At 56.7% G+C, this 108,947-nt stretch overlaps 2 protein-coding genes across 15 annotated transcripts; both read right to left on the bottom strand.

Moving 5' to 3' along the window:
- Positions 1-5,017: 5,017 nt before the first annotated feature.
- Positions 5,018-8,304, bottom strand: LOC127481467 (cytochrome b-c1 complex subunit 10). The gene is made up of 3 exons (XM_051810795.1): positions 8,149-8,304; positions 6,923-7,057; positions 5,018-5,237 (listed from the first exon to the last, which is right to left on the bottom strand). Exons 1-2 carry the CDS (start codon positions 8,196-8,198, stop codon positions 6,937-6,939), a joined length of 171 nt encoding a protein of 56 aa, XP_051666755.1. The 5' UTR covers positions 8,199-8,304; the 3' UTR covers positions 5,018-5,237; positions 6,923-6,936.
- A 3,981-nt stretch (positions 8,305-12,285) lies between these two features.
- On the bottom strand, positions 12,286-97,189 carry TCF3 (transcription factor 3). Of its 14 annotated transcripts, none has more exons than XM_051810624.1 (20): positions 96,974-97,189; positions 94,786-94,887; positions 87,435-87,507; positions 52,498-52,571; positions 51,396-51,489; positions 42,746-42,813; positions 39,476-39,605; positions 37,778-37,827; positions 31,157-31,259; positions 30,469-30,608; positions 30,192-30,318; positions 29,273-29,331; positions 28,513-28,591; positions 27,385-27,458; positions 26,600-26,803; positions 25,117-25,240; positions 24,158-24,323; positions 22,998-23,236; positions 18,598-18,742; positions 12,286-17,634 (listed from the first exon to the last, which is right to left on the bottom strand). In XM_051810624.1, the coding sequence occupies exons 2-19, from the start codon at positions 94,858-94,860 to the stop codon at positions 18,600-18,602; spliced, it is 2,022 nt and encodes a 673-aa protein (XP_051666584.1). In that variant the 5' UTR covers positions 94,861-94,887; positions 96,974-97,189; the 3' UTR covers positions 12,286-17,634; positions 18,598-18,599. The 14 variants fall into 14 exon arrangements, with proteins under 14 accessions (XP_051666584.1, XP_051666586.1, XP_051666589.1 ...); XM_051810626.1 differs by lacking the exon at positions 22,998-23,236 and adding an exon at positions 19,451-19,677 and having other exon boundaries at positions 96,974-97,188; XM_051810629.1 differs by lacking the exon at positions 22,998-23,236 and adding an exon at positions 19,451-19,674 and having other exon boundaries at positions 96,974-97,188.
- Positions 97,190-108,947: the final 11,758 nt, after the last annotated feature.

The raw sequence follows: 108,947 nt of genomic DNA, 5'->3' as shown, positions 1-108,947 counted from the left end.
AAAGGGGGGAAATCTGCTCTGGAGGAGCTGGAGTGAAGACAAAGCAGTGAAAAGTTTTCCAGAAAAAAGGTATAAACCAAGCAGGGCCAAATGAGCCATGGTGGAAGCCCTGAGAGGGGCGTCTGCCTCCCGCTGCAGGGGAACATCCACCTGGAATCCAGCTTTGGGAATGAAGTGCCACCCAGCACCCGAATCCTGGCAGCTCGTATTCCTCACCATTCCAGTATCCACATGCTGGAAAACACCAAGCACCACAAGGCAGCCTCCTTCCCAAGGCAAGTCAGAGGAATCAGTTTTCCTCTAATGAATGGATGATGCATTAGATTTTTGGTAAGAATCCTGCTCGGAGGAGAGTTGGGAAGGGATCAGCATCAGACTTCAGAGCAGTGGTGTCCATGGGAGCGCGCCTGGAACCCGCTGGGATCATTGCAATGAGCTCAGCTCCAGCCACTGCTCTGGGCTGACATCAAACTCAGTCTGTGTGAACTGCCAGTGCTTCCTCCAGTCCACAGCTGGTGGTAGATTGAGTTAGAATCCTGGGATATCCTGAATGGGAAGGGACCCACAAGGTCCATCCAGCCCAACCCCTGGCCCTGCACAGACACCCCAACCATCCCACCCTGTCCCTCAGAGCGTTGTCCAAGCCCTCCTGGAGCTCTGGCAGCCTTGGGGCCGTGCCCACTGCCCTGGGGAGCCTGGGCAGTGCCCCAGCACCCTGTGGGGGAAGAACCTTTCCCTGAGATCCATCCCAACCCCCCTGGCACAGCTCCAGCCCTTCCCTGGGTCCTGTCCCTGGTCCCAGAGCAGAGCTCAGTCCCTGCCCCTCCGCCTCCCCTCGGCAGGAGCTGCAGCCCCCGAGGAGTCTCCCCTCAGTCTCCTCTGCTCCAGCTGAACCAGCCGAGTGCCCTCAGATGCTCCTCAGACCCTTCCCCATCCCCGTGTGCTTCTTTTGGACACTCTCCAACATCCTTCTGACATTGATTAGATGTTTCTGACACTGTGACCCCCAAACAGCCCCCAGGACTCGAGGTGAGGCCGCCCCAGGTCAGAGTAGGGTTGGACAATCCCCTCCCTGGCCCGGCCGGCGATGCTGGGCCTGATGCCCCCCGGGACAGGGTGACCCTTTGGGCTGCCAGGACACTCTGCTGACTCAGATCCAACTGGCCACTGACCAGGACCCCCAGGGCCCTTCCCCTGGTGCTCTTCCCCAGTCCCTCCTTCCCCAGTCTGTCCCTGCATCCAACACTGCCCATCCCAGGGGCAGGATCTGGCACTTACCCTTGTCAAACTCCACACAGTTGGTTATTACTTATTACCTTTTTTCCTTTTTATATCAGGGCTCACTCATTGGTTTCAAACTCCCTCATTTGGAAAGCAGCAGGAGTGGATGGATGTGAGAGGTGTTGCAGATGAGAGGGAACCCCAAGACCCCCACAATGGGGTTCAAGTTGTCCAGACTCAGGGGTAGAAACTGCAAATAACTCCCAAGAGCCGGGTGTGCCTGGAGGTGCTGGTTACATTTGCTTTGTTCAGAGAGACTTATGATCCAGGAGAGTGGAGCTGTTGTCTTTTATTTGATCAGTGCTGAGCTTCCCATTGCCCTCAAGGCATTCCAGCTCCCCAGGGACTGGTTTGGGGCTTGGTGGTGTAACATTGTCTCCTCTGGGCTCACACTTAAGGAATACCTCGCTCTGCTATCGGTGTTATTTCCTGCAGTCTTGCACAAACAGATCAAAAAAGTTCCAGTTCCCAGTATTGATCAAACCTACACTGTGTTCTGTAATGCATAAATCATCTTTTTTTTGGAAAAACCACCCCAAAACCTCACAACCCAGCCCAACTCCTACTGTTCTAACCAAAAGCTTGTACTGAAATACAGCTTCTTGATTGAAAATGAAGTATAAAAGTGAGTGTATGAGGGAAACTGAGGCACCTGAAATCCCCTTCAGGGGCGTTTTTGAGAAGGAACTGGCAGATCTGGGAGCAGATGGGGCTGGCGGTGCAGATGGGGAAGGGGATCCCTGAAATGTCCTCTGGGCCTCGAGCTTGGGGTATCAGGAGTTAGAAAATCAGTTTTTAGTGGCAGTAGGCACCAGCTTGTGGAAGGGGAAACCTTTCTTAGCACTGTGTGTGGTTAGAGCCTGGTGCTAGTAACACCAAGGGTGTGGGTTTGATCCCTGCAGGGGCCACTCAGGAGCTGGACTCGATGATCCCTGTGGGTCCCTTCCAATTTACACTATTCTGTGACAGCCTTTGTGAAATGTTTGGGTAGAAATGAACTCCTGAGCCCAAGGGAAAATATTCCAGTATTGCTTTGGGAACACTGCCAAGGCACAGGAGATGAGGTATTTGTAGGTATTGCCACCAGCTGAAAGCAGATTCAGATGCCAGAGTGTCCATGTTGCTCCAGGATAAGCAGATAATCTAAAAAAACCACCAAAATCTGTTGAATGGAAGGAAGGGACAGGGTATCCTGACAGAAAACCACTTTATTTAGCCCTGGTTTGAAGCTCCCTACTCTGCAGTCAAATATCCCTGAGCCAACTGAGGAGCTTATTCCAGAGCAGGACTGGCCACGGAGTTCACAATCCATGAGTTTGGCCCCCTCTGTGCCTTCTCCCTGGTTTGGAAGGAGAAGCTTTTCCCCCTTTTCCTCCCTCTGCCAGGTCATTGTCTTTTAATTTTGTTCCTCTAATGCATGTGGCATTCAGTAGTTCACTATGAAAATAATTAACTGTTAGAAAAGAGGCAATGCTGGGATATTAAACATTAGAAAGACCACCCAAGCCACTTGAGCAGTAATTAAGAGTTTTAACAGAAACTTGCCCAGGAATGCAGGAGGTATTTGTATTTGCTCTTGTGAAAGATGAAATGCAGCAATTAAATCAGTTACACACTAATCCTGGGGTTAATTAGCAATAAAGCCATCATTGGAACTGCTGCAGGAAACACAAACAGCTGAACAATCCCCAAACAAATGCAAGCTCTGTACACTCCTCGTAGTGCTGCCTGTGCAAAGATTTGATATTTTGAGTGAGTTTTTCTCCCTTCAGTATCTCCTCGTGTCCCTGCTGGGCACAGAGCAATCCCTGGGGCTTTGCACAGGTACCTCTCCCCAGGGACTGGCACCCTGGGGAGCCCAGAGGGCTGGGAGCCACAGTCAGACCCCCAACTCCAGGCCTCCCAGAGAACTCTGAGCTGTGGGAATGTGTTTGCCTGCCCGTGGGGACAAGCCAAACCTCAGGAATTTCTGAAGCAGCAGATTGTGCCCGTCCTGTCCGGGTGTGTTACACAGGTAAGGAAGAGCAGGCACTCAGCTGTTCAGCCTGAGCTTCCAGTCCTGCTGCCACGTGAGGACAGGCTGACAGAATGTCCAGGCATCATTTGGGTAGAAATGGGTCAAACCCAACGCCCCTCCATAGAGCACAAGGCTGCTGTTGTCAAACCTACACTCTCAGCATCCCGAGGTCAGCGTGAGGCTTTGGCCTTCTGGGAGTCAGTCAGGAGCACTGCTGGAGCAGGGAGTGGGACTGACTGAGGAAACAGCACTGTTATCCCAAAATTCCATAAGCTTCAGTTCCTTCAGGCCTCCAGGGAAGCTGCTCCAAGGCTGCCAGAGTTCAAGGAGTGCTTGGACAACACTCTCAGGCACAGGGTGGGACTGCTGGGGTGTCCTGTGTGGGGCCAGGAGCTGGACTGGATGATCTTTGTGGGAACCTCCCAACTCAGGATTTACCAGGATTCTGTGATTCTATCCTGTTAGACAGAGCAGGGCAGCAAAGGGAACTCTGCATGAGAAAATTATATTCCTCATCACCCATTAATTAACAATGATGCTGAAGCAACACTAAACAACTATTCTATTAAATTCAAGTGCCACTGCTCTGCAGATTTTCCACCAGTTTTCCCTAAAAGCATCCCTCAGAAGCCTCCAGCCCTGAGGGTGACACACAGGCAGCACAGCTACGTCTGGAATTACCCCTTAAAGATATGCAAACCTTGCATTACAGCCAAAAACTACAACAAGGTGAAATTAGGTACTGAATAGAAAGAAAACAGTGACTGTTCTCGCAGAGAGAAAAGTTTGTTTGCAAATTCTGGTCTTCGTGAAAAGGGATGAACTTTTCCCCTCTGAGTCTGAGTCATCTACTGTGGCTGAGTGGCAGAGACCAGAGCAGGAATAATCCTTGTTCTTCCTTTTTCTAACAGCTAAAATCTTTGTCATCTAAAAGGCTGTGACAGGGGGTCGTTTCATCACCAATTAATGCTGACAAATAAACAGACCTATGAAGCAAGGACACAGAGGCTTTTTCTACTCAAACCACACATTAAGGAGGACCTGAGCAGCTCTCTGAAGCCCTGGTTTTCACCCTGGTACACAGAAAGGCTCCCAGGGTTTGGGGACTGCCTTCCTCAAGCCCCCAGATTAAGCCAGAAAAGCTAAAACACAGTGTGTGCCCAATCAGACAGTTAAAATGGCCCATGAATTGATGTTAAAAACCCCAAAGCTTTCTATTAAATTAAATGCCAGGAATCTGTTACCAGGAAACTCTGGAATATTGGCTATGAAAAGTTAACTGCATGCATGAGGCCACAGTGATTAAGGAATGGGGACCTAAAATCAAGACATCACTGAGAGTAGCTCAAGAACTAGAAATTATTTAAATAAATCATCAAACTCAGCAGCCACTGGTTGATTCCCAGGGAACCTGCACATGGAAAGAGGCAAACACTTGGCAGACCTGCCTTAGGACAGGCAGTCAAACAAGCTGAAGACACAACAGGCTGCCCAGAGCAGCTGTGGCTGCCCCAGCCCTGGAAGTGTCCAAGGCCAGGTTGGATCAAAGGAGCAACCTGGAATAGTGGGAGGTGTCCCTGCCCATGGCAGGGAGTGGGACTGGATGAGCTTTAAGGTCCCTTCCAACCCAAACCAGTCTGGGATTCCATGATTTTATAACGCAAAAGCAAACCAGGAGCCTGCTCTTAAGAAGGTAATACTTTAAAAAAAGCCCCAAAATATCATTCACTCGGTTTATTGTGTACATCAGGTTTATAAATTACTCCCATGAGTGCAAGATCTGCTGGGAAAGCCACCAGAGGAAGTGGTCAGTGAAGGTAAATTTGCTCCCAGCTGTTGATGGGACAGACAGCACAGCCTGCAGCAGGACCTGCAGGGGCACCTCAAGGCAGGGGCTCAGTGGACGGGTGGCTCCAAACACTCTCCAGCAACACGTTTCCTACAACAAACACAAAGCACTTGTTAAGCAGAGCTTCCTGCCCAGGGCCACAGCAGCCAACACAACAACAGATTTCAAAAGGCTCCAGCACCCAGGTGAGAAGTTTCTGGCACAGGAGCTGATCCAGGCACAGCAGGTGCAGGTGTGCAAGCCCAGAGACCCTTTGGAAGGGATCACAGGCCACCACAGATGCATTCCCTCTGTTCCTCTTTCCAGAGGAGTTACACACAAAGCTCTTTCTTCAAATCAGAAACCCCACACTGTTGGCTCAGGAATAGACTTGTGTTCCTACTACTGCCTAAGAGAATTTTTAAGTAAAGGAAGCTCTTTACAAGGTAATTTAATTGACTCTACATAACTTGAGAGCTTTCCCACTTAGAACTTCTCCCCATCCAGGTTGGATGGGGCTTGGAGCAACCTGCTCTAGTGGAAGGTGTCCCTGCCCATGGCAGGGGGTTGGAACTGGATGATCTTTAAGGCCCCTTCCAACCCAAATCACTCTGGGATTCTGTGACTTGTCTGTAAACATCTCTGATCACCCGAGGTGCTTCCACTGTGACATTCATGGCAAGGCTCCTTCCTCCTTTGCTTACAGAAGGATCTGTGCCACACAGAGTTTTCAAACAGGGAAGACACAGAAAATTGTTTAAAGTGCAGCTGTTTAACTTGTTTAAACTGCAATAAGTAGTGCTGGGAAAAGAGGCTTAAAGTACTGTCTGTGCCTTCCCAACTGGCTGTTTTCCCTATAAAATACTATGCAGCTGGAATGCAAGTAGCTCACTGTCACTGATCAACATTTAGATGTCATTATTCTGACCAGAAGAAACAAGTACTGAGGTGTACAGAGTTTTCTCTGGACCTCTTCCCCTCAGCATCCTTTAGTGCCAGGGAAATATCTTCCTGGCTCCCTTCTACCTGCAGCAAGGAATAAAAAAGTCCTGAGCTTGCCTACTGCAACAAATATGCACCGAGAGGCCCAACAGAAGGTCTGCCTCGCTGGTGCTCCAGCTTTAGGGAGGCTGACACTTCCAGAACATCCAAAACAGCACTTCTGGTATGCAGTTAAAGAAGGAAAGTAACCAAAACCTTGAGAAAGCCAATCTTAGAAGGAATTTGTGTGTATAGTAACCAGCTCTGAACATTCAATTTACTTTCAATAACAGTTAAAAGAAGCAGAAAGGAGTCTGAATTTGCCTAATCACAAAACTAGTCCTGAGCTTGTAGCCCTTCTCCCCAGGAACAGAAGTAACAGATCTGTCAAAGTTCCAAATGACCACAGAAAACCTGATCTGACCTCTCAAGAACCACATTACATTGTGGAAACCCACTACTTGCACAATAATCACTTGAGAAACACATTCCTGTTAGTGTTTCATCCTTCTGGCATTCTGTGAAGCCCCATTAAGAAAAAAGTTATGAACAAAAAAACTTGCACAGTTTTGGAATAACATTATGATTGTGCCCCAGACAAACAGGAAACATCAGCTGTCAGGATTATTGTGTTCAAGTGTTCCAGAGCAGCTTGGACGGGGCTTGGAGCACTCTGGTCTAGTGGCAGGTGTCCCTGCCCACGATAGGGGCTGGAATTGGATGGACATTAAGGTCCTTCCAACTCAAACCAGTCTGGGATTCCGTGATTTTATGATTCTATTACTTAAGCCAAGAGATGCACAAACAAAACTTACCATTAGAGGGAAGCTCAGTCTTCAGTTTTGTACTTGCCGCCGATGTAGGGAACGTACTGCAGGATCAGCTTCCAGTCTGTGGCCCAAATCACCCCAACACCGGCCACCCCACCCCATGTCAGAATGGTGGGAGTCCTAAAGAACAGACACACATGCAGGTGAACAACTTTCCTTCTCCACTGTCTGGCAGATGCTCATAGCCAAGGCACCTGAGAAGTCATTTCAATTAGGGAAAGAGCTTAGAATCCTGGGATATCCTGAGTGGGAAGGGACCCACAAGGTCCATCCAGCCCAACCCCTGGCCCTGCACAGACACCCCAACAATCCCACCCTGTCCCTCAGAGCGTTGTCCAAACGCTCCTGGAGCTCTGGCAGCCTTGGGGCCGTGCCCACTGCCCTGGGGAGCCTGGGCAGTGCCCCAGCACCCTGTGGGGGAAGAACCTTTCCCTGAGATCCATCCCAACCCCCCTGGCACAGCTCCAGCCCTTCCCTGGGTCCTGTCCCTGGTCCCAGAGCAGAGCTCAGTCCCTGCCCCTCCGCCTCCCCTCGGCAGGAGCTGCAGCCCCCGAGGAGTCTCCCCTCAGTCTCCTCTGCTCCAGCTGAACCAGCCGAGTGCCCTCAGATGCTCCTCAGACCCTTCCCCAGCTCCCTGTCCCTCCTTTGGACACTCTCCAACAGCTTCAGATCCTTCTGGTACTGCAGTGCGCAAACCATACCGTGAAATACTGAAACAACCTCGCATACACAGAACAGCATTGGCCCTCAGTGCGGCCAAGATATTTTACAGAAAAGAGCGATACGCTTTAACTCAGGAAGCTCATTACTCAACTAAGAGAAGACGGTGCTACAGCCACATCCCCTTGTTCTGTCCCCCACACCATTTCGTTCTGCAAAGGCTGTGTTTAAAAAAACCGACGTTTAAAAAAACCCCTCTCTATATGAAATGCAGCCACAGCCGGGCGGGAAGGAAGCCCCTTCACCTGCCACCTGCCCCCCTCACACCCCTTCAGCCCCTCAGAGCCCCTCAGCCCCTCAGAGCCCCTCAGCCCCTCACACCCTCAGCCCCTCACACCCCCAGCCCCTCACACCCGCCCCGAGCGCGCAAACTCCGAGCCGGGGTGGGCGGACAGACGCCAGGTCGGAGCGGGCAGACCCGGGACCGGGCGGACCGGGGCCGGCGGACGGACAGCCGCGGGTCCGGGCTCGCAGCCCCGCTGCCCCCTCACCAGTTCTGCAGCAGTTGGGCGTAGCGCGGCCCCAGCAGCTGGTTCAACATGGCGCGGCCTCAAAGTGACCCCCGGGGCGCCTGCGCGGGCCGGCGATGGCGGCGATGGCGGCGGTGCCGCTCCGAGCACGCGCGGCGGCAGGAGGCGGCTCCGGAGCTGACGGAGGGGGACTGGCGAAGGAACGTCTGCGGACAGCGGCAGTGGGAGGTGTGTGGGGCTGTGTCCCCATGTCGTGTGGAGAGGGGACATGGCGCCGAGGGGACACGGGGACAGAGGGGACACGAGGGCTGAGGGGACACCGGCCCTAACACAAACCTGAGGGGCTAATGGGGACAAGAGCCCCGACACAGGTCCTGAGGCGACACAAAGCGTGAGGGGTGAGGGGACGGACTGTCCTCGCAGCGGAGAAGGGACACCAGCCATGGCATGAACCCTGAAGGGACACGAGCCCTGAGGGGACATGAGACCTGAGGGGACACGAGGACTGAGGGGACAAGAGCCCTGACATGAGCCCTGAGGGGACAGGCTGTCCCCATGCTGGAGTGCGGACATAAGCCCAGAGTGGGTGGGTTGTTCCCACACCGGAGAGGCAACAGGAGGACTGAGGGGACACGAACCCTGAGGGGACACCAGCCCTAACAGGAGCCCTGAGGAGTAATGGGTGTCCCCGTGCTGGAGAGCCCCGACACAAGTCCTGAGGGGACACAAACTGTGAGGGGACAGACTGTCCTTGCACCAGAGAAGGGACAGCAGCCCTGACACGAGCCCTGAGGGGACATGAGCCTGGAGCGAATGATGGGCTCTCCCCACGCTGGAGTGGGGACACAAACCCTGAGGGGACATGAGCCCTGAGGGGTTGGGTTGTCCCAACACTGGAGTGGGGACACAAACCCTGAGGACACATGAGCCCTGAGGGGTTGGGTTGTCCCCACACTGGAGTGAGGACACAAACCCTGAGGACACATGAGCCCTGAAGGGTTGGGTTGTCCCAACACTGGAGTGAGGACACAAACCCTGAGGACACATGAGCCCTGAAGGGTTGGGTTGTCCCAACACTGGAGTGGGGACACGAACCCTGAGGGGACATGAGTCCTGAGGGGTTGGGCTCTCCCCATGCTGGAGTGGGGACACGAGCCCTTAAGGGACATGAGCCTTTGGGAGATGGGCTTTCCCCACGCTGTAGAGGGGACATGAGCAGGAACACAAGCCCTGACACGAGCCTTGAGGGGATGATGGGCTGTCCTTCATGCTGGAGAGGGGACACCAGCCCTGAGGGCACAGGTGACAGAGACTGAAATGGTTAATGGCTTAAACATTGTTAAGATCACCAAAAGACTTTTGTCCACTGTAGCAAACTGCAAAGAAACAGCTGCTTACCCAGCAAAGCCCCCCCTTCCCTGAATATGTCTCCTAATTTGAACTGCAAAAGGACCTTGACATATGCTATTGTCCAGCTACCCCAGGTGCAGAAGGGCCTCCATCCCTGAAGCTACAAACTGGATTTCCAGATATGGGAAGAGGCTAATTAGAGGTAAATCCTGCGAAGTGGGGCAGTCCTTCTTATCTGCCAGTGTCCTCCCTTACCTGATGACTCTGCTGTGTAAACCCCTCCAGGGAGCATCGAAGACGTTCACACCTACCTTGAGCTATTCATCTCTGATGATGGGCCGTAAAGGGTCATGATTGATTCTGACATAATAGGCAGCTGTAATATCTTAGAAGGTGTCAAAGGCTCATGAAGTGTCCCATGATCCAGTATTACATCATCCATTTTAAAAGTCCCCACCCCAGGAAAGGTACAAGGTGTTCCCACCTGAGCCTGAGTGGAAACTCATGAAATCTTTGAGTTTTGTGGACTTCTCCCACCCTCAACAGATCAAGACCACCCCTTTCTCATCCTTTCTTTCTCTTTCTCTCCCTTATACATTTTCTTAAGTGTTATTTTTATGCTTTAATATTGCTATATTACCATAGATTATAACAACCAAAATGGCTACATTCCTGTTTTTCTTTGAAACAAAATTGTTCTAAAACAAACCACACATATATATCTTTACAAACACTGATCATTCAGTGTCATTTCACTCTAATCCACCCCAAGGGATCTATCAGCAAGAACCTGGGTTACCCTCGCCTTCTGGGGCGGGTCATAACAACAGGATGTCCCCATGGTGAAGGGGGGACACCAGCCCTGAGGTGACGGGCTGTCCCCACATCGGAGAGGGGACACAAACCCTGAGGGGGTGGCACTGTCCCCACAGTGAGCTGGGACTGCTTCTCACCCTCTGTGCTGAAGGTAGTGGCCCCTTCCCAGAGAGGTTTCCCCAGTGCCTGTCAGTGCCTCCACAAACCCTCCTGTCACGGCTGCTCAGCCTCTCCCTACAGGAGAGGGACTTACCAGCCAGATTTTTCAGCAGAGGGTCCTAAATTCACCATCAATTCCATAATGTTCCCCAGGCTCTGCTCTGAGCCTGCTCAGCCTCTTGTGAACCTGCAGGAAGAACCCTGGAAAAGGCTGCCCCAGCCCTGGAAGTGTCCAAGGCCAGGTTGGACAGGCCTTGGAGCAACCTGGTCTAGTGGAAGGTGTCCCTGTCCATGGCAGGGGGTGGAATGAGATCAGTTTTAAGGTTCCTTCCAACTCAAACCATTTTGGGATTCTATGAAAATCCTGAAGGATGTTAGAGCTTGAAGTGCTTGTCTGCCTGAGGCCTGTGGATGCACTGCCAAAGCCTCAGGGCTGCAGATGCTTCCTGGGCTTCCCTGTGCAAACCCACAGGAATGGTGTCCTGTGTCCAGCAGCAATTCCAGCAGCTCTCATCCTCCTTCCCACCCTGCTTCCAGGCAGCACCTCCCCATTGGAACCGGGGCTCTCGGAGAGGGTCTGCAGGGCTCAGTGCTCCTGAGTGCAGCTGCCCCATCTCTGTTTCTCCCAAAGTCAAGCTGGCAGTGGAGGGCTCCCCCAGCCACTGAACCCACAAGGGTGCTGGGGAAATTCCTGCTGAGTGGGGGGGCAACACCTCAGGGAGCTGCTCGGAGGAGCTGGAGGATGAGGGCGGGTGGAGCCTGGCTGGGCAGGGCAGCACAGGAGGGTGTGAGGGTGTGAGGGGCCGGGGCTGGGCCCTTGGCACAGAGTGACAGAGACCCCACGATTCGGCCTCACCCCTCGGATGGGGGTGGGAGAGTGAGAACCTGTGAGGCTGGGCCGTCTCCCAGTACTGGATGCATCCCATCTTGCAGGGTTTGAGCCCTGTTAAACCTTCTGCCACGTTCTCTGCAACTACTGTTGCTCTCTCCGGCTCCCTGACAGGAGAGTGGAGCTGGGTGGGGGTCGGGCTCTGCTCCCAGGTAACAAGTGACAGGACAAGAGGGAACAGCCTCAAGCTGTACAGAGGTTTAGGCTGGATATTAGGAAAAAATTCTTCATGGAAAGGGTTGGAGTCACCATCCCTGGCAGTGCCCAAACAGTGTGTGGATGTGGCACTCGGGGGCCTGGGTTAGTGGTGAACGTGGTGCTGGGTTCATGGATGGACTTGATGATTTAAAAGGACTGAATGATTCTGTGATTCCCTGAATCCCCACCACCAGCCTGTGCTGAACTCCCGGGATGGACTGGGGGCATTTGACCCCATTTCCAAAGTGCACCCTGTGGGTACCCACTTTTATAGGGTTCTCTCTGTCCAGGACAGGGCTGAGCCCACTGAGCACAGCAGAGCCACGGGACAGGCTGTGCTGCACCAGGGAGGGCCCAGCACCTCCAAAGCCTTTCTATGGTGCTGGGGACGGTGCTCAGATCCCACAGGGATGGAAAGTGCTGGAAACCCTCCCCAGAGGCCACATTCCCAGTGCATGTGTCTAGTGGAAGGTGTCCCTGCCCATGGCAGGGGGTTGGAACAAGGTGGACTTTAAGGTCTCTTCTAACCCAAACCATTCCAGCTGTGCCAGAGCTGATGCAGGAGGGCAGGACCTGTGCCCAGAGCAAATGTCTGAAAACCTGTCTGGTGTTTTCTTTCTATTTTTTTGGGTTCTTTTTTGTTTGTTTTTTTTTTTTTTTTTTAGTACAAGGTAAAACCTTTATTCCAACTTTTCATTCCTAGGAATACAACACCTGAAAGACAGACATGGGGAAAAAAAAAGTAATATTGTTATAAAATGTCACATTTATTGCTACATTACTGTTATATACAGGACAGTTCTCAAAATCTACTTTAAAAAAGTTAGGATTATTTAAAAATTCCAAATAATCCAGCCAGCTGTTTTGACACTTGTATAAAATTATTTAAAAAAATGAAAACAATTCATATCTTGAGGCACTCAGAAACACAATTTCATCCCCCAATTGTGATTCATTTCAAAGAGCAACGCATTTCCCACCCCCAAATACTTTATTTTTTTTTTTTGCTGGGTTAGGCATATATATATATATATTTACTATATATATAGTTCAAAACTATAATGTGTATCTGATTTAAGAACAAGGATTTCAGCCACTTAAGTACATCTGGATTTACAGGTAGGCAGCATAAACATCAAAAGCAAGGACCATTTTTTTTTTTAAAGGCCAAAAACCAAAACCAACCAGGGTTAAAAATAAACAACTTCCGCAGGCATCTCCCATCTGCTCTCCCACCCCCCATCCTACAAAAATATAGAGAAAGAGCATCCCAGGAATGCTTTGTTTCCCCAGCGAGCTGGAGCCCTCCACACCCAACAGGTCATTCCCAAGAGCTGGAACCCTCCACACCCCATGGGTCATTCCCCAGTTGGGATCATCCCTGTCCTGCCTCTCCAGGTGCCTCTTTCCCCTCTCCCCTCTCCTGGCACAGTAACCACGGCTGGTGCAAGGCTTCCTTCGGCTCCTTCCCTGCCCAAGAGGCCCCACGTTACAAGGTTTGCTCCACAGCTGGGGGGTTCAAGTGATTTGGGAAGACATGGATGGCACACCTGTGGTGTCCCAGCTTGCTGCCTCGAGGAGCAACACGGCTCCCCTAAGCACAGCCCAGGGGTGCAGGGCATGGGGGTGCTCTTGGTACCAGAACATCCCGTTTGGAAGCAAAAAACCCCTTTGCTCTCCTGTGCTGGTGCCACAGCTGAGCCCAGATGTGCCAGGGTGAGTGTCAAACTGTTTGCCCTCCATCATGGCAGGTGCTTGGCTGGGCCAGGGTGGGAACTGAGAGCCCCAGGGAGCAGGAGATGGACAAAACCAGGGGAACAGTAATACCAGCGTGGAGAGCCACGGTAGGACTGCCTCCTGCCCTGGGCTGGGCTGCAGGATGGGCACAAAAGGTTTGGCAGAACACCTGGAGCCTGCACCACCCTCCTAACCAGAGCCCACCCTCCTGTGGGAGTCCTGCAGGCCAAGGCATGGCAGTGCTGGCTCCCAGGAAGGGCTGAATTGCCCTGAAAATCCAAGTACAGAGCACCAGATCCCCCCCACCTGCCCCAAAGGCAGGGAGAGGCAGCCATGCCATGGGACTGACCTCCCGAATCCTCCTGCCTCCACCCCAGCTGATGCCCCACTGCCAAGGGAAACAACTCAGAGGTGCTGGCTGGAGAGACTGAGGAGCAGGGGAGACAGGGAAACACTCCTTCAGGCTTGGGGGGCTGAAGGGAGAGCGGCCAAGCCAAGCCTGAGTTTCAGGTGCTAAGAGAACAGTCCGGGCAGCAACACAGTGGGACTCAACTTCTCCCTTCAGGGCACGGGGGATGAAGGATGGCAGTGAGCAGAAGGCACGGGAGGGTGAAGGGGGTGTGGAGGGGCCCCAGCACCAGGCCTTGCCCCCTCCAATTCAGTGCTCAGCTCCCACAGAATGACTTGGAAGAGGTGTTCCTGCTGTCTCAGCCCTCATCTGCCCCCTCCCAGCTCCAGGGCACAGGACTTGGAATGCTTTTGGAGCTGCTAGAAATGAAGCTGGACTCTGAGAGCAGCAGGGAGGGAGAATTCAGCAGTCATGGGAGAAGAGCAGAGAGAATGGGCTGGGCTGGGATCTGGAGAGTCCTGGTGAGAGGAGAGGGGGTTGCATAGGATTTAACAGGGCAAAGACCTTGTGCAAGCTTGGGGGGACAGAAAACAGGCCTTGCTATTGCTGGTGTGGGGCAGGAACGGGGGAGTCCAGTGGCCATGGCTTGCTCTGGGTTAGCCAGCGCTGCAGGAAGGGCAGCAAAGCTCAGGGGGTGCAGGGCTTGGGGGTTCCAAAGCCTCTTGTTTCTCAAGGCCCCCCAACCTGCTGAGGGGAGGATGTGAGGAATCACTCCGTGAGGGCCCAGGGGCCAAAGGCTCTGCTGGCTTCAGTGGGGACACTGGGGGGACACAAAGGACCTTCGAGAGCAGGTTCTGCACTGACCCTGGAACTGCAGTTGCTGTGAGTTGGTCTGACTGGGGGGTCGTGGCAGGGAGGTGGCTGCAAACAGCTGGAATTCTGCTCCCTGGGCTGTGAGCAGCAGCAGCAGCAGCAGGAGCAGGCAGGCTGACACCACTGCCCCAGCACGAGCCCAGGGAGGTGAAGGCTCGGGGAGGCTGCAGCTCCTTTGCTCGGGGGCGAAAGCAGGTGAAAGGGAGAAAGAACATCTCTGTTGCAATGCCTGGGAGTTTGGGGATGGTGGGAAAGGCTCTGGCTCATCAGGAATCCCCCCTGGCCTGCAGGACTTGGAGAGGATGAAGAAGTTCAGCAAAATTTTGAATAACTCATAAATCTTCTCAAATTTCCAATTTTGTTGAGTTCCTGGATTTTTCCTGACTAGTCTCTTTAATCCAGTTGACTGTGACTGCCACCTTCAATTCTTGTGGCAAAATCAAAGGGTTTGGGAAGCACTTTAAATTTTTTTGTAGGGTTTCAGGCTTGCCAGATCTGGGACACTGTTCCATCCCTCCCAGTCCTGGGACACTGCTCCATCCCTTCCACTCCTGGGGCAGGGGCACTGAGCCAGCTGAAAACCCTGAGCAGTGAAAGCCCTGCAGCCCCATCACTGTCCCACCCATGGAGCAGGAATTCTCCACGGGATGAAGCCACCTCTCACAGCTGCAAAAAGCAGGTGCTGAGCCCCCAGACCTGTACCCCAGAGCATGAACGGGAGTCAAGGACTGTCACACATGGAGGGAAACCTCATCCATCTCACTGCCCTGTGCTTCAGCAGCCAGAAGAACCCAAAGGAGTGAAGTGTCATAAACCTGGCAAGCTAATTAGGCTGAAATGTGTCTGTTGACACAGGCAAGAAGAGCCTGGGGCTGCTGGAACTGCTGACTTTTCCTGGCTTTCCTGGGGACACAGCTGGGGGCTGCTGTGGTCTCAGGTCTCCCCACACAGAAGGAATGGTGGGAGCAGCAAGCTGGGGAAAGCCAGGAGCACCCAAAAGCTTCAGAGCTAAGGTTGGATGCTGTGGAGCCCCACGGCAGTGCCAGGGGCAGCAGGGACAGTCCCAATGCTGCCCTGGCACTTGGACTGGCTCCTCTCAGAGATGCAGGAGCTGAGGCCACAGTGCCCAGGTGAGGAAGGAGATAAGCACTTCCAGCAGGGTTTGCCAGAGCACAAAGTGCAGCCACGAGCACAGAGGAGCACCAGGAGGTTATGCCAAAGCCCGGGACCCAATCCTGTTTGCCAGTCCTTCCCTTTCCCAAAGCAGCACAGCTTCCCCAGGAGCAAAGGCTGGAGCAGCAGAGGGGAGAGACAGACCCTGTGGGGGAGAGGGGGGGTCCAACCATCCTCATCGTCCCCACGTCCCCCCCCAGCCAGCACCCGTGTCCCGTGCACTGTCCTGTCTGACTGGGCTCTGCCAGGCACATCTGGGCAGCTGTGGCCCCAGTCCAAGAGCATTCCAGATGTCACACTCCCTGGGGAACTGCCCCATCCGCCTGCAGAGCTGGGAAGAACCAGGCACAAAATGTTTCAGAAGGGGAAGGAGAGGGAAGAAACAAGAGCAAATTCCCGGGGGATGTTTTTCCGTGGCCATCTCCAGAACGGCTGCTGCAGCTCAGCACTGCCCAGCACCTCTTCGTTTGCTCCACACCTCTGGGGCACCCAGTGGGGCTGCCAGGGATCTTCCTCCTGCTGAGCACTCTGGAGCAACACTGGGAATCCTTGGGAGTGAGGGATGGCTGGCCCAGCTTGGCTGCTGGAGCACGTCATGCAGGGCGGGTGCTCCCACTTCCCTCCTTCCCAGCACAGAGAGAGGAGCCCACAGGCAGGTGAAGTTCCCACTCATCCCCACGGGAAGCCCATGCCAAGCTCAGTTTGCCTCCAAGGATGCCCTGGAGATGTGACAGGAGGTGACAGCGGAGTGTGAAGCCCCTCTCCCCGAGCCTGCAGCGTTTTCCACTTCCAGTGGCGGTGACTCCAGTGCAGGGAGAAGGGATCCTGCTGCTGGTCGTGGCTTACCCAGGGCTGGACTGAGCCAGGTCACTGCTCCCTTCCTGCCCCAGGTACGGGGCTGCCCGGCCCCATATCCCGCTGCTGCCTCCACCTCTTCCCAGTGCTCCAGCTTTGTTCACTTGGTCTTTGTTCAGCGCTGCTCCTGGAAGTGCCTCCGACAGCTCTGGCGTGTGGGGAAGGGGCGCTTCCCTCCACCTCGGGCTTTCCTCAAGCATCCGTGTTCCTGCTCCGCTTGGCCTGGAACTGCCCCAGTCCCTCGGATCTCTTCCATCCCTGCTCCCTCCCACAGCTCTGGGAAGCCGTGGGGCACCTCCTCTCCCACAGATCTCCGGGAATAAAGCAAACCTTGCAGAGCACCTCGGTCGCCTCCCGGGAGGAGCAGGGGCACTCCTGCCACTTGCTTTGCTGTTTAACTTCCTTTTCCCAAATCAGAAGTGGCCGAAGCAAAGAGATGGTGAATTCAGCACATGAGTTTGTTTGTTTTTTTGTCATGGAAGGTACAAGCCAGGCAAGGAAGAACATCCCCTTGCTGTGGCTACATTCGCTTTTAGTGGCTTTCCGAGCCGAATCTGAGAATTCCTCTCTTTATATCCAGTCTCTCTTAATACAATTTTAATATTCTGGTTGATCCTAAAGATGCAACGTTAACTATAGAAACAGCAGCAGAAAAGCGGAGGGTACAAGACATGTTTTTATACAAAAAAAAATTCTTTCGTCGCTTACAAAACATATGCAAAAGAAGCTAAAAAAAACCAAAAGGCATTGCTATTTGTTCTACATAAAAAATCTCATAACTAATGTTCTTTTTTTTTAAAAAAGAAATATCAAGCTTAGGCACAATTTTGCTGCTGGCTGCTTGCGAACAAGCCAAGAGAACACGCCACCCCCTCCTAACTGAGTGATATGTATTGACTGTTCTGCACTTTATACTTAAGGCAATTTTTTTGTTTTCGTTCTGTTTTTGACAAAAAGTGTTTTTTTCCACCCCTTACGTCACACCAGGATCCGTCTGCGTGTGTCAGTATGAGCAGTACTACAGTCCATGGTTCAAGAAGGTTGCAGGTCACACCCAGGGCTTTCTTCCTACAGATCTCTGTATCCAGAGGAACAGGGAGACCTACAACTAAAATGAAATAAAAAAAAAAAAGAGTCTGAAGTGATGGAAATCCAAATGAGAATAAACCTGTGCTCCTTGCATGGGGGCCCCAAGGCTGCTGCAGCCTGTCCCTGCAGGAGTCAGCCCACGGGGCTGCAGCAGAGCTGGGACATGAGCTTTGCCTTTGTTTGGGTCAGGCCACCCCCAGGCACCCACTGGGGTGGGACAGGGGACACCAAGGGACTGAGGCCCCTCCATGCACCCCTGGTGGGATCAGCTCCTGACCCACCACTCCTGGATCTGCTCAACCCCCCCCACCATCTCTGCACCACTGGGATAAACAGGCTCGGCTGCTCCTGGCCAAGCACAGGGTCCCCCTAAAAATGGGGACAGACCCTCAGAGCCTGTGCCTGCTACAGTTCCAGTGAAGGATTTTTCACCTTCTCTGACTCTCCTGGAATTTCTGGAACCTGCCCGTTCCCTCCCGTAGAGCCGCAAGGAAAAGGAGTTGCTGGTTTCCAGTGGCCAACTGGAGCAGGTCTGGGAGATGCAGAGCAGAGATGAGCTCACTCAGGGTGGGGAGAGCACAGAAACCCCCCATCCCAGCCATGGGGCTGCAACTCCTGTGGGCCAGAGGCTTTGGGTGTCCACAGGGCACATGACATGCACAAAGAATTATGGAATGGTTTGGGTTGGAAGGGACTTTAAAGCTCATCTCCTTCCAATCCCCTGCCATGGGCAGGGACACCTTCCACTAGCCCAGGTTGCTCCATGTCCCATCCAACCTGGCCTTGAACACTTTCAGGGATGGAGTGTCCCCAGCCTCTCTGGGCAACCTGTGCCAGTGCCTTGGACACGTGCAAGTCCCTGATTTCAGGTAAATGAAGCAGGGCCTTGGCTGGTGCTGAGGGAATGGGGCTGAGCAGCCACAGCAGAGCGATGCGTGTCGGCAGGGGGTCGGGGTGTGGCATCACGGGGGAAAAATGGTACCTTTACATGTGTCCAACAGGGTTGTGACCGTCTCCTAGACCAGGATGTGAAGCTGAAAGTGTCATCTGGGGGTCTCCTACCACTCCGGACACTTTCTCCTCTTCCCGACGCTTCAAGCAGGCTGCTTTAGGGTTCAGGTTGCGCTCTGTGCCAGGAACAGGGAGGGGGAGCAGCCTCAGTGTGGGCAACAGCATCACACAGGGCAGCAGCAGCATCCAGGGGGGAGAGCGAGGACAGAGCCCCAGAGCAGCCCCACGGCACCACGTGGGGGGACAAGCCCCGTGCAGCTGCTCCCTGCTGTGCCTGCAGGAATTTGGCTGGACCCCTGTTCGAGCAGAACCCCAGGTCTGGCTGGACTCCCACACCAATTTAAACGTAGAATCCCAGAATGGTTTAGGTTGGAAGGGACCTTAAAGATCATCCAGTTCCATGGGCAGGGACACCTTCCACTAGACCAGGTGGCTCCAAGCCCTGTGCAACCTGGCCTTGGACACTTCCAGGGATGGGGCAGCCACAGCTGCTCTGGGCAACCTGTGCCAGGGCCTCCCCATGTGCCTGTTTCAGGAACCCCCACGTGCCTCAACCAGCTCTTGGAGTTGAGGACTGTTTTCCAAAGCTGCTTAATGGGATCCAGGTGCCAAATTCCCATTAGGCAGGAGGGGAGAGGGAGAGAGCAGCCTCAAATCCATCCCGGGCTGGGGCCAGGGAGAGCTCAGCCAGCCCCCAGGGGTGCTGCTGGCACTGCAAACACACACCTCGCACCGAAAGCAGGAGTCAGGACAGAGATGCACGGACATGCAGAGACAGGGGGGACAGACAGGCCCCAGAGTGCCCCTGCCAGCTGGTACCATACCTCGTACTTGCTGCTCCAGGCCCAGAATGACCTGCACCGCTTGCTGTAGGATGATCAGTTTGGTCTGTGCTTTGTCCGTTTTTAAGTGCATCTGACACATTCGTCCCAGTTCCTTAAAGGCCTCGTTAATGTCCCGCACACGCACCCTCTCCCTGGCGTTATTGGCCATCCTCCTCTCCCGGTCCCTCAGATCTTTGTCCTCCAGTGACAAGGCCTCGTCTGTACTGCTGGGTTCACAGCACCACAGGGGTTAGTCAGGGGGTGGTACCAAGGGGGGGTTATATGTTGCCGTGCTGGGAGTGCTCCTGGTGTCCACTGGAAACGGCCCAAACAGCCTCACTTTGCAAAGCCAATTCCTCTGGGTCCTTCCAGGAGTGGCCTGGGCTGTGTCACCTCTGCGAGCCAGGTGAAGGTGCTGCCAGCATGAGGCTGGGTGCCCACAGGGCTGGAGGGTGCCCATGGGGCTGGAGGGTGCCCACTGGGCTGGAGGGTGCCCACAGGGCTGGAGGATGCTCTTGGGGCTGGAGGATACCCTTAGGGCTGGAGGATGCCCTTGGGGCTGGAGGATGCCCACTGGGCTGGAGGGTGCCCATGGGGCTGCAGGGTGCCCTTGGGGCTGGAGGATGCCCTTGGGGCTGGAGGGTGCCCATGGGGCTGGAGGGTGCCCACGGGGCTGGAGGATGCCCTTGGGGCTGGAGGGTGCCCTTGGGGCTGGAGGATGCCCACAGGGCTGGAGGATGCCCTGGGGCTGGAGGGTGCCCATGGGGCTGGAGGGTGCCCACAGGGTTGGAGGATGCCCTTGGGGCTGGAGGGTGCTGCTGCAGGGGCAGTGATGCAGCATCGACACCGACACCTTCTCTCCTCTGCAAGATTTTGCCTCCCTGTTTTTGTTTTCGGCTGAAAACTCCAAGTCTGGGGGATGGGTCTCAGCCAAAAACATCAGGTCTGAACCCCAAAAAAAGACTTTTTGGCTGAAAGCAAATCCCTCTTTGTAAGATTTCCTTCCAGAACTCCACCTGCACCTCCCAGTGAAGGCGTTTGTGGCAGAGGTGCCACAGCAGCAGGAGCAGCCTGGCCTGGCACCCTCTTAGGGGCTGGGGGCAGCACCAGGGGCAGGAGCCAAGTGCCTGGGCTGCTGCTGAGGATCAGACTCAGATGCAGACACTGGATCCCACCAGAAGGGGGTGATTTTCTTTTCCAATCACACTCAGAAGCTCTGGGAGAGCCTCTGCTGCCGACAGCACCCCATGGACGCCCGAAACAGGCCAGGCCAGGGGGCAGGCAGAGTCATCCTGGCAGCACCTTGAACCACGGCCTTGCCCGCAGCCCGACCCCTCCAAAACCCCAATTTATTCACAGACGACCTTCTCCCCCAGAGCAAAATTTCCTGCAGGAAGACACCTATCTGAGGAGGGTCCTTGGGTGAGCCCTGGCACTGGGACAGACTGTGGCCTTCCAGGGGAGCCATGTGGGGATAAGCCTTCAGTGAAGAGGGGCTGCAGAAGCAGAGCCTTCCTGGGGGGCTGGAGGGCCTCTGAGTGGTGTATGGACACAGGAAGGGGGAGCAAGTGCTCCCCAGGCAATGGTTTGCCTGTGTGGGACAGAGGGCTGCCCGCTGTCCCTGCCTGCAGCCTCCCCTTGCTGCCTCGTTCCTGTCCTTGTCCCCTCCTCGCTGCCCCAGCTGGCACTGCCACCGTCTCTCCACACACCCAGGATGGGCAGGGGGATGGGGCCACCCCACAGCAGGACCCCAGCTCGCTCCTCCCAGCTCAGGCTGGTGGCCACGGGTCCTGGCTGGTGGCTCTCCTGGGATGTCACAGCTTGGATGTCACTCCTGGGCAGGACGGAGCCATCTCCCTGCCCCCAGCACAGGGGGTTATAGGGCAGCTCTGGCTGCCTTGTGCCCCGATCCAAGGGGTCACCGACCTCCCTAAAACCCCTCAATCTCCTCCTTTCCCTTCCTGCCCCATAGCTACTGTGGCAGCAGGAGGGTCCTGGCAGCCCCATTTCCATGGGGTGTGAGAGTGGGATTCTCTCCTGGAAACCCACAGAGAGGGGACACAGGCTGCCTGCACTAACACTACTGAGGGCTCAGCCACTTCCCTGGCTGCCTCCAGGAAGGGTTTAAAAAGGGACAAGCGTGGGAGACCAAAGTGAACACGGTGCCAACTCTGCCTAAGCCCTGCCCCCCTCGGTCCTGCCTGGGATCCGTGAGCAGCAAGTACAAGGTAGAGTGGGACCACCGAGAGGTCACGGCTGGGGACTGTCTGTAGGAGATCGGAAAGAACAGAACCAAAAAATAAAAACTCGAAATAAAATGGAAAAAAAAAAAAAATCAAAAGGAAGGGGAAATTAAAAAAGAGACAGGAAAAAATATACATGTTATGAAAGGCAAAAAATTACAAACTGAAGAGAGGCACAAAGGACTCCAACATCAAGGCACAGCAAGGCCAGCAGAGAGGAGCACAGCCAGGCACAGCCCCCGACGCGTGTTACGACAGGCTCTGCAGAGAGAAAGGGGGTTATCCTGCCCCGGCCCCCCGGGCTGGAGCGGGAACATGCACTGCGGGAGGCGGGAACAAAGCAGCAAAGTCCTCCGGAGCGGGACACCGAGCCCTCCACTTCCCATCCCACGGGGATGCAGCACCCGGGGGGGGTGCAGAGGGGTGCACACAGGAGATGGTGCACACAGATGGTGCACATGGGAGATGGTGCACACAGGAGATGGTGCACACAGGAGATGGTGTACACGGGAGATGGTGCACATGGGAGATGGTGCACACGGGAGATGGTGCACACAGGAGATGGTGCACACGGGAGATGGTGTACACGGGAGATGGTGTACACGGGAGATGGTGCACACGGGAGATGGTGCACACAGGAGATGGTGTACACGGGAGATGGGTGCACACAGGAGATGGTGCACACACGTGTGGAAGGAGGTGAGGGTGCCCTGGTGAGGGGCAGACCCTACACGCACCCACCGGCAGCTCCAGGCTCAGCTCAGAATGCGCAGAGCTCCCAGCTTTTGTCTGGGACCAGCCCGTGCAGGCAGCGAGGGCTGCTCAGCCCAGGGCATCCCGCTGCCCCTGGCACAGCTCCGGTGATCCCAGGGGTTTGCCGGGTGCCACACAGGTGGGACAGGAGCGCAGAGCCCCGCTGGGCATGAGGCGGGACAGGGATGTGCTCTGTGCTCGGAGCAGCCCTTGGCGATGGCAGATTTGGGTCCCTCTGGGAGATTTGCTGGCTGGGGTTTTTCCAAGCTGGCCAAGCACGGAGCAGCCCTGGCTGCGGGGGAGTGACGGCGCAGGGCATGCAGCACACGCAGTGGCAGTGGGGAACGGAGGAGAGAACAGCAGGGAGGGATGCAAAAAAAGGCAAAAAAAAATAAAAACAAAAAGGACATCAACAGCCTTGGGTTGGTCCCCAAGGCCACAGGGGAGAGAGACAGTGCGAGGCACCACAGCACGTCACAGGAGACAGACAGACAGACAGCCCCGTGCCGATCAGATACGTAAAATATCACCACTCCGGGACCCTCACTGACCTCTAACTTGTTGCTCCAGGTTCAGTATGACTGATACGGCCTGGTGTAGGATTAGCAGTTTGGTCTGCGGTTTTTCGCTGTTTAGGTGCAGTTGGCACATGCGTCCGAGCTCTTTAAAGGCCTCGTTGATGTCCCGGACCCGCAGGCGCTCACGGGCATTATTGGCGACCCTCCTTTCTCTCTCTCTCTCGGCTTTTTGCTCTGGGGGAAGAAGATCGTCCTCCTCATCCTCATCTTGACTAATGGTTTAAAATAAGAACGAGACAGGGACATTCCTCGCGTGCACTCTCAGCACTGGTCAACTCACAGACAAGAAACACGCGGCGAGGCACCGAGACGCCGAGCCCCGCGTGGCCCCGGTGCCCCGATGGGACGTGCTGGCCTGTGCCACACGCTCGGGCACAGGGGCACACAGGGACTTTGGAGAGAAGCAATTAAGGCTCTTCTTCTGCCTCTTTTTGGTTTGGTTTGGTTTTAAACAACAGAGAAAGAAACCACGATGCAACTAAAGCTTGTTGTTGCTGGGAGGGCACAGGGTGGCCCCGAGAAGGTGAGGGCCAACCCGGAATCCCCAGCTGGAATTTGGGAAGACACAGCCCTCTGCCTCCAGGGCAGGAGCGGGGCTGGCACTGCCCTGCTGGGCACCATCACCCTGGTGAGGTCTCTGAGCTGGTGGTGGGGCTGCAGAACAGCCAGTGAGCTGGAACCTGACCCGCTGCCACTTCTCAGCTGGATGTGACAGAGGACACAGGAGCCCAAAGCAGACAGCAGAGATGCCCCAAGGCAGGGAAGAGGTCAAACCTTCCCTGTCTGGGGCTGAGCACTCGCTCCTTCCTGTGCACAGCCCCGAGGGCCCACGCAGGCGGGTGCGGCTGCTGTGGATGAGGTGCCTCCCTCTGCTTTAGGAGCACGAGGAAGCCCTGAGCCCACAGGGACAGGAGCCAGCAGGAGGGTGGCAGGGACCCTTCCCCTGGGGCAGCAGCAGGAGCCCAGGCTGTGTGAGGCCACACCAGGCTCCCGGGGTGGGCAGGGGCTGGGGGTCTGTGCCACAGGATGACCCTCAGCCTCACCGGGTCAAGCCCAGCACCCGGCAGGTCCCGGTGGCCACACCCTGGCCCAAACACCCCCAGCCTGGGAACAGAGTAAGTGAAGGGAGAGACCTGTTCAAAGAGCACCTTGTTCTGTTCCGAGAGGGTTTCAGCTCCTTCTTCTCCTCCTCTGAGTTATCTGCCACTGACGTGTTCTCTTCGTCCTCCTTCTCTTCCCTCTTTATTTCGCTGGTTCCCGAGGAGACGCTGCTCCGGCCCAGCCCCCCGGACAAACCTGCTGAGAGAGCAGAGCCACGTGCAGGGCTTGAGGGGCCTGACCCACACAGGAGGCTGGGGGGTCCCCAGGCCCTGCTCCTGCTGTGGCACCCCAAACTCATCCTGCACTGCTGCTCCGCAGGCAGGGAAGATGGAGGCGTGCTGGCTCTGCCCTGCTGCTGCTCCCTGTTCTCCCTCCACCTGCCAAGCCCTCCAAAATGAGAGCTCAACCTCTCCAGCACAGCAGGGCCTGGGAGGATGTGCACCCACAGCTGGCAGGAGGGACAGGGACATGTAAGTCAAACCTAGTAGGATTAGATGGGATATTGGGAAGAAATTATTGGCTGTGAGGGTGGGGAGGCCCTGGCACAGGTTGCCAGAGCAGCTGTGGCTGGAAGTGTCCAGGGCCAGGTTGGATGGGGTTTGAAGCAACCTGGGATGGTAGAAGGTGTCCCTGCCCATGGCAGGGGGTGAAACTGGATGGGCTTTAAGGTCCCTTCCAACCCAAACCAGTCTGGGATTCTATAAAATCTCTGGAAAAGGCTCAAGGTCAAAACTGCCCTGTGGATCATGCAAGGAAGCACCAGCCTTGCAGGAGCATCCATGTCCCCCTGGGCTGCTGCTGCACAGGGCTAGACCTGAGAGGTGACCCAAACTCCCTCTCCCTGGCAGGTGAGCCCTGGCCCAGGTGAGTCCCTGGCACAGGTGAGCCCTGGCACAGGTGAGCCCTGGCACAGGTGAGTCCCTGGCACAGGTGAGCTCTGGCCCAGGTGAGCCCTGGCACAGGTGGGCCCCGACGGGCAGAGCTGCCTTACCGCTGTACGTGTCCTGCTGCCTGCTGAGGTCGGGGAGTGAGCTGGGCTGGGATGGAAGTGTGACGTGGTTGTGGAGCAAGTTGGGGTTGCTGGACAAGCCGTCTTCGGGGTGACCTCCTCCCACCTACAGCACAAGAGGCAGAGCAAGGGGGACATGTCACAGCCAGCAGGCAGGGGGACAGTCACCTGAGGACACCCCCAGGGCTCCATGGACTGGGCTAAGGCCCAGCTGTGTGCTCCCCTTGCACAGCCCCATCACCCAGAGCACAGGCACGAGGGAGGGAAGAGCCAGCCTGCTCCAGCACCGGCTCTCTGAGGACTGTGGCAGCGACACTGCAGCTCTGCACATGAGCTGGGCCCAGCCCAACGCCCCCCTCAGAGCTGTGCCCCCGCCATGGAAAAGCCCCTCCCTGCCTGGGTGCAAGGCTGGCACACTGGGGAGGACACATGTCCTGTCTCCATCGAGCACCACTGTTCCTGCCACCACCCAGTGCCATAAGAACAAGGGACATCCCAGCAATGTGAACTTGGCTCCAGAAAGGGTGAGGGCCAGGCAGCCCCTCCAAGCCCACGGCCCCCAGGCTGTGCCACACAGGCCAGGGACTGGCAGGACAGAGCCAGCCCTGCTGCCCACAGCTGGGTTTGCAGCTGGCAGGACACATGTGTGATCACATCTGATTCCTCGCTCAGGAGCAGAGTCTGGGAAGCCTGGAAAGGGCTCACAACTGGTTCCAGAGTCTGGAGATGTGCTGCTGCAGCAGGCAACCAGTTCTGCCAAAAATGTGCTGCTGGGGTCACCAGCCTCTGGACAAGGGGGATCCTGGTGACCCAGCATGGAACCTCAGCATCCACATGCTCAGGGAGCCTGGAATCTGTCCCATTCCCTGGAGCCAGAATGAGCCCTCACACACCAGCACTCCTCAGGGGTGCCTGCCCAAACCATTCAGAGCAGGGAATTCCTGGTGATACCTGGCTCTCTTAAACCCACTGGATCCCTCCTCTCCTTCTCCCTGCATACTCCAGGGATGGCTTGAAGCTGTTTTGAGGGATTTCCATCCATGTTGCAGGTAAAGAAGAGCTTTCACCACCTCTGCCTGCCCTGAGAAGGGGCACGAACAAAGTGCACACAGAGCTTGTGCCAAGAGCCATGTCTGTGCTGAGGGTGGACTCGGTGTGCCCGGAGAAGCTGTGGCTGCCCCATCCCTGGAACTGTTCAGAGCCAGGTTGGACAAGACTTGGAGCAACCTGGGATAATGGAAGGCGTCCCTGACCATGGCAGGGGGTGGAAGGAGATGGGATTCAACCCTTGCTGCAGGAACACAGCAGGTGACTTCCATGCACGTCACCCCCCCAGCACTGCCAACACCTGACCCACGCTGGGCCACGCTGAGCTGTTCCCATCCCTCTGGATGCCAGGGCACCCCCCACGCAGCACGTGTGCCCAGCGTGTCCCCAGCAGCTGCCACGATGCCCCCACACGTACCAGGCTCGGGTGCCTGTTGCCCAGGGCCATGACTGAGGCAGGGAAGGCCTGGCCCAGGCTGCCCACGGCAGCACTGTGGGGCGGTGCTGAGCCCAGGAGCCCGTGCATGTCCCCGTGGTTGCTGGGCATGGCAGCGGTCTGGCCCACGGCGTGGTTCCTCAGCACGTGGATGGCTTCGTCCAACCTGTCTTCCATTTTGTTTTGCTGGAAGGACAGGACAGAGAGAGGTCTGTGTTAACTGCCCGTCCCTGGAAGTGTCCCAGGCCAGGTTGGAGCACCCTGGTCTGGTGGAAGGTGTCCCTGCCCATGGGAATGGTATGAGCTTTAAGGTCCCTCCCAACCCAAACCATTCCATGATTCCAGGATTGTAATCCCACTGAGCCAGCAGCTTGCTGCAGCTCTGCACTGCAGGACGGATCGTGGCAATTCAGCACTGAAGTACCACAGGGCAGGGGTGGGGAGAAATAACCCCCCAGTCAGTGCCATCCCCTAAAGGCATGAGAGGTCACACCAGTCACACCAGCAGAGCTGCTCAGGGAAGGGAGGCAGAAACCTGCCAGGAATCCATCCCACTGGGCCAGACCCCAGGATGGGCCAGGGCCATGGATGGTGGGAGGGTGCCAGGTTGTCCAGGTGCCAGCGAGGCTCCAGGCTCAGGGACACATCCATCCATCTCGACCAACCACCTGATTCCAGGCCCCGGCTGTTCAGGGGAGAGGACTTCCCCCAAAAATCCTTCCCCACCAGGGCCCAGGGGACGGGAGAGCAAAGGAGCAGCCACTCACCAAAGTGTGGAGGCTCCCTTCGTAGCTGGGAGATAAGGCACCCGCTCCGCTCGCCCGCGGCCACTGCGACGTGCCTGGGGACAAACGGAGAGCTGGGCACCGGCACCGGCTGCCACTAGATGGGGCTGGAAGCTGGGCCACGGCACGGCACGGCACGGCACGGGCCACCACGCCGTGCACAGGCCACCGTGCCACGCTCAGCACCCCACGGCACCGCGGGGACCACTGCGGCACTGCACGGCACCATGTGGGCCACATGGCATCACACAGGCCCCCGTGGCACTCATGGCACCATGTGGGCCAACACAGCACCACACAGGCCCCCGTGGCACTCATGGCACCATGTGGGCCACCATGGCATCACACAGGCCCCCGTGGCACTCATGGCACCAACGTGGGCCACCACAGCACCACACAGGCCCCCGTGGCACTGCACGGCACCATGTGGGCCACATGGCATCACATAGGCCCCTGTGGCACTGCACAGCACCACATGGGCCAACACAGCACCACACAGGCCCCCGTGGCACTGCACGGAACCAGGTGGGCCAACACAGTACCACACAGGCCCCCATGGCACTGCATGGCACCAACGTGGGCCAACACAGCACCACACGGCATTGCACAGGCCACTGTGGCACCATGGCACTGCATGGGCCACCACATGGCACCTTGTGGCACCTCGTGGCACTGTGGGCTCAGCCTCTGCGCTGGCTCAGCAGGGAGCTGAGCTCAGGCCTTCAGACTCAAGAGGTTTCCAATTGTCCCTGGCCTCAGTGACACGCTGTGACCTTGGGGCTGAGCCCCGGGCACTGGGAACCCGGGCACCAGCTCTGCTGGGCACAACGGGACCTTGTCCTGCCCGAGGGCAGCAGGGACAGGCTTCCACCAGGTGCTGGAAATGGGTTTTAACTGGTTGGCCACTTCCCAGTTCCCAGTGTGCTTCTCCCATGGGAGACAAATCCAGGGACAGCCTCTGTGAGGTGGGATGCTCAGGGACAGGATCAGGAATGGCAGGAGCAGGTCCCAGGGTCGCTGCCACCCCTGGGCTCTGTAGTGAGGGTTTGGGGCTGACCTGGGAAGCTCCCAAAAGCAAACCCGACCCAGAGAACAACATCTGTCACTCACCTGCAAGCCCCTGCGGGGAGCCGACCGGTGTGGAGGGGTTTGAGGAGAAGTTATTGCTAGAGTGATCAGGGGAGTAAATCTGGGGAGAGAGAGGGTGGGCAGTGAGCAGCGCCCACCCTGAGCCACTGCCCCCTCCCAGCAGCACCCACCACCCGCTGGGACCCCTGAGGGGACCCCCTGTCCCAAACCCACACCCAGTGAAGGCCCAGCCCAGCCCCCCCAAGCCCCACCATCAACCCCAGGGTCTCTCTCTGTCCCCACCCCTGAGTGCAGCCTCCAATCTTCAGGTCCCACTCTGGAAGGAAGTGAGAGCCCCATGGAAGTGTCACAGGGTGCAGTGCCAGCCCCCCTCTGCCACCGTGCAAAGGTCACTGAAGGGGACAAAGGCGACTCTGATAACCCAGTGAGACCAGTGCCCTCCAGTCTGAACCAGCACATGCAGGGCCAGGACTACTGGGACCTACAGGTCCTGCTACGGGGGCTGTGCAGGGTGGTCTTGGCAGAGAGCATGAGGCTGGGGGGTCCTGGGCTGCTCATGGGGCTGCAACAAGCAGTGCCTCAGTTTCCTCATCTGCCAAGAGGCACCAGGACTGAGATGGCAGCACATGGAGTGGGGAAAACCCTCCCTCGGAGTCTGCCGTGGATTTGGGCTGCATTCACCCAAACTTCTCACTGTGTTCACATTCCCTGTTTTGTATGGAGAGGGGGTCCAGTGCAGCAAGAGCACGAGGAGCAGGTCAGGGATGATCCCAACCCTTACCGAGGCCAGTGCCTTCCCGAGCGCGTCTCCGGAGCTCCCGGCTGTGGTTCCTCTGTTACCTGCCAGGAGGGGACACAGATGTCACTGCCAGGGCACCAGAGCCCAGCAGGACCTGGCACCCTACGAGACCTTCTCTGGGGTCACCTGCTCTGAGGTGGAAACTTTTTGCTTTTAGTGCTTTGCTTGACAATGAAATGTTTGTGTGGCTCAGGGCAGCCCGGACAGGGGCACAATCCCCCTGACAGCCTTCAGGGGGCTGCATGAAGGTCTCTCTAAGCTCTGGGTTGGAGGTGCCACCAACAGCAATCAGATGTCTCTGCTGCAGCACAGCCCATTGCCATGGGGCATTTTAAGCCCCTACAATAACCAATGGACTGGATGTTCTTGGATGTCTTTTCCAACCTTAATGATCTGATCATTCTATGAATCCCAAACTTGATTCCCTGTAGAAAAATAAAAGTTTTTCTACAAATCCAGGTCAGGATCCTCATTTCCTGGGGAGCATAAGTTCAGTTCAGTAACAGGTTTGGTAACAGGTTCAGCAGGGTCAGAGATTAAAGCACTCAGGGGTTAACATGGTATCTAAATGCAGCACGAACATTCCCATTCCGGATTTAAGTGAACAGCTTCACATAGGTGCAAATCCTTCCCGCAACTCATGTAAGCCACAGCACCTCCAAGGGATAATGTCAGAGCTCCTGGGCCCCTCCCAGATCCACCACAGGAGGTGCAAACCCCACAGGTGCCTCCCTGCTCCAGGTATCCAGCAGCAGGACCCTCACTGTGCCTCACACAGCGACTCCAGGCACAGGTGACACACGAGGGGTTTTGGATGCCTCAGGCCTCGGGTTTGCCCAAGACTCTGGTTTTCCAGGTGAGCCTGTGCAGGGCAAGGGGGTCCCCCAGGGGCTGGACATACCCATCATATTGTCTGTGCCGCTGATCGGGGGCGTGTGACTGGACACTCCGTAGGGCGTGGAGGCCGAGGAAAAGCCGGACACGGAGGGGAGCCCCCCGTTCACCTCTCCTGAATGCAGCTGGTAGTTCTGGCAGGGAGGAGGAGAGGGGTGAGAGGAGCCCTGGGAAAGCTGCTGGGCTTTGGCATCGGGCCAGGACCCAGCTCCCCCCGAGCCCAGAGCCAAGGAAGGAGGTGACACGGAGGTGACAGGGCCCCCCAGCCCCGGGGGACACGTTACCATGCGTTCGTGCTGGTGTAAACTGTTGAAGCCACTGGACTGTGGGAGTGGGGAGGAGGAGCTGCCCAGCATGGCACCGTAACTCGACTGGCTCATGGCACCCGGGGAACTCCACAGGTCTGGCGAGTTATGGAGTCCATCTGCAAGGAAAAGTGGAGCTGGGCAGGGCACAGACACCACAGGCAGCCCCCAGCCCCCCAGGGGGAGGTCAGCCCGGGCTGAGGGGCTGTGACTGTCCCCATCCTGTCCTGTCTACACTGAGCATCCCCCGCTGAGCAAATCGGGACCATCTCTCTGGGACCAGGGACAGGACCCAGGGAAGGGCTGGAGCTGTGCCAGGGGGGTTGGGATGGATCTCAGGGAAAGGTTCTTCCCCCACAGGGTGCTGGGGCACTGACCAGGCTCCCCAGGGCAGTGGGCACGGCCCCAAGGCTGCCAGAGCTCCAGGAGGGTTTGGACAACGCTCTGAGGGACAGGGTGGGATTGTTGGGGTGTCTGTGCAGGGCCAGGGGTTGGACTGGATGATCCCTGTGGGTCCCTTCCAGCTCAGGATACTCCATAATTCTATGATTTCAGGGCTGGTTTTTGTCTCATGCACTCCTGTCCTGAGCCTCCTCCATCTAATCCCTCCTGTGGTCTGTGACAATCCAGGCAGCCCCTGCTCTGCCCCAGGGTGTGAATAACTCACCTGCCATATAAAAGGCTCCAGGATACACAGTGCTGGGAGGTTTTGAGGGAGTATATCCAGCTGGATCCCTGCTGTAGTCATCACCTGAGTTGGATGGATACACCTGTGGGGCAGGAAAGGAGTTGAAGAGAACTGCTTGGCCACTCCAAGGCCCCACATCCTCACCGTGCCTCTCCCTAACCCTGCACAGCCTAAACTTCAAATTTAAACTTCAAACTTAAACTTCAGCAGTGGCTGAGTGGCCTCTCATGGCAACAGAGCAGTGTTTCACTCAACTGGCCTTTCAAGGGCCTGGAGAGACAGGGCACAGGGAATGGCTTCCCACTGCTAGAGGGCAGGGTTAGATGGGATATTGGGAGAAATTGTTGCCTGTGAGGGTGGTGAGGCCCTGGCACAGGTTGCCCAGAGCAGCTGTGGCTGCCCCATCCCTGGAAGTGTCCAAGGCCAGGTTGGACGGGGCTTGGAGCAACCTGGGCTAGTGGAAGGTGTCCCTGCCCATGGCAGGGGTGGCACTGGGTGGGCTCTAAGGTCCTGTCCATCCCAAACCATTCCACGAGTCCAGGAGCTTCACTTTTATTCATCCCACAGCAGATGTGGGCAGCACTGGAGAGGTTCAGCCGAAGTCCTTGAAGGGCACAGCCCTGTGGGCAGTGGGGCAGGGCACAGGGTGCAGGGCACAGAGGGCACAGGGGACACCCCCAGCCCCTCTGCCTTCCCGTAACCCCGTGGGTCCCCCAGCCCCCTCCTGCAGAGCTCACCGGCACCAGCAGAGGTTTCGACTCTGCTCCAGTTCCGTTTTCCGTGGTTATAAGTTTTTCTGGGTAACCACAAAAGCCACCAGTGCTGTGCGGTGACCCCGCGCCAGGGGACGGGCTGGGGGCTGCCACCCGGGGCTGCTGTGGCCCTGGGACCCCCTGTGCCAACCCTGGTGTGTGCCAGGCTCCTCAGCACAGCCCCTGCCCAAACCTGCCACACGAACCAGCCCAAGGGGAAACTGTGGCTGAGCAGCCCCTCGGAAGGGTTGTCAAGGGGAGGGGACAGCTCTGGGACAGATCTCTGCAGCTACGTGATTTAACAGCACCTTAAGCAACAGAAAAGGCTTTCCCTTCCTTTCTAAACTAACCAAACCCATCCTAGAAAGCCCTGACTGAAAATCACCTTGTGCCAGGGCAAAAACACACCTTTATTTTTTTTTAAAAGAAACCCAGAAATTCAATACGCAAAGAAACCGAAATAGCACTCAAAGAAACTGAAATGCCACTCAAAATGATGTGAGAACTTTTGTCACAGCTTATTTTCATCCCCTTTGATTCATTCTGAAACCGACAATCTTTTCTTTTTTAAAGCCAGCCGAAAGCAGGGGCGGGGACAGGGGCTGGCTGGGCTCTGCCTGGCACACACGGCTCTCTTTGGGAAGGAAACCTGCCCTGAGTTTCTCTTTCCCCACAGCCAGCTGCTCCCTTCCAGCCCTGGCCCTCACCAGCAAGAAAGGGGCAGAATTGGTGGTGGGGAATAAAAATCAGAATCACAGAATCGTTTAGGCTGGAAAAGACCCTCAAGATCATCAAGTTCAGCATCACCACCATGTTCACCACTAAGCCATGTCCTAAAATGTCACATCCACACATTTTTTGAACACTTCCAGGGATAATGACTCCACCACTGTCCTGGGCAGCCCATTCCAGGCTTCTTTTTGTTTAAAAAAAAAATTCCAAAAAAAAAATCCCCCAAATCCCTCTGAAGAGCTTCAGTGGCTGCACTTCAATATATCCATGGCTTCATTTTCCCCTGGCAGCTGAGGTTCCCATTTCTTGGAGCAGCTTCTCCCAAAACTGGGGCGTTCAGAACCCCAGGGGCAGCCCTGGTCCTTCCCCACGTCTTGGCTCACGGGTGGCTGGACCCTGAAGGGCCACAGGGAGCTGAAATCACCTTGTGGGTGTTGGTGCTGTGGATGGAGAGCAGGTGAAGGGATAACAGAGATGGGGAAGGGGCGGGAGCACCAGGGTCTGGAGCTGGGGGGGCTCAGCCTGGAGAAAAGGAGGCTCAGGAGGGACCTTTTGGCTCTGCAGCTCCCTGACAGGAGGGGGGAGCTGGGGGGGTCGGGCTCTGCTCCCAGACAGAGACAAGGACAAGAGGAAAGAGCCTCAAGTTGTGCCAGGGAAAGCTCAGGTGGGATATCAGGGGAAATTTCTTCACTGAAAGAGTGGTCAGGCACTGGCACAGGCTGCCCAGGGCAGTGGTGGAGTCACCATCCCTGGAAGTGTTCAAAAACACACAGATGTGGCACTTGGGGACGGGGGTTAGTGGTGGGGTGATGGTTGGGCTCGATGACCTCAGAGAGCTCTTCCAACACTCCCGATTCCGTGGTTCTGTGGGGAACTAAAGGCCAAAAAAAAAAAAAAAGAAATAAAGAGAGGGGGGAGGGAAAATCCTGACAGACACTGGCAGCTGCCCTTCATCCCCTGCTCGAAAAAGAGAATTCCAGGCCCCTCGGCCTGTGAGGGGCGGCGGGGGCAGCGCCGGGGGCACGGGGAGCCACGGGCGGGCAGTGGGGGAACAGAGCGGGGGTGTGTGTGTGTGTGTGTGAGGGGGGGAAGGAGAACCCAGCAAATTGCCTTTTCCTATAATTTGATTAAATGGCGGGAGCTGGGCCGGGGAGCCGAGGGAAGCAGCCTAAAGAGCCCCGCGCCATCTGCCAGGGGCTGGCGCCCGGCCAGCGCCAGAGGCAGCTGCGGCAGCAGCGCGGGGGGGCCCAACAGCCATTTCCTACAGCCCCGCTGGAAACCGGGAGAGCAGAAGCGCGGGGATGGAGCAGCAAGGGGGTGCAAAGCAGGCAGGAGGCAGAGCGGGGCACGGGCAGAGCAGAGGGGGAGTTCGCCTTGTTGCTCCCCCGTCCTGGACACCCCCCCGCCCCCATCATCTCCTGTTGGAGCCAAATTTCACCACAGTTCTGGCCCCGACCACTCCAAATGTTTTGTTCCGCTGCTGGGCACAGGGGAGGCCGTGAAAAGCCGACTCCATCCCTCGCTGCCCCAGCCCAGTGAGGAGCACTGAGCCCCTCCGTGCGGGCACGGCGGCCAAGCGCTGCAGGAAACAGTAAATCAGGGCCAGGTCCCCGTTCCCCAGCCCTTCCCCAGCCCGTGGCCCCAGCCCTCAGCCTCGGGGACCTCCAGGTGAGGTCATTTCCTCCGGTTAAAATTGCCAGCGCGGCGAGAGCCGCCTGAAAAGCCCCAGCGCTGGGATCCGCAGCGCTTTGTGGCGTTGGGTTGTTTTCCCCTCCCTGTTTTTCTTGCTCAAACGCAGGAGCTGGGGTGGGACTTCGGGCAGACTGAGGCTAAACAGAGCAGTGACCAGACTGGGAACTCGCAGGCTGAAGCAGCTCCCCGGCACCGCGCTCGCTGCGGCAACAAAATCCTGCAGGAACCGACTTGCACAAAATCCCTCCCCGGGTTCCTGTGGCTCAGCAGCTGATGTGCAGCAGGGCCTGGGGGGCCCCATCCAGCCCTGGGTCCTGTGCCTGGACACACCAGCCTGTGGTCAGGAGCTCCAGAGCTGCAGGGAGGCTCCAAGGGGCTTCGTGCCCTGAGGGCAACCTATTGCCTGGAATCATGGAATGGTCTGGGCTGGAAGGGACCTTAAAGCTCATCTCATTCCACTCCCTGCCATGGGCAGGGACACCTTCCACTAGCCCAGGTTGCTGCTTTGATCCAACCTGGCCTTGAACACTTCCAGGGCAGCCACAGCTGCTCTGGGCAACCTGTGCCAGGGCCTCAACACCCTCACAGGGAGGAATTTCTTCCCAGTCTCCCATCTCACCCTGCCCTCTGGCACTGGGAAGCCATTCCCCTTGTCCTGTCCCTCCATCCCTTGTCCCCAGTCCCTCTCCAGCTCTCCTGGAGCCCCTTTAGGCCCAGGGCTCAGCAAGGGGCTCTCAGCTCTCCCTGGAGCCTTCTCTCCTCCAGGTGAACCCCCCTGGCTCCCCCAGCCTGGCTCCAGAGCAGAGGGGCTCCAGCCCTCGGAGCATCTCTGTGGCCTCCTCGGGATGTGAGCACTGAGCCCAAAGGCTGCAGGTTACCAGAACAGGTCTCTCTGTGCCCACCCCTGCCTGGCATCACCCCTCACATTCCCCCTGAACCACCTCACGCTGCTGGTGCCTCTCGGTGCCTTTGGCATCATCACTCCCCCTCCAGCCACCCCCAGCCCTTCCAGCCGCTGACCTCGGCGAGTTTTCAAAGCAGCTCGGGAATTACAGATTAAAGTACTTCATTTTAATAAGATGCTGATTAACCTATTTATTTTGCACGGGGTCCAGTGATAACACGGGGCGGGCTCCTGCACGGGCGAGTCAGACAAGAAAGAGCCTTTGATCCGCTGCCTTTGAGGCCACTCCTTCTGCTTCACACTTCTCCCGCCGCCTGGGCACGGGTTTCTCTCCCCAGGTGTGGAAGTTCAAAAACAAACCAGGAAGCCAGAGCTCACGGCACAGGGAGGGTGAGGGAAAGAGGCAGCACCAGAAATCTGAGCTTTGGCATCAAGGGGCAGCCGAGGTGCCAGCCAGGGCAAGGAGGGAGATTTAGGGGAGACGTGAGGAGGAAATTCACCCTCACGGGTGGGGAGGCCCTGGCAAAGATTTCCCAGAGCAGCTGTGGCTGCCCCATCCCTGGAAATGTCCAAGGCCAGCTTGGACAGGTCTTGGAGCAACCTGGGCTGGTGGAAGGTTCCCTGCCCATGGCAGGGGTGACACTGGATGAGCTTTAAGGTCCCTTCCAACCCAAACCATCCTATGAAAGGCCACCGTGAAGGTGTTGGCTCAGACACAGGGAAGGGGTTGGGATCTGGCAAATGCCGAGTGGCTTTTCCTGTGGGAATCGGGGCCTCCCGGGCACTGCCAGCAGGACGGGTCCAGTCTCAGCACTTTGAAATCCGAGGCCAATAAAGGCCATTTGTTGGGAGTGATGTTTTCCCCACATGTCGTCTGGGCTTTAAAAGCTCCACATTTCACACAGAAACTCGAGGCAGCGACACGGACTCTGCTCTGAGCAGGTTTTCCCTGGTAAAACACAGACCTGGGGCAACTTGGCCCTGCTCACTGGAGCTGGTTTCTGCACCATGTGGATCCACACGGACCCTTCAACACCCCCCAGACTGTGAGCCCAGACCTGGCAAGCCCTCAGCGCCTTCCTCCCCCTCCATCCTCCCAAACCAGCATCTCAGGGTGCAATTCCAAAGGCAGAGCCTGTGGTGGAGGTTACAGCTCTGCGCCAGCAGCCAGGGAATGCAACTGCACAGACCTCCCCCATGGATGGGGGTGTTCCCTGGGGAATGGGGGAGCACTGCACCAGCACCAGCTTTGGCAGAGAGTGACAGGACACACTTGGGCAAGGGCACAGCCCCAGCCTGGGGACAGAGCCCTGGGACAGAGCCCTGAGGACAGAGCCCTGAGGACAGAGCCCTGGGGATGGAGCCTGGGGACAGAGCCCTAGGACAGAGCCCTGGGGATGGAGCCTGGGGACAGAGCCTGGGGACAGAGCCTGGGGACAGAGCCCTGGGGACAGAGCCCTGGGGATGGAGCCTGGGGACAGAGCCCTAGGACAGAGCCCTGGGGATGGAGCCTGGGGACAGAGCCTGGGGACAGAGCCTGGGGACAGAGCCCTGGGACAGAGCCCATGGGACAGTACCCTGGGGACAGAGCCTGGGGACAGAGCCTGGGGACAGAGCCCTGGGACAGAGCCCTGGGACAGAGCCCTAGGACAGAGCCCTGAGGACAGAGCCTGGGGACAGAGCCCATGGGACAGTACCCTGGGGACAGAGCCTGGGGACAGAGCCCTGGGGACAGAGCCCATGGGACAGTGCCCTGGGGACAGAGCCTGGGGACAGAGCCCTGGGGACAGAGCCCATGGGATAGTGCCCTGGGGACAGAGCCTGGGGACAGAGCCCATGGGACAGCGCCTGGGGACAGAGCCCTGGGGACAGAGCCCTGGGGACAGAGCCATCCCGTCCCCCTCCAAGCACGCAAACGCTCCAGCCAGGAATGCAGCCTCGGCCGCCAGACAGCTCCCGTATTCCTGCAGGAACCCTCCAGCCCACTCCAATTAGCTTTCCTGGAGATCCCATTACTTGCAGCCACAAAGACATTGTTCAGTGTATTCCCCTGGAACAGCCACGGGAGCAGGGAGAGCGTATTCCCGTATTCCCGTATTCCTGCAGGCTGCTCAGCTTTCCCGGAGCGCGGCCCGGGCAGTGCACACCTGGAGTGGGCCCAGCTGCCCTCCCCGCTCCAACTGCGCTGGTTTCCCTTCTGCAGTGAAACCCGACCCCTCGAGGATCGCCTTTCACTCGCGACACAACGTCAAACAGAGCAGAGGCCGCAGGGCAGGAGGGCTCAGGGCTCGGCTGGGGAGGTGCCCCCGCGCCGGGAATGCTGCGGCCCCTTCCCCAAGGAGCTCTCCCTCGCATCCCTTCCCCGTTCTCCTGCTCTGGGAGCTGGGAAAACCCTTCCTCATCCTGCTAAAATCCAACCCCTCGATGTTTGGGGTAGCAGGACCCGGGCAGCTCCCAGGATCGGGATGATTCCCAAGGGAGGGAGGAGACACCTGCGGGGAACACGCTGCCGGCACTTACCGAGGAGGGGAGTCCAGGAGGCACCTTCCGAACCTTTTTGGGCTGTCCATCTGGGTTAGGGGAGAGAAGAGAGGGTCTAAGTTTTGAAGGGGCTTAGTGGGAGGGAAAAAGCAGCTACAGCAAAAGTCTCCAGGGTTGGAAGCTGCAGGTACAGACAGGGCTCAGATCCCAAATGTTCCGCAGCCAAGGAAGCATCAACGGTGAAAATGTCCGAGGATGAACCTCTCCAAACCTCATCTGCACCTTTTGGGGGCAGGTTTCACCCACAGACAGAGATCCCAGGGCAGCAAGAGGCATCACCCATCATGGGGGAAGGGCTCCTTGGGAGAGAACGAGCCCATAAATATAATAATATTTAATGTTATAAATCCTCGTTGGGGTTTTCTTGGGAAACAATTTAACTTGAAGTGGGTCTGTGGAGAAAGGGAACACGTGCAGGGCTGGGTTGTATTTTCATTTCTCTTTACATAAGGATATACTTGGGAAAGCTTCACTGCTGCAGGAAGCAGGGATGTCCTTCCCAGGATCAGCCCCCAGCACATCCCTCCAGGTCCAGCTCTGGAGGGACAGTGTCCTGTGGGGGGGGAAAATTCAGGGAGGTGGTGGGGAAACATCATGAGTGGCTCAAGGGGAAGCACAACCAGTGCTTCTGATATTTTAATTTGATATTTTCTTAATTTCTACTTTTAATATTATTATTTCTCATCATTATTATTTATTATTTTTCATAATTAAGGTCATTATTTGTCATAATTAAGGAAGGCTGTGGTTGGGGGGGGGGCAGGGTGCTAACACAGCGAGGGACTCTGCTGGGATGTTTCTCTGGAGGAGAAATTCATCCCATAGAACACAGAAGAATCATTTTCCAGGCTGAAAATGGGTGGGGACTGCCTTTTTCTAAAAAGCACATCACATAGAGTCACTTCTGGTTTCGTTTGTTGGGGAAAGCCCAAAACAGCAGCAGGAAAGTGATTCTGGAGGGTGCAGGGGGAACTGTGACAAGAAACACAACTTCTGGGGAACTGGAGCTTGTCCTCCCTCCAAGGTTAAACCCACACCTGAGCTCAGCCTTTGCTAAAAGCAAAATGGTTTATTCCCAGGTACATCCAGACATGCGCCAGTCCTGCTTGGGAACTATGGAGCAGGCAGGGAGAGAGTGAACATTCCCTGTGTCCCAGGGCGCAGTTCCCATGTCCTGGCAGAATGTCTGGACCTCATGCTACCCCGTTCCTGGGCTCCAGGGAGGGCCACTGGCCAGAAAAACAGAATGCCAAGGCACTCCAAGGTTTTCCAGGAATGACTAGTGATATGCAGTGTGGCTGGAGGTGTTCTGAGAAGAACCTCGAGCCATTTGCTGCTTTCAGCTAACCTGACATTTTCCAGGGAGAAGGGAATTCTTCCTGGCTCTGAGCCCTTCATTTTTTTAAAGTTAGACATCTCTATACAGATATACAGAGATATTTCTATGCATTCCCCTCCCCCAAAAAACCAAATGCCAAAGTCACGCCAGGTACACACACGTGGCAACGTGAGTTTGTCATCCTCAACACCCCTGTTCTCATTCCCAGCCTCAGTTCCTCATTCCCAAAGGCAGATCCCACGAGGGCACCTGCCCTCAGGGGGACATCCCTGAGGTTCCCTCGAGCTGTGGCACCAAACCAGCGCGGTGGCACCCGGGGGTGGCACGTGGGGACTCACCAATGCTGCTCTCAGCACCTCTCCTGCGAGGATTGTTGGGGTAAGAGAAATACTGGGACCCTCCTTTGCCCCCCGTGGGGGAAAGTGTGCTCGGGCTGGCGATTCCCATCTCGCTGGGCAGGAACCCGGCCTGCAAACAAGGACAGAGAGAAGCCCTTCCATGGAATTTCGCTGGAAAAACGGCTCGCTGGGAGAGAACAGAGCTGCTTTGAGGCACCTTCCCACCAACTCAGCCGAGGGGAAAAATAAACACAAGTTAAAGGGGCCAGAAGGGAAAACAAACCCGTAAATATGGGGGTGGAGGTATGGGGTAGGTGTGGAGGAACAAGAGGGTCTTTCAGCTTCTGTTTTCCTGCAGGACCCCAGCAAGGAACCCCTGCGAGCCAAGGAGGAAAACCAGCAGGTGCCATCATGGGGAGCATCGTGGTCCCAGCTCACCTGCTGCCCAGGAGGGTGGGATAAACCAATTCTGGTTGTTTGGGAAAGCCCAAAATAGCAGCAGGAAAGTGATTCTGGAGGGTGCAGGGGGAACTGTGACAAGAAACACAAGTTCAGGGGAACTGGAGCTTGTCTTCCCTCCAAAGTTAAACTCACACCTGAGCTCAGCCTTTGGCAAAAGCAAAATGGTTTATTCCCAGGTACATCCAGACATGGGCCAGTCCTGCTTGGGAACAAGCTGCTGCTGCTGCTCAGAGTGGTTTTCTCTTGTGTTTTATCAGAGAAAAGCCAAATCCCTCTTTCTAAAACCAGGAAACTCCTCCCCCGTGTTTATCCCGGCTGACCTTGGGCACGCTGGGAAGCAGAGCTGGGGGAGCCGGAGCCCAGGGTGCTCTCTCCCTCCTGGGATGGAGCAATCCTGCCTTTCCTCCAGCCCCCCTCACCTCGGGAGGAAGTTCAGTGTATTTACATGGAACTGCTCAGGGCTGGCAAAGGGCCTTCAAGTCCCAAAAGCTCGGCTTTGACCCATCTTCCGAGGGCAACACGGGGAAATAAAGGAGGATTTCAGGCTTTTGAGAAACTGGAAAGAAAAACCTCTGCTTTCAAACTCTGTCTCCTCCAGAAAGGGGTCAGGGAGGGAAAGAGGAGCTCGTGTGTTCACAGCTGGTGACATTCCTGCAATCTGTTCCAGCGCTCAGGTTACCGTCACACCGGACCTGCTCCGCCAAGGAAAGCAGCCCAGAGGGATCCCAGGAGCTGCTGCCCAGCTCCTCCCATGGGCATCTCTGGGATTTTAAGGCCATTTCCCAGAGAAAGGGGTTTTCTTCCCATTCCCTCTCCCTCAAGATGCCTCTGGAGATGGTTCAGAGTTAAACAAGGAGGAAGCCACGGCTCTGCCTCGGAGCAGAGTGTTTTTGGGAAGAACCTGCTATCCCAGCCAGGGCATCTCCACCAGAACATTTTTCATCTTTTCAAAAATAAAAAAAAAAAAAAGGTCAACCCTCCCCTCACTCCCCCAAACGGGAGCCAAAAGCAACAACTGCTCTGGGGGTCACAGCTGGCTCCGTTCGCCTCCCCAGCCCCACACAAGGGGGTTTTGTCTCCCCCTCACATCAAATGGGATCTGCCACCCGATCCAGAGCCCTGCAGCACCATTCCCCCCCCCCCATTTCTGTTACCTTATATCTCCCCTCCTCCACGAGAGCCCAGCAAAACCATCACATCCAAAAGCAACACTTGGCACCGAGCCCGGTTTTGTTTGAGCAGCTTCAGTGGTAAATGAAATCCACTCTGGCACAGCCAGCACAGCTGCTCCAGCAAAGGAAACATCCTCACTTCAGAGAGGAGGAAATTATGACCAATTTGTGTAAAATTAAAACATGTCATGTGTGCGTGTGTGCACACGGATGAAATCAAAGCTGTCCGGCCCAAAGCTCCTCCCGTGGATCAAATGTGGGACTGTTTCCCCGGAGCCACCCCGGGCACTGACGGGGCACTTGGAGCCACACATCAAAGCAGAGGTGCTCGCTCCTTCCCGAAAAACTATTTCTGGAGGCTGGTGGCAGCAGGGAAGATTATCCCAGGGCTGCTGGCCCGTGTTCCCGGGCTCAGATTCACGCCTGTGGTATTCCCCACAGGAAGAGAGGCCTTCCCCCAGCACAGCCCGGGGGTTCACACGGGGTGACCCGACCGGGCCGGGCTGTGGCTGCAAGAGGCGGCTCTGCCACCGTGTCCCTCCCGGATTGTGGAGATCATGGAATCCCAGAACGACTGGGGTTGAAAGGGACCTTAAAGCCCATCTAATTACACCCCCTGCCATGGGCAGGGACACCTTCCACTAGCCCAGGTTGCTCCAAGCCCCATCCAACCTGGCCTTGGACACTTCCAGGGATGGGGCAGCCACAGCTGCTCTGGGAAACCTGGGACAGGGCCTCCCCACCCTCACAGCCAACAATTCCTTCCCAATATCCCACCTAACCCTGCCCTCCTTCAGCTTAAAGCCATTCCCCCTTGTCCTGTCCCTTCCTTGTCCCCAGTCCCTCTCCAGCTCTCCTGGAGCCCCTTTAGGCCCTGCAAGGGGCTCTCAGCTCTCCCTGGAGCCTTCTCTTCTCCAGGTGAACCCTCCCAGCTCTCCCAGCCTGGCTCCAGAGCAGAGGGGCTCCAGCCCTTGGAGCATCTCTGGGGCCTCCTCTGGACTCTCTCCAGCAGCTCCACGTCCTGATGTTGGTGCCCCAGAGCTGAACACACAACTTGGCTGTGGGTCCCCACCATAAAACACAAACACTGCCCAACAGTCACTGAAATGATGATACAACAGCACAGAAACCATCTCATGGAATCTCCCTCCCCTAAACTGGGACACAGGGTACTGGGGGATTTTTGGGTTGGAGAGGGAGAGAGAGAGAGAGAGCCCCAGGGCAGGCAGCAGGAGGGAGAAAATGCCTTCCTTGGCCACCCTGGCACAGGGAAAGGTGTTGCTTGGATCTGACTCACTGGAACTCCCCACCAAGACAGCGTAGCCGGGTCACGGCTGATTAAATACAAGCCAGGATTAACAATAACAAAACAAGTGAGCCTGACTGAAGAGGTTTGGAAAAGAAGTGAGAAGCTGCTACAACCAACATTTTCTAACCTCTGACAACTCTTCTGAGCCAGCAACACACGCCTGTGTGAACTCCTGACACTCCACAGAGGTTTTGGAGCAGAGCAGAGGCTCTCCAGGACCCCGTGCACAGAGGTGAGGTGCAAACCCCAGGCTGGTTTTATTCACAGGCTCTCACTCCTGGGAGCCAGTAAATCAAGCAAAGAAACCTCCCTGCATTTTATCATTACCTGGTTTAGTCCTGGTATCCCTGTGTCTCTTCCAAACGTGGAGTACGAGGCTCTGTCACTGCTCTTCCCTGCAGAGGAGAGAGAAGACAAGGGTCTGGGTAAGAGAGAGGGGGACATGTTTTGTGTGCCCCCAACCCCCCGGGCCCTGCTGAGGGGCAAAGCCTGTTTCTGTGAGGCAGCTCCCTCTGCCCCCCATGGCAGTGACAGCCTCCCAAAAAAGCTTGTGCTAAAACAGGAGCTGCTTTAAGTTCATGGAGAGTGGGTCCCCAAATACCGAGAGCCGGCGCTGCAGCGGCGCGGGGAAGTGCCTGTGGCCATGGAAACTGCCAGTGTCAGCCCAGAGCCAAAAAAATCCCTGCAGACACCTCACATCCAGCCAGCTGAACTTGGCAGAGGCAGGGACGGAGCAAACCAAGCGCCAGGATGAGTGACCAGACTCCACAGGTGCTTTCCAGACAACAGGAAATACAGTCCTGGAGCACGAGAGCTGAGCTCCTGCTCCCTCACAATGCACTGGTCACCTTCTCCCCCTCTCCTGGTGGAGATTCAACTTTCCAAACCCCAGCCAGATCTGAAGAGCAGGGATTAATAGGAAAGCATTCCCTTCCTTGCCTCTGTTCAGTCCCACCAGGCAGACTCCTCCTGGCCCGTGGGTTCCTCACAGCCGGAGCGTTGCTGCCAACGGGATCCACACGGGAGCAGCCCTGTGCCAGCAGTGCCCTCGTGAACTTTATAGACTGGTTTGGATTGGAAGAGACCTTAAATCCCATCCAGTTCCACCCCTGCCATGGGCAGGGACACCTTCCACTAGCCCACATTGCTCCAAGCCCCGTCCAACCTGGCCTTGGACACTTCCAGGGATGGGGCAGCCACAGCTGCTCTGGGAAACCTGTGCCAGATGGGAAGAGAGAGGAGGCTGCTCATTTTGCAACCTTACCATGGAGGCCTTGAACTCGAGCCAAAAACTTCAGAGTTGGTTCCCCCACTGCAATCCCCAAAGCCCAGACCCCCATTCCCAATGGGAAGGTCATGGAACACCAGCACCCCCCAGCCCTCACCTCCAGCAGGAGCCAGGCACACCTGGCACTGCTGCTGTTCCCTCAGAGGCTTAAACGTTAAGTAAACAAAGGTCAGGATGTCAGAGGATGGATCCCCTAAATGACCTAATTTCTAAAAGAGCTTAAGGGCTGGAGCTGCCGCAGCACTGGCCACGCTGCAGAGGACTCAGCAGGTTGTGGCATCAGGTGGGTCACAGTTACTCCTACAGCAGAGGGAAAGCAGGGTAATGCCATGTGGGTTTGGCTGGACAGCAGCAGCCAGACCTCCCATCTGATAACACACTGCTTCTTCCACGCCTTGGCTGGAGTCGGGAATCATGGAATTACTGACTGGCTTGGGTTGGAAGGGACCTTGAAGCCCATCTTGTTCCACAGCCCTGCCATGGGCAGGGACACCTTCCACTAGATCAGGTTGTTCCAACCCCCTTCCATCAGCCCCAGCCATCACCAGAGAACCTGGGCTGAACCAGAGCTCCTGGCCATGGTTGGGAAGTTTTGGCAATCCCCAACCATGAGATGTTTAACAAGGGCAAGTGCTGGATCCTGCCCCTGGGATGGGGCAGCCCTGAATGCACAGATAGACTGGGGAAGGAGGGACTGGGGAACAGCACCAGGGGAAGGGCCCTGGGGGTCCTGGTCAGTGGCCAGTTGGATCTGAGTCAGCAGAGTGTCCTGGCAGCCCAAAGGGCCACCCTGTCCCGGGGGGCATCAGGCCCAGCATCGCCGGCCGGGCCAGGGAGGGGATTGTCCAACCCTGCTCTGACCTGGGGCGGCCTCACCTCGAGTCCTGGGGGCTGTTTGGGGCCACAGTGTCAGAAACATCTAATCAATGTCAGAGGGATGTTGGAGAGTGTCCAAAAGAAGCACACGGGGATGGGGAAGGGTCTGAGGAGCAGCTGAGGGCACTTGGCTGGTTCAGCTGGAGCAGAGGAGACTGAGGGGAGACTCCTCGGGGGCTGCAGCTCCTGCCGAGGGGAGGCGGAGGGGCAGGGACTGAGTTCTGCTCTGGGACCAGGGACAGGACCCAGGGAAGGGCTGGAGCTGTGCCAGGGGGGTTGGGATGGATCTCAGGGAAAGGTTCTTCCCCCACAGGGTGCTGGGGCACTGCCCAGGCTCCCCAGGGCAGTGGGCACGGCCCCAAGGCTGCCAGAGCTCCAGGAGGGTTTGGACAACGCTCTGAGGGACAGGGTGGGATTGTTGGGGTGTCCTGGGCAGGGTAGGAGTTGGACTGGATGATCCCTGTGGGTCCCTCCCAGCTCTGGAGATTCTGGGATTCTCTGAACCCAGGGCCAGCTCTGCACTGCACTGCTCCAAACCCACAACCTTCCCTGGATGGCCTCTAATGCCTTCCTTGGTTAATGTGCCTGGTGTCAGTGTCTCCTGCACGCCTGGATCAGTGGGAGCCTCCTGGGATGTGGGAGACTGGGAAATAGAGGGCAGCCCCCAGCCAGCCCCAGCTCCTGCACCCTCCATCATCACATAACGGGGGGAAAAGCAGCAAAAAGCTCGGCAGTAGAAATTCTACATCTAATTTCCTACGAAAACAAGGCAGAGAAGAGAATGGCAAACCTTTCCAGGCTGGTAACTCGGCCTATTGCAATTCCAGAAGTCCACAAGTGGGGCAAGAAGCAGCTGAACCTGCCAGCAGAAGGAGCTGTTTCTGCGGGCAGGGAGATGCCACCGGCACAGGCGGCAAACCCGGAGTCACCCTGGTCACCCCTTGGCAGCCACAGCCCAGGGCACCGGCCAGGAAAGGTGGCAAAGGCCCAGAAAGGAGGCAGGGACCAGGATGGAGGCAGGTTTCACAAAGAAACCCCCAGGAATCTCCCCCAGTGCCATCTTGCTCCCGACGGAATTACTGAAATCCTGCAGACGGGTGTTAAGGGATCTTGTGGGAGAGGGATCAGAAGATGCTGGGAATAAATCCCTTGAAGAAGAAAGGGGTTTTTTTTGGAAATCCTCTCTGTGGGATTTACCTCTGCAAATTTTAACATGCCAAGGTGAAGCACTGTGGAGGCACCTCGAGCCAGGTGCATCCAGAAACTGGCTGGGAGCATTCAGCACTTCCAGCTCTTCCTGGCATTCCCTTGCTGGGAGTCCTGGCATCCCCCTCCTGCCTTTGCCCCTTGCCACCCCCTTCCCCTGCCCCTTCCCTGCCCGTGCTGCCTTCAGCCACGCTCCACAAGCCTTTTCCCAGCCTCTCTCCTCTCCCCAGCACGTTCCCTCCTGCAGGATCCGGCTGTGCCAGGCTCAGGGGAGCCTCCCCCAGGCCCTGCCCTCACCCAGGACTTCTCCAGAGAACCCCCCCCACCGTCTGTGCTGGCACCTCCCAAAGGCACATCTGCTCCTGAGCCCAGGGACAAGGTGGCACAGTCAAAACTCCTCTTTCCCGAGGTTCCCACCAGCTCTGGCAGCAACAGGGATTGGCTTTGGCACCTGGACTGTGGCAGCATTTCACCCCCACGGGAGCAAACTGCTTGTAAGTGAACTTGTGGCTTTGCCATCTCTGTCCCCACTCACAGAATGCCCTGAGATGGATGGGGCCCACAGGGATCACCAGAGTCCAGCTCCTGGCCCTGCACAGGACATCCCAAGGAAAGGTATTTAAGTGCTGCCTACGAGTTTTTCCAGCACCTGCTGGCAAACCCAGTGCCCCCACATCACCCATCCCTGAAACAGCCCTGGTGCAGCTCCCACCACTCACCACCCACCACGAGCCTCCCCCAGCCCTGCACCATTAGAGATAATTCCATTAGAGTTCCAGCCTGGGGAAAAAGGGGAGGAAAAACACAGCCAGGGATTAAAAAGGGGGAGGGAAAAAAAAAAAGTTAAAAACCCAGGAGCAGCAACAACCCCCCCATTAAAACCATTGTCCAGGAAGACCCCAATCCACAGGCACTGACAATACCCACCCGATTAGAAACACTGCTCTGAAAGGCAGCTAATTACTAGAAATAATTACTAGAAAGAAATCTGTTATGGCTTATCAGTTTCCTCACTGTTTAACCAACCCCCTCCCTGCCTGCCCCTGCTGAAGATGAACAGTAAATTGTGAAGCTGGTGATCTCAAACAGACAGAAAAGCCCTTCTCACACTCCTCATCCTCTGGGCCAAGCTGGTTTGTCACCATGCTGTGTGCTGGCACCACCCTGGGAGAGTCAGGGACACTGCTGTCACCTCTCCACACCCTGGGCTGGGATGCTCAGATGTCCTCAGGATGTCCTTTGTCCTCCAGGAGCAGCCCCAAGGGCTGGCACAGGACACCCCAACAATCCCCCCCGTCCCTCTCAGCGTTGTCCAAACCCTCCTGGAGCTCTGGCAGCCTTGGGGCCGTGCCCACTGCCCTGGGGAGCCTGGGCAGTGCCCCAGCACCCTGTGGGGGAAGAACCTTTCCCTGAGATCCATCCCAACCCCCCTGGCACAGCTCCAGCCCTTCCCTGGGCCCTGTCCCTGGTCCCAGAGCAGTGCCCAGACACTCCTCAGACCCTTCACCAACTCTGTGTCCCTCCTTTGGACATTTTCTAATTTACTTTCTTCTTCTTTTTTTTAAATTCAGGTGATCCCATCCCCGTGCAGCACAGCCCAGAGCTCCCTGCCCAGTCAGTCCTGCACACAGCTCTGGTTTTCCCCCTCCCCTCGTGGAGCTGAAGCTGTGGCAGAGTCTGAAGATCCCCCTCACATTGTCCCTGAGTGCAGGAGAGGCATCACCCCCAGCTCTGGGGGAGCCCTGAGGGCAGAGGAAGGTCAGCTCTGAGAGCAGCTCCCCCAGGTCCCATGCCAGGGCAGCCCCTCCCTGCTCTGTGCTGCAGGGGCCTCCCAAAGCAAATCCCACCGTGCCAGACACAGGATGTTCAACAAAAGAACATCCACGAGGCCAAATCCAACATCTCTGTGTCTGAGCTGAACACATTTCAGTGCTCTTCCTTTCAAACTGGCTTTGGATGAGGTGTGCACCCTGCAGTCCACAGGGACACCACCTCAAGCCTGGGTTGGGGCAGGGCTGCAGTGAGGAGCAGGCAGTGACTGTCTCTCTGGGGATGCTGTTCCCATGCCAGGACTGCTGGGATCACTGCCTGCTTGTAGGGAATGACAGGGAACAGCAGGGATTAAACCTGCCTGGCCTGTGCACCAGAGCTTTGTGCTGCCCCAGCTCTGCCCCAGGGGCTGAGCAGCCCCCTCCTCACGGCTCCAGGAGGGGACTCTGGGCAGGGGAGGAGGGCACGGGGTGGGTGATGGCAAAGGGACCCACCAGGACAGGAACAAGGGGCAGGGCTGCAGCCTCACAGGGATTTTGGGGATGTGCTGGCAGTGCCCTACTCTGGCTGAACTCACACCCATGTTCCTTCTCTCCTGGGCCAGGCAAATCCCTCCAGCCCTGCCTTTTCCATGGATTTCTGCCCACGGAGTTTTCAAAGCCACCTCCCGGTGCAGGGACACACCGGGAAGAGCTCTGGATGAACACACACGTGTTCCACTGCTCCTCTATCCAAAGGGCCACCCCACCCTGCAGCTTCTAAATCTCTCCCCTTGCCCTCTGCTCATGTCAGATCAGTTTGAGTGGTGACACAGCTCGTGAGGGAAGGGGAGCACAGGCTGCACCCGGGATCCTCCTCGGCCACTTCACGGCCCCAAAACGCCACCAGCCTGCAGGGGCAGGTGAAATCTCCACTCTGGAAAGGATTGTTCCAAAGCTCGGGCTGGCAGGAGCTCCTCAGCCCACCAAAAGCCTGGTCAGAGAGGAGTCTCTTTTTCCATGTGGAAAACAGAGCCAAAAAAATCACCGTTTTGCTCCGTTTCCCCACCAAGTGCTGCCTGGCCAGCAGTGTCCCTGCGCCCTGGGAAGGTGCTCGCTGTCCCTAGAGCCCGTTGTCAGAGGATGGGGGGCTGCAGCCTGGCCCTGGGACATGCTCTGACTCCAGGAACCCGAAATCCAGAGGACAGGGGTCCCAGGAGGAGGCCAGCACCACCATGACTGTGCTCAGAGCTGCAGCAGCACGGGAAGCCAAAGCCCACACTGTCTTTGGGGGGCCCTTTCAGCTCAGCCTCCATCTCTAGCTGGCCAAGCCCACCACTGCCAACACAGGTCATTCATAGCCCACCCAAAATGTTTCTTTCAGCAGTTCTTGATCCTTCTTGGAGAGAGAGATCAAGTGGGAAAGAGACACAAATTCTGATTTTGGAGAAGGGCTCAGATGTCTCACACACCTTTCATCCACAGAGTACCAGAACATGTTCATCCTCATCTGCTCCCTCCACCTCCTCCAGTTTTCAAATTCTCTGATTCCACTCAAGTTCCCCACTGGAGTGAGGTTCCCAGCCCAGGGGGACCTTGATGGCTTTTCTCCAAAACTCTCCTTTCCCTCCCATTCTGCCACTGCTTTCACACTCCTGCATGCAAAAGCACTATTTTGCACTGCTCCTTCCTCTCCCCTATCCCTCAGCATCTGGCCACTTGAAAAACTTTCAGAAGCAGCTTGGAAAAGAGGAAGAGAAAATCCATCCCATGGTCTTCCTTGGGTCCATCAGCACGTGAGCAGGTTTAGATCAGATTGTAGCTTTAGATTAGATATTGGGAAAAAATTCCCTGTGAGGGTGGGAGGCCCTGGCACAGGTTGCCCAGAGCAGCTGTGGCTGTCCCACCCCTGGAAGTGCCCAAGGCCAGGTTGGACAGGGTTTGGAGCCACCTGGGCTGGTGGGAGGTGTCCCTGCCCATGGCAGGGGGTGGCACTGGATGGGCTTTAAGGTCCCTTCCCACCCAAACCATTCCACGTTTCTACAATGAAAACTTATTTATGTATTTTGGAACCTGCTCCAAGAATCGACGCTTTCTACTTTACCACACCCAACTTTAGGAACAAAAGGGACTTTGAAATGTGAAGAACCCCTTTACCCCTCTGGCTGTTCCCCATTTCTGGAGCTCCCGGTGCTGCACCCACTGCCCGGTCAGGACCCCGCGGGGACGCAGCACTCGAGCCTCGGGCACAGAGTGTGGCCACTGTCCCACAGGCCACTGATTGCCCTCAGCTCCAGGGCCAGCCACTGGAAACCACCCTCTGGGGCCGTGGAGGCTCCAGCTCCACGTGCCGGGGACCGGTCGGGCCGGCAGCCCCGCCGGGAGCGCCGGGAGTGCCGCGGCGCCTGCCAAGGACCGGGAGCCCCGGCTTTGAGAGGGAGCCAAAGGTGTCTTCCCTGCACACATCAAAGGGGAAACCTCCGTGTTCCTCCCCGGGCAGCTCCTTCTGGGCTGGAAACTCTCAAGGCTGCCTTGGCCCCAGGTGTGGGATGGGCTGGGATGGGCCCCCCCACGCACACCCCCCCAAAACCCCGCTGAGCTGCACCAAGGCTCCCCCGTCCTGCTCAGAAACTTCTCCTCTGCTTCACTGACATCCTCCCGGGGCAGAACTGAGAAGGAACAACCGCCCTTGCAGAGGGATGGGGGAGCTGCTCAGAAATGCTCCTCCACCTGCACACAACACACCTGCCCCCAGCAACACGAGGGGTGAAAGGGGGGAGCAGAGCTGACAGGGAGCCCCTCGCTCTGACCTGAGCCAGGAGCAGCCAACATGTGGCTGCTCCCTTCCCAGCACAACCCTGCTCTGCTTTTCCCCTTTCCCACCAGCTCTGCAGGAGGAAGGTCCTGTCGTGGGGGGGATTTTCCGTTTCAAACACCATTCCCTCTTCTCACCCCTCCTTCACACCCGAAGCAAGCCCCGTCCCGGCACCGCTCCCTCCGCACGCGCCGGAGGGTTTAACCAGCCCTGCGTGGGCAAAGGTGGGGAGGACTAACCCCAATTCCTGACCTCTAATGCCATTAGAGCTCTCTAAGCCCTTCAGGATGGATATTTTCTGCTCTTAATCTCTCCTCCCGCCCCCGAGCTGGGAGAGGTAACTGGGTAAATGGTCACACACGTCCGGTCACGCAGGATCATCATCTCCGGTGCTCACAGGGACCTGGGAGCTCCTCACACTGCCCAGGTGGAGCTGGGGATGGGGGAGTCAGATGGGGCTGCTGGAGCCCTGCAGGACAAGGGAAGAGGCCCCTCCAAATCCCACTGCAGCAAGGGGAGCACCTCCAGCTCTCTGCAGGGGCTGCCAGGCTGGGAGGTGACACAGCCACGAGCCCCTTCCAAGTCACTGGGTTGGAAGGGACCACAGTGGGGTCATCTGGTCACACCTCCCCACTCAAGCAGGCTCATCCCAAGTCCTTAACGTTGTCCTAAATCCTTAGCAATGAGTGTTTCTTCTCTCCCTCTCATTCCTGGTGCTCTCCCACCCCTGATTACCAGCTCCCAGGAGCACACTCAGCCCTGTGCCAGCACGTCAGGCACTGATCTCTGCTACTGCCTCTGGGTGCTCCTGTGAAGCAGAGAAAAATAACCACACACACAAAACACGGCAGCTGTCCCACAGGTTGGGCACTGGTGAAACCCTCTGGATCCCAGCTCCTGGGCCACAGCTGGGAGAACACCCGGAGCGGGTCTGACACGGGGAACGGCAACGCCGGTCGATGCAAACGCTGCCACCACCACGGGCCAGCCTGTGCCACGTGTGCCCTGCCCTGGGGACCTGCCAGGCAGCTGGGAGGCACTTACCCACGAGTCCTGCTCCCAGGAAGGGCGACGAGGAGATGCTGTTGTGGGAGGGCATGTCCCGGTGCTCGCCGTAGTGGGGGCCTTCGCCATAGCTCTGCTGGGACAAGAGCAGAGTTACACGGGAGCCAAACCCCAAAACACGGGGCTGTCAGGGCCCAGCCTCCCCCAGGCAGGGGCAAAGTCAAAGGCTCCTTGTAAAAAAAGGGGTTTTATCCTCATGCCAAAGGAGAGTTGGGCAGTGCAGCCACGAGGATGTGGCGCTGGGAGGGGACATGGCACCATGGTTTGCAGCTCTCAGGCAGTTTGGCACCCACCAGGTGGGACCAGGCAGGCTCTCCCCGAGCCAGGGGGGGACAAGGGGCTAAGAAAAGGCTGGATAAATATAAACATGATTTTTTAACATATTTATATACATATATAAATTCTAAATATATAAATGAGAGCTGACAGCACAGCGACAGCTCCGCTGCTGACCAGAGGGGAGGGAAAGGTGCCATTGCAAAAATGAATCACACAAACCCATTAAAACATGAGCAGCTGCCAAAATAACACTGTTTCCACTAAGTTCATCTCTTTCCTCTCTTCCCCTCCCCAGGCCCAAGTCCTGAGCTGTTGCAGCCTCGACTCCTTCCCTGCAAAACCCTTTCCATGTTCTCCATCCCCACTAAGGCCACTTTGGCTGGATGATGTGGTGGATCCCCTTGGTCTCCCTTGAGTGGTGGGTGCCCAGAAAGCTTCGTCACCAGGTGAGAAACCTCAGCCCACCCAATCGTGACCCCATCTGTGGGACCCCCGTCCCACCCCCACCCAGGAGCACCCCTCTCCCACACCAACCCTGGGTGCAGGGAGGGGAGATGCCTGAGCAGCCATGGGAGACCACCCCAGTGTGGGTCTGGGGGAGGTTTTTGGAGGAGAAACCTCCTCCAGGCAGCAAAGCCCGGGGAGATGGGGATGGGAGGCCCCTCTCCCTGCTGTCCCCCCCGCAGGGTTCCCAGAACCCACGTCCAAAATGGGGCAAGAGAAGCTGTTCCCGATGCTCTGGGAGGCCTGGGAAAGCCCCCGTTTGTTTGGGCTGGAGCTCCTGTCTGTGCTTTGTCCTTACCCTTCCTTGGTCAAACGCGGAGCTGTTTTGATCTCCCGTTCCCCAGGAACCTGATCCCGGCCTTTCATCCAAGCCTACCGAAAAACAGGAAGAACAAAGGTTACTCTTTGCTTTATCAGCAAAGCCTCAAAGGTGTTCTCGTAAAATTAACTCTTCCTTCTACAAACAAAACAATATTTTCATTAATAAACCACTTCCACTTGGCGTGACTGAGCCTCCCCTCTCCCTCCTCACCTTCCCACTCCTGCTGGGATTTATTCCACAAACTTCAAAGCAAATCCCACCACAGCCTGGAAATGTTTCAAAACACGGGACAGTGGGAAGAGGAGAAACAAGTATTTTAACTCCTTTATTCCAGAGAGCACCCATCAACCTCTTCCCCCCACAGACTGATGGTGAAGAGGAGAAAGAAACATCCCAGTGAGTCAGAAACATCCCAGTGCACCCATCCCAGTGCTCCAGCAGGACCTGATTTTTGTCCATGGAGCTACAAGGTCACGGTGTCCAGGTGTGATGTCAGCAGGGCCCATCAGAGCACACTCCTGCTCATCTCAGCTTTAGCCCTCCAAGCACATCCCTGGCAAAAGGGGATCTCACCCAGATGGCAAAGGACCAACCAGGAGGGTTTTGCAACGAGCCTGCACAGCCTGTGGGGGGAACTGAGCTCCTTTCATCACCTGCCAGGTCCACCCAGGCTGCAGCTCTTGGGCCCACGAGGCACCCCAGGGAGCCAGAGAGTCATGGAATGCTGTGGGTTGGGAGGGATCTTAAAGCTCATCTCATCCCACCCCCTGCCATGGGCAGGGACACCTTCCACTAGCCCAGGTTGCTCCAAGCCCCGTCCAACCTGGCCTTGGACACTTCCAGGGATCCAGGGGCAGCCACAGCTGCTCTGGGAAACCTGGGACAGCCCCTCCCCACCCTCACAGGGAGGAATTGCCTCCCAGTGTCCCATCTAACCCTGTCCTCTGGCAGTGGGAATCCATTTCCCCTTGTCCTATCTCTTCAGGCTCTTGTCCCAAGTCCCTCCCTGGATCCCCTTCAGGGAGATACAAATTCCCACTAGGACACAAAAATCCTGGGGTGTTGCATAAGCAAAGCTGAAGTTCCAGCTGACACCACGACTGCTCATAAAGAGCATTCCCTGGAAAACATCCTGAACCTGACTGGGCAGCAGCATTTCTGGCTGTGCTGCTCCATCTCCCGCCCTGGTGGGTGACCAGGGGTTTAAAGGCTCGGGGGGTTAAATCCAGGGATTTGAGAGGGGGCTGGGCAGGGTGGGGGCATCATCCCTGGAGACACTGCATGGACACCAGCAAGGAGAAATCCCAGCCCCTGGGAGGCTGAGCAGGGTGGAGGGCACTGGCCAACCCCAACCCCACACAGGGGTTCATGGCCACACTCATGGAGTGACACGTGGCACCCCTGGCAGCACCCAGGATCACCCCGTGGCAGCACTGGGGTCCCGGGGGCTCTCCCTGTGCTGGCCCTTCCAAAAGCCAAAGTGCCAGCAGGGATGGCCCTTCCAGGTGCCCCAGGACGCTGTGCTGGGAGCAGAGAGCTGCCTGCAGCAGTGGGGACAGTGGGGTGGGCAGTGTGTGGGAGCAAGGACATGGAGCAGGGGCAGGGGGACGGGGCTCACTCCCATTCCAGCTCGGCAAAGCTGATTATTATGGCAAACATGCCATGGATTTGTCTCCTCCGCTCCCCTCACTGTTCATTTAACCAGAAACTTCTTTCAAATTACATCCTTCTATTTCGGTGCCTTTGTGTTAATCATTTCCCCAGAGAATTGGTGTTTAATTGCTGTCTAATTTGCATAATTATGCATATTAATCTCCACACCTAATGAATATTCATAATTCTCATTTAGATTTTGTTTTCTAATCAAAAATTTCCAATGTGATTACTGTGCAGAGCAGGGATAAGCCTCTAATAATACCTTGGATACTGGGGAGAATTACTGCCAATTCTCCCACCTCCTACTTCCTAGAATAAACTTTTGCTTTGCTAATGTGTTTTTCCAAAAGCAATTCATCTGCAATCCCTGCAAACCCCAGCGAGGCAGGAGGAAAAAAATGCTCCTTGGAGTCATTTTGCTGTCACGGGTGGTTTTAAAGCTCCCCAAGGGTCAGGGAGGAGGCACGAGGAGGATCTGCAGGCTCGGACACCCTTGGAACACCCTCCCTCTGTGCTGGAAGGACAAGGACTGCAGCACCACAGTCTCTGGAGAGCCCTGGGCTGCCTGGAAGCCCGGGGTGAATTCTGCCCAGCTTGTGGAGCCTCCCTCACTTGAATCATCCCTTGAGATATTCAAGAACCTTCAGCTATTCCCTTCAGATATTCCAGAACAGTCTGGACACGATCCTGTGCTGCTGTGCTCTGGGATGACCCTGCTTGAGCAGGGAGGTGGGACCAGATGACCCACTGGGGTCCCTTCCAGCCTTACCCATCCTGGGATTCTGTGCCAAAATCCCTGAAAAAATAAAAATAAACCTGCCAGGCTTCCCCAAGGAAGGAGGGAGAGGAGACAGCGGGTGGCAGAGGTGACAAAAGCTGAGGGGGAGGCTCACACACCCCTTAAACAAGGAGAAACCCCTGGCACAAGCTGCTCCCATCCTGTGGTGTCACCAGCATGGCAGAGAGACCCCAGAGAGGGGTCAAACCCCCTGGGTGCTCCCATGGCAGCTGCAGAGGATGAGCTGCTCTCCAGAGCGTGTCGAGGTCCTGGGCTGCTCTCTTGGCCCCTACAGCAAACCAACCCTTCTTTTTTAGTAAGAAATTCCTCCCTGTGAGGGTGGGGAGGCCCTGGCACAGGTTGCCCAAAGAAGCTGTGGCTGCCCCTGGATCCCTGGAAATGTCCAAGGCCAGGTTGGACAGGGCTTGGAGCACAACCTGGGCTAGTGGGAGGTGTCCCTGCCCGTGGCAGGGGTGGGATGAGATGAGCTTTGAGGTCCCTTCCAACCCAAACCATTCCAGGATTCTGTGATTCTATAACCCCCTAAGGACACCCAAAAGACCTCCTGTACTCTCCAGGTAGTTCCAATGGCTGCCAAGGTGAAGTGAGGTTATCACTGTCCCACCCTTGTGGCAAAGAGCACCCCATGGCTCTGGAAGCAGCCAAGGCTCCACCACCTCCAAAGGTGCCCATGCCAGCTCTTTGTCTGATGTCTCCTGGAAAATAAGGTCTCACACCTTCCCCAGGCTGCAGCCACCAGCGTGAAAGGTGCTGGCAAAACCCTCCCATCTTCAGCCTGCAGGTGTTTGAAGAATTCAGGGATTTCTGGGACGAAGCCAGGAGAAAGCAGACTGCCCGCGCCCGACGTCTGGCATCTGTGCTGCTCTCACTGCCAGCCTGCTCTTCCCTCCCCTCGCGTTGGGAAGGATCTACAATTTGGCAGCAAATGCCCTCTGCCAGCCCTGCGAATTGCCAGTGTTTGGCCAAGGGCAGGTGCCTCTGGAAGAGCTCCCAAAGCAGGGTTTGCTCCACTCACATCACAAAGCCCCCGAACACAGGGGGGGCTGTCACACTGTCACACCTTCCCCAGCCCAGGGCATGTGCTGGCCATGGCCACGAGCCTGTTGCTCCTCTGGGCACAGCTGGCACTGAGCAACCAGGCTGGATGAAGATGGAGGAAGAGGAAGGAGAAGGGGGAGGAGAGGGAAGCTGGTGTGGGATGGCCACAGCTCAGACAGCCCCGTGATGGCATCCTCGGGGCTCACCCAAGGGCACCCCAGCAGCCCCCCCAGACCCCTCCATCCCAGCAGCTCTGGAGGCAACCCAAGTGCCCAGGGAAGGGGCAGAAGCACCTTGGGGCACCAGGCAATGTGTTTTCTGCCTCACTCATGTGCTGCCCCAGGTGAGATGGAGATCCCCGGGCATCACCCTCGCTCCCAACGGCCTCAGCCTGGGGCACAGATCTGTTAAAGCACAGACCATCCTGGCAAAAACCAACAAAATCCATGGCACCAACAGATACCATGTCCAAAGGGCCATGGAAATGCTCTGAGGGCTGGAGCCCCTCTGCTCTGGAGCCAGGCTGGGAGAGCTGGGGGGGTTCACCTGGAGAAGAGAAGGCTCCAGGGAGAGCTGAGAGCCCCTTGCAGGGCCCAAAGGGGCTCCAGGAGAGCTGGAGAGGGACTGGGGACAAGGGATAGAGGGACAGGACAAGGGGAATGGCTTCCCAGTGCCAGAGGGCAGGGATAGATGGGATATTGGGAGGGAATTGTTGGTTGTGACGGTGGTGAGGGTCTGTCCCAGGTTTCCCAGAGCAGCTGTGGCTGCCCCATCCCTGGAAGTGTCCAAGGGCAGGGTGGACGGGGCTTGGAGCCACCTGGGCTGGTGGAAGGTGTCCCTGCCCATGGCAGGGGGGCAGGATGAGATGAGCTTTAAGATCCCTTCCAACCCAAACCACTCCACGATTCCGTGATTCTGTGATTGAAAACTCCCCTGGCACCGAGCCCAGTCACGTTTGCAGAGTGAGCTCCATCCCAGCACCCCCCTGGGCTGGAGCTCTTGGCTCTGCCACCCTTCCAGCGCAGGGTGTGTGAGTTTTGGAGACGCCCACGTGCCCACGCTGCTGGCAGGAGCCAACTCAATTTTAAAACAACCCCATTTCCCAGCTACCCAAGTTAAGGCACACTCTCCAGTCGAGAAAAGACAAAAATAGGAGCTACCTCCTCTCGCCATTAATACAGTTATTAAACCGCGTACAGATTAATTGTGCATTTTAATAACCCTGGGCATGAATATTCATAACACATTTCTTGCTCATGTTCTAATTAAAACATACTAATAGAATAAGATGTAGCTGTCAGACAGTCATTTTTTTTTCCCCCCTTACGATTTTTCTGCCGCAGCCAAGAAGAGCTGACAGACAGGAGCTGTCCCAGGCTCCAGCAGGGATAAAAATAATTTAACCACGTTGAGTCTCAGAAAAAATAAAGTCCTTAGTGCAGCAACGAGCCATGGTACCAGGCTGTGGACAAGTGCCCAGTGACACAGGGCAATGGGAGCTGTCCAGGAGGAACAACTTGGGTCAAGAAAACAAGAAAACACGGGCAGAGAGAGATGGGACAAGGAGGAGCTGCTTTAACCTAAAGGAGGAGAGATTTAGTTTAGATGTTAGGGAAAAATTCCTCCCTGTGAGGGTGGGGAGGCCCTGGCACAGGTTGCCCAGAGCAGCTGTGGCTGCCCCATCCCTGGAAGTGTCCAAGGCTAGGTTGGAGGGGGCTTGGAGCCACCTGGGCTGGTGGAAGGTTCCCTGCCCATGGCAGGGGGTGGCACTGGATGAGCTTTAAGGTCCCTTCCAGCCCAAACCATTCTAGGATTCTGTGAAAAGGCATTAAAAGGGTGTAGGGTTTGGTGATCCATCCCACATCCCTCCTGCTCAGTTCCTGCTCTCTGCCTTCCAGCTGCCACCCACGGGGTCCCTGGAGCTGAAAATGCCTCACCAAGAGATGCTACTCTGGTTTCCATAAGCAGAGCTCCCAAACCCCCCCGGGCACAGGTGCTGGTCCTGCCAGCAGAGTGAGCCCTGAGGTGTTTGACAGCTCTGCAGCCCCAGTCTGAGCACAGCACTGGGATGTGGCCTGGGAGGGAGCCTGGCTCTGCAGTCACACTGTGCTCTGAGCACCAGGACGTGACCAAGCCCTCCCCAATGCCCAGCCTTTGTGCTCAGGCCAAGGTCCTGAGCTGGATGAGGTCAGGAGTGGGACTAGATGATCCTTAGGGGTCCCTTCCAATGTTCTAGGATTCTGTGAAAGGTCTTTCAAAACAAGCTCAGCCCCCAGTGATCTCTTTGTGAGCAAAGCCCACGCAGGGTGCAGCCCTCCCTCCGGATCCAGAGGACATGCAGGGATGTAGAGCAGGACATTTTGCTCCCGAGACTTCTCAGACACCATTTGTATGGCAAGATCCAGAGTCTTTGCTCTTGAATCCTGCACAATGGGCTACCCTGAGGAGAGCAAACACTGCTGCAAAGCTGTGGCCCAGCAGGCTGAAATCATGGAATGGTTTGGGTGGGAAGGGGCCTTTAAAGCCCATCCAGTTCCACCCCTGCTGTGGGCAGGGACACCTTCCACTGGCCCAGGTGGCTCCAAGCCCCCTCCAACCTGGTCTTGGACACTTCCAGGGATCCAGGGGCAGCCACAGCTTCTCTGGGCAACCTGTGCCAGGGCCTCCCCACCCTCCCAGGGAAGAATTTCTCCCTGTGACTCGAAATGACCCAAAGGCACCTCGTTTTCCCTGTCAGGAGGAGGATGCAGTGATGGGACCATCACAGGCCACAGTGGGGGGGACACTCTGGGCTTGCTGTGCTGCTCGAGCTGTGACTGAGCTGGGCTGAGCATCTCCCTCCCCCCAGCCACCCCTGCCCCCACAATCTGCCAGTGTCCAAGCCCTCTCTCCCTAATCTGATTCCCATCAAAACCACTAGGTCAGGCTTTTTTTTTTTTTTTTTTTTTTTTTTAAATTCTAATAAAAATATTTAGGCCAAATCCCTCGCACGGCTGGAGAAGGGTCAGAGGCAACCACAGCTGCCATTGTCCATCTCTGAAGGTCTGCTGGCCACTCTGTGCCCATGATGGGGCTCTGAGAGCCAGGCAGCAAATCCAGCTCTGCAGCAGTGCCCGTGGGTCGGAGCAGGACAGGGATGTAGCAGCAACTGGGAGTAAAAGCCCCCAGCCAGCAGCACACGAATCTCATGGAATACACTGAGAATCATGGAATGCTCTGTGTTCAGAGAGGCCCTAAAGACCATCCAGTTCCAAAGCCCCTCCAAGCCCCAGGAGGAGTCTGTCCCTCAGAGGTGGGACAGCACAGGCCACCCCGGGCAGGGCCAGCGGTGCCCCCGTGGTTTGATGTGAAGCAGAGGTGACAGAAGGCTGATGATAAACACTTCCAAATTAAGCGGCTTTGTGTCCTAATCGCCCTGGCCATCAGCCCCACAGCAAAATCTCTGCTAAAAGGGATTGGAAATCAATAAAATTAGTCGAGTAGTAATTAGCTTTAGTCCCAGGCAAAGCAGCAAAGTTGTTGTTTTTCCTGGAGAGAGTTGGCTCCTCGGAGCCGTCACTGCCACTCAGCACGGAACAACCCGCCCCTGGGAGAGGCTCGGGGGTGCAGGCAGAGCCCTGCGAGGAAAAAGGGGGTGCTGGGAGCAGCTCCCAGCTCTGCCTGTTTATTTACCAGCCCCGTCCGCCCCCAAATAGGAAAAAACAGCTGTGAGTGGAGTCCTGTTTACAGGACGTCGATTGTGGACTCCACAATTCGGTCACTTCCTTTTCCCGGCGCACGACAAAACAATTAGAAAGAAAAGGGAGGGGGGGGTAAAAAACCCACCTCAAACACCTGGAGGGCAGCACGGGGTCCCTGGCAATGCCACCCCAGAGGGCCCTGCTCATGGGGCTGCACTGGGACGTTTTTTCCCCTCCACTGCCTGGAAATCTGAGGTTGGACCAAAACTGGTGGCGATGGTGAGGAGCAGCTGTGTCCAAGTGTCCAGGGCCAGGCTGTCCAGGAGGAGTAAGTGGGCCAGGTGGCACTGCCCTCTGACACCAGGGACAGGACCCAGGGAAGGGCTGGAGCTGTGCCAGGGGGGTTGGGATGGATCTCAGGGAAAGGTTCTTCCCCCACAGGGTGCTGGGGCACTGCCCAGGCTCCCCAGGGCAGTGGGCACGGCCCCAAGGCTGCCAGAGCTCCAGGAGCGTTTGGACAATGCTCTGAGGGACAGGGTGGGATTGTTGGGGTGTCTGTGCAGGGCCAGGGGTTGGACTGGATGATCCTCATCAGTCCAACCCAACTCAGGACATTCTGGGATCCTGAAAACAGGTGCTCTGGACCCCGACATCCCCGCCCAGGCACCCCAAGGGGACACACCCGACTGGACCAGAGCCCACTACCACAGATCCCTGCAGGATTCCTGGAGCAAACTCTGCCCATTTGTCTGTGTGGGGATGAACGGACCAAGAGCTCGAAGCCAAGACAGGCACATCCCCTGTTCCTGGGAAGCACCTGCTGCTGCCTCCCTTCCCACCAAACACACACTCAGGGATAATTTTTGACTTAAAAAAGCTGATGCCACCACTTGGGTGATCATTAATTCCTCTGTTGAGCATCTGCTCCGGCATCTCCTGTGCCCCACTCCAGTGCAGCAGTTTCTGCACACTCAGAGACGGGTTTTAGGAAATGTTTGTGGCTGGGGAAAGATGGAAGAGAACCATGGAAAATCCATGGAAAAATTCTCCATTCCCCGTTGGGTTTGGATATGGGATGAGTATGGAGAGAAACTAAATCTACAGTCAACACCAAAATCAGAGAATCACAGAATATGCTGAGCTGGAAGGGACCCATGAGGATCAGCAAGTACAACTCTTGGCCCTGCACAGGACACCCAAATTAACCAGAAAGGGGGGGAAAAAAGAGTCAAAGAACTACTTTAGTTACTCCTGGTCTTTGCAAGATGCTCCAATGTCACTGAAACTGCTCCCAAAGGACAGGGCAGGCTCCAAGGCAGCCCCAGGGTTGGTTTTGGGGGTGACATCCCAGAAACAGAATCACAGAATGTCCTGAGTTGGAAGGGACCCACAAGGATCATCAAGTCCAACTCCTGGCCCTGCAGGACCCCCCAACAATCCCACCCTGTGCATTAATAATAATAATAATAATAACAATAATAATAATAATAATAATATGCAATAATAAATAACAAAATAGTGCCTGGCACAGGGATGGGGAAGGCTTGGAAAAAAACAACAAAATGCAACAAACAAATTCAACCATCCCTCCCTTTAGACACAAGTGTCATTGGCAGCCCCACAGGAGGGTCCCCACTGTGTTTTTGGGGAGCGGTTCTACAGCAATCAAAATAAAGCTCTGCCTGCTTAAAACCATCACTGAGGAAATAAATCCCCTGAGCCAGCCCAAGCCTCTCCAAGGCCCTGCACAAGGAGTGCCCGTGGTGGGACAGGGCTGCCCCAGGGCACAGCCACCACCAGCCGTGCCCACAGCGTGGCCAAGGACTGGATCCACAGCCCCAAGGTTGGTGACAGGGGGGAACTGTTGGGCTGTTCTCTTCCTGGAGGAAGGGTCAAACTGGACGGGATTTACCAAGCTAAAAAACCAGGGATCAATGGATTGAGAGCAGCCCTGAGCAGAAGGACTTGGGGTGCAGGGGATGAGAAGCTCCACACGCCCCGGCTGCGTATGCTGGTACCCAGAAACCCCCCCTGCCCTGGGCTGGTCCCACAGCGTGGACAGCAGGGGAGGGGGGATTCTGACCCTCTGCCCCCTCAGCTGAGACCCCCCTGCAGAGCTGCCCCAGCCCTGGGGAACAACAGCACAGGGACGTGGAGCTGCTGGAGAGAGTCCAGAGGAGGCCACAGAGATGCTCCAAGGGCTGGAGCCCCTCTGCTCTGGAGCCAGGCTGGGAGAGCTGGGGGGGTTCACCTGGAGAAGAGAAGGCTCCAGGGAGAGCTGAGAGCCCCTTGCAGGGCCTAAAGGGGCTCCAGGAGAGCTGGAGAGGGACTGGGGACAAGGGATGGAGGGACAGGACAAGGGGAATGGCTTCCCAGTGCCAGAGAGAAGGGTGAGATGAGATAATGGGAGAAATTCTTCCCTGTGAGGGTGGGGAGGGGTTGTCCCAGGTTTCCCAGAGCAGCTGTGGCTGCCCCATCCCTGGAAGTGTCCCAGGCCAGGCTGGATAGGGCTGGGAGCAACCTGGGCTAGTGGAAGGTGTCCCTGCCCATGGCAGGGGGTGGAATGAGATGGGCTTTAAGTCCCTTTCCACCCAAACCATTCTGGGATTCTGAGATAACAAAAAGCCAGTGGGAGCAAGGGAAGGCAGCGAGGCCATTGGGCCCCCCAAGGGCAGGGAAGAGCCCACTCCCTCCAGCAGAAATTCATGGAGAGCAGACAGTCCTCTCTCCCAGCCCCCAGGAGAGCCAGCAAGATGCCACAGGGAGAAAGAAAACAAACCTGTGACGACAACCAGGGGGAAGAAAATAAACTTTAAAGCTCAAAACACTTCCCCCAGCTGTAAAAACAAAGGCCAGCAAGGACCAAACACGAGCACAAAGGAGCGGCATGAGAAGGGGCTGGAGGATAACACAGGGCTCGACCAGTCGGTGCTTTCTAAAGGTCACCAGCCTGTGGGACAAACCCACTGTGTCCCTTGTCCTCAGCCTCTCTGGGATAGACCTATCCATGTCCCTCATCCCCAGGTTCTCTCTGAGCCCTGCGAGAAGCAGGATGGCCAGGAGGGTCTGAGGGACAAAAGTGCAGGGAAAAGGACCAAGAACAACACTGGGCTGAGTCAGACCCGTAACAGGTGTCAGAGAAGCTGCTTTTCCTTTGCTACACCTCGGGTCAGGCAGTGCTTTGCAGGAGCAGCTCTGCTCCCTCCCTGCAGACAGAGGCAGAGCCAGTGTGAGGGGACAGCAGGAACCCTCACCAGGGCTGGACAGCCCCGTGGTCCCACAGCTCTGTGACAGGGGCCACGGAGGGTGGGAGAGCACGAGGGGCTGCCCTGAACCCTGGGGATGATGAGCCCCCTGGAAGCAGCCTGGGATAAAACCAACCCTGCACAAGAGTGGGCTCAGACCCAACCCCACAGTCCCCCTGTCCAAGAGGTGTCACACAGCACCTCAGCCCTTCCCCAGAGCACTTTGTGACAGGGGCTGGGGACACACCCGTGCCCTGAACCCAGGGTCTGGCTCAGATAGATCTTGGTGCAGGGAACTGCAGCCCTGGACACCAGCAGTGCCACCGTGTCACCTCCCCACAGTGCTGCACCCCGAGGTGACCCAGAGCTGCCAACACGAGGATTCTCACTGCTCCCAGCCCTGCAGCTGGAAAACACTTCACTCTGTTCACTAAAGATTAAAATCCACGGAGCTGCAAGGAGTTACATCCTTGTGTGGAACATGCAGGAGCCCAGCTTGGAGCCCACACGTGTGTCTGCAGGACCTCTGAGGACTCCTGGGAGCTGCAGCCATGGAATCCCAGAATGGTTTGGGTTGGAAGGAACCTCAAAGCTCATCTCCTTCCACACCCTGCCATGGGCAGGGACACCTCCCACTAGCCCAGGTTGCCCCAAGCCCCATCCAACCTGGCCTTGGACACTTCCAGGGATCCAAGGGCAGCCACAGCTGCTCTGGGAAACCTGGGACAGACCCTCCCCACCCTCACAGCCAACAATTCCTTCCCAATATCCCATCTCATCCTGCCCTCTGGCACTGGGAAGCCATTCCCTGTGTCCTGTCCCTCCATCCCTTGTCCCCAGTCCCTCTCCAGCTCTCCTGGAGCCCCTTTAGGCCCTGGAAGGGGCTCTCAGCTCTCCCTGGAGCCTTCTCTCCTCCAGGTGAACCCCCCCAGCTCTCCCAGCCTGGCTCCAGAGCAGAGGGGCTCCAGCCCTTGGAGCATCTCTGGGGCCTCCTCTGGACTCTCTCCAGCAGCTCCACGTCCCTGTGCTGTTGTTCCCCAGGGCTGGGGTAGCTCTGCAGGGGGGTCTCACCTGAGGGGGCAGAGGGGCAGAATCCCCCCTCCCCTGCTGCCCACGCTGTGGGACCAGCCCAGGGCACAGGGGGGTTTCTGGGTGCCAGCACATGTGGAGCTTCTCATCCCCCCACACCCCCAGGGTCCTTCTGCTCAGGGCTGCTCTCAGTCCCTTCTCCCCCAAGGGAACTGAAATGCTCAGACAGCTCTGCAGAGAACCTTCACTCATGTTCTGCCTCACATGCATTCAGCAACATCAACACATTTGCTACCACAAAACAATTTAAATTCAGTAGATCCAGGGTTATTCACGAAGCCAGGGGTTATATCCCATTAAACAGAGAGCTTTAGGGAGAAGAGCACGACTAAATCCACATCCTGGTTTTTCCAGCTCATTTATTTCACCACAAAGTTGCACACTCATGAAAGCTGCAGACACTCCACACTCACACACGGATTGTTGCCCAGAGAGAGAGAGAGAGAGAGAATTCACTTTGCTGAGTGACTGAGTGAACTCAGCAGCCTGAAGGCAGTGAGGAATGAGACACAGCCAGTCCCCTGGGATGCCCTCGGTGACCTCCCACGTCCCTCGGGCCGTGCTGTATTTTACACACCCGAGTAGGTGCAACACCCCCCCCCCACTCCTTCACTCAGCAGCATCTCCCTCTATTTCCGCCCTGATTTGCATCTTTCCAAGGATTGTTTCATTTGCAATGTAAAATCGAATCACGGCCGCGGAGCCGCGACCGGGACGTCGCCTTCTCTTCTGGGGAGCAGAAATCTTTTCCCACTTGGTTTTTCCATTACTCACCAAGGGACAAAACTGGGGACAAAAGCACGTTTACTCATAACTGACCCAAAAAAAAAAAAAAAAAACCCCAAAAGTTTGCCAGAGAGGAGGTTTGGGATCGAAGAGCTGGGCTCGAGCTCCGGCGGTGCCAGCCGTGCCTACGTGAGCCCTCCCAGCCCTCCACTGCCACAGACCTGCAGGGAGGGAGGCCAGGGGCTGTTAAAAATTAGACAAATTAAGGACTGCTTCCAAAAAATGTGGAAATTCCACGGGGAAATGGCCAAACACACGTAGACACCACCACAGTGGCCTTGGGAGTTTGTTTGTGAGTCTCCTCTCAGCGGGGTGAGGGATGGTGGTTGATGACTTGATGCCTGCACCATCCCTGCAAACTTCCTTGGGAAAAACCAAGCCCAAAGGGCAGAGAGAGACACCCAGGAGTGGCTATTCTGCAATCCTGCGGGGTGCTGGGCAGCCCAGCACCCTCAGGCTCAGCTGGGATGCCCCGGCACAGGATGCGGCCGCGGGGCCGGCTCGGGAGCCAACGTGTTTGCCGAGACGATGATTCAGCCCACAGGAAGGATCATCTAAGAAGAATTGCTGGACACAATGAGGAAAACTTTCCCAAACAAAGTGTTCTCACCACCACCTGCCTCCCTCCCTCAGCCCCAGCTCCTGCTCGCAAGTAACCTCCAGACTCTGGTCACCACAACAAAAGTTGGGTCTTTGTGTTCTCTCCTTTCCCAAGGTGAACATCTCTGGGGGCACAGTGGGATCAGGATGCCACCCTGGACCCTAAGAGGAGCAGAGGAGATGCCAACAAAGCCTCTGGCCATGCCCAGTTACAGACAGTAATCTCAGGGGTGCAAACTGCAGTAGCTGGATATGCCCAAAATACACAAGCCAGGCTTACTAAGGCACCCCTAAAGCAAACCCGGGGGTCAGAGTGTACCAGGTGCAGAGTTTTGGGGGGTAACTGCTTGTACAGCCAAAGAGTTTTCCCTCCCAGACACCAGCTCTTACAGAACTGCTCAATGTGACACCACACAGTGAGATATCTACCTGAAGAACAATTTAAAGACAGATGTGACCTATTTAGAGCTCTGCCAAATATTTCTGTAATTGAATAGACCATTGATAATTCAACTTGCATTAAAAAGGGCTGAATTCAATCCACTTGCTACTACAGAGCACCATGTTCAGAGACCACAGCTCTTTCTCCCCCCTTCTTTACACATAAACATTTCAAGATGTTCATCTGCCCCTTCCCCTGAAAGAATCCACGTCTTTGTGTAACATAGCCCGTGTTCCAAATTCCTCTTGTAACCCTAAAGCCAAAAGGACAAGTCACAGGAAGAGCTTACCTGAAACAAAACCACCCAAACCCACCAGCTTTGAGGCTCCAGAGGTTTCTGGTGTGCACAGTGCAGGGCCAGGGCTCACACTCTTGGCCTTGGTAGGAATCAGTGATGCTTCACACCGTGGGTTCAGGCTGCCAGTCAGCCCCTGAGACTCTGTTTCTAATCATACACTGGTCAGGGGACACCAAAAAGTTGCTCCAACCCCTTGTGCCCTGGTTTCCCTCGTCCCTAAAACCAGATCACCCCCCTGGCTCCACACGGGGCCTCAGCCTGAACACTGGTCAGGGATTAAGGGACTGAGCTGGTGGGGAGGGTGGGTTTTTATAAATCTGGATGTGTCACCTGGCCTGGTTTGGGGTGTAGAGAAGTGCCTGGGGAGGCTCAGGGCAGAGGACAGGATGAAGGGTGGCACAGCCTCTGCCAAGGGCAGCGTGGACGCCTCCCGTGGGCATGAGGTACCAGCTCAGGCTGGGATGTGCCACCTCAGCAGGTACTCTGGGCTGCTCCTGCACCCCCTGGCACTACAAGGAAGGGCAAGAGGACATCACTGAGGGATCACCATCGTCCCTTTGGGCTGGGCACTCCTGGTCCCTCCCTGTCCCCGGATAAGTGGATGGCACGGGTGAGGTGCCAGTAGATGGCACTCAATGTGTAGCACGGATCCTCCCTCACAGCTCCTCTATTTTCCAGGACTAACCAACACTGTTTTCCTGCCTGCACGTTTCAAACCATTTCCTGGGTGTGAATTTGGCATCCCTTAGCAGCAGCTGGCAGGAGCTGGTGCTCCTTGGTCTGATCCCTGCCGGTGGACAACAAAAAGGGCCTTGAAAAAAAACCACTGCACAGTCCCTCAGAAGCCCCATGGAAGTCTCAGGAAAACAGGTTTTATTATTTTTATTGAGACTTCCACGTTACCTTGGGCATGCACAGGCCATTGCTGGGTGATGCTGGGAAGGTGGGAGGGGAGGCAAACCCACAAACCCAGGGCAGGATCCAGCCTTGCCTCACACCCACATCCCAGCCCTCTGAGTGCTCACACATCAGGGCTGTGCTGCTCACAGCAACAAGCTGCAGACAAAAAGAGACCTATTAGGTTATCTTGCCTGTGTCTCCTCTACAGGATGGTTCGATTTGTGGTGCTTTTGTCAAGCCAAGCACTAACACTTCTTATCAGGAATCCCAATATAACTGTCTAGGAAAATGGACCATTAACAAGCTTCTCTGATATTTTGCTCAAAGCTTGCTTTCTTTTAACTATGAGAAGCTCAAAGGAATGTTTTCTTCTCTGAACAAAAGGAGCTGCATCAGTTAAAAAGCTGGAGCTGCAGTTTGCTGGGAGTGAGAGCTGAGCTCACCCTTCTTGTGGATGAGAAGCTGCTGTCCTGAAGAAAAGTGGCTGAATTTTCAAATGCAACTTTGAAAAGAATCTATATCTATATCTATATCTATGTATAAAAATGAGGGGGGGAGGGAATAAAGCCACTCTTAGCTTAGTGCAGCAAGGAGAATGAGAAGGACCAAAGTCATCCCTAAACGACTGGACTGACTCCAGTGCACGAGCTTTGCTGGCAGCTCCCACCTCTGCTCCAGGGAGATCCAGGGCTATCCTGGCTGTGGACCAAGCTCCCTCTGGATCCTCACTCCCCCTGGATCCTCACTGCACTGGGTCAGTGAGGTGGCTCAAGGCATGGCAGCTCTGGAAGGAAAGGGCCCTTCTCACCCTGCATTTATCTTGAGTGAGTTCTGGGGCTCGCTGGACTTTCCAGGGGCTGCTGATCATGTAAGACAGCAGGAAACCCGAAGAAAATCAGTTCCCCATTTGGAGCACAACGTGCCCCAGAAGCCCCCAGGCTGGGGCAGGCCAAGATGGACGGGAAGAGGAAGACCTCAGCCAGCAGCTGGTTTGCAAAACCGCAGCTCCACACCTCCTGCCTCTCTGAGCCCCATCACTGCTGCCATCAGGGCAGGGGGAGCAGGGCACAGGCTGGGGGGACACCACCTCTGTGCAAGCTGCCCCAGCTGCTCCACCAGACCCACCCCACAGAATCAAGAGCAAACAAGCTGCTGTAAATCTCTCTGGTTCCCGGGATCCGCCGCACTCGAGGGATTGTCCACCCAGGTCCTGCCCACACTGCTCTGGTGAGGATGAGGAGCACACACTGACCTCTGGTGACCTCAGGCACGGAGCTTTAACTCTCCCACAGAATTCCAGAATGGTTTGGGTGGAGAGGGACTGTAAAACCCATCTCATTCCACCCCCTGCACGGGCAGGGACACCTTCCACTGGACCAGGGTGCAGATGGGAACCTGCTTCTGGGCTTGCAATGTTTTGTCCATCCTGCACATTCCCTCTTATCTCGCAGCATCCCAAAGCCTCAGCTGCCCCCTGGCATCCCAGAGGGAACCCAGTCTGCACACAGGATGCCCCCTCACCTAAACACAAGCCCCAGAGGTGCAGGTTTGTCCCCAGCACAGCAGCCCCTGGACCCACCCCAGCTCCAACAGGCACCGTTTGCAGCGATTCTGACAAACTGATTTCTCTTGGGTTCAAACCCAACCCACACAAGTCACTCGAATCAAAGCCACACCATCTCCAGAGAGCTGGGTATTGGGTCCACTCCACGAGACCCTTGTAGGGCAAGGAAACCCCCCCAGGCAGTGTCACCACCCCGCACACAGGAGCTGTGCCAGTGCCCAGTTCCCGGCGTGGGGACCACGGGGCACCCCCACCCGGGGCACCCTCGGCTGGCAACCACCCTCGTGGTGTGCTGGAGCCAGCCAGGGGTCCATCCACATCCCCTTGTCCTCCTCTGCCCTGCCCTCCCCACAACTGGGACAGGTTTTAAGGGACCTGGGCACACTCTGTGGCAGCGAGAGAGCAGACAAAGCTGAGCTGACCTTGCTCCCAAAACAGGGTCCTGTCTCCTCAAGCAGCTCTAACTCTCCCCGTTCCTGCCCAAAAGCAGAGCATGGGGAGGAGGATCCCCGCAGACTTCCAGCCCGACACTCCAGCCCAACCTCCCACAAATCCCTCGAGAGCACAATTCCCAACCGACCCGCCGCAAATCACCCCCTCGCACTCCACCCCCCTCCCTCTGCCAAAAAACCCCGGCACTGCCAGATGTCTGGCGGGAAGAACCTACCCCCGAGCAGCTTCTTCTGGGATGCCATGGCCACGGGGAGCAGCCCAGGAGCTCAGCACCCCGTGCCGAGCGCTCCGAGCCCGGCGCGCTCCTCCCACCCGGCCGGAGCTGGGGAGGAGCAGGAGCAGCTCCGGGCTCCTCGTCCTGCCCACCCAGCACTGCCTGCCTTTGTCTGGGCACCGCCGAGGGCTCCCGGGAGGACGGGCAGAGCCAGAGCAAGGAAAGTTAATGAAGCTGATGGAGTGGGTCGGGTTTTTTAGGATTTTTAGCAGCCGGGGGATTTTAGGAAGCGCTGCCCGGACAGCAAAGAGCGGCCGAGCAGCGGCTCTTCCAGACCAGGATCGCTCCCGGGGAGCCCTGGAAAAACTCGTCCAAGTGCTTCAGTCGTGCTCTGAGCCACAGATGAGGGTGGGGAGGCCCTGGCACAGGTTGCCCAGAGCAGCTGTGGCTGCCCCATCCCTGGAAGTGTCCAAGGCCAGGCTGGATGGGGTTGGAGCACCCTGGGCTAGTGGGAGGTGTCCCTGCCCATGGCAGGGGGTGGGATGAGATGAGCTTTAGGATCCCTTCCAAACCACCCCGTGATTCCACTGTGTTATCTCCTTAACAGCCCAGCTCAGCACCCCTCCTGCTCGCCGGGCTCCCAACCAGAGTGCAGCTGGAGCAGTTGTTTGCCCTCTCCCAAAAGCCACCTCCACCCAACCCTGGCTCTGCCATGGTGATCCAGGGGGCTCCGGTGGCACAGCCCTGAGCACTGGCTATTGTCTGGCTTTCTTTATCTGCACATCTCGGAGCATTTTACAAATGTTAAACCTCAAATCCTCTCCAGGGAACAAAACTCTTTCTGCTATTGTACAGATGGAGAGACTTGCCCAAAAATGAGGGCAGAGCCGGGGATGTGGCAGAGCCCAGAGCTGAGCCAGCTGAGTTTTATATATCATATATATATATATCTCAGCACATATATACATATATATATATATATCAGCACAATACACAGCGACACAGATTATCCCTGGAATAACTGTGTGGACAAACACATCTCCAGCTCTTAACCCACCCCTGGAAAAAGCAGTTTTGCTCTCCAGGTGGGAAAGCCTGGCATGCTGGAGCACCCAGAAAACCTCTATTTACAACTGGTGCTCCAAACCACAACGTCTCACTCATCTTTCAGTTTTCTACTTCGGGTAAAAAAAAACCCCAGTTCTACAGTTTCAACTTTTTAGAAAATTATTTAAAGAAAACAGAACAAAAAACCACAATGATTTTAAAAATACAAAGCAAGCAGGGGGAGAAGGGCTGTTCTCTATTTCTGAGCTGACCCAGGAGGGCTGGCAGAGGCAGGAGCTGGGGGAGACTCTCCTGCCTGGCTCTGGGGTCCTGCTGTCCCAAGCTCCCGTGGTTTCACTGTGGGGAGTGTTGTAGCTCCCCACCTTTTCCCTCAGCTTGATTTTCCAGGCATTCCAGTTTAAAGGAACCTGAGGACCAGCTGGGAGTGGGAATTCAGTGCCATCCAGCATGGCTTTTCCCACCACTCCAGGCTGGGATGGAACCATACCAGCACTTCACTTGGGAGATCACTCACTGCCTGTGAGCTCCAGCTGGGGGGGGAAACCAAAGTACCTGAGTGTCTGGGATGGGACAGAGGCAGCACAAGGGTGCCCTGGCACGGGGAACAGCAGCTGGAAAACCCCACAGGAACGAGGACCAGCAGGAGAAGGAAGCAGCCTGGTAGCCAGCACAGGCACCCTCTGGGATGCACAGACCTCAGAAGGGGTTGGGACCAGCTCTCTCAGGAAGCAAGTGAAGGGCCTGGCCCAAAGAACCTCCAATTTTGTCTGCACCAAGCAATTGAGAGCAAACCCCAAAGTTTGCTGTGAGCTCCTGACTCCACACATCACTTCCCTGAGATGCCTCAATTCCCGAGCCCTTCTCGGAGCATCATCTTGGCCCCAAGCCTGGCATCTCATGTGACACACATCCCTCATGTGACACACATCCCTCCAGGTTCTGCACCACAGGGAAGATGGAAGAGCAAAACTGGCTATAAGAGGGCATGGACTGACAGGACACGGGGGAATGGCTGAAGGAGGGCAGGTTTACATTGGATATTGGAAAGGAATCCTCCCCTGTGAGGGTGGTGAGGCCCTGGCACAGGTTGCCCAGAGCAGCTGTGGCTGCCCCATCCCTGGAAGTGTCCAAGGCCAGGCTGGACAGGGCTTGGAGCAACCTGGGCTAGTGGGAGGTGTCCCTGCCCATGGCAGGGGGTGGAATGAGATGATCCTCAAGGTCCCTTCCAACTCAAACCATTCCTTGATCCTATGACTCTTTGAAGAGTGTGTAAAACCCCCACAGGACAGTACTCAGGACTCATTTTCCACTCCAAGCTGCTCACATCCGAGTGGTGTTTCCAGCAGGACAGAACTCCACTTGGACCAACCTCCCGCTTCCCTGCGGAGCCAGGCGGTTCCTGGAGAGCCAGCACAGGGACAGCAACACCTCGGTGGCAGAGCCCTGGGAAGGGGGAGAACCAGAGATGGGCCAGCCCCTTCCATGGCTTCCCTGCAGCCTGGGAAAGGGCCAGAGCCAGAGGGGCCCCGAGGCAGCTTTCAGAAGGGAGGAGAGGGGAGAGGAGGAGCAGAGGCCTCTGGCCCTGGCTGGAAACGGCAGCTTAAAATAAACGAGTGCTAAGTTTTGAGTTCTGAACTGATGGAAACCGAGAGGATTGAGCAGGGTCTCTGCTGCCCACAAGGCAGCCCAGGCTCCTTCCCCTTCAGCTGTTTCGCCCCCGTGGCTGCTGCAGCCACTGGAAGCTCCGAGGCTGCTCGTTCCCTCCCAGCCCAGCAGCAGCTAAGGAAGGGAGCACAGCTGGGATGGGCACCACTGGGGCTCCATCCTGGAGCATCCACTCGGCCACGTGGAGAACCTGCCTCAACCAAACCCAAGGTGGGATCTCAGGCACAAGTGTCCGGTGAGGAGATCCAAGGCAGGGCTGTTTGGGGGAGGACAAGCTGTGGACAGCAGCTGTTGGGGCTCTGGGTGATGCTCCCCAAGGAAGCTCAACCTGCAGGTCCCTCCCAAAGGTTCAGATGGGCTGAGTTGGCCAAACCCACCCTGCCCCTTCCATCCTTTCTGCACCGTCACTGCCCACTGACTTCCAGGGAAGTGCTTAATTAAAACTGGGCCTTGTGGGACCAACAGTGAATCAACTGCAGGTGGATGGACAAACAGGACAGAGGAACAGAAGCACAGAATCTCCTGAGCTGGAAGGGACCCACAGGGATCATCCAGTCCAACCCCTGCCCTGCACAGACACCCCAACAATCCCCCCCTGTCCCTCAGAGCGTTGTCCAAACCCTCCTGGAGCTCTGGCAGCCTTGGGGCCGTGCCCACTGCCCTGGGGAGCCTGGGCAGTGCCCCAGCACCCTGTGGGGGAAGAACCTTTCCCTGAGATCCATGTCCCTGTGGCTGAGCATCTCCCAGTTACACAGCCTGAGGGGCAGCTCCCACTTTACACAGCCTGTGCTCTTCAGGCCAGGGAAGACAAAATCCCAGAAAGCTTCATGATTTAGGGTAAACCCTGCCCAGATGGGACCACTGCACATCCCAGTGGCTGCACATCCAAGGGCTGGAGCTCAGGACCCACTTCTTCCATTTCCACAGCCACCACTGCCACATCCCCAGGGCTGGATGTGCCACTTGCACCAGGATGGAAATGACTTTTGCCCTGCAGAGCCCTGGGCTCAGGGGAGGCCTTTTCATTGCCCCAAGTGGCACCTTCAGAGGTGCCAACAACAAGGATGACCTGGAGCAACCCTCAAAGGGACTAACCCTGCCCCTGGGATGCAGAGAAGCCCAAAGCATCCCCTGGGAAAGGCACCTCCTGCAAAGTGCAGGGATGTGTGTCCTCCTGTTAATGGCACTGCTGGAGCCTCATGCCTCAGTCCAAAGCCCCTGCAAAGGCCAGAGAGCCACTGGTGCCACGGGAAGGTGCCCCAGCCCTCCTGGGGCACAGCCCTTGGGTTTTCCTGGGAGAGATTTTAGAGTTAAAGCGACACCGGTAGTGGGATCGTCAGCAGCACAAATGCACAATCAGGAGGGGAAGATGTGGGGGGAAAGCATCCAACTGGCGAATATAATACTTGGAAGGAAAAGCAGATTTTTAAAAAAATAAAAAATGAGGGGGTGGCAAAAAAAAAAAAAAATCTCAGGAAGTCATCTAGTCATTCCTGCTCTTTGCAGAAACAATAGGCTCGGGATGCTGGCTAAGTTATAAATAATCTTGCTGGCTACACAACACAAATCCAAGACAGGAGCAGGGTAACTATCAGCTCCATGGAAAGTGAGTCACCACCTTCTTACAGCATTCCCAAAAAGGGCAAACACCACAGTCCTGTTCCTGCTCACTGGGGCTGTGCTGGTGTGGGGGCTCTGCTGACCAGGCCCCCCATCCTGGGGTGGCAGGGAGGGAGGATGCCTGGGAGGGCAGGAGCACGGTGTGCCCTGGGCCACAGGGAGCTCCTGCAGCAGGAGGCTGAAAACAGGAGCCAGACATTCACAGAATCACAGAATCCTGGGATATCCTGAGCTGGAAGGGACCCACAGGCATCATCCAGTCCAACCCTTGGCCCTGCACAGACACCCCAACAATCCCACCCTGTCCCTCAGAGCGTTGTCCAAACGCTCCTGGAGCTCTGGCAGCCTTGGGGCCGTGCCCCCTGCCCTGGGGAGCCTGGGCAGTGCCCCAGCACCCTGTGGGGGAAGAACCTTTCCCTGAGATCCATCCCGACCCCCCTGGCACAGCTCCAGCCCTTCCCTGGGTCCTGTCCCTGGTCCCAGAGCAGAGCTCAGTCCCTGCCCCTCCGCCTCCCCTCGGCAGGAGCTGCAGCCCCCGAGGAGTCTCCCCTCAGTCTCCTCTGCTCCAGCTGAACCAGCCGAGTGCCCTCAGCTGCTCCTCAGACCCTTCCCCATCCCCGTGTGCTTCTTTTGATGCTGCAGACACCGAGGGACCAGTGGCAAGAAAGCTCAAACTGGGGAAAATAATGAGAAGCCACCAACTCCACAACATCCTTCTCTTTTCAGAAGGGAAGTCGCCAGTGCAAGGTGGTTTTGCTGAGCTGTTTTCCAGATCCCTCCTCTGCATGGGAGTGTGAGCACAGGGATGAGAGAAGCCAACAGAGAGGTGAAACCATTCCAGGAAGGGCAGATGTGCAGAGGCCTCTGCCCCTGACACAACCCTGGGGGAGGCACGTGGCCCCTCTGGGCTGGCAGCTCTCAGGGAGAAGGGAAGAGCCATCTTTTTGGGCACCCAGGACAACCCTGTGGCTGCTCCATGGCCACAGCAGAAAGGAGCCCTCATGCCCAGGGTAGAACATGGAATTATGGAATGGTTTGGGCTGGAAGGGGCCTTAAAGCCCATCCAGTTCCACCCCCTGCCACGGGCAGGGACACCTTCCACCAGCCCAGGATGCTCCAACCCATCCAACCTGGCCTTGGACACTTCCAGGGATGGAGAGTCCACAACCTCTTGGGGCAACTAACTGAGAAAAGGAAAGAGATTCCCAACTGGAGACTTGGATAATTTAGAAGTGACATAAATTCTCCCTTTTTTTTTAAAAAAAAAAAAAAAAAAAGAGCTTCCTGACTTGTTATTCTGTTACCCAAATCTGGAAATGTAATCATATTAGTTCAGCTGCATTAACACAACAAAAAAACCCCAGCAAAAACTGTCTTAAAGATTGAACTGATCTCTGAGGGGTGAGGAGAAAGGAGAACAAAAGTCAGAAACCTGAAGCAACCAGCTCCCCCTGTGAGCACCACGGCCAGCCCAGCACCCAGGCCACTCTCTGACAACACATTTGCAGAGGATATGAAATAATCAGGATATGAAGTGATTTTTAAGGGGTTTTTTTTTTGCCAGGTAGGTGAGGTAAAAGGTCACTAAGAGCAGTGTGAGCACACCCAGCTCAGCAACGTAAAGCTGAGTGTGTCCCAGAGCTGAACTCAGCTTAAACAAGTTAAAAAAAAAGCCCAGGCAGCCCTAAGAGATGTGGGGATGTGCTGTATGGACTCAGCAACCACATGGCTCCTAAAACTTCCAGCATTCTCTGCAGGAGCAATGCCTCTGCTCCTGCTTTATGGTGGCTGGGGAATGCTCAACCCTGGCTGGGAAGAGACCTGGAGCTGCCACTGCTCGAACCAGAAAAGCCAAGCCAAAAAGTTCAGCCCCCAACTCAGGAGCTGTGGCTGGTGCCCCTTCCCAAAGCCCTGAGTGCCAGGAAACAAGTCAAGGGGTACCAACCCACCTGATGGTGGGCTGGGAAAATGAAGGGAATCAGAGAATCCCAGAATGGTTTGGTGGGAAGGGACCTTAAAGCCTGTCCAGTGCCATGGGCAGGGACACCTCCCACCAGCCCAGGTTGATACAAGCCCTGTCCAGCCTGGCCTGGGACACTTCCAGGGATGGGGCAGCCACAGCTGCTCTGGGCAACCTGGGACAGCCCCTCCCCACCCTCACAGGAAACAATTTCTCCCACTATCCCATCTCACACTGCCCTCTGGCACTGGGAAGCCATTCCCCTTGTCTTGTCCCTCCATCCCTTGTCCCAAGTCCTTCTCCAGCTCTCCTGGAGCCCCTTTAGGCCCTGCAAGGGGCTCTCAGCTCTCCCTGGATCCTTCTCTCCTCCAGGGGAACCCCCCCAGCTCTCCCAGCCTGGCTCCAGAGCAGAGGGGCTCCAGCCCTTGGAGCATCTCTGTGGCCTCCTCTGGACTCTCTCCAGCAGCTCCACGTCCCTGTGCTGTTGTTCCCAGGGCTGGGGCAGCTCTGCAGGGGGGTCTCACCTGAGGGGGCAGAGGGGCAGAATCCCCCCTCCCCTGCTGCCCACGCTGTGGGACCAGCCCAGGGCAGGGCCGTGAGCGGAGCTGCCACTGAAAACAAGTTGCTTAAGAGTAAATCCAATCTCTCTCCCTCAGGGGGCTGGAGCCCCTGCCCCTCAGAAGCCTGGGGAATGCCCACCCAGCCAGACAAGGCCACTGCAGGGTTCAGAGGGAAGGTGTGAACGGTTTGAACCACGGGAGGAGAAATTAAGGAACCCGGTTTTTTCCTTTGAAAGGGGAAAAAAAAAATCCCAAGCAACCAACCATATGCGAAGGGGAGGCACATCCACCTTCCCACAGCTTCCCAGGCCATTCATCATTTGGATAAAATCCAGTTTCACATTGAAATTCAGCTGGACTTTCAAATGCAAATACGAGGAGAAGAGCAACATATGGTAGAGGTTAGTGCGTATTTTTCCTAATTAAATGGCACACTGCTGCTTTGTATAACAATGTTAACGGGGCACTGAGGAGCCTTTGGAAGGGAGACCACGGCACTTTGGGGAAAAAAAAATGTCCCAGAAAGCAGAAGGGGCCCAGGCCATCCCCCTCTCCCAGGAAAGGTCACGCACCCGGCGCCACAGGGACGGGGTTTGTCACTTGTCACAACCCAGACTCGTCCCCTGGGCTGGGCAGGAGGAGGCAGAAAGGGACTGGCAACACAAGTGCCCTCCAAGGCTCGTCCTGCAGGAGTTCAGCTTCTTCCAGGTCAGGGCCAGGCCGGGTTGTCCCCTGGGGCACTGCTGGATGCCACCACGTCTGTGACTGCAACAGAGACCCAGGAGGGCTTTTGGAGGGGGAAAAACCTGCCAGTTCCTCACCCCCAGGGCTGAAGGATGGGCAGAAGGTGCTCCAGCACTCTCTGAGGAGGGCAGGAACAGCTCTGCCTCGAGCTGCCACCAGTCCCCGGGAGAGGCGAGTGCTGCTGCCAGAGGTGACCCCAGAGCTCTCTGGCCCTGCCCAGTGCCCTGCAGATGGGACATGGGGAGCACCACCCGCTCTCCTGGAAGGTTCTTCCCAGTCAGGATGAGCCAAGGTTTGTAGACAACAATCCTTTGCCCCACTTGGTCCAAAAAAAACCCCACCTCCCCACACTTCCCAGGGTGCTGGAGGCTGCCCCTCCTCCCAGCCCGGCCTCAGCTGCTTGAGATGCTCTGATAGGAAGCCCATTTATTTATTTTCAGTCCCTGCCTAATCATGCAAACTCCCCTGCTAGAGAAAGCTTATGCCACATTAACTTCACCTCCTTCTCACTCCTGACGCAATCCCCAGCTAAATTTAGAGGAAGACGTTGCCTGAGGTCACTTTGGAGGTGGGGATGTGCTTCCCAGGGTTAACAGGCAGATGGACAGTGTTTTTTAGCTTTTTCTCCCTGCTGGCTTTGGAGCTGGGCTACCTGGCGAGTTAATTGAAGAATTCAAGATTAAAAAATTGGGGGCAGATGTCCCAGGCTGCCTCTCTCCCTTCTTTAGTGGGGGAACGAGGCACTGGTGAAGGCAACCTCCCTCCAGAAACACTAATCAGGGCAGGGAGAAGAGCATCAAAACAGCCACTACAGAAATCCTCACAGGCTGAACCGAGAGATCTCCCCCCCACAGTTCAGCTTTTTTCCCTTTCTGATGTTTGTTCACATTTATTTCCACCCTGCAGGGCCACCTGGGACAGACAAACCAGAACCTCCAGAACCCACGGGCAAAACCACCGCCCTTCATCCTCCCCCAAACGTGGGGCAAACCCATTTTAGGGTGGCAAAGACAACGTGGCCACCACGGCTGCTCCTGGAGAGGACACACCTGGGGACCCTGACACGAGGGGTTGGAGCCTCTGGCAACACCCACCCCCCCCAAAATCCTGACAAATCCTTGGGTGCAATGACACCCTCAGGTGCTGTTTCACTGTGAGGGGGAGGTTGGCCTGGCCCCCAGTCCCAGGCAGAGCTGCTGGGGGGTCTGTCCCCTAAATCTGCTCTCTGCTGTCACACACACACACACGTTCCAGGGCCATGAGAGCTCTCTCTGTGCCTGCCTCGCCTCAGGTGATCCCTGATCCCAGTCCCCTGTACAATTACACATTCAGCACCACAATGTTTTTCACACTGTATTTCATGCCTCATTTGGCAACAAAATTAATTAAACTTTAAGTCAGCGCCGAAGGAGTGCAGCCCCCCTCTCCCCTCGTGCACACACGACTCCATTTGGTTAAGCTGATGTGCTAATCAGGGCTTGCTGAGTATTTGGGGACCTGCTGGCAGAGGGGGATCCAGATCACAGGGTGAGATGTGCCCCACAACAGCTGGGCTCTGCTTGGAGGGTCCACAGGCATCAACTCCTGAGCACAGCCCACGTGCCACCAGCCTCTGGAAAAGCCCCCCTTTCCTCAAGTGCATTCCCAGCTCCGACAGCCCCGGGCACCACCAGGCACCTGCAGTCAGGGCAACACCACCCCAGGGGTCTGTAGGGCTCTGAGCTGCCCACTGCCTGGGAATCACAGAATCCTGGGATATCCTGAGCTGGGAGGGACCCACAAGGATCATCCAGTCCAACCCCTGCCCTGCACAGACACCCCAACAATCCCACCCTGTCCCTCAGAGCGTTGTCCAAACGCTCCTGGAGCTCTGGCAGCCTTGGGGCCGTGCCCACTGCCCTGGGGAGCCTGGGCAGTGCCCCAGCACCCTGTGGGGGAAGAACCTTTCCCTGAGATCCATCCTAACCCCCCTGGCACAGCTCCAGCCCTTCCCTGGGTCCTGTCCCTGGTCCCAGAGCAGAGCTCAGTCCCTGCCCCTCCGCCTCCCCTCGGGAGGGAGGGACACAAGTGGGTCACAGCCCATCCCAAGCTGATCACACTGAGGCACCAGCATGGATCCAGCTGGGCAGCCTGGGAATGTGCCAGGGAAACACCAGCACCCAATCCTGAGGCTGCCCAGGTCTCATCCCCAGCACACAGTGCCAGGCAGGTGAGTCAGTGCCCTTCCTCAGGGTCTGTGGGATGCCCCTTCCTGCTGTGCTCTCAGCTCTCTGGAGGTGTTGGGAGAAGGCAGGACAATCCTGACCCACACAGCTGGGAATCCAACAGGCAGACAGAACCATGGAATGGTTTGGGTTGGAAGGACCTTAAAGCTCATCCAGTCCCACCCCCTGCCATGGGCAGGGACACCTCCCACTAGCCCAGGTTGCTCCAAGCCCCATCCAACCTGGCCTTGGACACTTCCAGGAATCCAGGGGCAGCCACAGCTGCTCTGGGAAACCTGGGACAGCCCCTCACCACCTTCACAGGGAAGAATTCCTTCCCAGTCTCCCATCTCACCCTGCCCTCTGGCAGTGGGAAGCCATTTCCCTTGTCCTGTCCCTCCATCCCTTGTCCCAAGTCCCTCTCCAGCTCTCCTGGAGCCCCTTTAGGCACTGGAAGGGGCTCCAAGGTCTCTCTCCCTTATGTTAGAAAAGCATTGTAAACCTCACCTGCACTGGTGCCTTTGGGTGCTGGTGAGCTGAGAAAAGCCTTTCCAGCACATCCTTCAGCTGTGTTAACACTGCAGGGGTTGGCGCCAGGGGAGAGATGAAGCTCCCCAGAGCAACAAAACACCACTTTGCACTAAATCCAACCCTTTAAGATGCCCCTTTGTTGTCTCAAACTCAAACCAGTAATAACACTAATTGCAGTTTGAGTCTCCCTGCACACAAACACGAACAAGGGAGAGGCAGCAGGCCGAGGCGCTGGTCACACGCGGGCCACGTGCTGGAGCAGGGCACCCCACAGGGCATGCAGGATTTGAAATTAGCAGCAGTGAGGTCCAGCAGAAACGCCTGCCAGACCTGCTGGGCCCCTTCCAAAGCCATCTCTCTCCTTTGGAAAGGGCACAACAAGCGTGGAGGCCTCGAGCCGGGGTGCTGAGCCAACACGTGCCGCTCGGGCAGCGCCGGGATTGGGGTGGGCTGGGGCAGAGCTGCTGCATCCAGCACCAAATCCCAGTGTCCTGCCTCCTGGAGACCATCCACACTGAGCCCCCGGCCCTGGCAATGGAGAAGAGAGCAGGACAAACAGGGCAGTGACAGCAGGCAATGCACACAATCCCAGACTGGTTTGGGTTGGGAGGGATCCTAAAGCTCATCCCATCCCACCCCCTGCCCTGGGCAGGGACACCTTCCACTGGCCCAGGTTGCTCCAAGCCCTGTCCAACCCAGCCTTGGACACTTCCAGGGATGGGGCAGCCACAGCTGCTCTGGGCAACCTGTGCCAGGGCCTCCCCACCCTCACAGGGAGGAATTTCTTCCCAATATCTAATGTAAACCTACTCTCACCCAACAGCTCCTCCCATTAAAAGACAAGCAGGTGCTGGAGCTTGTACCTGTTCTTTGGACACACAGAAGGTGCACACCAAGCCCAGCCTCACCTCAGCCTCAGCCCAGGCTTTTTACACGTGATTTTTACATAAGATCCTGATCCCATCACAGCCCCCCAGCAGGCACAGCTCCACTGGTAGGAATTGCCTCATCAGAGGAAGGAAAGAGCTCTGCCAGGAAGAGAGAGCACTGCACTGCTTCAGCAATCCTGGCATAGTTAAAACTGTGCTTAAACAAGGTCTGTGGCAAATTGGCAGTTTCTAAACAAAAGCTGTCGCTTATCTCAGTACAGCTCTGGCACCCCCAGCATTCTCTGGGCTCTTTCCTAGTTCAAAATCCCAAATCCAGTCAGGAGAACTCTTCTCCAGGGTGGGAGATGAATGAAAAAACCTAAAAGAACCCCAAAAACACCTTCCCCTGAAAACAGGCACCCCTTAACCCCCGAAGTCAAACACACACCAAGACAGGGGATTGGGTTATATTTGCCTCTCCCCAGCTGCTAGAGGAGCACTGAGCTGCTCTCAGGGCACCCCCACAGCATGGTCACCCTGGGCCTTCTCTTCCCTATCTCACTCCTCCCATGTCCATTAGAGAACAGGACACCCCATGTCTCTGGCAGGACAGGACACCCTCACTCGCAGTGTTGCAATAAAATTCAAGGGGAAAAAATTGATTGTGGGGAAGAGAGAGATCTTCTTATTTCAAGACCTGGTTGGATGGGGCTTGGAGCAACCTGGGCTGGTGGAAGGTGTCCCTGCCCATGGCAGGGGGTGGAACAAGATGAGCTTTAAGGTCCCTTCCAACCCAAACCAGTCTGTGACTCTGTTCCAAACTCACTGCAAAGGCACAGAGAACCTTCTGCCCAGGTGGGGCAGCCCTGGGAGCAGGAACAAGCAGCCCAGGGCACGAGGATCAGAGATGAGACTGGGATGTGGTGCTGGATTAAGGGACACACGTGTGGAGATCTTCCCCTGCCATTTGTTCCCCCTCGCTCGCTGTTTCCTGCAGACCTGCACTCCCTGCCCCAGTTTTTGGGCCCTCCAAGTCTTTTCCTCCAGACCCTGCTTTCTGGATCCTGGTTAATGGGATGCAACCCACGGGAGACACAGGGAGCAGAAAGGGGAGAGGGAGAAGAGCAGGAGCTTCCCAAAGGCAAAGACAAAAACAAAGCAGAAAGCTCGACTAGCACGTGGGAGATGAACCTCACTGAAAGTCCTCCAGGCTTTGATACTGGAACAGTTGGGACTGCAGCATCCTGAGGGTATCCCTGCCATACCTGGCAGCATCTTCCTACACCCCAGGAGTGGGCTCTGCCAGCAGCAGGAATGGAAATGCTCCAGAGTTGTGGAGAGCAGTGGGAGCTGCAGGATCCATCTCCTTCCAGGCTAACGAGACCTCACAGCTTTGCAAGCTTGACCTGTCCATGGCAAGGCTTCTCCATAGGATCATGGGATGGTTTGGGTTGGAAGAGATCTTAAAGATCACCTCATTCCACCCCCTGCCATGGGCAGGGACACCTTCCACTAGCCCAGGTTGCTTCAAGCCCCATCCAGCCTGGCCTTGGACACTTCCAGGGATGGGGCAGCCACAGCTGCTCTGGGCAACCTGTGCCAGGGCCTCAACACCCTCACAGCCAGGAATTCCTTCCCAATATCCCACCTAACCCTGCCCTCCTTCAGCTTAAAGCCATTCCCCCTTGTCCTGTCCCTCCATCCCTTGTCCCCAGTCCCTCTCCAGCTCTCCTGGAGCCCCTTCAGGCCCTGGAAGAGGCTCTCAGGTCTCTCTGGATCCTTCTCTCCTCCTGTCTGAACAGCCCCAGCTCTCCTTTGATTTCCTTTGATAATGGCTAAACAGCAACATTTACTTTGAAACAAATGGTCACACCAACGGGCTGGCAAGCGAATTTTCCTGCTTTGCCCTTTTTGTTGTGGTGGTTTTGTGTTTGGTGACAGTTTGAGGGTCACACACCCCACAAACACACAGCCCGGAGCCTGGACTTTCATGGCAAGTGCCAGTTCAAAACACCAAGTCACACCTCACGTCTGCCTTTCATCATCCATCAAAATAGCAAGTGGAGCCCAGCACTCCCACTTCAGCATAAGCAAAACATGTGGGAACTCGAGGCAGTTTGTAGGAAAACGTGATACAGCCTTTCTAATAAAAGCTCCCGCTCTCCTCGCTATGGAAAACAGTTGCAAATGGGTTTCTGCAGCCTGAGACTCGACAGCAGGGCAACAGGGACCCTGGGCTTGGCTCTTCCCAGCCCCAGCTTCCACGGGTTCACTGCCAACCCCCCCCAGCCCCAGGAGCAGAGTGGAGCCCAGCACCATCCTGCTCCCACCAGGGCACCAGATCCTGCCCGGCCCACTCGGGGCTCCCTGACACAGGGCTGCCTGCACACAGCAACTAATTAAACCTTCAAACGGCTCCCCCACAGCACCAATTAAAGAGACAGCCCCAGCTTTCAGAGAATTTATGACTTTCAGTGCTGTTGCCACAGGTATCCAAGTTTGAGCGTTGTTTAAAGCGGGTTTCAAAGGGGATCCGGACTCGCCTCCCTCCGGGGAGAATCCATTTGCTTTGTTCACTAGACTATAACTTAAAATTTGTTACATGCACCAGCTTGTAACTCTTTGAAAAACTCCCTGCTCAGCCAGCTTCAAATGTACGTGATGAACTTCCCCCGATCAAAGCAATTCCCCCACGAGGAGCCTCAGCTCACGAGCAAGAAAGGACACAACAAATTTTGGGGGTGGGAATCACGGCACAGGCCAGGAGGGGACTCCCCCCCAAATCCACCAGAGAGCCCAAGCCAAGGAGCTCGCTGCAGCACAAAGCAAGAAGAAAAAAGCATTTAATAGTGAATTAGCTTGCTTAAAAGGCAAAAAAACCCAAAAAACCACCCTGGTTTTTAGCAGAGGTTTTATCCGTTGTCTGTGAGCAGAAGACCCCCGGGCTCCTCTTCCAACAGGACCCAATCCTGGCACCCCACACCAGGGATGTGGAGTGAGATGGCTGAACACTCTCCACATTACCCACAGGTGGAAGCGCTGCTCCAGATGTGTCACCTCGCTCAGCCACGTGCCTTGGGTTCATCCCTCTGCCCTGCAGAGCCCAAACCCCTTTGCTGAGGCAAAAAGGAGAAAGCTCAGCAGCCACAAGGCCCCAGCCCCAGCACGGCCTGACCTCGCTGCCTCCTGATGCTGCTGCTGTCCCAACATCCCTCAAAACATCTCACCTTCCAGGTGAAGTCCAGCCCCAGCAGCTCCCTGCCCGAGGCAGGTCGAAGGAAGCACTGCCAGGGAGCTGGGTGCTGCTCAGATCAGTCATTTGTGACCTGGGACACCGTGGAGGACACGGCTCACAAATGTTTTTGCTGCTGCAAACAACAACCAGCTCGGTGAGGGGCTGGTGAAACCGCTGCCTCGGAGGGCAGGACAAGGGGCACGACGGGCACGACGGGCTGGGTGTCCCGGCTAAAACAAAACCCCCACGACCCACGGCCCGGGCTGGAAAAGGCTGGTTGGCAGCTCCAGGCCCCGGGAGGACCAACTTCCCGCGGTGACCTGTATGTGCTATAAATGCCGCAGACACGGGCCGGGTGACGTCAGCTCCAAACTCGTGGCAATTGTTGGGTTTCTCCCTGCCAAGAAAAGGCAAAGCGGAGGTGCTGAATTGTCCGGGCAGCGGGGGAGCGAAAGCAGTTCCTCCCCGGAGCATTTGAGGACAGAAATCAGGGAAACAGTGGCAGGAGCTTAAAATAAAAGCACGGGAGGCAAATAGGAAGAGCGAAGGGATCTCGAAGCTGGAGGGTTTGGGTTAACACTTTGGATTTTTCTGGCCCGGGAGAGGAAAACAGGTTCCCCTTGGCAAAGGGGCCACTGGCAGCTTGGGCAGGGCAGTCACCAGAATCATGGAATTGCTAATCAGAACCATGGAAAAGACTCGTGAGATCATAATGTCCAACCCCACCATGGTCACCGCTCAACCATGTCCCCGAGTGCCACATCCACACGTTGTTTGAACACCTCCAGGGATGGTGACTCCACCACTGCCCTGGGCAGCCTGTGCCAATGGTCAACAAGCCTTCTGGTAAAGAAGTTTTGGATTTGAAAAGGATTTGAATTTGGGGTGATTTTACAGCTGGGATTCTCTTGCAGTGCTGTTTCAAACGCCTGGGCTCCCTTATTTGCCAGTCACACTTTGGAAGCAAGAACCTCATCTTGGCAAGTGGGGCATTTTGGATGGGAGTGATCAGTCAGTGCAGTGCCTTGCTCTCTTCACTTCCCCTGGGAAGGAAAGAGCCTTGAGGTGACAGCTCCTCTGGAGAGGAAAAATATTAAAAGCTACACACTGCTCCAGGATTTCCAGGAGAAGGAGAGAGATGGAAAGTGGGAGCCATGAATTCCCATGTCCAGCCCAAATGCCATCAACCCAACGATGGGATCCCATCCTGTGTGGACAGAGGGATGAAACACCAATTTTTCTGGCACGTAGGACAACTTCAGTTTATTGTCTTGGGCCTAATACAACGAGCCCAGATGATGAGATCCTGGCACTGAGACGGGGCCCTGTGAGCACTGAGCTCAGACTTACACAAATCAGTGTTTGCTTCTCCTTTCTGGGCAGAGGTGGCTGTGGAGGGGAAATGCTGCTCTGCCTTCATTGGTGGTACAGGCCCTGACTGAGCAGGAGTGCTGGAAACACAAAGCACAATAAAGATGAAGCCTTGGTCTTCCTGCATGGCAAGACTCAGGGAGCTAATCTCCAGGTCCAGATTATGGCTTGGCTGTGAGACACTCTGCTCCCTCAGCAAGTCCAGGTCCCCAAATCCAAGGACCATCTGCTTTTCACCCTCTGACCACATCAGGGTTAGTGAAGATTCGACTTCAAATCAAATTTTGAGCTGGATGGCTGGGGATGTTTCTGGGGATGAACCACCTTTGGGGATGATCAGGGCCAGGTTGGACTGGGCTTAGAGCAACCTGGTCCAGTGGAAGGCATGGCAGGGGGTGGAACTCCATGATTTTATGATTCTAACTAGCACCTGATTGCACCTTGCTGACTATTAGTGAATAAAGGCAGAACATCCACAAACTATGAAAACAACCACTTGCCACTATCTAGGACCTTGTTTAGACCCTTTGGATCCTTCTAACAGGCAGAGCACACCCCTGGTTGCCAGGGAAGGCCTAAATCAAACCATTACAGCATGGAACATCTCACTGATGTCTTCCTGCAGTCATTCACCCCACCAGCAAAAAGCCAAAGATTCAGGAACAGGGAGAAGCCCTAAAGCCAACATGAAACGTATCCCCTGCCCTGAGGTGAGGCCAAGGATGGCTGCCTCAGGGATAACTCTGCTGCTGGAGCAAAACCTTTCCCTGAGCTGAATTCCCACCCCAGGATGCTCATGGCAGGATGAGGGAGCCTCGGCAGAGCCCACGCCTGGGACAGCAGGGATTGTGCAACGTCCTCCAGCCCAGTTGTATAACAGCAGTGCTCTGCTTTCAGGGCTTCTCCCAGGCAGCCCCAGAGAGCAGCAGCCCAGAGGAAGGGTGGTGTCAACGTTACCTTTCACTCACCCCAAAGCAAAGCAGGGCTGGGGGGGTCAGAGGTTTGGGGTCGTTCCGGCGGCTGCCGAGCCAAGCAGGGGGGGTCCGGCTGTGCCTCTGCTCCTGGCCAGCACCACAGGCCCGGCAGCCGGGCCAGGCTCCGAGCAGGAAACACATGAATGCCATTGCTCCTCTCCCCCAGCGTGGAGCTCGTCTTTTGTGGGATTGTTTTAACAGCAAAGTCGCGCAGGGAACACTCGCCGGAGAGATCGGCTTCCATCTGGGTTAACCCCAGAGCTCTCCCCCCTCCAATTTCCTGCAGCCCACTCAACAGCTTCCCTCCCTGGAAAAGTGTTTGACGTGCAGCTGAACAGCTCAATCCCAAAGCAGCACATTTCCCTGGTCCAAGAGGGCACGAGAGCAGGGCAGGGCACAGCCCCCCATCCTGCCGCTGCAGATTCCCCAGTGCCCCACAACACTGATGCTGGGGCACCAAAGGTGCTCCCCAGAAATCTCCAGGATGGCACAGCATGGCTGTTCCACGTGGCCAGGGGTTTCCCTGGACAGCTGGAGTCAGCCCATGATAGAGAAGGCTGTTTTAACCATCCACAAGGTGTTCAGCAAGAAGGGCAAACGAAGGAACTTCCCACGTGTCAGGGGCCGTGTGAGCCCCGCACAGAACAGCCTCCTCAGGCATCAAAAATCCAGCACAGCACTGCCCAGGAATTCTCCACTTCAGCCTCAAACCCACGAGCAGCACATTGCCCATCAGACATCTGAAGCCACACACCCTGCAGAGTCCCCCATCACACCCAGATCACCAGCCCCCTCCTCCCCAGAGCTGCCCTGCTCCCAAAGCCCTTGGATGTTGGCATCCCCGGCCCCCTCTTGGCACCCTGGAAGCATCCAGCCAGGAGGGCTTCACAAGATCCCTTTGGGAATGCCGAGATCCCACCCAGGGAGCCTCTAGAGGGACTGCAAGGAGCAGACACCCAAACTGCAGCCGAGCCCCAGGAATGAACCACCACCACCACGTCTTCAAAAAGGAACAGCAAAAGTCTTCCAGGGCAGTGCAGACATGTCTAAGCAGCTTAGAGAACAGCCCTGATTGTCTGCTCCCAGGATCCTGGAGCGGTGGGACAACAATCTCCAGCTCAGGCAGCAACTTCTTAACAGGAGACAGATCAGCAAGAGCAGCTTTGCCCACCCGGAGACACACGGGGCAACAAGAAAATCATCCAGAGGAACAGCAGCAGATCCACCACCAGAAAAACACATAACAGAACTACACCAACCCCTCCTTTGGTGTCTCTGGAACCAAACACAAATTTATTGCGAGAATCATTATGGTATTAAGGGAAAAAAAAAAGTAAGATGACAGTACCTGATCCTCCAAACTGAGTGCTCGCTAGGGTCGTGGGTCTGTTTTTTCCATTAGCCACTGGCAGGGGAAACATCTAGAAAAACAAGAAGATGAGAGAGAAGGGAAGAGAAAGAGATTTCAGTCTGTTAGTTTTACTGTGCTGCTGCAAAGGGGTCAGATTGGGGGAGGAAAGGGGGAAGAGGAGCACTTTATTGATGCAAAAAACTTCCCTCTCCTTGTGTCCCTGCTCCATGGATCAGCTGCAGGAGGGGCAGGGGAGCAGCTCTGCACTGACACACACAACCTGACACAGGGAGGGGGTCACAAAACCAAGTCAGACAGGGTTCAAGAAGCATTTGGACAGTGCTCCCAGGCACAGGGTGTGACTCCTGGGGATGGTCCTGCACAGGGACAGCAGTTGGACTCGCTGATCCTTGTGGGGCCCTTCCAACTCAGCACACCCTGTGATTCTGTGATGCTCCCGTGTCCACAGCGTGCCTGGTTCCTTGGGTGCAACCAAAACCCAGCCCAGAAGCATCAGTGCTGTGGTCAAACCCAGCAGGTTCTTCCCTAACTCGCCCACCAGGGCCCTCCCTGCAGGTGCCCCATTCACAGAAACCCAGCGGAAAAACGCCCCTGCAGCACCCTGAAAAGCTCATTTCACCCCTCCCCATCCCAGCTCCCACAGCACTCCGGGTCTCATCCTGTCTCCCTGGACACACACAGTGCCTGGGCAGGACGTGGGCTGCCCGTGGGTCTGGCTGGCACAGGCAGAGCTGACTCAGCCCCAGGATCTGGCGGTGCCCGAGCTCGGTGCCAGCCCCGCAGGATGAGCCCTCCAGCTCCCAGGGCAGCTCCCACCCCGCTGCTCCAGGGCCTCCAGCAGCCCCAGGACCCAACACAGCCCCGGGGGCTGGGGGGAGAAGCTACTCCAAGTGCAAAGGTTTCAAAAATGAACCTATTTTACGGTATTAGTCGCTCTGGGGACTTGTTTGCTCCGTTGCTGCAGCTTCAGCATCACAACTGAGCTTTCTCCTGCCAGGAGCTTCCTCAAAAACACTGCACACCTCGTCACCTAACCTGTATAAATATTTTTAATAAAAGTTGGGAGAGTTTCAGAAGCTGCTATTTAATAATTTACATGCACCTGCGTGCAGCAGAAAAGAAAACTAATTCTCCTCCACACAAATGGAGCTCCAGCCAATAAAACAACTGGTGGGAAAACGTTTAGTGAATTAACATTTTAATATCCTTTTTCTACTCAAGATACTTTCACCACCAAGTCATTTGAATTTTTATTATTTTTAGCTTTGTAATGTCTGAGTAACTCAAAAGTTTAATGCTTTGAAGATTAAACAATGTAATGGCACAAGAGCCTACAGAAATGCAGCGTTTCATGCCCTGACATAGCTGATGTCTGGCTGTGGTCAGAAACATTCCTTTGTGCAGAGCAGTCTGCCCAGCTTTGTTTTCACAAATGCTGGGGAGAAAAAAAAAAAAAAAAAACAACAAAAAACAAAACCAACAAAATACAGTTAAATGTGGTAGAGATGCAAAGAGAGCAGTTAAGGAACCAACTGCCATTCATAAAGAGCACAAATTTGGGATCATATATATGCATGCACGGGGTGTAGATGTTCTATATATGGATTTAAACAAAGGTGTAAACGGTGTTTAAACATCCTGGCACTGCTGCCAGCACCTGCCTACACTGGGCTGCCCAGGACCCCCACCATGGAGGTACCCCAGGAGGGGAGCCCCTGTTGCCCACCCGAGGGGCTCCAGAGGTATTTGGGGTGGCCCAGCAGCCCCACCATCAGATGACACTTGTTTCCTCAGGAAGTTGGGCTAGAAAATAAAAACAAACCCTGACACACCGAAGGTTGCAGCCAACCTTCCTCCCTGCACTGCTGCAGGGCTTCCCTTGCAGGGCAGGGGGTGGTTTCTGCAAAGACCTCCACAACTACTGCAAATGGAATTTATGGGGCCGGTCCCACCCGGGCTGTGCTCACTCCCTGTGCTCACTCCCTCATCTCAAGGTAGGGAAGAGGATTAAGTGGTTAGGAACCCCCTTTCCAAGGGGCAGGTCTGCATGTGCAAGCACGGGGGGAAGGGATGCACGATGAACCCGGGCACCCAAAAAAAGAAATAATAAAAAAACCCCCAACAAATGAAACCCCAAGGCACTGCTGGCTCGTGTCCATGAGCATTTCTGCTCAGCACTTGCTGAGGTTGAAAAACCCCAGGTTTGAGCACCAAACAGGAGTGGAGAAAATGAACAGCCTTGTTCCACTGTGCACCCAGAGCCTTCTGCTTCTGCAGAACAGAAGGTGATCCCCAGCACACCCAGCATCCCTAAAACACCCCCACACCCCGGGGATGCCCTCCCCTCCTCTGCCTGCTTTCAGAGGTGTTTTGAGGCTGATGCAACACCTTCCTGCTCTCCCTCCCCAAGGGATTTAGGAGTCACAGACCCCTTCCTGCACCAGGGCACGTGGGGATGCCAAAGCACAGAATCCTGGAATGTCCCGAGTCGGGAGGGACCCACAAGGATCATCCAGTCCAACTCCTGGCCCTGCCCAGGACACCCCAACAATCCCACCCTGTCCCTCAGAGCGTTGTCCAAACGCTCCTGGAGCTCTGGCAGCCTTGGGGCCGTGCCCACTGCCCTGGGGAGCCTGGGCAGTGCCCCAGCACCCTGTGGGGGAAGAACCTTTCCCTGAGATCCATCCCAACCCCCCTGGCACAGCTCCAGCTGTTCAAGCAGGGTGACGGGGAGGGGGGAACCCCGGGTTACCCCTCCACACTCATCACCTGGCAGCCCCAGGAAGTGTTTGGGGTTTTTTTTTCTCTTGCTCCCAGCCTCTTTTTCCACCGGGGTGTGGGCTGCAGCCCCCAGGAGCCGGCACAGGGCACAAGTCATACGTGAAGTGCCGCCTGCCCTCGCTGGCGTGTGTCGCTCACAGGCAAAGTTCATCCACCCACTGCAAATTTCCTTTCTGCTTTTAAAATGCTGCTTTAAAAATAAACTGGGGGGGGGGGGGGGCAGGGAGGAGATGAACCGGAGCTGGCACCTACGGAGGGACCCAGGCATTGAGGAGGGACCCAGACAGGAGCTCTCAAGGGTTGTAATTGGGTCATTACTTGGCCTTTGTTAGATTTGAATAAATGTAGATTGAAACGGTTATGTAAAATCCCCCATCTTAAGTCGCTGTCTTTGGTTTCTCAAGTCCTACCTCCAGCCTCCCCGAGAGCTGACAACTTCTGCACACCCTTGTAGCTCCATTTCCACCCCTCCCAAAGAATTTATTCTCCATCCACTTCTCCCAGGGCAAATCCAGCACATGGGAGGATCCAAACACCCGCACCCTCCCCCGGGGAGGTTACAGCCAAGACACCCCAAACTTTCACCAGCAAACTCATAGGCAAGAAAGAGAATTTGCCAGACACAAGGAACATCAAGCAGCATTTCATATATTGTGCACTTCTACCAGTGCATCACTTTTCAAACTAAATCAGTTTTCATTTTCTCCCCTCTCCCACCTTTTGAACTCCAGGCTGACCCAACCTCAAGCCTGAACTCCAAACCTGAAATCTATTTTGCAGCGTGGAAAGTATCCAGCTGTTAATGTGGGGAGAAGAGGGAATTCGGCTCAAAGCCCACTGCCAGCAGGACATTCTATCTGTGTTCACCTAAGACAGACCTTCCTGCCTGCGGCCCCAAACGCCCACTGCGGCCTGGAGTCAAACTTTAAACTGCTCCGCTCCGAACAAAAGTGAGAGGTTTACCAGGGAAGGGCAGGCATCGGGCCTTGGCTGGAGCAGGGCACAGCTTCAGCATCCTCCAGCATGGCAGGAGGAGCTGCTTGAGCCCTGCTTGCTGCCAACAGCCAGGCATTCCACCCCCGCTCCCACGGCTGAGCAGCCCCGGGGCCGGAGCGCGGCGGGGGAAATGAGGCAGCAGGTCCTGGGCGACTGCTCAGGCCTCTGCCCACCCTGCACCGTCTCATCGAGCCAGAAACCCCCTCTGACAGCAGCCTCCCCGCAGCATATGGTTAATACTCTGCTAATAATCATGGTTGTTAACAGCATCTCGCTCCTGCCAGAGCCCCCGGCTGGCACCGAGCCGCTGCCGCTCTCGCTCCGCAGGCACGGACAGACCCCCCCGGGGCTGCTCTGCTCCAGCTCGGCCATGCCCAGGGGTGCCCCTGCCCTTGGAGTATCCCAGCCCAGCCAGGATACCTGCCCACACCTTCCCACAACACACCAACAGCGGAACAGATGGCCTGGGATCACCAATAACCACGAGTCACAGAACAGCAGAATGTCCCGAGCTGGAAGGGACCCGCAAGGATCATCCAGTCCAACTCTGGGCCCTGCACAGACACCCCAACAATCCCACCCTGGCCCTCAGAGTGTTGTCCTTGAGCTCTGGCAGCCTTGGGGCCGTGCCCACTGCCCTGGGGAGCCTGGTCAGTGTCCCAGCACCCTCTGAGGGAAGAACCATTCCTTAATATCCAAGTCCTTGAGGTCCATCATCTCCCAGGAGCACAGGCCAAGGGCAGCTCCTGCTGCACAAAGCCTGCACCTGCCAGACTGACCTGCAAAGCCTGGCAGCCCCCAAAGCCCAGCCTAACCAGTGGGTTGAGCTGCCCACTCGGGTGGATGTGCAGGATGTGCAGGATGCTTTCTGGAAAGCTCCTCTCCAGATTTGCCAGCCCGTCCTGGCCGGCTGCCAGGGAGCAGCGGTGAAGGCAAGCTTACAAATTACCTGCACTTTGGGGCAATCATAAAAGGCAATTTGTTCAAGGGTAGAGGTAAGTGTGCTGCCATGCACACCCCAAAGCAGCCATGAGGCTGCATTGCTGGGCCTTTGGTTCCAGCTCACATAGAGAATCCCTTGATTTTTGCCTTATTGGGAAACTGTGTTGGCACAAAGCTTTGGGGGAGCTCAGGATCTATGCAATGGTATCATTTATGGACAGGACTGCAAGCCCACTTTATAGCATCTCACACAACCCTGCCATTTAACAGCCCAGGAACTCAGACCACACTGTGCAAACTCATTATGGCCAAATCTTAAGATTCCCACAGCAAAACACTGCTCAGGGCTGGACCACAGGCTACTGGGGCTGAGCACATCTTCCCTAGAAAAAAGCAATCCAAATGCTGATCTGAAGCAAATGCTTCCAGCTGCTCTGAATATCTCTAGATTTCCCTCCCATGTCCTCTCCTGGAGAGGATTGCAGAGCTGATGCTCCACTCCTGTTTATTCAAATAAAAATATAAATATATTTGGAAGAGGGAGCTTTGTGGACAAAAATCTCTGTATCCCAAGGACACAGAGAGAGCAAATCACGGAGGAGCCTCTTTGATGGACCCACCATGTACAGCCTAGGAAGCTTTTCCATTTCAGCTACTCATCCTGGAGGAGAGATGTTAATGTTCCCTTTATGCAAACTCAGGAGAAGGGTGTGTGGAGATGAGGGTTTGTGAAACAGAGCTGGCTCTGGTCCAGGCTGCGTCGGAGCCCATCGGCCGACTGCTCCTGGAGGGAACGTCTCCGAATCATTTGCTGGCAAATGACATTTGCAGGCCCTGCTGCTGCAAGAGCAGCCACCCCCAGTGCTGCTGCACGAGCCTTTACACCAGCACAGGACCAGTCCTGGTCCCTCCCAGGTCTACACCAGTGTAAAAGCACCGAATCCGAACCCAAATTTGGTGTGGATTCATCTTCAAGGACAGGAACACTCGTGTACAGAGGGAACAGGTCAGGGCCCCTCCAGGGAACACAGATCTGAGCATGCAAATGAGGATGATTCGTTAGGTTTGAAAAGGTCTTGGGGTTTTTTTTTCAAGCTCTGAATGGTGAGTGGGATTGGATTTTTTTCCAAGGGGGAGAAGAAACAAACTGGGAGCTGCTGCAGCCCCAGCCAAGGAGCAGATTCTGGGTTACTGACCCTAAGTGCAGTTCAAAACTCCCAGTGCAGGAGATGGAAGGCCCCAGGGCTCCTGCCAACCTCCAGGACCTCTGAGAGGGACAAATAACCACACTGCTGCTCCCCAGCAAGCCCTGACCTGACTCCTGGTTTTACAGGAACACTGTCACTGCAGCCCCTGCACCCACTGTAAAACATCCTACTGCAAAAGTCCATCACTGGCAAATTCACAGAACCAGCCTCCCAACAGAAGGATGAAACTGGGAGAACTGGGCCTCTCCTGCAGGAGAATTGCTCTTGTGAGGGCTGAGAGACCTCCCCACCAGCATGAACAGGTACAAACCCCAGCTGTACAGAAAGGTTTATGTCCCACTGCTGAACCTCAGGGCACGGATGCAGAAAAGCAGATGAGCCTCAGCACATCCACAGGTGTCACAGGCACCAGGACTGCAGGTGACCTTAGCTCTGCCACCACTTTCAGTCCCTTCTCCAAGGGGCAGAACATCCAGCCCAGCAGGGCCGTGGGCTGGGTGACCCAGGCCAGCCCAGAGCCACAGCGGTGACACTCCTGGCTATTCCCCCTCCTGGGGCTGTTGTTTCTATCTCTGCAGCACGTTTGCTTATCTAAACAGCAAGGCACACGCTCTGAGTGCCATGAGGGTGCAGCACACAACAGAGGAACCCAACAGACAGTTGTTTGCTTTTGAACACCAGCTCTGCCCTCCACGAGTCACCTGCCAAGAAGAGGCAGCACCGCTGGCAGCGCCGCACGGGACGTGCCAGGGACTGACCCCCCTCTGCCCTGACTAAAGGGACTTCTCCTCCCTCTGAGCTGTGCACACCCTTCGGGGGGAACTCTTTAGGTCCTGTTGCTTTGAAAATAAACAGCTCCTAAACGCAGCTCAAGGTTTCCAGGATACAGAGGAGCAGAGCATGGGGAGCACAAGTGTCCAACTCCTGCAAAAATAACGCGCCGGAGAGCTTGGACACGTTTCAAACTGTGACAAAATAACCTGTGGGAGCAAAAGTTTAATAGTCTGGATCTGGGGAGAGGAAAAAAGCTTGATTAATCAGCTACTGAAGTTACATCTCTGCATGGCTGCAGAAACAGTCACCCCGTGAGCATTTAAACAGAGAACACACAACTCCGTTAATTCCCCCAAAATTTCCCATCCAGAAAGGAAAAAAAAAACCCTCTCTGCGCTCCCTGCAAGGAAACAACACACGTCTGAGGGGGAGAGGGGGGAGAGAGGAGGGGCAGAGGCTTTGCTTTAACTTGAAAATAAACAAGTTGCAGCACATGTGCACGCACACAAACAGGGCACATCTGAAAGCCATCATGTCCAATTTACAGGCTCACATTTCCTCCCCTGTGCAGCTCCCAGCCCCGCAGAGCCCCGGGGCTGCCGAGCCCCCCGGCCGCGCTCGCTCACCATACTGAAGTCCAGCAGGTCACTGAGCTCTTTGTCTGTCCCAACTGCAGCCATTCTCTGCTGCTGCTGATTCATATTCCCACAGACTCAACAGTGGCAGTCCTGGAGAAAGCGAGGGGGAGGGGAGAGAGAGATTTTAATGACTAGAGCAAACCACCCACCCCATTGATGAATATTTTAAAAAGACAGAGCGAAGGGGGCGAGAAAAGAAGAACCCTCAGCGTGTCCCCGGCGTCCAGCCCTCCTCGGAGAGCACAGTCGGAGTCCTCACACAGCACCCAGCGGCAGGAACAAGCGCTCTATTGACCAGACACACTTGTATGTTAGTTTTTTGCTGCCAATTCCACTAGTTCGGGCCAATTCTGTTCCTGGCGTGTGGCGAATGAAGGGGGGGGGGGGAGGTAGAAAAAAAAGGGAAAAAAAAAAAAAAAAGAGTCAACTCATTTATCAAAGGGTTCAGGCAAGTTATCACTCAGGCGCTTGTCTGGCTCGGCTCGCCCCCTCGCCTTCCCCCACACTCGCTCCCCGCAGGAGGCTCTCTTGTCCTTGCCTAGTTTTGTTTAAAAAAAAAAAAAAAGTGAAGGGGGAAAAAAAAAAAAAAAGCGAAGCAAAAAAAAAAAAAAAAAAAAAAAGTCTGATGTTACAGCTCTTTCCTCCGGGTCGCCGAGCACCTGCAGCTGCTTTTTCAGGGACTGTGTTTGGGGATGCCCAGCCAGGCTCAGTGCTCAGTGAGAACTGAACCCTCTCCGCTCCCAAAAGGGACTGGAAACAAAAAAAAAAAAAAATAATTTTTGTTTTCGGAGTGTTTTTGCAAAAATAAAGCCCTCCGGGCAACCTTGCGAGATAGGTAAATATTATTCTTCCTAATTTTACAGATTATTTTTTTTTTTTTCAAAAGGGAGATTGATCTTTTTGGCCAGCTCGCTGTAATAGAAAAATATTTCTTTGGGAGGGAGGAAGAGAGGCCTGGGATGAGATAAAAGATTCCCTTTTTTTTTTTTTTTTAAGAACTCATTCATGGTTACAAAGGGCAGCTGGCCAATAAATTTAACTCATTAATCATAAGGTAAAAAACAAAACAAAACAAAAAAGAAACTCTATGTGATCCAAAGCATTTGTAGGCTCAGCCACTACATTTCAACGAAGTTTTATAAAAAGCACTGAAATCAGCCCAGCATGTGAAAACCCTTCACCACTATAAAAAAACATCCAGGGGATTTCTTTTTTTTTTTTTCCCTTTTTATTTTCTTTGCAAAGCCCCTTTTTTAAAAAGTGTCATCAGTGCAGCAGGTCAGTGTTTTTAAAGCCACTTTGCCAACCTCATGCCCCGGTGCCCTGAGTGGGGCCAGGGGGAGATGAGACCCCGGAGAATCCGGGTAAGGGAGTGGGGGCATCACTTTGCAGCCCCCCTCAAAGCACCCGGGGACAACTTGAACAATACCCAAAGTCAGGCCGGGGAGTTTATTTTAATTTATTCCCCACGCACACTTTCTAACCCCAAAGCAGCCCCGGGGGTTCGGGGCCGGGGACCCGCCGCAGATGCCCCCGCGGTCCCTCCCCAGCCCGGACAAAGGCTCGGCTGCCCCGGGACAGGCTCGGGCCGGCCCGGGGGTCCCGCGGTGGGTGAAGTTGGTCAGAGCCCCCCGCCCGCACCCCCCGTGCCGCGGGCAGGGAGCGGAGGAAGCCGGAGGGCGCAGCGGCCCCCACGAGCCCCCTCCCAGCCCCAAAAAGCCCCCGCGGTGGGTCCTGCGGCTCGTGCAGCCCCCCGAGCCGGGCAGGGCACGGGGGACCCCCGGGGCCGAGGGGGCTGCCGCGGGCTGAAGTTCGCGGCAGGACCGCGGACCGGCCCCCGCCCCCCCGCCCGTCGGGGACCCGCGGACCCCCTTCCAGCCGCCCCGCACGGCCCCCCAGCCCGGCCCCGCCGCTGCCGCCCCCCCTTCCCCCGGCCCCGGCAAACTTTGCCGAGGGGACAATAGCGCCGAGCCCGTCCCGTCCCGCTCCGCACGGACCGAGCGAGGCAGGGAGGGGGCGGCAGCGCCGGGACCCCCAGCGCCGGCAGCGCCGGGACGCGCACTCCGCGCAGCGCCGGGGGGCGGCGCGGCCGGCTCCGGTTATTATTTTACTATTCTATATAAATACATTTTTTTTTTTTCACGTCCGAGTTTTTTTTTTTTTTTTTTTTTTTTACCTGTTCCAGGCCCGGCGCGCCCGGGGGCAGGGGAAGCGCATGAAGGGTCGCGGGGGTCGCGGCGGGGGCGGGGGCGGCCGCGGCGCCCAGGGCCGGGGGGCGGCGGCGGCGGCGCCTATTGTTCTCCGCCGCCGGCGGATACAATGTAGCGAGAAAAGCGGCGCGATCGCCCCGCACCGGGCGGCGCGTGCGCCCCGGGACCGCCCCGCGGCCCCGCCCCGCCAACCGGGCCCTAACGCCGCCGGGGCTGCCGCCGCCGCCGCTCCGCCTCCCGCCGCTGTCCCGCCCGCCCGCCCCGCGGCCCCCGCATGGTCTCCCCCCGCGGCGGCGGCGGCGGCGGCGAACGCTCCCCCCTCCTCGTTGCCCCCCCCGCCCGCCTCTGACGCCCCCCCTCCTCCCCCGCCCGTCCCAGTCGCGTCCTCACGCCCCGCCCCCCCCCCCGCCGTATCCCTCCGCCGCCCGCACAGGCAGAGAAGAGGGGTGCTGTCCCTCGCCACGCACACCCCGCGGCACCGGCACGGGCGCCGCCGCGGCGGGACCGGCGGGATGGAGGCGCGGGGGTGCGGGGGGCGCGGCGAGGCACCGCCAGGAGGGGGGGACTATGTTTCCTAGCGGAGGGGGACGGGCGAAGGGATCAGCAGAACTGTGACGACACGGGGGGCTCCGCGCGATGGACTGATAAAGCAGCGGGGCGCCGCCAAATCGGAAGGCCGCGAACCTCTGAGTGGCAGGCGGCTCGGCCAATGATAGCGCGCTCTGCTTCCGGCCCCGCCCACCGAGCGCGGGGGCGGGGCGGGGGCAGCCGCTGGTTGCCGTCGCCGCCCGCAGCTTCCCCGCCGCCGGCGCGGCCCCTGCGGGTCGGGTGGGCAGGGCCGGGGGTCCCCCTGGGGTCCCGCGGCGGGACCCCCGCCTGGCAGCAGCTGCTGCACAGCCCGCGGCCCCCCGGGTGCCCCGCCGAGGGGCCGGGGGGGCTCGGGAGGTCTTGCGTGGCGGCCCGGCCCGGCCCGGCCCGGCCGGGTGCCCCTCGGGGGGCCTTGGGCACCTTCGGCGGCGCTGGGGACGGCGGGTCCCCCCGGGGTGTGGGGCCGGGGCAGCCCCGCTGTGGGATCTGGGGTCGCCCCGGAGCGCTGTGAGGCCTGGACGGGTCTGACCCGGCCTCGGGAAGGGCCTGCGATGCAGCGGGGCTGGGGATGGGGAGTCCCTGTGTTACATCGTGGGGTCATCACAGAGCCCGTGGGTTGGGAGGAATCTTAAAGCCCGTCCAGTTCCACCCCCTGCCATGGGCAGGGACACCTTCCACTAGCCCAGGTTGCTCCAAGCCCTGTGCAACCTGGCCTTGGACACTTCCAGGGATGGGGCAGCCACAGCTGCTCTGGGCAACCTGTGCCAGGGCCTCCCCACCCTCACAGCCAACAATTCCTTCCCAATATTCCATCTAACCCTGCCCTCTGGCACTGGGAAGCCATTCCCCTTGTCCTGTCCCTCCATCCCTTGTCCCCAGTCCCTCTCCAGCTCTCCTGGAGCCCCTTTAGGCCCTGCAAGGGGCTCTCAGCTCTCCCTGGAGCCTTCTCTCCTCCAGGTGAACCCCCCCAGCTCTCCCAGCCTGGCTCCAGAGCAGAGGGGCTCCAGCCCTTGGAGCATCTCCGGGGCCTCCTCTGGACTCTCTCCAGCAGCTCCACGTCCCTGTGCTGTTGTTCCCCAGAGCTGGAGGCAGCTCTGCAGGGGGGTCTCACCTGAGGGGGCAGAGGGTCAGAATCCCCCCCTCCCCTGGTGCCCACGCTGTGGGATCAGCCCAGGGCACACAGCCAGGGCATGTCCGTGTTCAGGTTTTCATCCACCAACACCCTCAAGTCCTTCTTCCCAGTGCTGCTCTCCACCCATTCTCTATCCAGCCTGTGTTGTGATTGGGATTGCCCCGACCCACGTTCAGGATCTTACACTTGGCCTCGTTGAACTTCCTGAGGGTCTCACAATCCCAGCTCTCCAGCCCGTCTGGGTCCCTGTGGATGCAAACCCTTCCCTGTGGCACAGCAACACCACACAGCTCTGTGTCACCAGCACCTTGCTGTGTGTGCAGTGATCCCACTGCCTGTATCACTGCCAGACCTTCCCCCCCTTCCCTGCCCACTTTGCCGTTGCAGCCCTGCCGGCACTCCGGAGCAGTTGGCAGGTGCTTTGGATCAAAGGTGCCGACTGGAGCGTGTGTTGGATGTGGAACGTCTGCCTGGCTCACGGGGTGAGGGAGCCTGGTGCTCGCTTGGCAGGATCGTTCCCTGGTGCCCCGGGAGCTGCTTCCCCCTCCCCTTTACCCAGCAGGTTTTTAACATTCCATTTGGGGAGCAGGAGCCCGGGCTGGGGAGCCAGAGGTCCCCTCAGCCCCTGAGGGAGAGATGGTGCTTTGCCCCCGGTACAGTTGGTTCAGGAGCAGGAGCAGAGGCAGGAGCACGTGGCTGCTGCAGATGTGGGCAGGGGTTCACCTCATCTCCCTGAATCCACCCTGGGTCCTGAAGGAAGAGTGCCAGAGGAGCTGGGCTGCTCTGCCTGGCCAAGGCCTGGTGCTCCTGCCCTGCCTGGGCAGCTCCAAAGCTGTCGTTGGCAAAGCTGTTTGCTTTTCCCTGTGCTGACCCCTCTGCAGCCGGGCCCGGGACCAGCTGTCACCTCCACCTTCTTTGGGCCATTTGGCTTTTATTTCCTTTTTTTTTCAAGTGGAAAGAACTGCCTGCATTTGAACGGGGTCAGTGACCAAAGTCATCTCCTGTCACTGGGGATGGACCATCCCGGGGGTGAGGATGGCCCCCACCCCAATTCAGCAAGGATGGGGCTGTGGGCTGGCAGCAAGGTGCCAATCCAGGGCACGTGGGATCGCAGAGTCATGGAATGATTTGGGCTAGAAGACACCTTGAAGCCCATCTTGTTTCAACTCCCTGCCATGGGTGGGGACACCTTCCACTATCCCAGGTTGCTCCTTTGATCCCAGCTGGCTTTGAACACTTCCAGGGATGGGGCAGCCACAGCTTCTCTATGCAGCCTGTGCCAGGGCCTCCCCACCCTCACAGTGGTGATATCCCATCTATCCCTGCCCTCTGGCAGTGGGAAGCCATTCCTGTCCCTCCATCCCTTGTCCAAAGTCCCTCTCCATCTTTCCTGTAGGTTCCCTTCAGGCACATGAAGCAGGACCTGCCAGTCACCACACTCACACACAGGCATCTGCAGCCCCCCAGGAGGAGCACATTCCTGTGGGAGGTGGGATACAGCTGCTCAGGGCACATCCCACAGGGATCCCACCCACGGCATGGCAGGATGGGCATCACCGTTGGCCTTGGCACTTCCCCACAGGCAGCCAGCCCTGACCAGAGCCCGGCCAGGGGAAGGGCAGCCTGGGCTTGGGATGGAAAGGGGTGCAGGGCACAGATGGGGTGGCCACTGGGTGTTGCTGGGTTTGGGAATCAGCACAAGGCTGAGCCCTGGGCTCACGGGACAGCAGCAATGCCACCCCCCTGCCTGTGCCATGAACTGCCCCTGCTCCCGAGGAGGGGGAGCTTTGCCTCATTGCTGCCACTCAGTAAAAAGAAGCCATTCCCCCTTTTCTGCTGCACTTTCTCTCTGCCAGTGGCCCCTGGGACTGGTGTCACCCCACAGCACCCCAAGCCCGGCTGTTCCCTTGCACTGTGAGGCCTCCCAGCAGCACCTCCCCTCTCCCTGTGCTCCCCCCCTGCCCTCCCACCCTGGGCATGACAGGGAGAAGACGAAACATTTCCCTAACACAATTATATTCTAATTTTGCGTGTGTGGCCATAATTTCCCTGTCAACAATTGTAATTAGGCCTCAGAGCCTCGCTCTCCTGCTGCTGGTGGCTGGGCAGAGCCAGGCCATGGAGAGCTGGGATGGGCAGGAGCTGGCGTGAGCCTGGCTGGTGTTCCCTGGGCATCCCTGCCTGGGACAGTGTGGGATGAAAGCAGAGGGGAGATCTTCCTGCTCTGAGCTGTTTTGGTCGCTTTGCCTATGCTGAAAGTAGAATTTGCATTTCACAAAATCACAGAATCCAACAGAATAGTTGGGGTTGGAAGGGACCTCTGGAGATTGTCCAGATTCAACCCCCCTGCCAAGGCAGGGTCACCTGGAGCAGCTGACACAGGAACACATCCAGGTTTGGAATGTCTCCCTCTCTAGGAGCCTCTCTGTGCAGCTGTTCCAGTGCTCTGACACCCTCCATGGAAAGAAATTCTTCCTCGTGTTGAGGTGGAACTTCTTGCATTTTAGTTTATGGACATTGATCCTCATCCTGTCTCTGGGCATCACTGGAAAGGGTCTGGCACCATCCTCTGACACCTCTTGGAAATATTTGTGTGGATTGATGAGATCCCCTCTCAGTCTTCTCCTCTCCAGACTGACCAGGCCCAGCTCCATCAGTCTTTCCTCATAAGGGAGGTGCTCCAGACCCTTCACCATCTTTGTGGCTCTGCTGGACCCTCTCCAGCAGCTCCTTGTCTTTCTTAAACTGTAGAGCCCAGACACAGCTGTCCAGATGTGCCTCCCCAGGGCCGAGCAGAGGGGCAGGATCCCCTCCCTGACCTGGACAAGCTCTTCCCAATGCACCCCAGGGTCCCACTGGCCTCCTGACCCCAGGACACACGGCTGGCTTGTGGTCAGCTTGTCACCCATCAAGACTCCCAGGTCCTTCTCTGCAGAGCTGCTCTCTAGTGGGTCACCCCCAACCTGTGCTGGGGGTCATCCCCCCCCCCCCCCCAGGAGCAGGACCCTACACTTACCTTTGCTGAACTTCATTAAGTTTTCTCTGTCCAACTCTCCATCCTGTAATTAATTAGCCAATAATTAATAATAATGCCTCCTCCCTGGTGGCAGCATCATGGCAAGAAGCATTTCCCCAGGCCTGCTCGTGGGGAACCAGGAGGGCTTAAAACTCCTCTGACATCGTGGGGGGGGTTTTTTGGAGCTGAGAAGTTCCCCCTTCCAGTTCATGGTGTGGCCCCTTAAATTTCCTATTTAGAGCTATTTTGGTAGGGCAGGAGGAAGCAGAAGGGGTGGGGGGGGTACACAAAGGGGGGCCACAGGGGTGCTGTGCAGACACATCCACCCAGGACACCAGAGGGGCTCTGGTGACATTCCTCACCTGGAGCCTGCAGGTTCAGGAGCAACCTCAGCATCCCCTGAGCACGTGGTGATGTGAGGCATAAAACACAGCAGCATGGTGTGGGCAGCACAGAAACGTAGAATCTTGGAATCTCCTGAGTGGGAAGGGACCCACAAGGACCATCGAAGTCCAGCTCCTGGCCCTGCAGAGGACAGCCCCAAGAATCAGCAAGATTCTCCCAAGAGCCCAAGAACATCTCAAGTTCTTCGTGTTCCCATCCCCTGAACCCTTGGATAGCAGTTTTCATCCTCTTCACAACTGGTTGTGCTAATAACACACACCAATAAATCAGGCAATGGAGCTGAGGTTGTGTCCAAGTCCTGTGACACCAAGAGCTGTGGCTTAAATAAAACACAGTTTCACAGGGACTCTTGCAAAGATGATTCCAGGGCAGAAAACTGTGTTGGAGGCTCCAAGGGCAGCACTGGCTGAAGGAGGGGTTGGAGACCTTCCCTGTGGGCAGGTTTTCCTGCAGGACTCAGCTCAGAGCAGCTGTGGCTGCCCCATCCCTGGGAGTGTCCAAGGTCAGGCTGGACGGGGCTTGGAGTAACCTGGGCTAGTGAAAGGTGTCCCTGCCCATGGCAGGGGGTGGCACTGGATGGGATTTAAGGTCCCTTCCAACCCAAACCAGTCTGGGATCCTGTGACTCAGCTCCTGGCCCACTGGAAGAGCCCTCCTTGCAACGTTCCCCCTTTGGAAGCCGGTGCTGAGCCCGGCAGTGCTGGTGTGTCCAGAGCAGCCCAGCTGCTCTCCAGGCATCCAGGGTGGATCTCCAGCTCTACCCACGCTGGGTTTGCCATCATCCCACCAAATCCCATGGAAGTGGAAAGAGCCTGTGGGGGCTGTGGCAGTGGTGTGTGAGCCCACACAACCCCCCCAGGCAGGGGAACCTGAGCAAGCCCTTTGTCAGAACCTCCTGGCAGAGCCTGCCTGGCCCAGGGGGCTGCCCCGTGCCACGGCCCCACTCCCAGAGCCAAGGACCAGCTGAGGTCACCAAGGAGGTGACACCTTTGGTGTCTTCAGGGAAGTGGCTTCTAGTGCAGAAGGAAAGGCTGAGACCTGAAGCAGGACAGATGGATGGATGGAGGGATGGAAAGATGGATGGAGGGAGGGAGGGATGGATGGATGGATGGACAGACAGAGGGATGGATGGAAAGATGGATGGATGGATGGATGGATGGAGGGATGGATGGATGGAGGGATGGATGGATGGATGGAGGGGTGGAGGGATGGAGGGATGGACAGATAGAGGGGTGGATGGATGGACAGAAAGATGGATGGATGGATGGAGGGAGGGAGGGATGAATGGATGGATGGATGGAGGGATGGAAGGATGGAGGGGTGGAGGGATGGAAGGAGGGAGGGAGGGATGGATGGGAGACTTGCTCAAAGGCAGATTTGGGGCAGGTTGTTCTGCCTCTGAGCTCCCTCCCTGGCCTGTCTCTGTCCCCATGTCACCTTCCAGTGGTCAGTGGGGTTCAGGAAAAGCTTCCTGAAGTTCTTGGCCAGGAGAGCTTGGGAGTGCTGGGCTGGTCCAGCCCGTGGGCTGTGAAACTGTCTGGGAAAGGCTCTGGCCCCAATGGGGCAGAGACACTGGCTGCAAGACACTGGTCAGAGCTTCCCAACCCCTTCTTAAAAACCTGAAAATGAGTGAAATTTCAGGTCAGTGCTGGGCAACGAAACAGACTTTAAAAAAAATTACATATGCACTGGATAAAGTCCCCATTTCCCTGGAATTTCCTTTGAGCAGGGCTGATTTTCTACCCTGGCACTGCTCACTGGGACCTGCTCCTGTTTGGGAATCAGACCCTTGCCTTGTGTGTTAATGGACCCTGTGACAGCCACCCACACCAGCAGGGACCTGCTGTCCAGTGCAGGGGGGATGGATGGGCCAGGACCACCCAGAGGTGGCTGCAGCAAGTCCCTGGGCAAAGCCCCCCACCCCCAAACACGGGGGCAGCCCAAGTGGGTCCCCTCGTCGTGGGGGACAGTGAGGGGCACGACCAGGGGGGCACCTCCCACCCAGGACCGAGCCCTGGGGGCACCGTCCTGCCGCCGGGCTCCCCTGCCAGGCAGCTCCGGGGGGGTAAAACAACCCGGGAGGGGCCGAGCATCGCTCAGCGCTGATGCCCCTCCCCGGAGCCAGCGAGCCGCGGGCCAGCGTGCGGCCGGCTCGGGCCACCTCGCCGGGCCGAGGGGCCGGTGGGAGCTCGGGGCTCCTCGCTGGATCCCGAGGACTTTAAGGAGCAACTTTTGAGTTCATATTTGCATTTAGTCACAGTGTGAGTCAGACATTCCAGCCCCGGCTGCCGAAATGCCTCAGCTCTGACTTCTGATTTCCCACTGCAACCTTGGTTGGGGTTTTTTTTTGTTGTTGTTTTGTTTTGTTTTCTTTGTTGGTTTTTTTTTTGTTTTGTTTTTCTCCCCCCCCCTTCCCTTTCTCTTCTTTACCTTCCCTTTCTCTGTCCTTTCTGGCCAGTCCTGTTCCAGAGGCAGGTCTGGCTCCCGTGGCAGCAGAGTTGATGCTGGGCACAGGGCAGAGAGGATGGGGCAGAGGGAGGGGCACGGGCATCCCGGAGAGATGGTTTTTCCCTGCAGCAGTGTGAGGCCAAGGAGGAGTTCAACCCTGCCAGGTGCAGGGGGTTGAGCCAGGGAGCCCCCACACCCCTCCAGCAATGATGGGGGGACACGGGGGTGGCAGGAGCCCTGCTGAAGCCACCGACAGCTTTTGGCTGCCCTGGCAATCACAGTGAGGCCCCAGGGCAGGGCAAAACTGGGGGTAAGAAGGGGGGCAATTTGGCAAACTCCAAGAAAAAGCCCACCAGACCCTCCCCTCTGCTGCAGGGTACGTGTCAGGCTTGCACAGGGTTATTTTCCCTCGGCAAAGCGCCAGGTCTTGATTTTTAAAGTTTTTAATTAAAAAAAGAACCTGGAGCTCAGCGGGCTCGGAGCAGGGAGCTGCCTCCCCCCTGTGCCCCCACACTGCCCCTTGCTGTCCCCCTGCACCCAGAGCTGGGTCCTGGGGGGGACTCGGGGTGCCCAGCCCAGACCTGGGGGCTGCTCTGGGGGCTGGGGGAAGGAGCTGTGCCGAGGGCTTGGACAGAAAGGCAGTTTTGTTTTTGGTTTCCTGGATGATGCATTCCACATGGCGTTGCATCACGCACAGCTGTTACATCACTTTAGCCAGGAAATTTAAAACAAGTGGCCTGGGCTGGAAATGGGGGTTTAATTATTATTTATGGATAACAACAACAACAGGGAGAGAGAAGAAAGGCCTCAAAACTCTTTTTTTTTCTCTCTCTCTCTCTTTAAAACCCGCCCATCTCTCACATTACAGCGACTTTGTCCCCAGCTCCCTCCCAGACTGCACGGTGGGCAGGGCTGAGCTCTGGGCTTGGCTTGGCCAGTGGTTACAGCCCCTTTGGCCACATTGTCCCCCCTCCCCTCCCAGGGTTCCCCCTCCTTCCTGGCCACCACAGCAGAGCTGGGGCACCCTCCAGGTCTTGGCACCCCCTGACACCTCCTCCACCAAAGGGTGAGCCCGTGCCACTGGCAGCTCCCTGGAGGCATCCTTGGCCTCACTCACCACCCTCCCTTCAGGTGCCCTTTGTCACCAGCGATGCCCCCAGCGGCCCCTGCCACTGCTCTGTCTCTGGGCTGAGCTGTGACAGTCACTAACCCCTGCAGGACACTCTGCAGTCACACAGCAGGTCCCAGCTCACCCCACAGGGTCCTCCCCCAGCACATCATGGCAGGGACAGTTCCCATTCTCCAACCTGCTTTGCTCCTTTTCTTCCAGCTGTGGGGACAGAAGTGATCCCGAGAGCATCGTCGTTGTCACTGCCCTCCCTCCCGCGGGGGCACCGGGACCCTCTTCTTCCTCTCTTCTTCCTCTCTTCCTTCAGCCTCTCCTTAGGGCACAGTGTGGAGCAGCGACACCAGTGGCTCTGACCTCGTACTGCCACCTCCCCGGGGGTCCCTGTCACCCCTGACACCCCCCTCCCCCGGGCTCAGCTCCTGCCTGGCCGTGGCTGATGGGTGCACGGGGCCAGGGGTGTGTGTTGGGGTCATGTGTGTCCCCAAGGACCCGTGGGCGGGCAGTGAAGCACCCCCTGCACCTCCAGACCCTGCTCAGGGGGTCTGTGCAGCCCCCGGGCCCATCTGCAGTTGGGGATACCGAGGCACAGGGAAGGGCAGCAGCAGCTTTTCTGCCAGAGCACAAACCTCACCGGGGTGGGGTGGCCATGGCGTGGCTTCACAGGCACCTGCCGGGCAGGGCCACGTCCCAGTGGGGTGGAGGGGCACTGGGAGGGCACTGGGGGCGTTGGGAACAGCTCCCCAGTGGGATGGAGGGGCACTGGGAGGGCACTGGGGATGATGGGAACGGCTCACACTATGGGAACGGCTCCCCAGTGGGATGGAGGGGCACTGGGAGGGCACTGGGGGTGATGGGAACGGCTCCCCAGTGGGATGGAGGGGCACTGGGGACAATGGGAACGGCTCCCCAGTGGGATGGAGGGGCACTGGGGGCAATGGGAACGGCTCCCCAGTGGGATGGAGGGGCACTGGGAGGGCACTGGGGGCGATGGGAACAGCTCCCCCCCCCTCTCGGGTCCCTCGGCAGCGATCCAGCCCCGTGGAGCAGCGCGGCCCCCGCCCCCACCTCCCCCCGCCCCCAGGGAAACTTCTCGGCCTTCCCACGTGGAAAACCTTCGGGGCGGCTCGTCGGGAAGTTCCGCGGGGAATTCTGTGTGCAAACCCCTCGGTTTTTTGGGCAAGGCCTTGAAAAAACGCGGAGGGCGCTCCATCAGACCGGCGATGCGGCACCTCGGGGGGGGGGGCAAAGCCCCTCTGAGCCACCCCCGCGGCCACCCCGGTGCTGCTGCCCCTCCTCACACCCCGAGTGATGCAGCCCTTCCTCCGCAGGCTGCTGGGTGCTGCTGGGACCCCCGGGAAACACCCCCCAGCCCTGCGGGGCTCTCCCGTGGCTCAGGAGAAAGGGGTCCCCAAATTGTCACGTTCTGGTTGTGCAGAAATCCCACCCTTGGGCGTCCCGGGTGGGATCCAGGTCCTTCTGCTCCACATCCCCTGGACAGTGGATGAGCCTGGGGATGCCGTGTCTGCCCCGGGGGGGTGAAATCCTGCCCGTGGGGGGGGTTGAAAAACTGTCTTAAAATCGACAAAACCCGAGCTGGGGTCAGGAGAGTGCCCTGGGAATGGTGTGGTGGAGGAGGCAGAGCGGCATCCCCGGCCCCAGGTGGGGTCCCCCCCCCTTCCCCGCTGCAGCCGCGGCCCCAAAATAGCATCCGCCTACGAACAGGAAACCCTCGGTACGCGTTCGTGTTCGCCGGGGGCGGGGGCCCGGGGAATCTCCTCTGAATGGAAAGAAAAGGCGCCCTCGCCCCCAGAAACCATCTTAGCACCTCCTCTGGGGCGTGGGGGGGATCTCCCGGGGTACCCCGGGGACCGTCATCCCCCACCAGCCAGTGGGGGTGAAGATGCTGCTGCCCGGGACGGCTCGGGGGGGGGAGAAGGTTAAAAGGGGGGTGGGAGAACCTCCTGAAGGGAGCCTGGGTCCTGGGCAGGGGCACAGGCAGGAGGCTCTGGGAAAGGGGGATGGGGGCGGGAGGAAGAGTGAGAAGGAAAGGGAGAGAGAAACAGAGGAAATGAGGTCGTTGTCGTCGTAGGAGTTGGACATGGAGCAGGGGACTGGGATGGGAGCCTTGTCCAGGATGTCAAGTGAGGCATCTGGCACCTTCACAGGTGAAAACAGCAGCACCTGAGGGCAGCTGTCAAACCTGAGGTGAATATTCCCTGTGGCCAAGGAAGGGGACAGCACCCAGGACTGCCAATGCACCCCCAGCCAGCTGGAAGAGGCCCAAAGCAGGGCTGGGTGACCCCGGTGAGGAAGGACAGGAGGAGGCAGCAGGTTTTTGCCTGGCTGAGCTGGAGGTTTGGGTGCCTTTGGGGTGTGAATGTGCTGCTCTCGGGGCGCCTTTCCCGATTCTTCAAGCTCCACAGCTCCATCACTCCATCCTGGCAGTGGGGGGGCTCAGGAAGGTTCAGGCTGCAAACACCCCCTGAGGGGGAGCTGGTCTGAGCTCTGGGACACTGAGACCACTGTGGCCTTTGAACCTTTGCTGCACAGGGGAAGGAGAGGACACGGAGATGCCTCCTTGGGCCCTGATGGGGATTTCCCTTCCCTCCCCAGATTTCTTCCCTTAGTGGCTTTCATGACATGCTGTCGAGTTTCAGCATCACTTGAGGAGTAACAGAAACCACACAGGAGGTGAGTCCCTGCTCCAAGCTCCATCCCCAGTCCATGGAGCAGGGCAATGGGAAGGGCTGGCCAGATCCTGGTGATGGGATCCACGGCAGGAGGGGGCTCAAGCCTCCTCACCAGCAAAGAGGAGCCTGATTTTCCATCTCAGCCCCGTTTTCCATCCTCCTTTCTCACAGTCTCAGCCCGGGCATGGTTTGGGCACCACCTGCCCGCACCTACCTTCTCACTGCTGGATCCAGCCCTGCTGGCACTGGGAACATCCAGTCTGGCTCTTCTACACTGCACCGTGTCCTCATCCCACTGTGACATGGATGGAATAACAGAATCACAGGATATCCTAGGAAGGAAGGGACCCACAAGGATCATCCAGTCCAACTCCTGGCCCTGCACAGACACCCCAACAATCCCACCCTGTCCCTCAGAGCGTTGTTCAAACCCTCCTGGAGCTCTGGTAGCCTTGGGGCCATGCCCACTGCCCTGGGGAGCCTGGGCAGTGCCCCAGCACCCTGTGGGGGAAGAACCTTCAGTGCTGAAACCT

Source organism: Manacus candei, unplaced genomic scaffold (assembly GCF_025592945.1).
Source record: "Manacus candei isolate 608988 ecotype Guabito, Panama unplaced genomic scaffold, ASM2559294v1 h1tg000078l, whole genome shotgun sequence".
NCBI classification, from domain to species: Eukaryota; Metazoa; Chordata; class Aves; order Passeriformes; family Pipridae; genus Manacus; species Manacus candei.
The sequence above is the reverse complement of the archived record's forward strand: the minus strand, read 5'-3'. Positions and strand labels throughout refer to the sequence as shown.

What these genes read in the sequence shown, in the direction of transcription:
- LOC127481467 (XM_051810795.1), bottom strand. Translation starts at nt 8,198, where the DNA reads ATGTTGAACCAGCTGCTGGGGCCGCGCTACGCCCAACTGCTGCAGAAC. An exon ending in GCCCAACTGCTGCAGAACTG is followed by an intron (nt 7,058 to 8,148) that starts GTGAGGGGGCAG and finishes TCTGTTCTTTAG; the next exon opens with GACTCCCACCATTCTGACAT.
- TCF3 (XM_051810624.1), bottom strand. Translation starts at nt 94,860, where the DNA reads ATGAATCAGCAGCAGCAGAGAATGGCTGCAGTTGGGACAGACAAAGAG. An exon ending in TGGAGCCTTTTATATGGCAG is followed by an intron (nt 30,609 to 31,156) that starts GTGAGTTATTCA and finishes TTTTCCTTGCAG; the next exon opens with ATGGACTCCATAACTCGCCA. An exon ending in GCAGCAGGACACGTACAGCG is followed by an intron (nt 24,324 to 25,116) that starts GTAAGGCAGCTC and finishes CTGCTCTCTCAG; the next exon opens with CAGGTTTGTCCGGGGGGCTG.